Raw genomic sequence first — 144,179 nt, forward strand, 5'->3', positions numbered from 1 at the left:
CCGATCGTAAATACAAGCCTTACACATTGTTTGGTACCGTCATCGTGCATTAAATCACTTGACCGACCACTCCGACCACTACACCGTCACTAATCTTAAAACACTCTTTTTACTTACCAAAACGGTTTTAAACCGAGTTTTTTCCGACCAAACGAGTTGTTACACTTACGTCGGTCACTCGCCATAACCAAACATGTATTATAAGGGTGTAAAAATCCTTCTTTTATCATGTTTTCATTTGTTTCATGATTATAACATGCTAAAACGTGCATAACATGAACCGAAACATGGGATAAACGAGCCAAAACTGATTTTTAGCCCGAGATGAAGCCCCTTGGTTCACGGCTTGCCGCGCCTAAATGGGGTGTTCAGGTCAGAGATCAACCGTGTTCGTTCTCGTCTTTCCCCTTTAATTCATTTTCATATTTGTAATCGGTTTTTACCATTTCAAATATTCAAACCCTTTTTATTTTATTTCATTTGTTTTAACCATAAAACATTTTTCACCCTTGGTTGCTCATACCATGACGGTTAAATCCGTGTTTCAGTGGTAATATTTGGTTAATGACATTTAAAAGGCATTTAATAACCTTTTATTTCATTTCTTTACATTTTGGGAGGTATTTTAAAGCCTTTCATCATTTCTTCACATTTTCGAAACAAATATATTAGTCACCAACACAAAGTCATCCTTGGTTCTACATACCATGCCGGATTTTAACCCGGGTACGGTGATGAGTATCGACTAATCATAGTCAAATGAACTTAGAACAATTAGTTCATAATCACTTTCAAAACTATTCATGTCAAGTCGAACCCGACACCGAATATTATCAAAATAATGATGATTATTCGAGTCTAGTTCTTCAAATCCACAAATGCGGTCTAAACGACCCTTTCAAACCAAATCGGGTTTAAATACCCATTTCTCAACACGTTTTATAACGTTTCCTAAACGGTCAAAATACGGCATATAACCGTAGGGTGACCCGCGCCTCAAACCTAATACGGTAAATGGATGTTTAATTTCCGTCTTGCATGCAAATCAATCATTAATCTAACCCGACATCTTATACTTGATACTTGGATTAAATCAACCGACTTATAAAGTGATACGTGCATATTCTATACACTTTATCTGTGGTTTTGGCACGTATTTCCATGCATAATTGGTAGCTTAAGGCTACTATTTCTCCCGAAACGGTTTACTTTGCATTTTCTATGATTTATTGTAGGAATGCGTGGAAGTAGGCTAAATCAGGCCAAGTTCGTTCTCCGGAAGCGAGTTCAAGGAAGCCAAGAGGAAGGAGAGTTCATTCACTCACCTTGGGATGCGTGCAAGGAGTGAAGAGTTGTTTGGAAGCATCAAGGAGCCACAAGACAAGCATTTTGGTCGATCGACTAAGACTTTGATCGATCGACCACGGAGCTCAGGCATGGAAGCTCTTTTATTCGCATGTTGATCGATCGCCGTCTTGACGATCGATCGACTTGATTTCGAGCTGATGTTTAATTTTCCGTGTTAGACTTTTAAAAGCCCAACTTATAATTAACTTTCAGTATCTTTTTATCAGTAGAACGCAGCAACTTTTAGGTCATGTTATTCATTCTGGAAAAAACTGAGTTTTGAGATCTAGCTTGAGACGGAAACCTTTGATTGGAATGCTTTGTTCTTGATATTCAATTAGTAAGCCTTTTATGCAATTCTTCTTTTTCTTATTTTTGCTTGTTAATTTAATTCTTGTTTCATCAATTAATTTCAGTAATTGAATTTCTCTCCTTTGTTCTAGTTAGATTCCATCATGTTGAATTTGTCCTTATTTATTAATTTCGCAATTAGTGTAGTCATGATTATGCGTAGGTAATTCTTTGATTGGGAATAAGGTGAGCCATGGTATTAAATTAGGATAGTTGTGTAGCATGAGTTCTTCCGTATTGGTCTTGTTATCTTTGATGGATCTCTTTGCTAGGTTGAAAGATTGGTAATTTGATTTATCGCTAGATTTAGAATTTCTCTTGAGTGAAAACTTTGATAAATTCTAGGGAATTATTAGACCGTGAGGTTATTGAGCTTTGATCGAAAGACTAGCTTATCTTCCCTGAGACCGTATTATGAGATCTCTGCTGCTTGACTGACCTGTTATTCGCCATGGTGAACCGAAATTCCCGATCCTCTTTTTATCTTGTTAAGAATATTCATTTTAGCAATTAGCTATTAATCAATCGATTTCAAAACCCTCAATTTATCGTTACTTGGTAGACTGAAAAATAGCAAACAAAATCAACCCTGTCTCTCTGTGGTTCGACCCTTACTATCACTAGCTATAGTTTTAGTTTGGAATTATAAATTTAATTTTGGTACTAAACGACGGTATCAAATTTTGGCGCCGTTGCCGAGGAGACGGTGTAATTCTGTTTGCTTTATTTTAGTTTATTTTCCTTGTCTCAGGGAACTTTTGTTCCTTGAGGCCGTTGCTTACCTCTGCTTCTAGTTTTGCTTTTGCACAGTTAGAGGACAGGTTTTTGAGAGGAAGGCTTGAGTACTCTCATTTTGGAAGTTATGGGTACGATATATGATAATTTTTAGCCAAAGGAGCACCACCTTCCAAAGGGGCAACAGTTACCTACCCCTTCTACCGGTAAATTCGAGTTTCGTTCCTCTTATATTGATTTAGTGGAACGGAATCAGTTCGCGGGTCTACCAGATGAAGACCCCTTGAAACATATGGAAATTTTCACGGACTATTGCTGTTCAATACCTATACCGGAGGGGGTAACTCAAGATGAAGTAAAGGGGTTCATGTTCTTATACTCCTTGAAGGATTCGGCGCGAGATTGGTATCGCTACCTCGATAGAGTAGCGGTGAGTCACCGATTGGACATCTTTAGCACTAGCCTTCTACAAGAAGTACTTCCCGCCTTCAAGATCGATGCCTTGAAGAGTAAAATCACGAGTTTTCAAAGCAAGGAGCCGACGAAGATTTTTGTGAAGCATGGGGACGTTTCAAAAGTTTGGTCGAGTCGTCCCGCATCATGGTTTCCAACAATGGTATCTTTGCAATCTATTTTACAATGCTTTATATGATGATTACAAAGTCATTTTGGATGCAGCTAATGGTAGGTTCCAAAATAATACCGGTCAAAGTAAAGGTTGGAACACCATTGAGGAGATGGCGTCCATAAAGTGAGTTTGGAAGTTCACGTGGTAAGTCACGAAAGCAAAGTGAAGACATGACTGTTGTTGTGTCACTTATAACTTCCATTTCTACCCGTCTCGAGAAACTCGAGACTTCTGAAGCTTCCAAAGAGAAAGTCGAAGTTCCTATTCAAAACTCAGATGAGATCGAGAAGTTAAGAGAGATGGTCCAACTCCTTTTGGTTCAAGTGGCAAATATGGAAGCAGCCGGGATTGAGTCCTCACAGAATTTTGTGAAACAATTGGAGAATATGGAGGCTAAGCAAGCCGCTAATTCTTCAATTAAATGTGAAGGGCCGGTTGAGACGATCAATGCCATCAATCTCAGAAGTGGCCTTTCTTATGAAAGTCCCGATAAGCCAAAGGAAGACTCAGGAAATGATGAAGAAGCTCGTTTGAATTCTGATGCAAAAACGAGTCTGAATGCCAGTAATTCAGGTCGACCGACCTGCATTCCGATCGATCGATCAACTATCGATGACAAAATAGTTTTTGGTCAGAAACTATTCACACCTAGCACATCCAGTCGATCGACCAACATCCTCAGTCGATCGACTGAGATACCTGATGGCGATAATTCTCGACAGAACTATTCACGCCTGACTTACTTGGTCGATCGACTACCCATACGGTCGATCGATTGGATCTCCAGAGCAAGGATGCAAATCCGTCAACTAGTTTGCAAGATTCATCACTCATTGATGATTTGACGGGGGTTTTAAACCTACGGAAGCCGAAGGTTACGGATCCTACGGCCGGTGTTGCGTCCCGTATCCGGAGCGTTTGAAGCCTACCAAGCTGGAGCGTAAGTTTGGTAAGTTTCGGAGATGGTCCGAATCTCGAGGTAACGGTTCCTTTCATCGATTTAATTACCCGGGTACCCTCTTACGCTAAATTTATGAAAGATATTTTGAATCGTAAGAGAAATTTTCGTGATGATGGTAATGTTGCGTTTGTGGAGGAATGTAATGTTCTTTCACAAGTTAATGTGCCACCTAAATTAAAGGACCCGGGTAGTTTTTCAATTCCTTGCACTATAGGTAACCACGTAATTGGAAAGGCCCTTTGTGACTTAGGGGCCAGCGTTAGTGTCATGCCGTATTCTGTTTGCGAAAGGTTAAATATTGGTAGACTTAAGGTGATCGATATTACCGTTCAAATGGCAAATAGATCGACTCAGAGACCTATAGGTGTTCTAGAGGATGTACCCGTTCGAGTGGGTAAGTTTTTTATTCCTGTAGATTTCGTTGTTTTGGACATTGCAGAGGATAGTCAGATACCTATTATTTTAGGCAGACCGTTCTTACATACAGTGAGTCGTGATAGATGTCAAACGCGGAACCATCACCTTAGAGGTAGGGGATGACACCATTGAGTTCAATCTTGCTCACAAGGCAAATCGAACTCGCCGATGAAGATACGTGTTATTCTTTTGATATTGTTGTGGGTTGTTACTTGTAATTGGAGGGAATCCTTAGCCAAGGATCCCTTAGCTGATCTAACCCATTCAGATGAGTGTGCAGGTAATACAGTGGAGAATGCTGAGGAGCCAGACACTTTGGTCGCCTCAATGGAGAGCTACGAGCTCAATGAGGAAGAAGATGAGATGCTTTTGAGCCTGGCCAATGATAACTTGGTGAACACTTGCTACACCATTGAAGCCGATTCTGTCTATCTTTGTGTAGAGGTAAAGGTGCCGAGCGTAAGCCACTTCCCCCTAATCTTAAGTATGTTTTTCTAGATGATACGGAGCAAGTACCCGACTATTGTTAGCTCTAAGCTTAACGATGACCGGTGTCTCGCTTTGATGTGTGTACTTAAGAAAACAGGAAGGCTTTGGGTTACTCTTTGGATGACATTAAGGGCATCGGCCCTGATGTTTGTATGCATAGGATAGAGTTGGAAGAAGGCCACAAGCCTTATAGATGGGGTCAACGCAAGTTGAACCCAAAGACGCAGGAAGTTGTTATGGCCGAGGTGATGAAACTACTTGATGCAGGTATTATTTATACGGATTGGCAACTCCAAGTGGGTTAGCCCGATTCGTAGTCCCGAAGAAAGGAGGGACTACCGTGGTTAAAAATGATAAAAATGAATTAATACCAACTCGAGTAGTGACGGGGTGGCGGATGTGCATTGATTATAGACAATTAAATGCCGCCACTAAGAAAGACCATTTCCCCCTCCCTTTTGTTGACCAAATGACTGAAAGACTTGCTTCTAACAAATTTTTCTGTTTTCTAGACGGATATTCAGGGTTCTTTCAGATCCCTATTCATCCGGACGATCAGAGTAAGACTACTTTTACCTGTCCACAGGGTGTTTTTGCGTATCGTAGAATGCCTTTCGGATTGTGTAATGCCCCCGCTACCTTTCAGAGGTGCATGATGGGGATTTTTTCCGATTATATAGAGAACATTATGGAGGTATTCATGGATGATTTCTCGGTTTATGGCGGTGACTTTGATCGTTGTTTAGCTAACCTTGATAAAGTCATGCAGCGTTGTATAGATGTTAATCTTGTTTTAAATTGGGAAAAGTGTCAGTTTATGGTCAATGAGGGAGTTGTGTTAGGGCATCGATTTCGATAAAGGTATACATGTTGACAAGGCAAAGGTGCGGGTGATTGAGCAATTACCTCCTCCCGTGAATGTTAAGGGAGTGAGGAGTTTCCTAGGTCACTGTTTGGTTTCTACGGCGTTTCATTAAGGATTTTTCAAAACATGCTAAACCACTTACACAATTGCTTCTTAAGGATCTTTGTCTTTGAATTTACTTGATGAATGCCATGTCGCTTTTAACGAGGTTAAAGGAGGCCCTAATTTCTGCGCCAATCATTCACCGCTTTGATTGGGACCTCCCATTTGAGATCATGTGTGATGCCGGCGATTATGCTATCGGTGCGATTCGGGACAAGCGAAAGAATAAAGCTTTGAATGCCATATACTATGCGAGTCGAACTCTGGATGAGGCTCAAGTCAACTATTTTACCACTGAGAAAGAGTTTCTAGCTGTTGTTTTTGCCTTAGACAAATTTCGGTCTTACTTGTTAGGTTCTAAAGTTATTGTTTACACTGACCATGCAGCGTTCAAGACTCTCTTTATTAAGAAAGATGCGAAGCCGAGGCTTTTGAGGTGGATAATCCTTTTACAGGAGTTTGATTTGGAGATCAAAGATAAGAAAGGAGCAGAGAATGTGGTAGCTGACCACTTATCTCGTCTGCAGCTGACAGAAAGGGAGGATTCTTTGCCTATTAATGATTCTTTTCCTGATGAGAGTTTGTTAGCTATTACTACTTCAGGGTCTTATCCACCTCCGTGGTTTGCTGATTTTGCTAACTTTGCTGTGATAGGTAGGATACCGCCCGAGCTTTCATGGCAGCAGAAGAAGCGGTTTGCCTATGATGCTAGGCAATGTTTTTGGGATGATCCTTATGTTTTCAAGGAATGCGCAGACGGTCTCATCCGGAGATGCGTACCTCAGTGGGAGGTGAAGGATATCCTAGAGGCTTGCCACTCTTCTGCCTATGGTGGTCATCACGGTCCGTCCAGGACCGTAGCTAAGGTACTCCAATCTGGTTTCTATTGGCCAACTTTGCATGCAGATTGTCGCAGTTTTGTTGCTGAATGCGATGCTTGTCAAAGATCGGGGAATATTTCCAAGAGACATGAGATGCCACAGGTAGGCATTCTTGAGGTCGAGATTTTCGATGTCTGGGGCATTGATTATCAAGGACCTTTTCCGAAGCGATCAAGGTAATAAATATATCCTCGTAAGTTTGTAGATTATGTATCCAAGTGGGTGGAAGCTATTGCTACTCCCCATTGCGATGCAAAAGCCGTGATTAAATTGTTTAAAAAGATTATTTTCCCTCGTTTTGGTGTCCCTCGGGTTGTCATTAGCGATGGGGGAATGCATTTTAAAGAGAAACAACTTAGTGCTTTATTGACTAAATTCGGTGTCCAACATCGTAGAGGTTTGGGGTATCATCCCCAAACTAGTGGTCAGGTTGAGGTTTCTAACAGAGAATTGAAAGAAGTCTTAGCTAAAGTTGTTTCTAAATCACGGAAAGACTGGAGTCTCAAGTTAGGCGATGTCTTATGGGCTTATAGAATGCGTTTAAAACGCCAATCGGGATGTCACCATACCGATTGATTTATGGTAAGACATGTCATTTACCTGTTGAGTTAGAGCGTAAGTCTTGGTGGGCTATTTGTGATTTGAATTTGGATCCTAACCTCTCTCGTGAGAAACGATGACACAAATTGAATGAACTAGAGGAATTTAGGTCACGGCCTATGACAATGTAAGGATCTACAAGGAGAAATCAAAGCGCTGGCATGACAAGAGAATTATAAAGCGCGAGTTCCATATCGGCGATAAGGTACTTCTTTTTAACGCTCGTATCCGTTTGTTTTTAAAGTAAGTGAAATCCAGGTGGACCGGTCCCTATACGGTCACAGTGTCACAAAGTTCGGATCCGTTGAATTGGAGACCTCTCCTGGAGAAAGGTTCAAGGTAAATGGCCAATATGTGAAGCACTACCATGGATCAGATGCATATGTTGGGAAGGTCGAGGTTTTGTACTTGATCCGCTATCGATGATGAGAAGTGAGGTAACAAGGTCGTGCGGGACCTCTTAAACCGCTTAATCGGGAGGCAACCAGGTTGTAGTTATTTTGTAATTTAGGATTTCCGTTTTGTTGTTTCATTCAATTTGCTTTTTAAGTTTTCTTGTTTTGTTTCATTTATTTTCACGCATTTGCAATTTCTTGGTTTGGGAAAATTGTACGCCTTTGATAATTTCTCATAGAATTTATTTTATGCAAAGTGCGTAAGTGGTTTCTTGGATTTTTGCGAGAGAAAGACGGGGGAAGTTTTGATGGCAAAATGAATTTTGACGAATTTAATTCCAATTGCCAGCTCAAATAGTCGATCGACTAGGATGTTCGATCGATCAAGCGAGGAGAACAGAGGCTACGTGTGTATAGGGAAATGGTCGATCGATTTGGGTCACATAGTCGATCGACAGTCCATGGAGTTTGAGGCGACTAATAAGGGAAGTTTTCATCCTTATTCTCTTATTCTTTCATTCTCCCAAAATCACAAAAAGACCAAACCCTATTTCCTCTCCCTTCTTCGCGTTTTCAACTGCAAATCCATCTCGTTCTCTGCCGTTCTCGTTTTAATCTTCAAAGAAATCATCAAGGTATGTGTCTAATCCTATCTTTATGCTATTTATTCGAGTTTTGCTGAAGTTCCATGTGAAATTTTCGAGTAATGTGCCCTTGAGATGACAAAAATCGATTTGGGGAAAACGATTTTAGGGTGTGATTCCTGGTCTTTTATGTATTTTAATTGCTTATTCTAGGCTTTCCCCTTTGATTTTCGACTCTAATTAGCAATTAGAAGATGGTTATTTCTGTTTTCCCCAAAAATTTCGAAACCCTAATTTGCGCGGATCATCTGATTTTGATTCGGGTTTCTAGAAATTGGAATTTCAGTTGGTTGATTGTTGCTAATTTGATCCTTTTGCAGGAACAAGAATGACAAAAGGGAAGGAGCCAATGCAGGAAGGGCAGTCGAGCCAACGGCCTGCTAAGCGGCCACGCGGACCGCCTCTGATGATAGAAACCACTACGGATAGTCTACCTGACTATCCGCAGGTTATCTTTGAAAAACCTATTCAGTAGCGCTAAATTCTCTTTCTTTGTTTCGATGTAAAGGTCACACTACCCGGTTTCTCCATAAAGACACTTTGGAGAAACTAGGTCGTTATGAGTCGGTCGTGTCCCTGCTAAATGGGACGGGTATGACGGGTCTTGTGGACATGTCTGAGTTCACATATTATGTCATGACCCTCGAATTCTTTTCCTCTTACGCTTTTGATTCCAAAGCCTTTGAGGCTGATGAGACCAACCCCTGCATTTCCTTTCGGCTTTTTAATGTTAATTATTCTCTGACACTTGCTAATTTTGCGGGTTTTTCGGGTCTCGTACTTCGAGGGTAGCACCTCGGACCCCTCTGACACTCACCGGGCCATGTGGTCTTGTATTGGTGACACTTACGGGTTGAGGAGGACGGGCACTTCCGTCCACTTGCCCCCTCTTCGTTATTTTTTGCGGCTAATGGGTAATACCATTTTTGGCCGTAAAGAGTCTAATAACGTGAATAATATTGAGCTTTCGATTTTGGCGGGTTATCTGAACGTTGAGCGTCGGAGAGCCCGCATCTATAACATTGCCTACTTGACCGCCGCTCACTTTCGGATCGTAAGTGAGGGCACCTTGACCACCATTGCTCGTGGCGGTTTGGTGACACGACGCCAACCGCCTTGTTTTACTTTTCCCTCGACGGGAGGATCCCATTGACCCGAGCTGCGTTTTATGGACCTCCCTTACGCGAGGGGCGTCCATTGGGTCGATAGACGGATGCGGTGGAAGATTGACTCTTTCATCTCGTGACCGCATCCCATCACCGGCTACCCTCTGTCTTGCCCCTCACCATTGTTGAGGGGTCCGCTAGGCCATCTTTGCCTAGTTACGGGCTTCCTTTGGTGGCGGGGACGCTTCTCGCCGGCACTTCGAGGAGGGCTCGTGCCTCCTCTTCACAGCACCCCTACCTCCACTTGCTCCCACCGCTGGCACCTCCACTTTTCGACCACCTACTCCCTTAGTTGTCCCTCCGGTCATGGACCAGAGGGCAATGTCACGTGTCTTGGGTGATTTGTGCAGGAGCTTCAACGAGCACAGATTGGACACGGCCATCGCCCTGTTCCCGGTCTACGACGAGCTAGCTAGGGGGGGGGCTGCTTCCCAAGGGTGACTGGGCTCACCCTTCTTACTTTGTTCCCCCTGAGGGTGGCTACCCTCAGGCTGCTAGGAGACCCCCTCCTACCACCACCACTACTGGTCCCTCCACTTCCAGGAGAGCCACTCCCTCCGTTTCCAGGAGAGCTACTCCTGCTGCTGAGGAGGAGGAGAGTGAGTCGGGGTCCGACGAGGACAGTGACCCCTCCTACGAGGGTGGCGATTAGATGCTGGTGACCTCCCCGTTTTTGGCTGGTTTGGGGAGGTCGTATTTTGTGAGTTGTTCTCCTTTCTCTTTTCGCTTCCTTTTACTTTTTATGCTTTTATTCTCCCATTTTTCTGCTGGTGATTTGCTGTTGAGCACAATGGGGACATTGTGCGTTTTGGTTTGGGGAGGGTATTTGCATATGCCTTTTGTTTTGCATCTGCATTTGTTTTTATTGCATTTCAGTCACATGTTTAGTGCATTTCTGTTTGCATTTGTTTTTATTTTCACCATTCAAAAAAAAAAAAAACAAAGAAAAATTTGAAAAAATGCATAAAAAACCAAAAATATCACGTTTACTTTCGCATATAGTTGAGTCGGATTGGAGTTTTTAATGATGATTCTGCTCTATTAGTCAAATATGCCATTCCTTGCCTCTTCATAGCTGCTTAGCAAGAATTAAAAGCGATATCTCAAATTTTGTTATGGAATCTATTTCGGGCAATTAGACTTGACTCATTACTTTTGGCAAACTACTTATATCTTCTGAGATATAGAGCCTATAACTGGTGACATTTATGACCGGTTAATTTAGAATTGAGAGTAGTTACTCCCTTCATTTCATGTTTTGCACGTGTATGAGTTTTGATTGCTTATTGCCTATACGCATTGGTTTGTGGTCGGTATTGCATGTTTGGAGAATTATTGCATCCTCCCCTTTCTCATTTTACCCCACTAACTCCACTATAAGCCAAAATTGCCAGTTGCCCTTAACTACATCCCATAATTAGCCTACCATTGTGCCAAGCTAGGAAGTAGTAGAGGAATTTGTTGATTTAAGCTGTTTTGGTTCGCTCTTGTAATGTTGGAGCGGGTATTTTTGGGAAGTGACGGATTTACTTCAGCCTGAAAGAAGAAGAAAGAAAAAATTTCAGAAAAATGAAAAGAAAAAAAAAAGAGGAAGCTGTTATTTGGGCAGAATGCTCTGAAGTGTGCAGGGTGGTCGATCGACTGCCATCATTGGTCGATCGACCACCAGTTCAGACCTTGAAAAAAAAAAAAAAATTCAGAAAAATGAAGAAAAAAAAAGAAAGAAAGCAACAAAAAAATGGAAAAAAAAAAAGAGAGTCTTGAAAATAATAAGTCTTGGCTGAAACAAAGACACGCCTCATGTGTTTACCTCTTGATTTGGAGGCGTTCGTTGGATTTTTGTGTTGCCTAGTCAATAAAGGCATGGTTATTTGTTTTTGTTGAGTTGGAAGAACGGGATTCGGTTACTAATGGTTCATTAGGTACTAGCTTGGCTCTTACCTTCACTTTTCCATAATTGTTTTGCCCCTTCTTTCCCACTTAGCCTCACATATCCAAATTTTGCAATAGTTCGGCATGTGATAGTCCTTGACGGTGGTTATGCGTGTGTACGGTGAATAAAATCATTATTCATGCTAGTCAAGCATACATGTTTTGTCGGTCGCAGTCTAGGTGAGAGACTATTTTTCTCTTCCCTCTCTTTTACATATCATCTTACCATTTGCTTTGCTGAGAGAAGAGCGATCCGGGAGAGTCCGATTGTGTGAGTCTTGCAAGGTCGAACGCCCGATCTAATTCTATGATAAGCATAAATTTGTTCGCTTGATTTAAGCTCTGCAGTAGTTAACTTTGGGCATTAAATGGTTTGGCATTGACTTGTAGTTAGCTCTGAAATGTTCTCCTTTCCATTTAGTTTTTATACGGGTCATAGTGCTTGCTTGGGGACAAGCAAGGTTTGGTTTGGGGAGATTTGATACGTGCATATTCTATACACTTTATCTGTGGTTTTGGCACGTATTTCCATGCATAATTGGTAGCTTAAGGCTACTATTTCTCCCGAAACGGTTTACTTTGCATTTTCTATGATTTATTGTAGGAATGCGTGGAAGTAGGCTAAATCAGGCCAAGTTCGTTCTCCGGAAGCGAGTTCAAGGAAGCCAAGAGGAAGGAGAGTTCATTCACTCACCTTGGGATGCGTGCAAGGAGTGAAGAGTTGTTTGGAAGCATCAAGGAGCCACAGCACAGCATTTTAAGTCGATCGACTAAGACTTTCGGTCGATCGACCACTGGAGCTCGACAGGTTACTCTTTATTCGCATGTTGATCGATCGACCGTCTTGACAGTCGATCGGCTTGATTTCGAAAGCTGATGTTTAATTTTCCGTGTTAGACTTTTAAAAGCCCAACTTGTAATTAACTTTCAAGTATCTTTTTATCGTGAGAACGCAAAGACAACTTTTAGGTCATGTTATTCATTCCGGAAAAAACTGAGTTTTGAGATCTAGCTTGAGACGGAAACCTTTGATTGGAATGCTTTGTTCTTGATATTCAATTAGTAAGCCTTTTATGCAATTCTTCTTTTTCTTATTTTTGCTTGTTAATTTAATTCTTGTTTCATCAATTAATTTGATAATTGAATTTCTCTCCTTTGTTCTAGTTAGATTCCATCATGTTGAATTTGTCCTTATTTATTAATTTCGCAATTAGTGTAGTCATGATTATGCGTAGGTAATTCTTTGATTGGGAATAAGGTGAGCCATGGTATTAAATTAGGATAGTTGTGTAGCATGAGTTCTTCCGTATTGGTCTTGTTATCTTTGATGGATCTCTTTGCTAGGTTGAAAGATTGGTAATTTGATTTATCGCTAGATTTAGAATTTCTCTTGAGTGAAAACTTTGATAAATTCTAGGGAATTATTAGACCGTGAGGTTATTGAGCTTTGATCGAAAGACTAGCTTATCTTCCCTGAGACCGTATTATGAGATCTCTGCTGCTTGACTGACCTGTTATTCGCCATGGTGAACCGAAATTCCCGATCCTCTTTTTATCTTGTTAAGAATATTCATTTTAGCAATTAGCTATTAATCAATCGATTTCAAAACCCTCAATTTATCGTTACTTGGTAGACTGAAAAATAGCAAACAAAATCAACCCTGTCTCTCTGTGGTTCGACCCTTACTATCACTAGCTATAGTTTTAGTTTGGAATTATAAATTTAATTTTGGTACTAAACGACGGTATCATAAAGCTCTCACATGTTAGGTTTAAATTATTGGATGCGCATTCATGCATTTAAACTATTTTATCAACTTTTGCATTCAACCAACCAAGATCGATTTGTAGAGGCCGCTACCGCAGGCGGGATTGGGTGTCTGATTAAAGGGCTTCCCAATACGTACCTTCACCTCTTACTCAGAAACTTTGGATAGTGGACGACCTTATCCAGGGCGTACGAGAGTCATTCTAGAGATAGGATGCTAAAGAGGGACGATTTCCTTATCTTTAGTACCTATGTCAAACGCTGCTTTGTGCTTCGATTTGACCGAGGTATAAAGTGGATTTCGAACGGGTTCCAAGCATCCCACAAATGCTTGGTGGCGACTCCGAACATCTCTAATCATTTCGAGAACCTTACCGAGACGAAACCGACCGATCTAAAACGATCCGGTCGAAAGCATTTTTACGCCGCCGAGCGTGGCTTTCAAAAGACCGCTGCATGTCCACGGATCGAAGTGGGCTCGCAGGTGGGTCATGTCCACACATGATCCTTCAACTTTAGGGCCTTTCATCAAATTTGAAAGATTGAATTCGACCTTGTCACCCTCAATCCGGAAGGTTAGCCGCCCATTTCTCACATCAATAAGTACTCCTCCGGTAGCCAAGAATGGCCTACCTAGGATAATGGGGGTATGGCTATCATCCGGGATGTCAAGGACAACAAAATCGGCCGGGATTTCCCTCATTTCCTTGTGGTGAGCAAGTCTTTGGTTATAATTTTCTTGTTGAGTAACCTTCATGAAATTAGCCAAGTTTTGGCTATGTTGCATTTGCATGTTCTTCACCACCCTCATAAGCTCACTTTGGAAGGTGTCACCTAGGGGTTCTTGATAAGGTTGGTTGGCTATGGGTAAAGGGAACCCATAGTCATTCAGGGTGTTGGGACCTTGATTGTTGTTGGAACTTTGTCCCCCTTGATAATTCCCTCTTCGGCCATTGTTGTTGAAGTTTGGTCCTTGACCTTGGTCTTGAAAGCCTTGAACAAACCCTTGCCCAAATCCTTGCTTAGCTTCGTTAACTTGGTTCCCTTGATAGAACCTTTGGGTGTTTTGATTGCCTCCAAAATCTTGGTTCCCAAAGTTTTGGTTTTGGTTTCCGATGTTTCTTTGATTAGGATATCCACCTCTAGGTTGAGAAAACCCGGGTGGATTGGTATTGGGTGCTTGTGGTTGAAGGTGTTGTGGGTTTTAAACATTGGTGCTCCTGTAGCTAAAATTGAGGTAGTTCTTCAAACCCGGATGATAGTAGTTTGTGTTTGGGTTATAGACATTTGGATTGTTGTAGGGTGGTCATGGTGGTCTTACATTGTTGTTATAGCTTTGGAAAGCATTAACATCTTGCATGTTGTCCCCATACCCCACATTATAGGAGTTGTTAGCACACAAATCAAAGGTGTGACCATGTCCCCCATATAGCTCACAAGGAACACTTTGGACCATTTCCTCCATTGGTGGACCATAGGATCCACTAGCTTGATGGACTTGGTTTCTTTGCAATAGTTCAAGTTGCTTGGTGAGAATATCAAGCTTGGCATTTATCTCGGCATTTGAACTAGAAGAGTTCTCCTTAGGGTATCCGCCATTCCTCCTAAGCACATTCCCCTTGATCCATAGTTGGCCTCCGGGTCCACCATCTTCTTGATTAGTGTTGTCCCTTCCTCATCACCCAAATGGTCAAATTCCCCTCCCGTGGAGGCATTCACCATTTCTTTAGTTCTAGGCAACAAGGTTTGGAAGAAGGTTTGGGTTACATACCACTCCGGAATCCCGTGGTGAGGACAACTAGTGATAAGGTCTTGATATCTATCCCATGCTTCACCCAAAGATTCTCCGTCCTCTTGTTGGAAAGTGTGGATTTCATTTTGAAGCATGGTGGTCTTGGATGATGGGTAGTACTTGGCCATGAATGTCTTGGCTAAGGCCTCCCATGTTGTGAATGTGTCCGGAGGGTGAACACTCAACCACCGGTCCGCCTTACCCGTCAAAGAGAATGGGAACAACATCATCCTTAGTGTATCTTCAGATACCCCGTTCTTTTTCATCATAGCGACTTTGTTTTTGAACTTTCTTAGATGAGCATGAGCATCTTCTTCAATGTGTCCCCCGAACAAGTCTTTTTCTATCAACCCAACTTGGGCGGGGTGCATCTCAAAATTGTTAGGAGCCAAGGGGCCAAAGTTGATAGGGTTACAAGCATCATTATGGTTTGGGCGGTTATGGTCTCGTAAAGCCATTGGAGGTGGTGGATTGGGTATATGAGGGGGTGGTGATTGAGGTGGAGTTGGGATTTGGAAGTCGTGAAAAGTATTTTCTATTGGAGTCTCAATTGTGTCATTTGGTTGTAGTTGGGTTGTGGTTTCAATGATTAGTAGTGTGGGTGAGTTTGGTTGGTCTAGGGTTGCTTGAGGAGAATTCATAACTCTTGCAAGAGTCCTTGTCCTTAAGGTTCGAAAGAGCCTCTCGGGATCGGAGTTAAAGAGCAAAGCTTGATGGTTCCTCCTAGGCATGCACTCGATAAACCGTTTGTCTCCTAGTATTTTTTTACACACTAGGGAGAGGCAAAAATCACACACTCTACAATAAAGTACACAACTACTAAAGCAAACAAGCAAGTGAGTTAAGACTAAAGCTAAGACCTTTAACAAACTAAATATAACCTAACGACATCCCCGGCAATGGCGCCATTTTGATTGGTCGGGGTTTTCCGTTAAGTCCGATATCAAAAATAATTTATAAAGAACCCAAATTAGGTAGTATAATTAGGGTGTCGGTCTCAAGGATGGCGGGAACTTACACGATAATTTGATTGGGCCTTAGTCTAGTCAAATAAAGAGGGAGATTGATTGAATACTAGCAACTAATTTTAAACTAAAGCAAGCAACTAATAAGATGTGTAAACAATTGATTTAGGAACTAGGGTAGTCGGGTTCCCCTAAGTAAGGCAAGTTAACAATGGGTGTCAAATGGTTTCCGGGTAATTGTTAGTGAAGAAAGTGAGCTAATTTCTTAAACTCGTCTTAAGACGGACACAAAATGTTCATTAAGCATCCTATCTCATCATAAACATGTTATCAAGCAACCACATAAACTCTCATTCATGAGGAAACTAAGCAAACTTTGTAGAAAAGCATGAACTCTCATACACACATTTCAACAAACACCTTATATGCATGATTATAAACACTAATATTATCACCCAAAAATATATATTAACAACCCATTTTGTTAACTTAAACCTCCACTTAGATTCTCCCTAAACCCTAGTGGGTGACTACTCACACATGCTTACAAAGCAAATATAAACAATTGAACAAAAGCAAACAAACATGGCAACAAACATTTTAAATCACTAAGTAACAAAAGGAGATGTAAACTATTGAATAAACAAAGCAAATAAAGAAGATAATTATACCAACAATTAGGAAAAATTGCAACTTTGTTTGAATTAAGGAAGAAATTCTTCAATATCTTCAAAATACAACCCAATAACTAATTTTAAACAAATGACATTAACTATTACTAAGCTAATTTTGCTAAATAATTAATGTTGATTAAGGAAAGATTGCATAAATTAAGTGTAAAGTTTCAGATCTAGGGTTATGTGCCAAATGAAATTAGGAGAGGGGTATTTATAGTTTACAACCATTTAGGTCAAAAATTACAAGAAATTGAAAGTGCGGAAATAGGGGTCTGGGCCGGTCTAGGACTGGCTGAAAAGTTCCTGTAGTTTTCCGCCCAAAATTAAATAGCAGCTCCATTGGGTCGGTGGACCGGCTCCTGGAAGGGCTCTCAGCCGGTTGCCGGCCGACCGGCCGGGAGTCCTTTTTGGCCTTCCTTTAATTTTCTTCCCTATGCTTGTTTCTTGAGGTCCTTTGCTAGCTCCTTTAGTCCTCTCGGGCTCACAACCTGCAAGGAGAGACATAAAACTTGTAGAACGGGACTAAGGTTGTAAAATGCAAGCTAAAGAGGTCAAAACCGTCTAAATTAGGGACAAAATGCAAAGGGAAGAAGGGGGAAAATGGTACAAAATAGACACTCATCACACGTGGCACTTCAAAAGAGGCTCAACATGCCTTTTTATGTTATTATTATTATTATTATTATTATTATTATTATTATTTTTTATTATAAAATGCGCGCAGCTTTCATTATAATAAAATTAAAAGGTTTACATGAAATTGGTGGGGAGCCGAGAGACAAGCTGGGCTCCCACACCTTTAGCAATAGTAAAGCTAATACGAGTAAAAATGTAAGCGGCTCCCACACCTTTTGCAATAGTAAACTTAATTCCTTATTATTATTATTATTATTATTATTATTATTATTATTATTATTATTATTATTATTATTATTATTATTATTATTATTATTATTATTATTATATATATATATATAAGACTAAATTTTCTATGTACATCCGTTTAAATGCAAGATTTTTTTTCATTTTTTTTTTTTTTTGCAATCCTAATGTTTTCTAATCTCTCAACATAGTTTTGTATTATAATTATCTTTTGTCTTCAATTTTATTATTTAGTGTACTCGCTCTTATCAAATATTTTAACCGACTTATTTTATGAACAATTTTCAGATATGCTTTTTTGGACCATGGGCAATCACAATGAAGATAGATTTTCCAACCGATTCTTCGTAGTCCGTGGCTTCATGAACATAGACTCTTTACATTACTTACAAGCGAGTACATTAGTGGTATAATAGACACATGTAAAAATAATTGTTTAATTAGATCTATACCTATTAATTTCTATCTTAATGTAGTATGACTACGCCTAAATAGTTGGATTTTGTGTATTGTATATGCAATACATTATATAGTTATTAAAGAGGTCTCCATTACCAAAATTAGATTATTATTTCATTTGTTTTGTTAATTGTGTTCAACTCCAAAATATACAAATACTAGGTAGTATCCCGCGCTTTGCGCGGCTTGTTTGAAAATTTTATTATTATAATTGTAGAAAAATAATATAATTCATATATAACATTTAATATCCTTACTTATAATAAAAATAAATTAACTTTCTTAACTCTTATTTTCTTAGGTTTAACTTCAATGTTGTAAAATAAAATACATATAGTTTTAATTATAACTAATAAGTGATAGTTAGCTATTCATGATAAACATTATTATATAAATAATTTTGTGACTTATCAAGTATCATATTACCTTAATTAAAATAAATGTATTTGAATAATTCAACAATCAACATTAAGTTCTTAAGCTATATCATTTCATGATACGTTATATTCAAAATCAATAAATTATTTGTTCAAAACGTTGTGAATATAATATGATGCATTTTTCAATTTTTAATGTATAACGTGTGATGTTTATATATCAAACATATAGGGTCAAAGCTCAACTTATTCGAATGTTTTGGTTGTGTATGTCTTGCAATATGTTATGTGTCAAACAACATATTTATAAGAAATTTGTACCTTTTGTTTTTTTTGAAACAACTACATATAAAATAGGTTTGATTGATAAACAGTACCAATATAAGTACATTTTTTCATAATTAGTACCAACATAATCAATAATTAGTAATTAGTATCAAAATATTAAATTTTTTGTAAGATAGTATCAAGTCGCCTGAAAACCTGACGTGAGCGTGTCGTTGTACTCCCAATCAAAACACATTTATAATACTCAACAAACAACTAGTTAGTGGTAAGTCGAGGTCGATCCATGGGACGGTGTGCTTTGGGTTCTAAGTCTATCTATCTCAATTTATGCTAGTGTCACAATTTGTTTGGGTTTGTAGTTGTGTTCTAGACTAATGCAAGCAATAAAGTATAACAAGCAACGAAATGAAGGATGTAAACAAATGATTAAAAGTGCTAGGATATCATGGGTTCATGGGGGATTCATGGGAGTTGACCATACAAACATGTTCACAAAGTTGCAAGCAATTAATGTTGTGATAGGATCGAGTTGGTTTATATCTTACAATCCTAGGAAGGTTTGGGTCCCGGAGCCGAATCGATTAGATTGTATAACACCTACAGGTCGACTTACTTTCCTCCTAATCACTTCTATGCATGGTCTAACAAGACTCGAGTTGGTTTATATCTTACAAGTCAAGTTGAATAGATAAGAGATGGTTATAAATGCAAGGATTCATAGGCTTAGCATTTCATCAAACATAACATATGCATAGGTTGACATCACAACAAACAAGCAATTTAATTATGAAAACATATTAAATTAAGCATGATTAATCCCCATGTTTGTTTCCCTTAATTACCCATTAATCTAACTAAAGGAAACTACTCACTCATTATCATGGAAAACATGTCATTAATGGTGTCAATTATTACAACAAGTATAAACATGATAAGAGCTTAAGGAAATAACAATAAAAGGGTAAAGAGTAAAGGATTTATACCAAACTTGAGATGACCCAAATAATAAAGCAAAGAATAAAAGAAGAGAGCTTGATTGATTGATGAAGGGTTGTCAATCCTCCAATAATAACCCAATAATCTTCAATTACCCAAAAGTAACAAACTTGAACAATAATTAAGGAGAGATTAATGTGAAATTTGTGGAAAGATTAAAGAGTAATCTAATCTAATCTACTCCTAATCTATTCTAAGAGGATTTTCTAATGTGGAAGCCCCATTTGATTATCATCAAAATGGGGTATAAATAGTGGTGCCTCATTAGGTTAACTAAGGCTAAATTAGTAATTAACAATTCTAAGTTCTAAGTAGGGAAATTCAAGTATTTTGGAGAGATGCGCATCCTTGCTAAAGACGCCATGGTCTGCTCGTACACAAGGGTGGGACGCTCGGATTCTGGGCAGGTAGGACAAGCGGCTGAAGGTCGGGACGCTCGGATTGTAGGGGCACTGGACGAGCGTCTTGAGGCTTTGGATGCTCGGATTGACTTCCTCTCGCATACTTCTTATTCTTGCAATATTGGTCTTTAGTTCTTGCCTCTTCTTCCACACCCGTTCAACCAAGATCGTCAATGTCCTTCCAAATAAGCTTAAGAGACGGGAATTTCCGCCTAATTGTCTCATTTCCTACAAAACAAGCACAAGGCGATAGGAAAACAAAATAGAAAGCATTTGACGGATAAAATGGCTATGGAATGATATAATAGTATGCAAAATAGGCTCAATTAGGGGACTAAATGTGCACAAATATGAGTCGCATCAAAACCCTATCTTAACCTACTCGAAAAAGTCCAAAAACCCATCATTCAAGTACAAATCTCCACTCGTTGTCATATTATTTAATTTGTCTAGTATATTTTTTTCATTATCACATCATAACAACTTAACAACTGATCTCTTAATAGTTATCTTTAAGTTTTGTTTTTAATAAAACAATGACACTTGCAAATATATTTTTCTTGATGGATTTAATGGTCTAAGTATTATAACTTTCTCAAAATATTTTTTTTTAAGTAAATGAGACACTCATTTTAATCATTTATATATGTCAAAATATTTCAATAAATATAATGGAAAGTATACTCAATTTAAAGAATTTTTCGCAATAAAAGTAATGATTTACATTTTAAAATTTTATCAAATTTTTTTTTATATAAATTTAACGGTTCCGATATATACAACCCTATGGGTTTACATAAAAACTTGCAAATTCTTCTAATTAATGTTAATTGAAATTTTCAAGGGAATCTAAATCAAAACTTAATATTAATTAAATGGTAATCCATTAAATACTACTATAACTATTGAATTGCCATCCAATACTACTATAATAATTGGATTCCCAAGGTAAATTTCTACTAAATCAAGTGCAATACTACGAAGTTCTTATTGTAGCAAAATACCATAGGCAATTGAATTAACCATATGCACATGGTACTGCACTTCTGCAACTCTTCTAAAATACTAGTGCAAAACATTGAAGCAATAATTTTATCGCATCACAATGACAATTGGGATCTATATAGACTAATTAACACTTAAATCTTCAAAGTAAAGACGGGATTGAGTCCTAAATCTTCAGCGGTTATATATTGTTTGTGGTAAAGACTAAAGACGGGATCGATATTAACACTTGTATGTGGGTATGTAATTGTTTTGAGAATTATAATCTTAAATTCGAATTGTATAATGGAAGTTTACTAATGGAGATTTTTATATATTGTTTGTAATTGGAGTAATATGGAAGAGTTCTTATAGTAGACATAGTTTTAGAGCGGATGAACAAAGTAAATGTACAATCCAAAAAACTACAGTAATAAAAAACTTAACTACAATTAAGATTCTATTCTACCTTGCAAATATAAGAGAATTTTAGTAAAATTTAATGCTTGGATACATCCCATAGGGTTGTATAAATCAATTGCCTAAATTTAAAATCAAATCACCGTAATTGTTATACGTAATTTAATAATATATTTATTAAACTCTAATTAATATTTAGCTGAGATTTATGTAACATTTATTATGTTTATATTTAATGTAGCTGTATTTAATACTTGTATTTAAGGTTGGGTTGACACGTGGCGCATCTACAACACTTCAACCCAGTTTTATATATATACTAGGTAGTATCTTGCGCTTCGCGCGGCCTGTTTTAAAATTTAATTATTATAATTGAAGAAAAATAACATAATTTATATATGACCTTTAATATTTTTACTTATAAATAAAAATAAATTAATTTTTCTCAAATTAATTTTTTTTAGGTTTATTTTCAATATTTTAAAATAAAATACATACAATTTTAATTAATTAAAACTAATAAGCGATAATTAATTATGCTGATCAACGTTTTATAAATTATTTTGTGACTGGTCAAATATCATATTAATTAAAATAAAGTTTATTCGAATAATACAACAATCAACATTAAGTTCTCAAATTATATCATTCAGAATACGTTATGCTCCAAATCAATTAATATTTGTTCAAAATGATGTGAATATAATTTTATATAATTTTTAATTTTTTTTTATATATATAGTGTGATATTTATGTATCAGACATATAGAGTTCAAACTCAACTTATTCAAATGTTTTGATTGTGTTTTGCATCTGTTACTTGTGAAACATATCTATAAAAATTGCACCTTGTGTATTTTTAAATAACTATATATAAATGATGTTTAAGAGTTTACCTGTAAATAAAATAGGTTAACTTTCTAAAATAATATTTTTCGAGGTTTAACTTCAAAGTATTTAAAATATAACATATAAAATATTTAACTAAAAGTAATATTTAGCTAGTCATAACCAATATTTATACTTGACGTATACGTATTTTAATTGAAAATATTAAATATATATGTAACATTTTTTTCTACTTTTTCATGTCTTTTATAATAGTATATTATTTAATAATCATTACTTTTGTTTTGATTATTCAAATGCATTCGCGATCACTGTGTACATACATACTCGTACACATACTCGTTATCACATTACTTAAACCTATCAAAATCTCATATGTATTCAATTTCTCGCAATATAATTTTTTTCATTCCCACATAAAAACTGATCTCTTAGTAGATTTTTTTAAGTTATGTTTTTAAGAAATACAATGACTCTTCCAAATATATTTTTCTTAGGATTTAATGGTCTAAGTTTTATAACTTTCTCAAAATGTCTTTTTACGTAAACATAAAATATTTTGAGATACTCAGTTTAATCATCTCTACAAATCAAAATATTTCAATAAATATAATGAAAATTATACTCAATTTGAAGCATTTTTCGCAATAAACGTAATTATTTACATTTTAGTATTTTTATCAAAATATTTTTTTTAATAAATTTAGAATCAAATCACCGTAATTATTTAATTTAATTTTATAATAAAATTTACGGAAAATTTATTAAGCAATAATTAATATTTTGCTTAGATTTATACAGCATTTATTATTATGTTTATATTTAATGTTTAGCTGTAATTAATACTTGTATTTAAAACTCGGTTGACACGTGGCGCATCCACAGCGCTTCAACCGATTATATATATATATATATATATATATATATATATATATATGTATATATATATATATGTATATATATATATATGTATATATATATATATGTATATATATATATATGTATATATATATATATGTATATATATATATATGTATATATATATATATATGTATATATATATATATGTATATATATATATATATATGTATATATATATATATATATAGAATTAGGATCACATGAGTCCACCCTAACTATTTGAGTCCGTGAGTCCTAATAACAACCGTTAGATCAAAGACAACAACGGCAGAGATCATTCACACAATACTAAGGGTATTTTTGTCATTTAACAACTTATTATAAATACTCTTAAAATCATTCAATCAGTCATTCTAATTCATTCCCTTTCTCTCTCTACTCTCTCTCTCTCTCTTCCGACGCCCAGTTTCTTATTCCGTGATCTTCTTCTCGGCTCGTGACCTAATCTTCTCCGTCAACTTTTTTGTTCTCAATCAAGCTATACAATTTGATTTTCTTCATCATGTCTACCACTTGCAATGTGATAAGGTATTATTCATAGTCCTTGTTATTAGAAATTTTCAGTTTCAATTATATACACTTTAGCACGTTTTGATTATCAATATATGTATTTCGTTCTAATGGATGCATTGCTATCATCTGTTGTGGTTTTAATTAAGGTATTCTTATCATCTTTCTTCACTTTATTTGATGAATTGTTATCATCTATTGGTGTACGTATGATTTGACCATCATTATTATTATTATTGTTTTTTCTCTTCTTTTCGCATTATTATGATTCTTATGCTATTTTAATTGATGTTTTTTTTCTTCTATTTCTCGTTTAACCAAGTTTTCATCCAAGTATGAATTATCTTCATTATTTTTCGTTTCCTAATTACATGTTATTCTTTACCTAATTAATGTAAATTAGTATCAGATCTCATTCTTAATAGTATCGCACAGTGAAATGTACTGCAATACATGAATATTTAACTAATTAATTAATGTAAATTAGTATCACATGTTGTTCTAAATAGTATCACATGTTATTCTAAATAGTATCACACTCAGCGTTCGAGTCCTGGCATGGCAGAAAGTTTTTTTAAGTCTGAGATTTTTTTGGGGTTAATTGAGTCTTTTAATTTCCATAATTCTGTTTTTTTTGTTGGTTTACGTTGTCTGAAAGAACCATCCCGATAGTCATATATTGGGAAAGTTTAAGTCAACAGTTGAAACTCGAGGACACCATGATTATTGTTACTGCTGTGGTCCTTGATTAATAAGAACTGACAAGTAGCAAGTTACATGATTGACTTGAGAAGATGAAGATAATGTTTGATAAGGTTGTCTTTGTTTCTAAGCTTTAAAAACTCATGTTGGGTTTTGAAGTGAGAAAAAGTGGTTTGTCTTTTTGTCTCTCATTTCAATCAACTAGTTTTTTTGTTTTGAGACATTACGAGATATTGAGAAGCTGAGAGGAAAAGTGGACTATACTAAAAGATCATCAAGGCTTTGGGTTAAGGCCATTAGGTACTCTGTACTAGGTAGAATCGGTGATGGGAGTACATTGCCATAGAGATGAGGGAGGTCATTCGTTTGTGTGATGTTGTGTAATGTTGTAAATTACTGTAAAATTCTGCAAACCACTGTAAGGTGTTGCTCTAAATGTTTTAATACAGTGTCTTTGTTGTAAAGTGTTGATGCTTTGCGGTAAAAAATCTTTTGCAACATGTTGCTCTAAATGCTTTAATATGGTGTTTTATTTGTAAAATGTCGCTTCTTTGCGGTAAAATGATGTAAAATGTTGTTGTAAATCTTTGTAATATGATGTGTTTTTTTGTATTTCCTTTTATCCGAAAGATGATACTAAGATGATGTTTTGTACTATGTTTTCTTTTTGCGATTTCTTCGCTTTTGGAGGTTACTTAAGAGTATGTGTACATGGTGACGAAGTCTATAGTCCATCATCAATTGACCAATTTCTTTATTCTTAGATATCGTTCTAAGCGGTTATAATTTTGTATTATATTTCCCTTTTGAGCTGGCACGAAAATATCATAGTAACAATATTTATAGTTGTATCAGGATTTACCATTTTTTATAATATTAAATAAATAAGATATATATGTTTTCTAAAGTATTTCATTTTTCGGTATATAATATCACACGATTGTTTTAACAATTTCACAAGTTGTAGTAACCAATATCACACTTAATTAGTAACAATATCACCTTTCATGGCCCAATATCAAATGACTAAGAACAATACCACACTATTGGTTTAACAATATCACAAGATATAGTAAACAATATCACAGTTTATAAGAAACAATATCAAATGATTCGGTAAACATATCATACTACTGGCTTAAAAATATCACAAGTCGTGTAAACAATATCGCACTTTATAAGAAACAATATCACACTACCGACTTAAAAAAATATCACGAACATGATAAAAAATATCATTCGTTATACGAAACAATTTATTGTGTTAATAATATCAAATGATTTGGTAAACAATATCCACTTCTATATTGTGTTAATAATATCACACTCTCATATTAACAATATCATCATAGATCTATCTTTATTTGCCATTTTCCAAACAGTTATACTTCCTCCCTTCCATTTTGATTTTTCCCACTTCTCTAATATATGTGAGGAGTATTTTATTAAAATGGGAAAATCATAGTGGAATGGAATAAGTAAGAAACAATATAAAGACACAATGGCATCATACTTCAGCAGAAACAATATAACATTCACAAGGAATCTTGAAACTCTCTAACTTTTTACCATTGAGAAACAATATCACAACATATAAGATAAAATATCATTGCTGATTCTAAACAATATCACAAAATACCAGCAACAACACTAATTTGACAACTACATTAGTTTACTATCCTTCCAAAATTACATCAATCAATGCATATTCAATTAATTTTTTCTGTCAACACAATCTTAGTATGCAATTTAGTTCATTTCTCTTCCTCAACCTTTACCATTTCTTCTACCCTTCCCTATACCTCTTCCTCTACCACTTGCAAAAATCTTACATTGTCTTGTTGTCTTCTCCTCTTGTCCATGATAAGCATCTTGGCCACGATCAACACCAATATAAATGAAACGCAAATAAATCTCAGTTAGTATAGTTTAAAAAATTTGTTCATTTTCTCATTTTACCATCATTTTGACCTCATCTATAAATCAAACGCAGAGTTTAACCTCATTGATTTTGGTATGAGTATTTTTAAGCAAGTGTGAGTTTTTTCATTTTGTTCTAACATTGTGATATATGCATAAAAAAATTAGTAAAATATTAGCATAAATAAATTTATTGAATCATAAATATATATTATTTCAATCCTTATTAGGATGGTTGAATATCACTGATGCTCACATTCAATATCAAGGTTTACTAACAACAATATCACAGTTTTTTTCTCGGTAACTAAACATTACAAAAGACATGTTGTATAACCAAGAGCAAAACACAACTCCTCTTTAGGTTTTTCTAGTTCTCTCAATTAAGAGAAATGTTAGCATTTGTAATCATTTTGCCCAATAACATTCAGAAGATTCATAGTAGTTGTCTTAATGATCTTTGATAACAACACATAAGATTTAAAAGCTTAATATTATTAAGGCAACTATTGACATTTTTTATCCTTTGCCACTGATATCCAAAAACTTGAAAGTAGTTTTTGAGAATTAAACAAAATTAAACCCTAGGTATCATAACTAAACATAAAAACATATAATAAACAATTACAAAATTCAATTAATTATACAACCATTAACAAAGAATATTGTACAACATCACAACTATTAGTTCGATTTTTGTCATTTAATCTTATTAAATTCATCAAATTCAACATCTATACAATTATTTCGAACAAAATCGACATGTATAATCAATTTAATAGCATATAAGTATTAGTAAAATCGCATAAATTAAAAAAAAATGAGAAACGAATATACCTTTATGATTTTTGAGAGAAATCTTGTGCGATAATTCATTGTAGTGATCGAATTAATCTAGAAAGTTGAAATCCAGTTCAATTCCGCTGAAATTTAACGCATTTTTGTTGATTATAGCGAATTTTAAAGTGATGGCCATCTCGTTTATGATTTTGGTAAAAAGAATTTAGAGAGAGAAAGTGTGATTTGGGGGAAGTTTGAGGGTGTTTTGTTTGGTTTTAATTGGGACCAACGTGGCTCAATCTCGCCGCTTCATTATTTTTAGATCTTACGGTACATTATTGGGACTCATGGACTCAAATATGATTTGGACTCACCGGATCCCGCCTATATATATATATATATATATATATATATATATATATATATATATATATATATATATATAGGCAAGATCCGGTGAGTCCACCTATATTTTTGAGTCTCATGAGTCCACTTATGTATCACCCGTTGTACACAAGAATATCACTTGAAGAAAAATTCTGTTTCGACACACAACAAAAAACGAGGCTGTCTTGAAATTTATCTCATACATCAAATAATCCTCTATTATCTAAGAATGTAATCATTATGCATCAAATATTGGATTAACGAGTTAAAAGCTATCGTATGAGTCGGTCTCTCATCAAGTTGTGTCAACAATCAGCTACAAAATAAGAAACAAAGGAGGCAAAAATGCTATAAGATTATTACTATAAAATGGAAATTGTGATTTTTTTAAAGGAGGAACTGTCAAATCACATTTAACAAATTTTGTACAATCTATTATTCTTACAGCAGCATGTTTAGATCAGAGAGGTCATCCATTGGTATTTGTAAACCCCCAACGCCATCATCGTCTTGAAAATCCTCAATCTCGTCGCAGTTTAATCGACTTCTCAAATATTGATGCCCTTTGGATTCATAGGCTAAATTTACGTCTTCCACTGATTCTAGCTCGCTCAAAGAAAGCTGCAGAGATCCCATATCAGTCCGCTATGAGCATTGCAGATTTGCAGATACCAGATAAGTCCGCAACGACTATCCAGACCATCGGGCAATTCACACTATGCTATATCTACTGCATATTTTCACGGCACATTCAATATAAATAAAGGCCCAAAGCTCGATAGCATACTTGATCTGTTGATCATGCCTTCGGTGTGCTCTAGTGTCACGTATGCAAAATAATACAATTAGTCAAAGTAACATACTCCGTATGATAATCCTCAGTAAGCCATTCATCCTTATCAAATTCATCACAAATTCCGTAAAAAAAACATAACCATCTCAACTCGAAAAACATCCGCCAGACAATTAATTAGTCACTTAAACTGGAGTTTTGAAGCAATTTTAAGAAAAAACGCAACTTAAGGGATAATTTAAAAAAAAAAATTCAAAAGGGACTAATTTTATAAATGTCGATTTTAAAAGAGAGTAAAACCTAAAATTATACTTCTATATATATCTCAGTTATATTCCACCAATTCGCCGGACATATCCCAAATCCAAGAATCTACCACAGCAAAGCGCTTCCACTCTACCAGTGCCCATTGCTTTCGCAGACTAGGAAGTGACTGGGCGCATGTATACATTTGTAGAGCATCTTTGCAAGTTCCATATCGACTTTAGAGAAGCAGTTTGTCATATTTTAGGTTTAGTGGTGTGATATTGTATAGTATAACCCGTGATATTATTTAGTACAACCAGTGATATTGTTTAATGTAAGGTGTGATATTGTTTTGTATAACTCGTGATACTCTTTTATTGGACTCACAGACTCAGATACAATATCACAGGTTATACTAAACAATAACAATATCACAACTATTTTAAAAAAAAAAAAATTCGTGATATTTTTGTGTAGAGCGTGTGATACATAAGTGGACTCACGGGACTCAAAAAGATAGGGTGGACTCATGTGATCCTAATTATATATATATATATATATATATATATATATATATATATATATATATATATATATATATATATATATATATATATATATATATATATATATATATATATATATATAAAATGAGATCTAATGAGTCCACCCTTTTTCATTGAGTCCATAAGTCCTCTTTAGGACCCTTAAAAAGATAGGATGGAGGGTTGAGATTGAAGGGGAAAAACAAGGGATTAGTGCAAAAAAGATGGGATTGTTACTAATTAATTACTTTCCCTCACTACCATCACTAATCAAACTTCTAATTTCACTATATAAACCTTCTTTTTCCACTTACTTCTCTCTCATATCACACAAATATCATCATTCCCATCTCTCTAAAAACCCAAAAAAATTCAAAAAACCAAAGAAATCCAACAATTCAAAAAATTCAACAAATCAAAAAATAAATTCCCTACCCTACCCAAACCCCGACCTCCCTGCATGCTCCTCCCCCCTGCCCGTCCTGTCCGCCACCACCACCCCTCCTCCAACCTCCCCCACCACCGCAGCCATGACTCACCACGTCCTCTATGCCACCACCACACCCTCACCTCCCTCCCCAATCCACCACCACCACCACGCACACCACCACAAATCCACTACCTCTGCCACCACCACCTACAACCACAAACAAAAAAAAACCAAAAAGTCAGATTTACTGTCTTCCTCACTCTCCCTCACGCCCCCAGATCCGCCACGACCCGACACCACCTCACTCGTATAATTCAAAACCACCTCCCACCACCAACCCAAATAATTCAAAACCCAAAAAAAAACATAAGATCTACTGTTTCAACCACCACCGTACCCCTCGCCTACTCTTTCAACCTCAATCACCAACAATAACCACCACTTCAACCCTCGCCTACCCTTTCAACCACCACCGTACCCCTACCCTCCAACCCACGACACCACTGTGAACCTCAGATCTACTATTTTTGTCGGCCGCCTCTGTCGTGTGTGGGCTGTTGGGCATGTTGCCGGTCGCTTCTGCCACCCTCACGCCGCTCTCTGATGGTTGATGGGTTGTTGTGGATGTAGTGGTGTCATTTGCTCTTTTTTTTTCAAAATTTGTTTGGTTATTGTGTCGATGGTTTTGTGGTTGGTGTGTTCATGTTTTTATTTTTTAAAATTTCAGCTATTCTTTTGTGTGTTCGTTTTTTTGGTTGTTTTTTTAATTTCAGATTCAGATTTAGTATTATATTTTTGGTTTTTTTTGGTTTTTTTTTTCTTTTATTGTGTTATTGTATAGATCTGGTTTTTTTTTTAGTTATTTTACATTTACACTCGTATTATTTGAAAGTTACACTCGTGTTACTTGAAATTTACACTTATTTTTAAAAGTTACACTTATATTTTGTTTTAATCTCGGCTTGTTTAAATTCGCCTTTCTCTCTTTCAATTTTCTTGTTTTTGTTTTTATAATTTTCGTCTTTTTTGTTTATTGAGTTGTGAATCAATGGACAGCTTTGTTGTTTTATATTTCCTCTACCCCAGATTTTGTTTTTTTATATATATATATATATATATATATATATATATATATATATATATATATATATATATATATATATATATATATAGATTGGATTTGGTGATTTTGGTTCTTATGGTGAGTTGTGAGTTGGGGGAATCTCAACCATTAGATTAAATTAGAGATGAGTGGCCAAGATTAATCTTAGTTGTCATATAAAAGCATTGTTATTTAGTTTATTTTCTCTTTTTTCTAGTGCTACTCTTTTTTTTTTACTTTAATTTTTTTCTCTCTTTTTTTTTACCTCGTGTTATTATGCTTTTTTTTACAACTTTGATTTTTTTCTCTTATGTTTTTCTCTAATTTTCTCATTATGTTACCTTTTTTCTTTTTCTTTTTGTACCAATTTTTTTTTTGCTTGAATTTTTTTCACTCTTATTTTTTTTACCTCGTGTTATTATCTTTGTTATTGTGCTTTTTTTAACTTGATTTTTAACGACTTTGATTTTTTTTTTCTTTTTTTTTACCACATGTTATTGTCTTTGTTATTGTTATTCTATTTGTTATTGTGATGCTATTCTCATAACATTACTTTGATTTTTTTTTTTACGACTTTGATTTTTTTTTTTTACCACGTGTTATTGTCTTTATTATTGTTACTCCTCATTTGTTATTGTGATGTTATTCTCATTGTCATTTTGATTTTTTTACGACTTTGATTTTTTTACCACGTGTTATTGTCTTTGTTATTCTGTTATTGTTATTCCGCTATTATTGTGATGTTATTCCGGTTTAACTTTTGATTTTTTTTACTACTAAGATTTTTTTACTCTTTTTTTTTACCGCATGTTATTGTGCTATTATTCTGGTGTTATTGTGATGTTATTAGGTGTCACTTTCATTTTTTTTTTTCTACTTTGATTTTTTTTTACTCTTTTTTTCCCGTATTATTGCGTTGTTATGGTAGTGTTATTGTGGTGTTCTTTGTAGTATTATCCGTGTGTTATTGGAGTATTATTTCGGTGTTATTGTAATTTTTTTAAGTTAATACTTGTTATTGGAGTGTTATTTTTCTTTTTTGTCACTTAAATGTAAATTATTACCTTTTTTTTTGTTAATACTTGTTATTCGAGTGTTATTTTTTTGTCTTTTTTTGGTTACACAATAACACTACATTAACACGTGGTATTGTGTTTTTATTCTGTTGTTATTGTACTGTTATTCTGGTGTTATTGTAGTGTTATTCTTATGTTATTGTGGTGTTACTCTGATATTATTGTACTATTATTGTCATGTTATTCTTCTATTATTCGGACGCTTCTCTAATTTTCTCATTATGCTATTTTTTTTTTGTTATCACGAGTGTTACTCTTATGTTCTTTTCTAGGTTTCAACATTCACAAGATTTATAACACTATAATAATACTGATAAGTAACAAACAAAGAGTGCTTTTTCAATAGTATGACTTTTTCAAAAAACTTTCAAAATAAAAATTTGAGTTTTAGCTCTCAAGTTATGTATGGAATAGACTTTCAATAGTATGACTTAATTCTAGCATTCATTCATTCACCGAACAAAAAATGGCCGGACTGTCATCTGTGCATACCTTGGACTGAGAATTGAACTCATAACAACAAAGGACCCACCTTTTTATAATAAATAAATGGACTCGTACACAACAGATCATAAGCAAATACAAGTATTATGACAACTGTGATTGTCTGTGAATAGCAAAAACGGACAACCTTTCTTATTTTTTACCAGTTTGATCCCATTGAAATTAATCATGCATACTCTAAATTTCCCTGCATTTAGCATACATATCCACATACAAGTGAACTCCCCCACAAACACAGAATTAACTAGACTATTCTTCAAACCGACCCCATGTAACAATTTCAAAACAATATTGTTGTCAAGTCCGCACGCACGCTTTCAGAGCTATACTAAGCACAAAATTATCCACTCTAATCGAAGGATCAACCCACATCCTGGAAAACAAATTCAACGCCTCCCCATATTTTGCAACATTCACATACCCAGATATCACATTTGTCCAGGAAACTGCATCTCGTTGGTACATTTCATCGAACAATTGGCGCGAATCTGTCAAGCGACCAGCTTTTACACGATCCTTCAGCTCAGCATTTAATTTAAACAATATCGGACCTGAGTATGATTCCGTTCCTAGACAAATGTTTGCGAGTGGATAATTTTGTCCATTGATTGTCTGTGAATAACAAAAACGGACAACCTTTCTTATTTTTTACCTGCTTGATCCCATTGAAATTAATCAAGCATACTCTAAATTTTTAATTAATGATCTTTGTGTTTATTCAATATATTTATTTGCTCCATCATCACACACACCGGAATCGTTGAGTCGCCGAAACCGAACAACTACTTGTTTACTCCCGGAGAGATTTGAACTCAATGCTAAGTTCAAGCCGTACAACAATCTTCACGCAAGACGACAGTAGCGACGACATCGACACCAACAACATCAACCGTATGAATTAATTTAAACAATATCGGACTCGAGTCCACCGCGCCTGAGCACATCATTACTTTTCTTCATCTATTTGTCTACAAGTAATCCATCTGAATTGATGAAGGTGATGCAGTTTTAGTTATTTGATAAGAAATAATGATGCCGATTATCAAGGTTTTCAGGAGAATTTGGGGGGTTTTTTTTAGAGAGAGATATTATTTTGACTGTGCTGTGATTTGTTTTGAGCGTCTTTGATTTAGGGAGATTCTTTTAATCTCTATTGTTTTATTCGATTAAATCTAAGCCCTTTATTTTTGTTTATCCAATGGCTGAGATTTTAAAACTCACAACTCACCATAAGAACCAAACTCACGAGATCCCGCCTCTATATATATATATATATATATATATATATATATATATATATATATATATATATATATATATATATATTATTCGAGTAATCTTGTCTTATTTTCAAATATATCGTCTTGCTATTTTTTACATTTACACTCGTAAATCATTACATTTACACTCGTATTTCCTCACATTTACACTCATATTTCTTCAAATTTACACTTGTATTTTCTCACATTTACACTCATAAATCTTTAAATTTACAGTTGTATTTCCTCACATTTACACTCATATTTCTTTAAATTTTCACTTGTATTTCCTCACATTTACACTCATATTTCTTCAAATTTACACTTGTATTTTCTCACATTTACACTCATAAATCTTTAAATTTACAGTTGTATTTCCTCACATTTACACTCATATTTCTTTAAATTTTCACTTGTATTTCCTCACATTTACACTCTTTACATTTACACTAGTTAAAATTATATAAATTTGCATTCATAATTTTTGTGGATATGAGTTGGTGGTGTAGGACGACGTTGGTGGTGTGTTGGTAGTCGGACTAAAGTTTTACTCGTAAAGGACCAAAGTTAGACTTGTAAAGGACCTTCAAATTTATACTTCAAATACTATATTTACACTCGTATAACATCACATTTACACTTGGTAACATGTTAAGATTATATAAATTCAAAATTTTATATAGAAAATTGCCTAAAAAATCAAATTTACACTCTTAAAATATTACATTTACACTCGTAAAACATCAAATTTTCACTTGTAAAATGTTAAAAGTATAAAAATTCAAAATTTTCGTCACAAAAAATCAAATTTACACTCTTAAAATATTACATTTACACTCGTAAAACATCAAATTTACACTTGTAAAATGTTAAAATTATATAAATTCAAAATTTCCGTCACAAAAATCAAATTTACACTCGTAAAACATAACATTTACACTTGTAAAATGCTAAAATTATATAAATTCAAAATTTCCGTCACAAAAAAATCAAATTTACACTCTTAAAATGTTACATTTACACTCGTAAAACATCACATTTACACTTGTAAAATGTTAAAATTATATAAATTCAAAATTTCCGTCACAAAAAATCAAATTTACACTCTTAAAATGTTACATTTACACTCGTAAAACATCACATTTACACTTGTAAAATGTTAAAATTATATAAATTCAAAATTTCTGTCATAAAAAATCAAATTTACACTCTTAAAATGTTACATTACACTCGTAAAACATCACATTTACACTTGTAAAATGTTAAAATTATATAAATTCAAAATTTCCGTCACAAAAAATCAAATTTACACTCTTAAAATGTTACATTTACACTCGTAAAATATCACATTTACACTTGTAAAATGTTAAAATTATATAAATTCAAAATTTCCGTCACATTTACACTTGTAAAACTCATACAACATTACATTTACACTTTCGAAATCAAACTCAAAAGCGATTAATTAGGGGCTAGAGAGAGAAAGAAAAATTAATTAGTGTATAGAAATTTGATTAGTGGTAATTTTTTTTGGTAATTTTCAATCTCAACCACCCATCTCAATCCAACCATCCACATTTTTTTCCTTTTCTTTTTAATAGCCTTTAATCAAATTCATCTCAACCATCCAATGAGTCCATCCAATGGCCCTTAGAAGGACTTATGGACTCAATTGGGAAGGAGGACTCATTAGAACTCTTCTCTCTCTCTTCTCTCTCTCTCTCTCTCTCTCTCTCTCTCTCTCTCTCTCTCTCTCTCTCTCTCTCTCTCCCTAATCATGTATAACTTCTTCCTAATCTGTATAACTTCTTCACCATTCTAATCTCCCTACTCACTTCCTCATTATTCATTCTCTCTCATTTCTCTCATTCACTCATTCTCTCTCATTTTCCTCTCATTCTCTCAAAACAAAAAAAAAACCAAATAAAAAAAAACTACAAAAAAAAACCAAACAAGAACCAAAACCTCTCCCTCTCACTCTCCTTCTCGGTGACCACCAGTCCACCACCTTCGTCACCTCACCAGACCACTAGCCCACCACCTCCACTACCGCAACCACCTCACGCCGACACCACCACTCACGACCGCCATCACCTGCACGAACCACCCTACAACCGCCATCATATGCACGAACCACCCCTTTATGCCGTCACCTCCTCCCTCCTTCATGCCTCACTGCCACCACCTCCTTCTTTTCCTCTATTCAATTTTTTTTTCTTTTTTCTTCACATATCTGGGCCGTGGTCCGTTTTTGTGATTTTTTTCTTTGAAATTTTAGGGTGTTAATGGTGGTGAGGGTGGCGGCGTTTTATGGTGAATGGGTGTTGGGGTTGTCGTGTCTCCCTCCCCTTCTTCTATCTTTTTCAGATTTTTTGGGTTGTTTGTTTTGTGTAGTTGCTGCGTTTTTTTTTTTTGTTTTTTTTTTCATATTTGGTTTTTTTATTGGGGGTTAGTGTTGTTATTTAATTATTTTTTGGTGACGTTTATTTTTTTATAATTTCAAAATTGTGTTTATATTTTTTATTTTTCAGTTTTATATAATTGAAATTTTTGAGATTTATATATGAAAAAAGAAAAGTTACACTATTTACGACTAAAGTTATACCCTTGGCATATTAAAGTTATACTATTTATGACTAAAGTTATACGCATAAAATACAAAAGTTATAGATCTATTTTATATAACTCAATTTGTATATTTTTTTAGTATTTGTGTGTTGGTGTTGTTGTGAGACGGTTTTTTAAATTTAAATTTTTTTTGTCATTGTTAATTTTTTTTTTATGAATCATGATTTTGTTATTTGTTTTTTTTTTTGTTATTGTTATTTGTTTTTTTCTTAGATTTACGGGTTATTTTGTTAGATGAACGGGTTTTTGTTATTATGGATTAATGTTACTTTCAGATCTAGAATTGATTTTCAGTATTTTGGTTTTTTATTTCTCTTTTTTTAAAGTTCCATATTTTGTGCTAAAGTTATACAATAATCAAAATAAGGTTATACTATTAACCTCTAAAGTTATACTATTTACGACTAAAGTTACACCCTTTGTACTAAAATTACAAAAATTCAACATAAAAAATAAAATGGAGTCTACTTTTTTTACTTATTGGTTAATTTTTGTTCACAATTTATAATGTGTAACTTTAGTGTTCATTATGTGCAACTTTAATGTTCATTATGCACAACTTCAGTGGCATTATGTGCAACTTCACTAGCAATATGTGTAAAGTTATACAATTTTGGACTAAAGTTATACAAAAAATGAATGAAGTTATACTATTATGGACTAAAGTTACACAATTTTGGTTTAAAGTTACACAAATTTGGACTAAAGTAATGCAAAAAATGACTGAAGTTATACTATTATGGACTAAAGTTACACAATTTTGGACTAAAGTTATACAAAAAATTACTGAAGTTATACTATTATGGACTAAAGTTACACAATTTTGGATTAAAGTTACACAAATTTGGAGTAAAGTTATACCCTTTAAATATTAAAGTTACAATATTTAGGACAAAAGTTATCTCTTATTCTTCTCATTTCTCCTTTTTTTGGACTAAAGTTGCACAATTTTTGACTAAAATTACATAATTTTGTACTAAAGTTATACAAAAAAACTAAAATTACAGTATGACAATTTATATAAACTTGTCCTGTAAATTTACCTATAGTATAACTTTAATCCTTTTTTGTATAACTTTAGTCCAAAATTGTGTAACTTTAGTGCATAATAGTATAACTTTAGTCCTTTTCTGTATAACATTAGTCCAAAATTGTGTAACTTTAGTCAATAATAGTATAACTTTAGTCTTTTTTTGTATAACTTTAGTCCAAAATTATGTAACTTTAGTCCATAATAGTATAACTTTAGTCCTTTTTTGTGTAACTTTAGTCCAAAATCGTGTAACTTTAGTCCAGAATTGTATAACAAATTGTCCAAATGTAAATTCAGATTTGAAACTAACACATGAGATTGAAGTTGCACAAATGCCATTAATGTCCACAGAAGTTGCACATAATGTTAGTAAAGTTGCACACAATGTCATTGAAGTTGCACATAATGTGAATTGAAGTTATACATAATGTCAGTAAAGTTATACATAATGTTGATTGAAGTTATACATGATATCGGTGAATTTATACACATTGAAGTTTTAATACTAAATCCGAAAATTTTATATAACAACACGAAATTTAACAAGACGAGATTTTAAATAATTTATAAAATAAGAGGTTGAAGTTATAAACATTGAAATTTGAGAAAATAACTAAATATACATTGAAATTTAAATACTAAACTGATAAATTTATATAACACAACGAATTTTAACGAGACGAGATTTGAAAAAAAAAAACAAGACGATTTTTGAAATGTCAAAATATGAATTATAGTAACTTTAATATATTTAAGATTAATATTAACAAATAGAAATAAAACAACTCCAAACAACAAATTTAATACAAAATCTGGAGAAAAAAAAAAGGTTAACTTACTCGCGGTGGTGGTGGTGGGTGGTGGTGTCGGGTGGGATGGTGGTGTATGAGGAAGAGGGGTTTTGATTTGTTTGGATTTTTGATTTTTTGGGTTTTTTATTTATTAGGATTTTTTTATTTATTTGGATTTTTTGGATTTTTTATTTATTTGAATTTTTAATTTATTTGGATTTTTTGGGTTTTTTTAGTGAGGTTTTGAGAGAAGAGAAGAGTGAAATGTGTGAGATAAGAGAGAAATGGGTGGGTGAAAAACAAATATATAGTAAATTATTGATTAATTAGGGTGGATTAGTAAGGTGTGTTAATTAGTTTCTCTAATGACTTTGGGTGGGTTCATCTCATCCCTCCATCTCCCTCCATCCAATGGCTCATAATAGAACTTATGGACTCAATATATATACATGGACTTACATGATCTCCCTCCCCCTCTCTCTCTCTCTCTCTCTCTCTCTCTCTATATATATATATATATATATATATATATATATATATATATATATATATATATATATATATATATATAGGGGCGGGTTCAGTCGAACTGAGTTACGGTGCGAACTGTACGAACTAGCTTAATTAGGCAATTTTTTTTTTTTCAGATACATTTTATTAACTTAACAGATACACTTCTTATTCAGATATATTTTGTAACATAAGTAGATACATTTTTTTCACACTAAAATTCTAGATGCACTTTTACACTTTTTTGCGGATACATTTTATATTTTTTGCGGATACGCAGTATAATACTTCTGGATACACATGATATTACTACTAGATACACATGTATCCCGTACTAAAACTTCTAGATACACAAGTTCATACTACCGGATACACGTGTATCTAGTAGTAATACCACATGTATCTAATAGCTATATCGTATGTATCTGGGCTTGTAATCTCTGTATTCACTACCACCACCGCCACACCACCCTACATCCGCCGCCACCACCACCACCACCACCGCAACCACCAATAACAATACAATCACGCCACCACCTCCTCAGCCTTAGCAACCACCGCCACCCCCCTGAACGAGCCCCACGCCTTCCTGACAACCAACGACTACCACCATATCATCATCACTACCTGCCCCACCATCTCACATCCTCTACATCACCGCCCACTCCCCACGACCACCTCCAACCTATCATCCCGACGCCCCAAACACCGACAAGCACAGACCCACGACAAACCACAACAACCCGGCTGCACCACCTGAAACCGACAAGCTCACCACGCGCCCAAGCCATGCCGACGTGCCTGAACCACTGTCGTCAATCGACCGTCCGCCGTAGATGGCGTCTGAATCAGCGTCCACCACCCTAAACCACTCCGACGATAGTGTCGAGATCCTCGGAAAGCATGCAAACCTCGACCAAAACACATTACCGGACTCCAAATCTAGCAAAAAGAGCGTTATTAGGCTTATTTTTTCAAAATTATACTTCGTTTGTAGCAGATCTAGAATTAAAATCTCAATTTTTTAGAAGTTTGAAATAAGTAACTCCCCGGAGACAGTAGATGCGCCGGAAAATCAGAATTAGATGGCGAGATTGATACTGGAGCTCCGGCGATGGTATGGTGGTGATGCGTTGTGGCTTTCATGAATGAGAGGTGTGTGAAAGTGGTGGTTTCGTTGATTAAACAAGTTGGGATGTGCGCCGGTGATGTCGGGTTGGGATGTGCGAAAAGATAATGTCGAGTTAGAATATGCGCCGGTGATGTCGCCGGAGTATAGCGGCGTGGTAGACGGTGTCTCAAAGTGGTGGTCACCGGTGACTGGCAGTGGTGGTGGATGTAGATGTGAGAGAGAGAGAGAGAGAGAGAGAGAGTGTAAAAGAGGTTTGTGGTTGTCAGGGTTTGTTTAATTTTGGGGAAATGTTCTCAGATATACAAAAGTGCCCCTGGATACATTGGTTCTTACGGTTCGCACCGTAAAACAATTCGTACGGGATCCTGATCCTATATATATATATGTGTGTGTGTGTGCGTGTGTGTGTGTGTGTGTGTGTGTGTGTGTGTGTGTGTGTGTGTGTGTGTGTGTGTGTGTGTGTGTGTGTGTGTGTGTGTGTGTGTGTGTGTGTGTGTGTGTGTGAAGTTCTCCAAAGTCCCTTACATCTATTGAGTCCTTAAGTCCTTCTAAGGGCCTTAGGATGAAGGGGATGGAGGGAGGAGATTGCATCTCAATGGAGGGCTAGAAATGCATCTAGCTAATCTTCCTCCCTAATCATTCCTAATCTCCTCCTCATTCTAATATTATTCTTATCATCCACTCACTCATCTCTCTTTCATTCATTCCAAAATCAAAACCACATCTCTCATCCTCTCTTCCTCTCATCAACAAACCAAAATAAAAAAACAAAAAAAAAAAAACCTCACCCGACTGTAATACCCGCCCTTTTAGGGACCCTTTGACCAGAGTTGACTGACCTTGGGAGCGAGAATAATCCTTAGAAGTGTGTGCCAAGTTATCTTGGGGTGTGAGTTGTGAGTGGTACTCGATAGAGTAGAGGCTACTCAATCGAGTATCGTGGTTACTCGATCGAGTATGGGGTCACTCGATCGAGTATGTGGGACACTCGATCGAGTACCGGGATTTCAGCGAGGGTTTTTAATCGCGTTTTGTTAAATCTGCAAATCATTTCCGCCTCATTCCTTCTATCCTCTAGTCGCCTCTTTCCCTTCCCTTCACCATAAAACCTCCATGGAAGCCTTTTGAAGGTCCTTGTGCGTTAGGAGAGCATAGCTTGAGTCGGGTAGCGGTCTTTTGCCGGGTTTCTCCTTGTAGGTATGTCGTCATCATCATCCGTATCCTTGTCTTTGCAGTTAGGGTTTGCTTTATAGTAATAGATGATTGTGCTGTGGTTATAGGCATTGCTTGATTGCTGGATATGTCGTATGTTGGCATGGATTGGTTGCGGTTGCTTAAAGGTAGGTTCGCCTACTCAGTTTCTGTAGATGGTCTAGTGTGTCGGTTGTTGTGGTTGTATTGTGATTGTTGAATATTATCGTACTCGTACTGTGACGGTTTCTGGTTTCGATTGCTGGTTAATGGTTGTGATTGTTTGTCTCTGGTTCTCGAGATGCGTTCTCGGCTGAGTGGAGTCACTTGCGGGAGTGGCTTCACGCCCTAGTTTCGCCCTCCGTGGAACCCGCCACGGGAGGGGATGTGCACATTAATGGGACAGGGTTATCGCTCGGTATGATTAGCGGGGCTTAGATGGGAACGGCTGCGGTCCCCCACGGCGGGGTGGTCCAGTGGACGATCGGTGACGGAGATTGATTGGAGTGGGTGTGATTGTGTGTGTGACTGATTGTGTTGTGTTGTATTGCTAGATGTCGTTGGTTTTGTCATGTCTTATCTCAGTACTGACCTTGTGTGGTTGTCTTGTTGTTTTATATGTCTGCCGTGATCCCTTATGGTGAGCAGTCTGTCTTAGCAGGTGTCGATATCGTGGATAGCTGGAGTCCGGGAAGGGATGAGTCTTCAAGAGATTTGATAGTAATAGCGAGTAGCCTTGAGTTGTAACTTTTATAATGTTTGTTGGTTTTAAATCACTTGTAATATAACATAATCGTTCTTTTATCGACATTTGATTATTACTGACCTCGGGCAACCGAGATGGTAATGCCCTTATATGCTAAGGAAGGTCTAGTTAAGGCTCCTCTGGATATGGGGGTGTTACAAAGTGGTATCAGAGCGACGATTTTAGAACCTGTAACCAATGAAAATAATGAACGTAGCGAGTCTAATAAAATGAACCTGGTGTATGTATAATGGGAGCCCCGCTGATGCTAGATTTTGGGTGAGTAGGCGCCCTCATTTCAAAATCTTGGCCCCATTGTACTTAAGCCAGTCACTGGGCATGGGAACGTGGAGTCTGTGTGTACGTATGAAATGTGTATGTTGATTGTGTTAGAACTACCTGTGGTTGAGTCTTTGTTGGAGTTAATAGGGACGTGATAGTTGCGTTTGGATGGTGCATTGTGAAGTTTTGGCATAATAAGTGAGCTTGTACGATGATTATGAGAAATGTGACAGGAGTTTATTTAATAGAAATGCGTGAAAAGTGTGGAAGTGTATGCTGTGGTAGGAATAGTAATCGTGTTGGTATTTGCTTCAAGTCATTAATAACGGTGATCCTATATGAGTTTATAATTCCTACCGTAGCTATAATAACGATAATTAAGGAAGTATTGAGATATAATACGAGGATTAGTAACTAATGATGCGCGTATACAATGCTTGATGACTGAAACTTTCCGCTGTGTAATGATTGATTGGTGTAGAATAATTTTGCTTATATTGAAATTGGAACAGGATAGACCTTAATTTACTATGTAGAGTGTGCATTTATATGACATATGAAAGAATGATTTATCGTTAATTATATGTTTCATGTTGATGTGAACATGAGTTTGGTAGTAATGTGGTAAGATAAGTTTAAGTATGGTATGATGACGTGATTATGCCTATGAATAACTCGGTAGCAGGCAAACCGAGTTGGGTAATTTGTTGTAGCGTAAAAGACATAAACCTTATTTGTTGAAACAGTATGACATGATTGAATAGTAATGTTAATAAATGAGTAAGTGTGATGACTAGTGGCGAATTCCGAACTTAGTTTGGAATCGACACGCGATATTGTTTTTGCAGGAATCTTCAATTTATCTCGTATTTCGGATCTAGTACTCAACCTTACTTGACCGAGTGCGAGTGCTTACTAGACCGAGTAGACCTCACTCGATCTAGTTAGGAAGCTAGGACGTCGGGATGTGGAAATTTTCTGCATATACTCGACGAAATAGCACCTACTCGATCGAGTAGAGGGCACTCGATCGAGTAGGCTATAGTACAGAGCCACTTACGGGTTTCTTAAAACCCCTATTCTTCCTTATCCCTCTCATTCTTCCTTCTTATTTAGAACCCTAAGCCTAAATTCCTCTCAAAAGCTTTCCTCATCTCGTGTTGGTGGTGATTATTTGGGTTGTTTCTTCTTATTTGTTTGCATTCTTTTATTTTCCTACTTAATCAAGGTATGATTTCTTCCCTATTTACATGTTTTTATGCCTTAAAATTTGTTGGGATGATGGTATATCTGAAATTTTCGATTCATATGGGCAAATTATTGCTTTTAATTGTTGTAATATGATTCACATGTTTCCCTTTCATGAATGTTGGTGATTAATTGTTGTAGAAATAGGCTAGAAATTGCCAAATTGGGGCCGAAATTTTCTAGGGTTACCAAAACCAAAATTTATTTTAGGTTGTTTTACATGTTATATGATGAAATTGAACACTATATATGGTACATATCATGTTGAAGGATGAATTTTGGTGATTTTCACTCTAAAAGTAACATGTTGATTAATGATGTTCAGCATGTTACCTTGAGGATCTTTCTTCGTTCTCTTTCGAACCTCCTTTATGATAGACCGGATATCAGTAAACTGAATAATCATGAGGTGTTTCTTCTGATGTCTTACCTCAACCCGGAGCGGACCGAAAAGGTGGTCTTTAATGCTCCTGCCATCGTCTGCGCTATTCTTGCTTTGATGGCTACTGCCACTTCCCGGTACTTGAGCTGTGGCGCTATCGCCACTAGGTTAGCTGAAAAGCTAACCACCTTTGAGGCTTCTTCGGAGTATGTGCCCCTGGCTACACGGGTGCCCATCATGGACCGTGACTACTACCTCGACCTGAAGTGGTTGAGAACTTTAACTGATGGCAGCCTTGCTTGGAGAGTGTGGGGCATGAGCTGGATGAAGATTCCGGCTCCTGTGCACCTCCCACCGACAGAGCTGTTAGACCCGATGGTCATAGTTGTGGACTCCGATGAGGAGGAGGAGGGTGATGATGTACCTCGACAGTTGAGGACGTACCTCATAGATGACACGATTCTCCAGGTGATGCCTGAGCCAAAGAAGGGGGAGAACGCGACGGTAGTGGAGGAGAGGCCCAGGTTGGGGAGAGACCCATAGAGTGAGAGAGAGGACCGCTGAGACTAGACCACGGCCGGTAGCACCACCACAGCAGCACCCTTTTCCGTGCTACCCCTACCTTGACACCTCGGAGACGCGATCGAGTTACTTGGCAGAGAGAGTGTCATCTACGTTGACACTCAGGAATATGCACGAGATGGCGTACACTCAGGGGATTGGGACAGAGGGACCGCATCCGGTATGGTGGAGTGGAGTTGGGGACTATAGTGGGGTTTTCCACTCTTACGGGGTGGATCAGTCAGCTTGGGGGACGCCTCAGTCCTTTGCCTTTGGCGGCTTGACCCCGTGGTACGTGAGTCCTGGAGCTGGAGCGGGGGTTGATGCGGGTATTGGGTCATCTGGAGCGGGCACATCAGGAGGCGATGGTGGTGGTGATGAGGTGATAGAGGAGGAGGAGGAGCAGCAGCAGCAGCAGGAGTGACACTCCTATTTCTTTATCCTTGTTATGATCGTTGATGTTGGATATTAGTAGTTGTTGGTTGTTAGAACTTTTATCTTGGAATTGTATGGTTGGCCATAAGGCCGGATTTATTAGCTTGGTTTGATTGCAGGGTTTTGTGAGTCGGAAAGTCATCCCGACTCAAGTTATGTGACGATTATGTATATATATATGCGGGTTATGACAGGATTTTCCATGAATTTGACCTGTAGCTACTCGACATAGTACCTCATACTCGGTCGAGTAGCTACGGGTGTGACTGAAATTAGGCATTCTGATCTCAGGGCTACTCGATCGAGTAGCCAAGACACTCGACCGAGTAGCGGGCACTCGATCGAGTACCCCTACATACTCGATCGAGTAGCACTGTTATAGGAACTTTTCGAAAATTAAAAATTGTTTAATGGTTACATAATTGTATGTTTGATGTTTAGCATGGTTAGTGATGCTTAGTAACACCTTTGAACCGTTAATGTCGTATGTTAGAAGTCGCGCTTGGGTTTTATATGCATATTTATAACAAGTAGTGAAGTGACGATTGTTTCTTGTTGCTTTAATATTACATCCGCCATATTTACTATCTATTCATCCGAGTTACATATTTTCATACACTTGTACATATGATATTACCATGCTTTCTCGACGGCGACTAGTTATTCGGGTGGGTTGTGTATGTTTTCTAATTTAATGAATATATGATTAGTGAGTAATGTCCATAATAAATAATATGGTTTTAATTTATGTTACGATGCAAGTAATAAGTAACAGGTGTGGTAATTGGTGGTGAACTTCGGGGACGAAGTTCCTTTTTAGAGGGGAAGAGTAATGTCGCAAAATAAAAAGGCTGATTTTGAAATTATGTTGTTGTTCGTTTATAATGCTTTGTTGTTTATTTACAAAATTTTTTATTACTTTGGTCACATTGCTTGTATGAAGTTGTAAGTAGTCACTTTAGTTCGTTGAATAATTCATGCGTCGAAGCGAAAATTGATAGTATGTTTTAAAAGACGATCATAAAGAGGTAGTTGTGGTGCCATGTGTCGTAAGCCTGTTGATATGAGATGTTTCGTGTTGATGGTTGTTACTAGTAAAGAGAGTAATCCCGTAATATGATGGGTGATCGTTGTTGGTGTTGGTTTGCAGTGCGAGGTTGGTGTTTTATATGATAGCTGACAAGAGTCGATATATATATATATAGAGCGTTAGATAGTGATGATGATGACGTGGGGGAATGACATTTCAGGGGAGTTGTGACTTGTGTCGAAAGAGTGGTGATGTCGTTGTTTTCCGTGTCTTGTGCGTTAAGGTAGGTGAGTTGAACTTCGGGGACGAAGTTCTTTTTAAGGGGGGAAGACTGTAATACCCGCCCTTTTAGGAACCCTTTGACCAGAGTTGACTGACCTTGGGAGCGAGAATAATCCTTAGAAGTGCGTGCCAAGTTACCTTGGGGTGTGAGTTGTGAGTGGTACTCGATAGAGTAGAGGCTACTCGATCGAGTATCGTGGTTACTCGATCGAGTATGGGGTCACTCGATCGAGTATGTGGGACACTCGATCGAGTATCGGGTTTTCAGCGAGGGTTTTTAATCGCGTTTTGTTAAATCCGCAAATCATTTCCGACTCATTCCTTCTATCCTCTAGTCGCCTCTTTCCCTTCCCTTCACCATAAAACCTCCATGGAAGCCTTTTGAAGGTCCTTGTGCGTTAGGAGAGCATAGCTTGAGTCGGGTAGCGGTCTTTTGCCGGGTTTCTCCTTGTAGGTATGTCGTCATCATCATCCGTATCCTTGTCTTTGCAGTTAGGGTTTGCTTTATAGTAATAGATGATTGTGCTGTGGTTATAGGCATTGCTTGATTGCTGGATATGTCGTATGTTGGCATGGATTGGTTGCGGTTGCTTAAAGGTAGGTTCGCCTACTCAGTTTCTGTAGATGGTCTAGTGTGTCGGTTGTTGTGGTTGTATTATGATTGTTGAATATTATCGTATTCGTACTGTGACGGTTTCTGGTTTCGATTGCTGGTTAATGGTTGTGATTGTTTGTCTCTGGTTCTCGAGATGCGTTCTCGGCTGAGTGGAGTCACTTGCGGGAGTGGCTTCACGCCCTAGTTTCGCCCTCCGTGGAACCCGCCACGGGAGGGGATGTGCACATTAATGGGACAGGGTTATCGCTCGGTATGATGAGCGGGGCTTAGGTGGGAACGGTTGTGGTCCCCCACTGGCAGGGCTGGTCCAGTGGACAGTCGGTGACGGAGATTGATTGGAGTGGGTGTGATTGTGTGTGTGACTGATTGTGTTGTGTTGTATTGCTAGATGTCGTTGGTTTTGTCATGTCTTATCTCATACTGACCTTGTGTGGTTGTCTTGTTGTTTTATGTGTCTGCCGTGATCCCTTATGGTGAGCAGTATGTCTTAGCAGGTGTCGATATCGTGGATTGCTGGAGTCCGGGCAGGGATGAGTCTTCACGAGATTTGATAGTAATAGCGAGTAGCCTTGAGTTGTAACTTTTATAATGTTTGTTGGTTTTAAATCACTTGTAATATAACATAATCGTTCTTTTATCGACATTTGATTATTACTTACCTCGGGCAACCGAGATGATAATGCCCTTATATGCTAAGGAAGGCCTAGTTAAGGCTCCTCTGGATATGGGGGTGTTACACCGACAACCACCCGACCACCACCAACCCGCATCTCCTTCCTTCCACTATCACCCACCACTGCTACCACCACCAGCCCACCCCACGAACCCGCCTACCCGACACCACCTTCACCAACCATCGCACTACCAAACCTCACGACCACCACCAATACCGTCACGAACTACCAGCCTTCACGACATCATCAACAACAACAACACCACCGAGATTTCGACCTCCAACAACCCAGCCTCCCACCACTGCCACCTCGCCATTCGAATACCGCCACCAACACCGTCATTCGAACACAACCACCATCCTCTACACCACCGCACCTCCTCCTGCGGTTGAATTCCTCCCGCCTCCTCTCCTCATTTAAATTTTTTTTCGTTTTTCTTTTCAGATCTGGGCTGTTCGGATCTTTCTTTCCGGATCTCTTTATTTTTTATTTACAAATTTTGTATTTTTTTTTCAGAGATTTGGGGAAGGGGTTATTAGTTGTAATTTTTGATTTTTTGGTTTTTTTTTTTATTTCGGTTTTTTTTAGTTTTGTTTATTAATTTATTGTTATTGGTAATTTTTAGATCTAAATTTTTTACTCAGTTACTCAGTTGTTTGTTATTAGTTACTCAGTTTTGATTTCGTTTTTTTAGTTATTTCGTTTTTTAGATCTCGGTTCTTGGTTTTTTTATTTACAAATTTCGTATTTTTTCTAGTTGTTTTTTTTTTTTTAAAAAAAAATCGGATCTACTTTTGAAGATTTTTATTTATTTATTTATTTCAATTTCGTTTTTTTTTTTGGTGCATTTTTTAATTTTGTTATATTGTCTTGTGAATTTTTTGATAATTTTTGAATTTTGTTATATTGTCTTGTTAATACTCTAAAATATCGTCTTATTTCTGTTAAAATTACACGTTTTTTTGGTTAAAATTACACTTTTTTTTTTATTAAAATTACACTTTTTTCTATGAAAATTACATTTTTTTTCGTTAAAATTACACTTCTTTTCTGTTAAAATTACACTTTTTTCTATTAAAATTACCTTTTTTCTGTTAAAATTACACTTCTTTTCTGCTAAAATTACACTTTCTTCTGTTAAAATTACACTTTTGTTAGCTAAAGTTACACTTTTGTCTGTTACAATTTTACTTTTGTAACTAAAATTACACTTTTGTTGCTTAAAATTACACTTTTATTTGTTAAAATTACACTTTTGTTTGTTACAATTGCACTTTTGTATGTTACAATTACACTTTTGTTAGCTAAAATTACACTTATCTCTATTAAAGTTCCACACTCATCGGACTAAAATTACATTCTCAATGGACTAAAGTTACATTTTCAACGGACTAAATTTGGACAATTTGGACTAACTAATGGAGTTATTACTAATTTATACAATTTGGACTAAAGTTACACAAATTTTGACTAAAATTTCACAATTTGGACTAAAATTACACAATTTTGGACTAAAATTACACAATTTTGGACTGATAATACAAAATTTGGACTGAAATTACATAATTTGGACTAAAAATACACTTTGGAGTAAAGGTAAAATTTGGACTAAAGTTATACAATTTGGACTAAAGTTACACAATTTGGAATAAAATTACACAATTTTGGACTAAAATTACACAAATTTGGACTTAAATTACATAATTTGGACTAAAAATACACTATTTACGACTAAATTTGGACTACAATTTACACTATTTACGACTAAACTTGGACTAAAGTTACACAATTCATTTTGATATTGTGCAATTTCAATCATTGTCGACTAAAGTGTAACTTTAGTACATTGATAGTGTATATCTTTTATCATTTTATTAGTGTAATTTTAGTCTAAAAAAGTGTAATTTTTGTCCAAAAAAGTGTAATTTTAAGTCCACAAATGTGTAACTTTAGTCTACAAAAGTTTAATTTTAGTCCACGGAAGTGTAATTTTAGTCAATAAAAGTGTAATTTTAGTCCAAATTATATAACTATATTCCAAATTTGTGTATCTTTAGTCCAAATTGTCTAAATTACAAATAACTCCATTAGTTAGTCCAAATTGTGTAATTTTAGTCCAAATTTGTGTAACTTCAGTCCAAATTGTTCTAGCTTTAGTCCAAAAGCGTACTTTAGTCATTGAGAGGGTAACCTTAGTAGAGATAAGTGTAACTTTAATAATAGAGATAAATGTAACTTTAATGAAGAAAAGTGTAATTTTAATAGAAAAAAGTGTAATTTTAACGGGAAAAATTATAATTTTAACCGGAAAAAAAGTGTAATTTTAACGTTAAAAAGTGTAATTTTAACAGAAAAAAAGTGTAATTTTAACGGTAAAAAACTGTGATTTTAACCGAAAAAAGTGTAATTTTAACGGAAAAAAGTGTAATTTTAACGGACAAAAGTGTAATTTTAACCGAACAAGTAAGTTTAATAGATCCTAAATCACACAATACCAAGACAAAATTTTAAATACGAAATTTGGCAAATATATGTAACAAGACGGATATTAACAAAGTGATATCAACAAGAAAAAAGTAAAAAATGAGATTTCATAACTAATAGATTTAGTACTAAAATCACACTATAATTTGTAAGAATGTCAATAACCGGAAAAAAAAAAAAAAAAAAAAAAAAAAAAAAAAAAACACCAAAAAAAAAAAAAAAAAAAAAAAAAAAAAAAAAAAAAAAACGGAAATGAAAAAAAAAAACGGGTCAATGAAAATTGATCTACTTTAGTAGATCTAAGATTAAAATTTAAAAAAACTCACAAATTTAAAACAATATTATATAGCAGACGATATAAGGAAAAAAAAAAAAAAAAAAAAAAAACAAACAAACAAACAAACAAACATCAAGTTAAAAAAAATTAAAAAAAAAAACTTTAAAAAATGAAGTTGGGGCGGCGGCGGTGGTGGTGGCGGCAGCGGTGGCGGTCGGCGACTGTGGTGGTTTCTGGTTGGTGGTGGTAGGTGGATGGTGAATGAGGAAAAGATGAGTAAATGATTTATTTGGATTTTTTGGGTTTTTTATTTGTTTGGGTTTTTGGGTTTTTTTTTTCTTGGTTTTTTTGGAGAGAATATGAAGAAGTGAGATATAGAGAGAGAATGAGGAGATGTGATAATGAGTTGGTGAATGAAAGATGAGGAGGATTAATGTAGTTAATGAGAAAATTAGAAGAAGATGGCAAAATTAGAGCATTAACCTTAATTTTGTTGTCTCATCTTAGTCCTCCATTTCCAAGATCCAATGGCCCATAATAGGACTTATGGACTCCCGTGTAAGAGGATGACTCACTTGATCTTATTACTGTGTGTATATATATATATTCCGTGTTTTTTGCACGAGCACAAAACTAGTTGCTATTAATTAACCCAAAAAATAATTAAAAAACATGTGTGAAAAAGTAAAGTCTATACCTAAAAAAGTACGAGTAATTACAAAAAAAGAGGCATAAGGCTCTGTTCTTTTCAGTAAATTTCAACTCTCATTCAGCTCAGTTCATTTTAGTTCAGCTTAACTTATTCAGTTTTATTCATCTCAACTCATGTCAGTTCAATTCAGCTTCGGTCAACACACTTCAGTACAATTAAGCTCACTTTAATTCAATTTAATTCCATCCTGCTCAAATTTTTCAGTAAGGAATTGGGCCTTTTAGTATTGACTATTCTATATAAATACTCTATAGATATTGGGCCGAACAAGTGAACATATAATCAATAGAATTACACAAATTGTTATATAAGACTGTCTCATAATATAAGATCAGCCCAATAACAACAAGGCCCAAAAAATTAAATCAATCTCAAATTGTGTTCACGGTCTAATACCTCTTTTCCTTCTTCAACTGCCTTCTTCAACCACGTTCTTCGTTCTCTGAAAACCATGAATGCAACCTCCACCCGACACCAAATAACGACCATACTCCAAGTCTTCATCCAAATCTTTCATCTAATATACCAGGTTATCCAATTAAAATTGGAGTTTAAGAAACTAAATAACTCATCTTACAAAAGTCAAGAAAATTCCAAGTTTTACAAAAAAAAAAAAAAAAAAAAAAAAAAGTTATAAGGGTTGAGTTTTCATCATAACTAAATCAAGTTTTCAAGTTAAAATTGTAAGTTTTGAATGCTAAACTCTACGTACAGTTGATTAAAAATCCAATACTTCACTTAAGATTTTCACATAAAATATCTATATTGCAAGTTAAAATAACTACTCATTGTAACAATTTGGAAATTGAATTTTAAAGCTCAAAATCGAAACCTAAATGAATGTTGTTAGTTGGTGTCCATTGGACTGCCGACGATGATAAAGAATGGAAATGGCCAACCAAAGGAGATAGGATCGTAATAGTGGTACGACTATGGAGGATGTGGCGGAGCGATGGCTGTACGCAGCAGTAATCGGAGTTGGTGTCGGTTGTGAAGGATAAGGTGGGTTGGAGGATGTAGTACGAATCTTTTTTTTTTTTTCCTTTTCTTATTGTACAGTTGTGTTTATTTGTATCTCCTTGTGTTGGTTGGGCTAGATTCTCTTATTGGGTCGTCCTATGCTATTGGACGGTTTTATAGAAAAGTTACTGATAGAATTATCTTTCAAGACCAATGCGTGAAATACGATTGCAATACCAAATTATGCAGCATAACAAATTTTTGACCTTACATAAAATATACCAAATTATATTCTTACAAGGACTAGTTGGTTATTGTACATTTTTTAGTCATAATATTATTAACAATTCATATACATAAATCTTAAATATTAATAATTATAATGACTAATTTGTTTAAGTATTTTTGAAGACTAATACGGTTTGTTAATTTTATTATGTGACTTTATATTCACCATCTTATCTTTATTAATTCAGAAGACAATGCTGAATGGAGATTAAGCCACGTCATTTGTACAACTTTTTTTTTTTTTTGGAAATTCAGGTTATGGTGGGTCCCCTTAGTGTGCAAAGAATTTATTTCTTCAAATCGTCTGCCAATACAAACATGCGACAATTTCCGTCTTAGAAAAAAATTTATGAAATAATTACATACAATCGGAATAAATGAAATTAATTGCATATAATCTTATCTTTATTAATTCGAAAAACAATGCTGAATGGAGATTAAGCCACGTCATTTGTACAACTTTTTTTTTTTTTGAAATTCAGGTTATGGTGGGTCCCCTTGGTGTACAAAGAATTTATTTCTTCAAATCGTCTGCCAATACAAACATGCGACAATTTCCGTCTTAGAAAAAAATTTATGAAATAATTACATACAATCGGAATAAATGAAATTAATTGCATATAATCGGAATTAATTACAAATCGGAATAAATGAAATTAATTACATATAATCGGAATGAATTACATAATTAATAATAAAATTACATAATTACGAGAATAAATTACATTTAACTACAGGAATGAATTACATATAATTAATGGGAATATATTACATAAATTAATAAAATTAATTATTACAAACAACGCGAATAAATTACATAACTTACATAATTTTTAAAACTAGATAGTACGATATATTTTTTTAAAAAAATAATCATGACTGAGCATTTACTTGGAGCAAAAAACTCGGCAACTTTTCCATCATCCGCGCACCACCGAAATTGGTAGGAGACAATGATAGGCTGCCGAGTAAATTTACACTTCAACAAGCGGTTCAAGCTAAATTAAATTTTTTATTTCGCTAAAAAAACCAATAAATTTTTAAATTTATTGAAATATTTAAATTTACAAATTTTAAAAAATTATAACACAAATTATTCACAATTGTTTAAAAAAATATTTTTTTTTGAAATATAACACGATAATTAAACAATTGTAAAACTTTAATATGTGTTTTTTTTTTTTAAATAATCCTCTCAAATCTGTACAGAAAGCCGTTCATCACCGATGATTTATTTACTTAGAGCAAAAATTATGGCAACTTTACTATCAGCGCGCACTCCGAAGTCGGAAGGTGACAATGATAGGCTACCGAGTAATTTCTACTTCGACAAGTAACTTTTAGAGGCTACATTAATATCGTCATGTTAAACACACATCACCCGTACAATCTGAAAAATGGGTCAATTAAATTCCGAAATCTATAAATCAGAAAATAACAATTGCAGATACAATATAGAGGCAGTTATGCAGTTAATTAAGTGGCGGGGAACAGTTACAGAGTATTGCAAGTAGTGGCTTAGTGGAATAATGGCATAGGTGGACAATGTGGTAATTTGTAGTATAAATAGCAGTGCAAAACAACAATATAACTCACGCCATCAAAAATAATAACAAAGCATTTAAAAACAAGACAATGACACAGTTCTAGAGTATTCCCATCGCCAACATCAAGAAAGAAACGTCGAGGACAGAGCAAATTACTGTTCGGGTCATGAGACTATGGCACAAAAGGTTAGACAAGAAGCTATATGACGTGAAAGGAGTTGAATTGATTCTAATAGACGAAAATGTAAGCCTTTTTTTTTTTTTTTTTTCTGTATCTACTATTTTATTTCAAACTCAACAAGTATTAATGTATTGTCGTTCAGCATTATATATTATTACTTTACTTCTAATTTCAACTTCTGAAAACATGTTATTATTCATAAAAAAATTAAGTTATTATCAACTTCATTATACATCTAAAGTGGTAAATTGACACAATTTCTGTCAAAAAACAAGTACTACTTATTTCCACTATTGTGGTACATACCGTTAAAAAAACATTGAATCAAATTTAAAGATGTATAAATTAATGTGAATTTTCAACAACTCTTTAAAATGCAAGAGTAAATTAATTGGTCAATGCAGGAGTAAAAACAAAACTCTTGAAAAAAAAAAGGAGCGTTACACATTGTTAATCTTAGGATAAATATCATTACGCATAATAATTTTTGACATGTTTTAAAAAAAATCTCAAATAGCATTGAGGTGTATTTTTTTTATGTTAAAAAACATATATTCATGGATTTCAACTCGAAAAACATGCAACTTTTTAATTAACAATTATAATCGACTAAAACTAATACAATCACTAATGTTGTTTAACATAAAATTCCCCAAATCGTCATATTCAATCTTTAATAACACTACACATTGTTAATCTTAAAATTTTCCAACTTTTACATCACGAATATAATAGATCTACTATATTATGAACCAAATCGCAATAAATATTAAAAAAAATGATTTAGAAGTGTTTATAGCAAATGTAAATCTAATTAACTGAAAGATCTAAAAAAATATTATGCTAAAAATGCAATTAATGAAACACTTTTGCATTAATGAAACACTTTTGCACAAATTTGTGAACGCTATCAACGAATGAAAAGGAAAAATCATGATTTGCATGTCTGTGGACAACGGGGGCCCACGGGGGCACTTGGAGGAGAGAACAAGCGTTTGCATTTGTTGGAGTCGCCACCAATTTTTATGGAAAATTGGAACCGTTCGAATACCTCGTGTCATGTCAAGACACAAAGTAGTGACATGAACACTAAACAATCGTTACCCTTAGCATTCTATGTCTATAATGACTCTCGTGGATGCCAATGAATACGGATGTTCACAGAGATATGGAGTAAGGGGTGAGGGTACGTATTAGGAAGCTCTTTTGATCGAACACCTAATCCCGCCCGCCTCGATAGCGGCCTCTACTAATGATTAGGGACATCATCTATACTCGATATATCGTCGATTATATGCATGCAATGCAACATCCAAGTTTTAATCCTAGCATGTGAGAGTTAGACTAGGTTGGTTGACAATTAATTTAGCATACAATTGGGTCGAAATAGGATTTAATGCTCAATTACATGTGAAAACACGTAAATAAATCATACAAATGCGATAAATATCACAACGATAGAAAACTATAATAAAAATTACAATAATTACATCGGGTTTCATTGATTTATGTCGAAAATACCTTTAAAACGGATAAATTTGAGAAAAAGAATAAAAGAAAGAATTAACGAACAGATCAGTAGGTGATATTACGATTAATAGTCAATTATACGTAAGCTAATTAAACTAGGTCAAGCAACAACGGAGTTCAGAGACAGAACTCATCCTGGAACAGGCGCAGCAGGACTGCACCCTTTGGAAGAGGCGCAGCAGTTGCTGCGTCTGTTCCAAGGGTGGGTTCTGGCTGTGAAGCCGGAACTGCAAATCGTTAATGTAAATTGGCGAATTTAAGGGTTGATTAGTATATTTACTCGGATGAAAGTGATCAATAGGTTATTTACATGTGATTAATGGTCATAAAAGCAATAAAACATGGATGAGACGGATGCAAACGAATTATTTACATGAATGAACTATTGATTAGTGACATAGGTGAAGAAAATAGGCTAAACATGACAAATTAATGACGGATACGACAAAAGACAGATGAAAATATATCAACGGTCGAATTCCAGAAACCCGATATGAACGAATCGAATCCCTACAACCCGGATTGAATTTAATGACGAAAACCCGCAAATATGAGATTACTTGGGATTTAAGTCGGATTTAAGTCGGATTTAAGTCGGATTTAAGTGATGAATTAACTATTAATGATGAACGATATTATACAGATGAGATTATTAGACTATTGTATCGAAGAATTAAAGAAAACAAATGAAACAGACAAAAGATTGACGAATTACAGAGGACGAAGGAAGAAGAAAGGAAGCAGAAACTGCGGCAGCCTCACGAAAAGGCGCAGCAGGAAATGCGCTCCTTCGAAGAGGCGCAGCAGTTGCTGCGTCCTTTCTCGACGGTTTGTCTTCTGGAAATCCGTAAAAAGAGGTTTTAAAGCACGGTTTTAGAAATCGGTTTTAAGAGGTGTTTTCAACATAAACCTTACATTAATGATGATATAAAAAGGTAAATAACAATAAATAAAGGAGGATTTACACCCTCAGACTTACATGTTTGACGAAACGAGAAAGACTAAGTTATCGATTATTGATGTTCGACTCGAATGTAGACGAAAGTGCCCTCGTAAGAGGAAAAACGATTAGATTAATTAAGTTGATTGATGTGGAGTTGGTCAAATTGGTCGGTCATGCAAACGAGGCTGGTACTCAGAAGGATCCGAGCTTACGTGGTCGAATGTTCAAGCACGTAGACGCTAAAAAGTAAGAACAAAGGTCTAGAATGCAAAGGGAGAAGAGAAGGGCAGACACTCGCGTGAGAAATATGAGGAGCGAAGGCTCCTATTTATACTAATCACGTGAAGGAATTAGGGTTTCGGAGAGACTTTGGAAGTGAATCTCGGAAAGATATGAAAAAGATACGAAAAATACGCGAGAAAGGACTGGGAAGAGGCGCAGCAGTCACTGCGTCTCTTGGAAGAGGCGCAGCACCTGCTGCGTCTGTTCCCAAGTGGTTTCCTCCTGCGGAAGAAAGATTTCCGTGTTTAAGTTATAGAAGGAGGGAATAAATTTGGTTTTCCTTAATATTTTGTATGAATATTACGGGAAATTCTTTACCAAAGATTAAAAGATTGTGAAATATGGAATAGAAATATCCGGAACATTTCAAAACATTCTGACTCGGGATTTAACGGTTATCAGAAAATGGAGACGGTTTTAGGCCCGGACTCCAAATGTACTCTAATTACTGTCAAAACGACCGTATCGGCGCGTAGATGACAACTAAGAGGTAGACATTAGTGTTTGAGCAATCACTTGACGACAAACTTACGAGCTGTCACAAATCGTTCCGCGTACCAAACATGCGGCCCAATCATCACCGGGTGGTTTGCGAGGGGTGCAGAAATGAGGTATCTACAATGTCGAACTTTTAATTACCATGTTTAACTCAAATCCGGTAAAATATTGTTACATTCAAGACTATAGACAAATATTTTAGAATAAATTAAAAATAAATGAAAATCATGTTAATATGCAGACTAAATAACATAAATAAATTGATGAAGATAGAAATTACCATGAAATGAAAATATTTTGCTTTAGGAATCTAAGAAAAACACTTGGAAACCTTCCCCATCTTCATTCATGATCATCTGCATGCGGTAAATAGAGGGAGGAGAAGCCATTGTTGATAATCTACAAGAGGCAGCACGAGGGAGGTGACGGGATTGTGTGATTTTTAGTGAGAGACAGAGAGTTTTAGTCAGAGAATGAGTAAGAGAGAGGGAGAGAAAACAGGAGGCGGTGTAATGAAATTTAGACGAAATAGTTAGGGTTTGGAAGGGGGAAGGATGTATATATATTTCGTCTTAAATTTTAGGGTTTCTACATGATTTTGGCTGAACGTCCAATTAAGATGGATTGAGTCCAATTAGTAAGTGGGTATGTACAATTGTGATATCGTGTGGCCCTTTTGTTAGGTTCATATACCTATTATTAGACTCCTCTAACAGTGAACTAATTAACTTGTTAATTATTTGTTCTTTAGATCTAGTGCATGCATAACAAAATGAAAGATTTATAAGGAAAAACAATTTCCCTTACATTGCTATATGGTTCGAAATATAGGGCACAAGTAAGGTCACCTTCCTTCACTTGTTCTTGAGCTTAATGTGATGGATGATCCTCCTAAGACTCCAAGTATAGAAGACACTCCAATAAGTTGCACCCAAGATTAATCCCAAAAATTCCTACTAATATTAACTAGATATGTAGTAGAAATGTAACCTTAATAATACTAATATTTCTAGTATTACTACCTCTAGTAATAGATTGAGTGTATTAGTATTTGTGAGAATTTTTTAGCAATTACATGTGAGGGAAAATTAGAGAGAAAAACAAGCAAAAGCTTAGTGGAAAAATGAGCAACCAATGCTCATATTTAAGGGCCAAAAACCGGTGGCCTTGGAGCATGTGGGAAAAAGTTTTTGCTTTTGTTTTTACTCTTTTGTATGGTGTAGGTGGAGTGTAGGGAACATATATGTAAGATGTAGTATGAATAAAGCTTGTGTGATGTGTCACAATCACACTTTAATCAACACAAACAAAAGACAAAAGATCATCTTTTGTTCTCTTTATTTGGCCGAAAATTTGGATCCATTTTGGTCCATTTTTGTCTTTTTTCATTTGTCCCACAAATGCTTATAAGTTATATGTTTAACTATCTTACATAATTAATTATTAATGTAATTATTTAACACTTAAATATTACAATTAATAATATAATATATACTCCACTTTTTGAGTAGTATACTACCATTATATCAACATATAATGGGTCCTATAATTACTAGTTAGTTAAAATTACAACTTCTTGTAACTTTAAATAACTAATTACCTCTACCTCTAAACTTATATAATACCTCAGCTAATTTAGTAATTAACACTTAATTACTAAATTAAATCTTATTTAATCACATTACAATAAAAAGTAAAATTGCACTCCCATAATTAAGGAATTAACTAATCTGTATCGCATACAATTAATTAAATATCTATTTGGGCCTCATACTATAGGTGTGACCTAAAGGGATCAACTGACCATCACCGTCACACGACAGTAATGTCAAACTCTAATTAGCCAATCATTACCGATAAATGTCGATCAGTCGACTATATAAAGAATCATCCCTCACGTATTCTTAGTATGAGATTTAATTATGATATTAAATCATGTGATCGCACTATTGTTGAGGACACATTTCCCAACACCTTTCATGTATGTTCGGGATTTATTTACATACGGTCCACGCCTATGACGATTTGAAAAAGTACATTAAAACATGTCGTGTAGATTATTAAATTATTTTTCTTTATTCGGATTGTAAAGTTTGTTATGTATGCAAATTGTACTTACAATAGTATATTACGTTATTTCCTCTTAAACCATTGCATTTGAACACGTATTTGAAACAAGTGTAAACATTAAACACGTAGATCACTGATTTAGAACTATTAGATAATTACAATAGAAATGCAAAAAAAAAAATATTCATTAAAAAATATTCATTCCGACCTAAATACATACCCGTGCAATTTTGCACGGGTTTAAAACTAGTACTCCCTCTTATTCTAAATAACTCTCCCTATTTCCTTTTTCGTATATTCACAATACTCTCCCTATTTCTTTATTTGGCAAACTTTAATACTTATTTTAATCACTCCATCCACAACAATACCACACAATAATCATACTTTATCTTATTTTAATCACCTTACCCCACAACAATACTTATTTTAATCACCTTACCCCACAACAATACTTATTTTAATCACACAATACCTTTCCTCTCTCCAATCTCCTACCCCACTACAATACTTGACCATATAATACTCTCATCCCTCGATTTCCGTACCCTCTATGAAAGGTGAGGGTTATTAAGAATAGGAGGGAGTAATTACTAAATTTTTTAACATTTTACGTAAAAAACCGTAGAAATTGTACGGTATCTGCCTAGTTCATTTCAAAAGAACATGGTTTTAGTAGAGGGATCGAGGGCGGCAACCATTTGAGCAGAAAACGCGTTTGGCGCTGGTAAACTAACCCCCCGAAATATCAAAAATCAAAAATAAAAATAAAAAAACCCAACCTTGCTCACGTTCTGTCTCCCCTTTCTCCCCATCCGAGCTTCCGACGTGAGTATTTGACACAAATCCTCCAAAATTATCCCCCTATTTCCTCCCGCAATCCTCGAACCTCTCTTGAATCTTGTGCTTGACACTTCCAAAATGTCACTCCCAACTCAATCAAACGGCGCCGCAGCGGCAGCAGTTGGTTGTCAAGTGAGGTGCGCCGGTTGTCGTCTCATCTTAACTGTTGCATCTGGTGTTGCTGAGTTTGTCTGTCCCAAATGCCGCCTTCCTCAAATGCTTCCTCCTGAACTACTTAAGAATTTCCGACCTATTCCTATTCCTCCTCCGCCACTTCCTCCGCCTCTTCCTCTTCCTTCTACCGTTAACCCTAACCCTAACCCTAACCCTAATTTGACCACTCCTCCTCCTCCCTCTCTTCCTCTTCTACTTCCGCCTCCGCCAACTCCTCCTCCTCCGCAGCAGCAGGTTCAAGCTCAGGGGATCGATCCCACCAAGATGCAGCTCCCTTGTGCTAATTGTAAAGCTATACTCAATGTTCCCCATGGTCTTGCTAGGTTTAAGTGTCCTCAGTGTGCTATTGATCTTGCTGTTGACGTTTCTAAGATTAATCAGCTCATCCCTCCGCCTCCTGTTGAAGAAGTCAATGAGGTTCCTTCCCCGCTCCCGTCTTCGTCTTCTACTTTCCAGCTTTCTCTACCTCAATTTTAACTTCTACACTTATTTTCTTTTACGGATTCGAAATGTTGTGCTTATTGGACACTAATACTTATTACTCCTTCCGTCCCAATCATTTTTTTTTAAATACCCCTCAAGCAGAATAAGAAAGGTAAATAAATGATTGGGACAGTGGGAGTATGCATTTATTGCCACGGATGCTTGGTTATATGCATTTGCTTAGAAGATTAATTTCAATGTTTTGGTAGCTGGAACATGGAAATGCAAGGGGAACTGCATTGAATTTGCATGCCTGGCTTTAGCTCCTAACGAAATTATATAGCAACCGATAATCTTATGGTCAAGTGCAATGATTGCGAGCAGGAAAAACATATCCTCAAAAAGTTTCCATCTATCTTATATGACTAATTCAGTCGCTTAAGTCTTGAAACAAGCATGGACATAAACACAAGGTGTACAACAATAAAGAAACTACGGAGTACTACCTTTGTTTAGGGATCGCCTACATAAACTGTTGTAAGTAGAAGTCAAGATGGGTCGTAATGTTAGCACTTTCTCCAAAAGTTGCACATAAGGTTTTGAGGTAGATACCTAAACACTCTAACTTGTTCCGCCAAAGCCTTATGTGTATAATGTTGGTAGACATTTAACATGACAAGTTTCCTTAGGAAGGGATCATATCACTAGGTCGATGTTAGAAATTTACAATGTAAGAGCCTACATTATCTTGTTCATTCTTTTGGTAGCATAAGAATTTGGCCTTTTGTTTCAGGTAGCTATCGAAGTTGAGCAAGAGGAAGGTGAAGGTGGAACGGCAGGAGAAACATTTACCGATTATGTGAGTGTTTGCTTGGTGGACTTTATTTTCTTTTTGTTTATGAATGTGTATATATTGTTTTAAGCAATGTGTAGTGTCTTTTCCGTGCTTTTATTGGTGTCTTTGTTAGATTGATCTTAAATTAAACATGATCATTATGCAGCGCCCTCCTAAATTGTCTATAGGACCTCCTCATCCTGACCCGATTGTGGAGACATCATCCTTGTCTGCTGTGCAGCCACCTGAACCAACATATGATTTGGAGATAAGAGAGGAAATTGAGCAAACGGAGGCATTATCTTGCTTGCAGATTGAAACATTAATCTATGCTTCTCAGGTAGCGCTTACAATCACATTTTATTTCCAGTTTATATTGAGATGCTCAGTTGCTGATTGGATAACTTTCGGACCTTGCAGAGACATCTGCAGCATCTTCCAAATGGTCACAGGGCAGGGTTTTTTGTTGGAGATGGTGCAGGAGTGGGGAAAGGTCGTACTATCGCGGGCTTAATATGGGAGAATTGGCAACATGGAAGGAGGAAAGCATTGTATGTTTCAGAGTAATTTATATGATTGTTTGAAAGTTAAATTGTCGTTATGGGGCCCTTTTATAGGTGGGGTGGTATTATAGTACCAAGAGTCTTATGCTGTGTGCATCACAATGCTTCATTGATTGGTTTATATTTTGAAAACACAACTCTCAAATTCTGCTTCTGTCATAGTTCTCTTTTTAATCGACCTTGTGTAGGTGGATATCTATTGGTTCAGACTTGAAGTTTGATGCGCGAAGAGACCTGGACGATGTAGGTGCCGCATCCGTGCAAGGTAAAATGCTAATATATTGCTTCTGCTAGCTGCTTGGTTGATGTGTCTTTCTTTTAAATTCCTTTTAAACATTTTATTCTTAAATTTGTTTAATACTTTAATGGAGACCTACAAATGAATTATATGGTAAAAAAAAAAATGGCATTCAAATGCACTGCATAATTAGGTAGCAGTCACTTTACGTCAATCATTTCTGTTTTCACTTTATATATCAATAGCAGATTAAAGTATATAAAGGGGTTGGCGCCTTTGTTCAAAGAGACACAACGGGTGACATAGATTTTGATGCGTAAGCTTATAAGATCACATGTATCTTATCTACTAAGAGAAGAGAAGCCAAGTTCTGGTGAGGGGAAAACTTGACTCCCAACCACAAAACAGCTTCATAAAGCAGAATTTAAATTCTTGAATATGTGTACTTTATGCGTTAATGCATCAGAGCTTGAAACTGTTTTTGGTAATACGAAGGATAGAAAGGATATGGACAACCAAAGTTGATTTGCTCTTGATTGTTGGACTAGGATATGAACAAGTACGTCCAGATTTCCTCATATTTGAACTCGATTAAAGTATTAAACCTTAGACAACCTATCTAATCCTATGTCTAGAATCTGAATCAAAGCTAGAAATTCAACTTGGAATCAAGATATCTCTATGGCTCATAAAAAACACAAATACCAACAAGTTTAACCTAAAACACTGTTAGAAAAAAGTCTGAATTTTTATCCATCAAATCTTTAGTACACGACTGGTTTGCTCCTATTGATTCTAAATTCTACAAGCATCTCTTATCCCAAACAAGTTGTCTTGTTTTCCAATTAGCTTAGACACAGCTTAGACACACTGTTCAATTAAAGGCCGCAAATGTGTTCCATTTATAGTTGTATCATAGATTTGACCATAGTTACTCTGACATGGCACATCGCCGGAGTGTCACAAGTCGACACTACACGTGGGACAATACATGAAACATGTTCGATTCAACTCGGCTGACAATTTGACACACACATGGTGAAGACGGAAGGGATATGGATGGAACTTGGTGAAGAAGGGAGGGAAGATCTCATGGGTGGAAAGATGAGAACATGGTGCGGAGTGAGGTGAGAACATGGTGGCAAGTGAGGCGAGAAAACATTATTGTACTTTCAACCATGCTATAAAGTGTGATGTACGAACTCTTTTGCTGGAGTTTTGGAGTGATATAACAGTGTGCGATGTGTAAATGTCTGAGATATTAGGTTTTAGTGGGTGGTTCGTATCAACACTCTTAGTTCTGTTTTAGTCCAATAACTTTTTCATCTATCCCTTAGGAAATGATGAGATAATTTGTCGGTTTGATAAATTAAATACTTTTGTTTTTTGCTAAAAGGCAAGCTTATCTCAATCTCAAAGAATTAGCTACTTCAGAGTCACTTCAGTTTCGAAATGGAAGTGGAATCTCTTATATCCGTTAATCAATATCCTCTGTAACTTATCCAAAAAAATAAATCATATTTGTGAAATGCCAAGGATTTTGAGTGTTTAAAAAATAGACTTGAACACCTTCTTCGTGGCTATATGACGCATGGTGCACTTGTGATTCATCATTTTTTTTTTGATTTTTTTGGGTGTTACTTCATGTACATGTTTTACTCAATCATGTACATATTTGACACTTTTGTCCCTCTCATTTTTCTCAATCATGTACATGTATTTCTCCCTTCTCCCCTCCCCTTAACTTTTCAACATCTCTCTCCCGCATCGGACTCCCACCTCTACTGCCCCTCCCTTGTAGGCAAACCCAAGCAATCCCCCCCCCCCCCCCACACACACACACACACACACACACTCTGCCGTGAGTATGGTCACCTTGTGTCCGATTTCTCCCATTAGTTTGCCGCACAGTGCAAAAGTATATACATATATATTACTCAAAGAAGCCCCTCGAGAACTAGGATTTGACACCATCTACATTTAGGACACAAGAGCCAATATGGAGTCCAGCGCAATAAAAATCTGCTTATGAGGCCATGCTGAATATTTCTATAGAATTCGAATCCGTACAAATTTTAAACCCGTGTAGCACGATCCCCTTCTCCACCAAAACCCTAATTGTAAAAATCTAATGAATTCGATAAAACACAACAAATATCGCAAAAGTAATCATGAAAACGGATTTATTACTTGTTCGATATGAGAATTAAAATTCATAATTAAAGAATTGGGAGTAGCTTGATTAAGTTTTGAGAGAAAGAGAAAAAGAGATTTTTTTTTGAGGGCAAGGGTATTTTATGATAATACTTGTGGAATAATGTACATGATTGAGTAAAACATGTACATGAAAGAGCAATTCTGTTTTTTTTGTTTTGTTTTCTTTTTTCCTTACGACTTCTTCATATGGATGTTGAAAAGTCACTCTTCCTTGGTTTTGCAGTACACGCACTGAATAAACTGCCATATGGCAAGCTTGATTCAAGATCAGTTGGGATAAAGGAGGGTGTTGTGTTTTTGACTTACAGCAGTCTTATCGCCTCTTCTGAAAAGGGGAAGTCTCGGTTGAACCAGCTTGTTCAGTGGTGTGGTGGGCGGGCTTTCGACGGTCTTGTCATATTTGATGAGGTATCAGTCTTTGTTCCTTTCCAAAGCAGCACTGGCGTGAGGAATCTGATTAACAAAATGTTTAGTTTCTGAAAACGTTTCATGTCAACAGTGTCACAAAGCCAAAAATTTGATACCTGAAGCGGGAGGGCAGCCTACACGAACAGGAGAAGCAGTTCTTGATCTTCAGGTGCGTTATTGATTAGTAATTTTACTAATTTAGTACCGCTAAAGATTAAAGTTCATAGCAAAAGTTGTCCGGAATGTCTTGTGATGAAGAATGAACTAAAATGAATAGACTCAGAAATCATCTCTATCTCATTAATGTTGTTTCATACACAACCCGTGTATTTGCTGAGGTCTTGTTAATTGTACATTACTCTGCTCACATAAATTTTTTAGTAAAAACTCATCCAAATTCTAATAAAATAAAATCTAGTGTGAACTCATCCAAATTCTAATAGTCTTTTACCTTTAATTTCAATTAAAGAGAATGTACATATTACAATAACAAAAACAACAACAAAGGCGTAGTCCCCAATAGGGGTGTTAATGAGCCGGGCTTGCTGGCCTTGCTCGGCTTGTGCTTAAGAACCAAAACCCGAGCTCGAGCCGCTCTCAAGCTTACCCGAGTTTGAAAAAAATGTGCTCGTAATCAAGCTTGCGCGAGCTCAAGCCAAACTCGAGCTCAAATCGAGCCTATATATAATTGTTAATTTTTTGATTTTTTTTCTTCCGATATTTTCAATCTCAAGGCTCGAGGTTATATGTAAAAATATTTGACAAATCAGTGAGACATTTGATATGTGTGATACAAAGATATAATCATGATATTTTTTTTTTATAAAATATGAACAATATCTTATCTAATCACACAAGTTTGAGCCGCTTGCGAGTTTTTCGAGTCAAGCCAATGCTCGGCTTGGCTTGACTCGTTAAGCTCGCATGAGCTCAGCTTTGACCGAGCTTTGACCAAGCCGATCTCGAGTTGCTCGCTAGGTGTCTCGTTTCATTATCACCCCTAGTCCCCAAAAGCAAAAAAGGTGTTTATAATAATACCCCCTCCCATGGACACCAAAGGTAACATGGGCTTTGACAAAAGTTTTAATGAAAAGTGGAAAAGGTAAGGGTAACTGTGTCAACTAAGGAGACTTGGTTCCACTTGCAAACAAAGTAAAAACATGTAAAAGATAAGATAGAAAGATTTACAGTAAAAAGAGAGCTTATGTGAAGTACTAAATTCTGTATAATAACAGGCAGCTTTATACAAATTAACAGAAAGATTTACAGTAAAAAGAGAATTGTATAATTTTTGGTAGAATGGATAATTATAAGAGCGCATAGAGCAATGACAATGTGTGTTAGTGTAGTTATCAGTGATGGATCTAATAATTATGAGCTGTTTTGTTGTAATTTTTTCAGGACAAGCTTCCTGAAGGACGTGTAGTTTACTGTTCAGCTACTGGTGCATCAGAACCACGGAATTTGGGTTACATGGTTCGCCTTGGTCTTTGGGGTGATGGCACATCTTTTTTGAATTTTCGGGATTTTCTAGGTTGGTATTAATGGACTAGTTTTTTTAGTCATATATGCTTGTTGTCCCCATTTTTTGTAAGAAGTTAACTGAATTTCGAATGCCTAACCCAAAACCTATCTAATAAATAGAAATAGTGAATTTCGCCTTGTGATACTTCCACTAGCTAAATCAATGGATAATTCTTGACTTGTAGGCTCATGGTTAAGTTCTACCTTCTCTTATTAGATTGCGATCTCGAAACTTGGTATTGTTTCCTTAAGTTCTCTTTTGTACACCAAAATGATCTTTTTTTTTTCCGGAAAAATATTAATTAGTTACAGAAAAAAACCAACTAGGATGTTGTCATGTCATCTACAATTTATAAGCTCATTTATATGTTTGTAGATCATTAAAGAAGAAAATAGCCTTTGTTAAAAAAATGTGCAGAAGATCTATGGGGACTAGTCAATATTCTTATATGGTGATTCTTGTCTATGAAGGGCATGCTAGTCTAGACGGAAGGTTTAACCGTTTTAACAAGTTTAACAGTTAGGTCCATATCTCAAAAAAAAATGTTTGGAACTTGTTATACCCAGATTCTAACACTATACTATACAGCCTATGATATGATATTTCATTCTCTTGTTCAATACAAATCATTTGGGATTAAAGGCGATGTTTTATTGTTATCATTATTTTTTTATTTTCTGTAAGCAGAGCTGGTGCTTTCTGTACGTCAAGTGTTGTGCACATTCTGCCTGAGATGACAATGCGTTCATGTTTCATGAGCACTGTAAATTTTGCTTCACACTGCATGTGCTTCTTGTACTGTAGAGGTGTAGTTGGGCGAAGCAATTCTCAATGCAATTGTTATTACCTTTAATTCAGAAACAGCCTATTGGTGTTTTCTAACATAGGGGTGCAGCGATTATCTGACCCCCTTTGTTGTGCTGTAATTATATGCCCATAATATACGATTTCTCCTAACAAGGAGAAAATTTGAACTAACGTTGGAACTCTTGGCAAGTCTGTTTTTCTATACTACTTATAATTTATGGGAAGTCTTTTGAACTTATAAACTGGAAAATGTATCTGTGATTCTGTGGCTGTGAAATTTACAAATGCAACCTAGCTGATTTCAAATTACATGCTATTGCAGGTGCACTAGAAAAAGGTGGTGTTGGAGCTTTAGAACTTGTAGCTATGGACATGAAAGCTAGGTATTGATTTCTGTTTTTCTTTTATATTTTTTAATTATTTTTGTTCCTTTGTCCTTTGAGTAATGCTAAAATTGCCAATGGGTTTGCAGGGGGATGTTTGTTTGCCGGACACTCAGTTACAAGGGAGCTGAGTTTGAAGTAGTTGAGGCGCCATTGGATGTTAAAATGACGGTACACTATTTGATTACAGTTTATTTACACTGACTTCCTTTCTTTCCTTTCTAAAGCATTTTCCAGTTTTTGACTTTTTGTGTGTGTGTGTGTGTTTCTTCCTAGTCATAGTCTGGCAGTCAGCACATAGCAAGTTCTTTGATATCGCAAATATAGAATGATATATTGCTCGTATGTGGTATTTAAGACAGTTTGGTTTCTTTTAATTTACTCCGTATAAGATATAAATGTTTTTGCTTCTTCAGTGGATAATGGACCTGTTTGGTAATTAGCATGTTGGATACAAATGAGTAGAGTCAGGGTAAAAAGTAGATTAACCAATCAACCTTCTAATTAAGTGTTGTATGGTAAATATAACTTCTTCCTAGTCCAGTCAGGCAGTCGGTACTTAGCAAGTTCTTTGATATCGCAAATATAGGATGATATGTTGAGCTCACGTGATATGTTTTTTTTTTTTTTTTTTTTTTTGGACAGTTTGGTTTCTTTTAATTTATAAGATATAAACTAGTTTTGTTACCAGTGCAATGCACGGAATAGATATAAGTTTTCTTACTAAAATTTAGACATGCTTCTTAATTCTCAAAAGTGAACAATAATGTTTAATTAAACTAAATGTACAACAAATTCTCGCACAAATCAAGATATAGTAGTACAAGACAATAATTATAGAGTGTTTGAAACATAAATAGTTTGATCTACGACAAAAAATATGAGAAAGCGAAAAAAATTTATCCTAATATGAACAAAACAGTTTTCCAAAATCTGTTCTACAAACTTTCCAACCCATTGACATGTGACACAAAGTACATTTGTTTTTGTCTTTATCTATTAATAAAACAATACATCAATAATTTATCAGTTTATATCTTTAGTTTTAACCTTTAGTGTTCACTTTAGTCTTGTGCCTTTTGAGTTTTGACTATCTTCCTTCTTCAAACTACTTGCATGATGCTCTACCATATCTACATTCACATGCCTTTGATGATGTTGTAGAATTGATACACATGTTCGATTGACCAAAAAGGAAAACATCAACATGACACATATTTAACAAAAGAATCAAAACATTCTCACATGTAGACCATTTAAATTAACCCAAATGAAAAGTATGAATTCAAATATAAAGCAAACGATTCATAAGAACGAATAACATAAAAAATTAAAATATACTTTATCATACTACAAAACAACAACAATAACAATTTCATATAGGGGGTGTTAATTTCATTTTTACATACCATAGACCCATACTCACCATAATCAAATACTTCCTCCATTCAACTCCACTCTACCTATTTCACTTTTGTACACTATTCACAATTGTGTATTCAATTTCGATTTTCTCTCGATACGTAGGTGGAAATATATTCACGTGGGATCTTGTTTGATTCGTCTTTACGAGTATATTAAAAATATCTAACTTTTATAATTTTTGCAAATATGTAGCTAATGATATTTAGCGCGTAAAACACGCGTTGGCAAACGTGAAAAAAGAAAGTGGTAGAGTGGAGTTGAATGGAGGAAGTACAATATTCAACCATGAAATATGGTTTGTAATTTGAAAATTCATGATTAATGGATATTAAATGGATGATTAGTGGATGGAAACTACTAGTTTTATATCCATTGATTCTCATCTTTTCATTTTCCTATTGATTTATTTTGTGAGTTATGAGTATTATTAAATAAGATAATTTATTAGTGAGGACCTCAAGAGGTAAATTAAATAGGAAAAATGTTAATGAAATTTGTGGGTATTCAATTGCCTTATTTTTAGATGCGTGAATAGTTTTTTATTATTGAACTAATGTGAAAATTATTATTATTATTGATCTTAAATTGTGGTTGAAATAAAATGTCATAATTTTACTTTTAGGAATGTTATTAAACTACAAAATTATTTTTATAAAAAGGTGCTCATCTTAGGAAAGTAAAAAATATAACAATTTATAGAAAAAATATACAACACCTACACTTAAATCAAATTTATAAATTTAAAAAATAAGTATGAAGACCTTTTAATCAATTCATTAACATGTTTTATTACAAAAACTTCAATTAAAATGTTAATTTTATTATTAATTTTGAAATTTGGATGTGAATTTGTATAGATTTCATCTCTTTTGAAATTTAACTCATGAATATTTAATGTATACAATTAATTTAAGAATAATGATAGTATTCTTTGATTTACTTTAACTTATATGTTCAAAAATATATGATGACACTTTTGCAAGGAATTTTTGTAAATTTAATAATCAATACAAATTAAAAAATTATGAAAATGCAACATGGAATAAAATTTAATGATTATGCCACATGGAATTAAATTTAATGCTTTAAGAAGCCTTTTAACTATATTGTATAGATAGATAGATAGATGTTTTTGCTTTTTCAATCTTCAGTGGATAATGGACCTGTTTGGTAAATAGAATGTTGGATACAAATTAGTAGATTCAGGGTAAAAAGTAAATTACCCAATCAACCTTCTAATTAAGTTTAGTTTGGTAAATACGGAGTAGTAGTTTTTGATAGTAGATTGAAATAGCATATTCAACAATATTTTCGGTTAAATATCATGATATCTTCTATCTACCACACACATTTTCTTAATTCAGCTAATAAAATGACCAAGTCAAACCTGCTAATTAAAGTCTACTAATCATAATCTCTTTGACGTTTTTCAGTCTCAGACAAACAATCTAGTACTAGTTAAATCACCAAAGTAGCTTAAGAGTTAAGTCAGAAAGATCCGACCTAACCGGATATTTCTATTTGATAGAAAGTTCAAACTGATATGATGCTTATTCAACCCAGTTATGAGTTATGACTTGATGCTGTAAAGTACTTACAGTAACTTATATGAACAGGAATCTGACTAGATTAATTTCGGTAAGCTAGTGATTCAATATTTTTTTTTTCCTTTCACAGTAAAGTGGAATGAATAGTGAGCAGATAAATAAACAAAGAAGATGATTTATTTCTCTATTAGTTTCTGTCTTTTATGTTATCTGTTCTTTGGGTCATGGTGATCTAGGTAGTTCACTTGAGTAATTTTATGATCTTCGCACTTATTTTTGGCACAAAGTTTTATGTAGTAGGGAGGTGTTTGGTTTGTTAAGGGGTAATGGAACGAAATTAAGATAGGAATACAAAGGAATAGGATACCCTTGGGGGTGAGTGAGTAGAGGAGTCTGGGGAAAAAATGAGTCAAACAAACTTCATTAAAGGAAATTGATTATTCCTCGTTCCCTTACTCTTTCCTGAGACCCTTAAACCAAACTAAAAAGAAAAGAGAACAAGGCACTTATTTTCCTCTATCCCTCATATAGTCATATAGCCACCACCCGCACAGACCACATTACACTTCGACTTAGGGAGCAAAAGCTGGCTGTACCGGTGATGATAGCATAGAGGAGAGAGCGGTGCTAGGCAGGATGGATGGAAGTGAGCAGAGCTTAGGAGACATGAGAAACAAAGCTTGGAAGTTACGTTAAGAGAAGAGTAAATTAATGGCTGTCGGAGGGGCTTGTGGTGGGAGGAGTGAGAGAGATGGCTAGTGAAAGGGATGTTGCTAGTGGTCGTTGTGGGGTTGGTCAGCCGTCTGTCATCAGCAGAAAGTCAGCGTAGGGAAAAGAAAGGGTGGCTGGTGGTTGGAGGAGAGATGCCGATGGGGTTAAGGTTAGTGGAGGTTAAGGTTGGTGGATCGAGGTAGATTGGGCTATTAGGTTATATAATGAAACAAAATAAGAAACTAAAATACATTGAGTGTGGTATCACTTTTAATTATAGGTTTTCTAACAGGGTTGTATAGCTATTTCACCTACAAAAACTTTCCTTAATAGGCAAAAAAAGAAATGGGAACAAAGTTAAGCACCGTGGGTAGAACATTTATTTACGGAGGGAGTACCTATTATGGTTGTTTTTGGTGGATTTTCTCTCTTGTCTGAAATTTCTGCCCTTCTACTTGTTTTGATGAGGGAAATTTTTTTATGCTGCATTGTGTCTACCCTTTTGCTCGATACGATGTGATGTATTAACTACTTTCAGAGAAGTATCTGTGGGTTATCTTTTCAAATATACTTCTGTTCTTTTATGGAGGATCGCACTTGATTTCTTTTTCCCGTCAATTTTTTGCTCATTAAATAATAATTTCAGGAAATGTATAAGAAGGCAGCTGAATTTTGGGCTGAATTGCGAGTAGAATTACTGTCAGCTAGTACTTTTCTTCCTGATGAAAAACCTGCTTCCAGTCAGCTGTGGCGATTATATTGGGCCAGCCATCAGGTTTGGAGGCTCTATTTGCATAGCGTCTGATTTTTTATTTTCAATACTTTCACATTTTACATTGTTTTTTTGGCTTTGTCTTATTTTGGTGTTCATTACGGCTGCTACAGCGATTTTTCAGACACCTATGTATGTCAGCTAAAGTCCCAAAACTGGTAGAACTTGCTAAGCAAGCGTTAATGGACTGTAAATGTGTTGTCATCGGCCTCCAGAGTACCGGTGAGGCACGTACTGAGGAAGCTATATCAAAATACGTGAGTAATGGTGTGGAGTTTTCTCTTGTTCAGCTGATTTACCACATTCATCCTTAAATTTAGTGTTCCCATTTGACTTTGGTGGTCCATTGATATCAACTTTGACCTTCAATTTTCTTGTAAAGAAACAATGGAATTTTGATATTTTTGATGTATCATATCAAAACATTTATAGGTCAAAGTCATTTGAACAGCAAAGCCAATTGGGGGAAATATTGACGTGATGAACGGAGTATTTGTTAAATAAATAACTGAACTTCGTATATTTGTCTCAAATAGGGCCTTGAACTTGATGACTTCGTTTCTGGGCCTCGTGAGCTGTTGCTCAAATTTGTTGAAGAAAACTATCCTTTGCCCGAGAAGCCCGAACCACTTTCAGGTCCTGCACTTTTACTGCTGCTTCGCACTTTATGTTTTCTGTGAGATTAGACTTTTACTCTCTTAATAATTCGACAGGTGATGATGATGAAGATGTAAAGGAGCTGCCTCGGAAGAGACGTTCAGCAGATCCTGATATTTCTTTTAAAGGAAGAGTTAGGAAAGTTGCCAAGTGGAAGGGTGAAAGTGATGACGAAAGCTATGAACAATCTGAATGTGAGCATTTGAAACTAGTTTTTTGTTCTCTTCTATATTTATTAGATGTTAGAGTATCAGCCTTAGACTTTTCTCATTGCAGTTTTTTTTTTTTTTTTTGTTTGACTCAACTCAGTTGTGTTATTCTTTATAGATATATTTAGAGGGCAAGTTGGCCTCTTTGAAGAACAAAAAACTTTTAAAATAATTCAGTGATGACCTTTCCTTTCTTTGATATGACCAATAACTCGAATTTTTTATACTTTTTCCGTTTGTCATTTTAGAAGTTGTAGGTCAATAAAGTCTGATTTCGTCTACTCTGTGATTGTAGAGGGTATGGTGAAGTACATATGGTTTTGGGCCTTTGGAGGTGTTAGGATTGACATTCATCTGTCAAATCTTGGCATTTGCTTTCTATAAAATCTTAACATAGTTTGGTAAAACCCGAGGACAGCTTAGTTCTGAAGCTGATAAAATGATTTATATTGGAATAGAATAAAACATGGTATTGAAAGAGGTGAAGACGGAATTTCGTTGAAAAGCTTCATTCCTGCAAGAAGTTGATCGTTACCTTCTTAAAGTTTTGGATAGCAGGTGTAGAGTCTTCTTTGTAAGAACAATGCTTGATTTTTTTTGATTTGATAGAATGCTTCATGGTCGCATGAGGGCATTATAAGTTTAGTGTTTCCTCTCTATTTGCTTATGAGTCACTCCTATGTCTACTTTTATTATAGTAAACAGTTATCTTTATCTTTAAGTAAAAAGAACTTTGTATACTATAAATAAAAGCATTATCCCTTGCCCTTGTCTGATAATATTGTCAATGTAATGACTCAGGGTCCAGGGACTAGAAGAAAGGATAGTATTTGGAAATCATTTAAGAGTACTTCAATAAGATAGACAATATGACACTTAAAAAAAAAAGTTTGACTAGATGAGATTATATGAGAGTTTGAAAGTGTCATCCACCTCTCATCATGTACACGGGAATCACATTTAGAATTTCTTTTATGTTCATAGCGGTTACCCCCATTGTGTTTTTTTTTTCTTTTTGATGGGTGCCACTATGATATCTTTTGTTATGGGTGCTGCCCCCATTGGTGTTTAATTAATATAATAATAATCTTAATTATTAACAAGAAAACATTAAGATAGGCAATATGAAGTTTTTACTGTAGTTCTGAAGAAACCGCTTTGAGGTGGTGGCTGACATTGTGTCAAATCTGGTGAAAATAATTGAAGTATTGGTGATGTTGGAGTTAAAAGCTTTAATTCTGGTTATCTGTATTAGATTCACCAAGGAAACCCACACCTTTATTGTGCGTCAATCTTTCCCATATTTATCAAAGTAGCTGTAGGTGTATAGCAGATCTGTGAGCTATCTTGGGTCAGTGCCCTTTCTTTGAAGTGACACATGTTGACACAATTTTATTTTCAGGACAGTCAGGCAGCCCTATTGTCAGGAGAGAACCGACTGCGCTTTTTTTTTTTTTTTTTAAATTGTGAATAGCAGTCATTCAATGCAATTCTTGATGGAATTTTCATTTTAATGAGCTCTTTGTGCAATGCACACTGCAATTTAAGTAACAAGACATTTCATCAAATGACTGCAAAGAACTCGGTAAAATGAAAATTGCGTCAAGAAAAGATGTAGTGTGAATACTAGTTGGAATACTCTTCCGAGTTCAGTAGGATGAAAATGGCTAAGATATCTTTCAGATGCAGTCATTTGGTTGGAGCACAAAAAATGTTATTTGACTGTTGAAAATAAAGTAAAATGAAAATGAAATTCTTGACGCAGTTTTCAACAATGTAATTGGAATACAGAGAATGTAGTCTTTGCTGATGTCAATGTTTTTTTCAACTGAACTGTTAACGTGAATACTTGTTGGAAAGCTAAGATCCTAAACTTTATTTTGCAGCCCCCCCAATAAAAAAAGAAAAACATTGTAATCTGAAAGATATTACTTGTCAATTTTGACCCACAAAAATGTGAAGATGTTTTTTTGATTTAGCTTGTATCAACCATTCCGGATTTGTATCAGGAAATTCTTTCGTATCCTCTTTTTTCAAGTGTTAATAAAATTTGAGCCCTTACCAGCCCTATTAATAATTGTCTTTATTTGATATGTGCAGCTGATGTTGATGATGAATCTACTGAATCTGATGACGAATTTCAGATTTGTGACATCTGCACTGGTGAAGAGGTAATGCCCTCTGAATTTGTTGGATTATATACAGTCTCTTTATGTTTACGAAGTTGCATTTTTGGATGCAGGATAGGAAAAAATTGCTCAGGTGTTCCTGCTGTGGCCAACTAGTTCATCCTTCTTGTTTAGACCCTCCTGTATTAGATATCTCTGAGGAGTGGACATGCATTTCATGCAAGCAAAAGACAGATGAGTATCTTCAAGCGAGACGTATCTATATTGAAGAACTCACAAAGAGGTTTTCTGATTGCTGCCCCACTCGCTATTGTTTCACTAACAAAGTTGTTAAAAAGTATGAGGCTTATTGGGGTTGCCGAAATCATGGTTTTAAATCTCGGCCGAGACGTATCGTATCTCCCGAGATGTATCGGTATCGGAGGCCGCCGATACGAGATGTCCCGAGATGTATCGGACAAATTGAAAACAAGAAAGTATCGGCCGAGACGACCGACTTATAACGTGTATCGGCCAACTCGGCCCGATACAGCCCGCGATGAACCCGATATGAACGAGTTATAACTTGTACCGACAAAGTTTTTTAATGAAAAGCTCTTAGAAACTGTATAGCATTGGTCAAATTAATTATCCTAAGTAGAATTAATCTTAACTTTATATGAAATAGTCAATAGATGATGAAATAACTACAAAAGCTTGTAAAATAAATATCACCGCGATAACAACGATTCAGAGTGCGACAGCCGAGTCGGCCGAGTGGGGGACGACTCCGCGATCGCGACCGATACCGCTATTTAAAATCCTGGCCGAAATATCCTTGAAAAAAGATTCTATGTTCCTGTACTTTGTTGCACGTGGCACTTTGTTAAAATAGGCTTAAGAGCACCAATCACTTGTCCATTATTACAAACTCCCGTGAGTAAGCTGTCTTTGTAAATTTTGATGTGTTTTGGTGTGGAATGCGCAGTCTGTCTTCAGTTTTTATAGTTGATGTTAAAAGCAGTTGGGAATAACAAACTACTAATAACAAAGCATTTTAGGTCACCCGTTTAGCCCCCCCCCCCCTTGTCTTATATATATAATTGGAAGAATCAAAGAAACTTCGAGATAATGATGGACATTTTTTGCATTAACAGATTCTGATCATACATTGTCAGAGTGGTGCTTGTAGTTTCTATTTTGCAAGTGATGGGATGCTCGAACTATTTACTAATGCTATCGTGATGATTTTATGATTTTTATTTATTTACCCTTCTTTGCACATGCATCAGTCGTTGTGAACTTTATTTATAGGCACAATTTTTGATAGATTAAGGGGATAGGAATTGTCCAATAAACGTTCTCTTTATTCCTGTAGGTATGAAGGAGCTATTGAGCGGAAAATGAAAATCTTGGAAATTGTTCAGTCTATGGATCTTCCTAACAATCCATTAGATGATATTATTGATCAGGTGATGCCAATCTTTTAGTCCACCCTCTTGCTATTGGTTTTTATCTTTGTTGCTGTGAGTTCTATTAGTTATTTGTAAGTCTAAATTCTATAGCTGAAGTGATTATTATAACCTGGATGTTCTGTTGCCTAATTTGGAACTTGTAAGATGTGCATAAAATTCGTTGAGATGCAGTAGTGAGAGAATTTTTGATCCTCTTATGGCGTCTTATATGGCATATTGTTATTGCTTATCCTCAGCACTCAGCAGTTACCGGAACAATAGTTTTGGCACAGTTCAAAATCTTTGCCGAGATGTATTGTATCGGTCAAGTTGTATAGGTTTTTCACTTTACCATCACGAGATATCGCCCGCGAAATTAACGAGAATTGCTGCGATTCATCCGCGACAACTGATTAAGGACTGATTATGCCTCTACCGCGACTATGACCGATATCGAAATTTTGAACCACGAGTTTTGGTCTTTGTTACCATTTCCTGTTGGTGTGTTTTGTTTGCTTATCAGTTTGCATGCCTATGGCTATTAACAGGCTTCCTTAAGAGTTAGCAAAAGCTTAACTGACTTGACCCAAATCGCTTGAACCCAACAATTTTTTTTTTTTTTTTTTTGGTGTTGACCAGGAGTATCCCCTATCGACAGCTGGGGCAATCTCCTTCGGGGTACTGAAGGCAATTTAATGGGTTGACCCCTGCCAAGTTTGGCTTTTTCATTCGCAAGAGTCAGGAATCGAACCCCTGACCACTTGTTTAAGAGATGAGAGCCCTTATCACTCACACCAGCCAACTTTGGTGATTGAACCCAACAATTTGGTGAATGAGAACTGACCCAACTCAAGCCAAACCACTAAACAATATAAACTGCTTTGTCGTGACCCGTTAAGAGCAAATATCAATCCAAGGTCAAATTTTGAAAGCATTTTGGGTCACATGGTAACGGTATCGTGAAACGTGTTCCCCACGTCACAGCTCAACCATACTTCTCTGCTGCCCTGTTACCTTATTAGAATTTAGAACCATTACTAGTAATCCATAAGGAACCAATTTTTCACCTTGGATGTAAATGTAGCTAAGGGTTAGTACTTACATGTAGCAGCAAAGAGAGCCCTTGACTCGAAAGTCGAAACTTGGCTATGACAAAAATGCTCTTGATTTTAACCACGCTCTCAGGCCCATACTGTGCTTCCTATGCACAATGCCAATTTTAATCGTCATCTCTCTCATGGTATATCAAACTAGAGCTAAGGATTTCATATGGTTCAAGATATCATTAATATCTATTGTGTGGATCTCTAGATATGATCGTTTTAGTGTGGATAAGTCAATTCGGATCAGAGGAGGTCTTGTGTTCTCCCTGATTGTTATGCTCAGATATTGTATTTTAGAGCTGCGATGGCTACCATTCAAAAGCTATTAGTTAGCTTAGATCTCAATCTTTCCATCGACATATTGATTCGTCAAATTTCATTGAGTAGAGCCTTAGATATGATGCAATGAAGATAACCATTGCTGGTTCAGAGCTCCTAGGATTTGCACTAAGCTTTTAGATTGATTCCTTGACTCCCCCTTTTGTTTGTTTTGGGGCTCCTTTGCTTTGTATTGCTGCGTTAGCCTTGAGTAAACTCATGGTAATTGTGGTAACCCTTCTTGTCGCGAAACGTAAGTTTGACCCAAACCAAGCCTTATCCGACCTGGCACAAGAATTGACCAACTTAATTACCTATCTGGTAATGATCGATCTAAACTCTTAAGTGTCATGAGGATTGATCTAACCCAGCAAAGATCCGAGATGGACGTGAGTGGTCCGGAAGGTTTATATGAACTCGAAAAAACCAAACACAAACCAAACTTCTTCCTTTTTCGTAGATAGATAATTGAAGACTTATAAAGTCTTAATAAAGGTAGATTTTGCTCATTTGGTAAAGTTTTTTGTAATCCTGCATTGGCTTCGATAAGTTACATTATATTTGACATCCCAATAAATGTTTTCTAAGTGATTTGCAACCCGTACTCGATGATAATACCATGCTCTAGGGAGGGACCCAATACACAAAGATAAAGCTCAATGTATAACATTTTGAAGTTAGCTAGGAATAATGAATTTTGAGTTGCAGAGTACGGAGTAGGGGGAACTAATTTGGGGGATAACGGGTTTGAGTAATATTTTTTTCCTACTTAATTTGATTCCTTTTTTTTTTCCTTTTGTTTGCTCAAACCTTTTTTTTTTCTTATTGAATCTCTTATTTATTATTCATCTTTTTGTGCTAATTTTTTCTTTCAAATTCATATACTTATTTTTCTCATTTAATTCTCTATGCAACTGTTTTTCAAAGGTTCTCACAGTTTTATGTCATTCTTTTGCTTTTTTACACGCTTTTTTTTTTCTTTTTTTTTTTCTTTTTTACTTGTATGGACTATCACTATCTTACCTTCATGTTTGCCAGCCACAAATCATTTTGGGTCCAAGGTTTTGTTGTATTTGTTGATCCCTCATTTCCACGTTCTAATTAGCACAGATTTTTTTGGGAAAATAATAATAAATAATGGCGATTTCTGCCGCTATTAATGCTAGTCTATGTCTAATTTAGTTTATTCTAGCAGCTTGGAGGACCAGATAATGTTGCAGAAATAACAGGAAGGCGAGGCATGCTGGTTAGGGCTTCTTGTGGTAAAGGTGTCACTTATCAGGCTCGTAATACGTAAGTTGAGGCTTGATCTTTTTCATTTTATGGTGTTCCTCTTATGCTCTATTTACCTCGAGAAGAATACTCCTTGGCCAGGAGTAACTTTCTGTCTATTACCTGTGGTGCTTGAAGAGCCTATTCAATCAAAATAGTAACTTTTTGGATTGGTTGGGGAGGAGGAAAAGAACCCCCCCGGTGTGGGGGTGGGGGAAGCAAATTTCAAGCCCTCTTTGACTTATGACTCATACTGTTTCTCGAAGTGAGCGAGTTCATGCTTGAAGCTATAATTTTTTCCCCTTGAAATCAAGATCACCGTTGTGCTACACCGCTGTTAATTGTTTGATATGTGTTACGATCGATCTTATTCTTAGTTTGATCATCAGGCAGAGAGTGTTGCATTTGATGTTTGCTAGAAATCTGAAATCTGTAGTGTGAGTGCAGTGGAGCGCGGGTCACCCTCAAAGCATGCAATGGCATGAATTGCGAGGTCCCGGGTCGACTCCCTGCATGGGCAGTATGCGGTTATTGCACGGGGACCTTCGGGTCTGTTAAAAGAGAGTGCCGGCTTACCATGCTGTCGCGTATCTCTCGGGGTTTGGTCTCTCAAATGTGTATCACCCTAGGCTGTTAATGAGAGATGTTCCTCGTTACCAAAAAAAAAAAAGATGCTTGTGCTACATGTTGCAAATTTTGTGGATGTACTGCAATTATTTTCAGTTATTTATGTACTATAGGAAAGAGATTACAATGGAGATGGTTAATATGCACGAGAAGCAGTTGTTTATGGATGGTAAGAAGTTTGTGGCTATCATATCTGAAGCTGGATCAGCTGGAGTCTCTCTGCAAGCTGATAGAAGGGCTATAAATCAGGTAACAGATAAAATTTGACGGATTATTTTCTTAGGTTTTAGCAAAGTCATGCACCTTATATGAAATGAAGCTTTTGCAACTCTCTAAGTTTTTCTTATTTATTACTCTCCCTGGTTCTAAAAGACTTCCCACTTAGACATGGACACAAAGATAATGGAGAGGATAAATAATGATGTGACAAGTGGGTTGCTTTGATGGAAATTAACAAATATTCATCTTTTAAACGAGAAATCTGAACAATACTGGAGTGAGAATTCAAGTGAACCCAAACTTTTGAATTTAAGATGCAAAGAGCAAGTCTTAGTGAAACAACCGAAAATGAAAATAAGTGACAAGTCTTTTGGAATTGGAACGGGGGTATTTTTTCGGTTGATATGACACTTTCCAATTTGAGTTTTTCATGTACTAATCCTATCCTTTTGCTGTAAATAACTGTGATATCAGAGGAGGAGGGTTCACTTAACTTTAGAGCTCCCATGGAGTGCTGATAGAGCCATTCAGCAGTTTGGAAGGACCCATCGGTCTAACCAAGCTTCTGCTCCTGAATACAGGCGAGTGATCTGCAACTATTCTTCACGTTATGTGTTGGCCATAGGTTAAGAACTTAAGATTATTATATGCTTCAAAAATATCAAAAGCGAGTTCAGAAGGTACAATTTCCAACATGACTTTTTTTGTTTGATCATAATTGTGCTTAGAATCCTAGGTCATATGAGAAACTGATGCTAGCCACACCACACTATAACAATAGAATAACAAGAAAGTGATGAGTCAGCCCAATCTCATAACATGGCTACGACGCTACGCTTAAACAGCAGAATAAAATCAGCAATCCCTCCGTCTCCAGGATCTGCTGGCGGTTTGATTTGAGACCCATCGTGTCGTAGATGGATTTCCCTAAGAAAAGAGTGAAAAAGTTGGAAATAAATCAGTAAAAGCCCCAATAGTTGAGCTGGTTCATTCCCATAGGAAAAGCCGCAAGCTTCTTAGCTTAATTTTTTTTTTTAAGAGACAAAAGTCAAATACGTAAAAGATAAGCGAAAGAGAAAGTTAGAAAATTTGAAAGAAAATATTTTCTTGGTATTTGAATGCTCCTGTGACCCTGTCACATTATGTAACATCCGTTATGTAAAAGAAGTCCATGCCACGGGCTGTGTATATCATCTCAAAATACTACAATATTTTGGCCGTGATTTAACTGAGATTCCATTATATTACAAACACTTGATTGATATTACCGCCACTTTTTTTAGACGACGATTTGAAAAATGTGTATTTGCAAATGTTTGACGTATTTGTGAAAAAAGAGGGCATAACTGCATAAGAGAGAGCAGATAAACTACAAAAGTACTAGGATTGAAAATCAACTGAAATTTGAGATCTTAAGACTGAAAAATTATGAGAGTGGCTGCAACTGGTTGTTACATCCTCAATACTCCCGTTAATTTCATGACCATTATCTCAGCCTTGTTTGATACCATAGTTGTAATACCATGATGGGCACACATCCACTGTAACATATGCATTTGCGCCACATCCAGTATTTAAACATGGCAATGTACTATGGCTGTACACTCATTGCCATATAATAACAGTGAAGGCCTATTGCCTCACATTAGAGTTTTCCTTCCAATACGCGAGGAATGCCAGGATTACGTAGAACCCTTCAACACTCTTATATTTGACCACACTGCTTTTATTTAACAGCCACATCTCCACCCAATTCTCCATATATTAGTCTCAATAAAAGTTCGTACCTTTCGAAACCTAGATTAATCTTCCCATTTAAGGTGATTGATTCCACTAAACTTACAGCCCAAACATGCAATCTCCCCCTAAAGCATCAGGATTCCAAACTCCGACTTCACTGTTAAAGCTCCCTTTCAATACTTTCCTTTGTAGCAATAATAAGCACAATAAACACAATACCATTTGTGAACATCATACAACGTGGACTAACATCATAAATTGTTAAATAGACTCCGATAATAATAGGAATTTCTTGTCTTCCAAAATTTAGTTCTTACACTGGTATTGACTCCCTCATACATGTCCTTTATGATTTTAATATTTGAAGATTCACTTTGATTTGGAAGCAATCACAATTCGGTTACTTTATTACTATTAAGAGTTGACTTCGGAGGTTTTCCCCTTATTCCTATTCCAGACTGCTTTTCACAAATCTTGGCGGTGAACGACGTTTTGCGTCTATTGTGGCAAAGAGATTAGAATCTCTTGGAGCATTAACGCAAGGGGACCGCAGGTATATGAAATGCCTACACTAATTTTTTAATTGAACTGCTCGTTCTCTTATACCTTTTGGTTCGTCTTTCAGGGCGGGACCTTCTTTAAGTGCCTTTAATTATGATAGTGCTTATGGGAAAAAGGCTTTGATGGTGATGTATAGAGGAATTATGGAGCAGGTACTGAATTCTTACCTTCTTTAGTGAGATTGAGCTTTTCCTACGTTATGCTTGAGTTTCCGAACATACATTTTCTTCTCTGGATATATCAGGGTTCCTTACCGGTTGTGCCCCCTGGGTGTTCGTCTGAAAATCCGGAATCAATTCAGGAGTTTATTTCCAAGGCAAAAGCTGCTCTTGTATCTGTTGGCATTATTAGGGAATCAGTTATAGGTAATCTCTTGTAGTCAGTTGTTTTATCTTGTCTGCTTCTGCACCCCCTGCTCTATTAGTCTGTGACCCATTGTTCTGTTTGCCTATTATATGATCACCAGCGGTGGTCTAATGTTTGGACTACTGTCGGTAGTTTATTGAGAAGGTAGTGTTGCTGTCATCTGCAGTCTTATAGATCAATGTTTTTTTTTGATAAAATAATAAATTAACTAGACTATACTTCTCCTGTCAGGCTGTCAGGTAGTTTATATAAATCAATTTGATTTGAGTATTGAATTAGCTTACCGGAGTTTACAAAGAGAAAAACAAAGGCTCGTATTTCTTTGTTTTGTTTTGTTTTGTTTTGTTTTGTTTTGTTTTGTTATATGCTGTTTATGTTTCTTTTTTCTGTTTGATCATTGTTATTTTTTCAGCCAATGGCAAAGAATCTGGAAGAATATCTGGCCGTATAGTTGACTCAGACATGCATGATGTTGGCCGTTTTCTCAATCGGCTGTTAGGATTGCCTCCTGAGATCCAGAATAGGTTTTTTATTTGTCTGCTTCTGTGGCATAACCACCTTTGTTGACGGAGTTATTGATCATAAATTTAAAAAATTCAATTGCAGGCTGTTTGAATTATTTACCAGCATTCTTGATGTGATCATTCAGACTGCGCGAACTGAAGGAAATTTAGACTCTGGAATTGTCGACATAAAAGCTAACATTGTTGAATTACAAGGGAAACCAAAGGTTTGTGCTTATCCGATTGTTTGTAGGAGAATGTAGTTTAATTCTGTGCTAAGTATTATGAGGAAAGATCGTCTCTTGCTGAGCCATTATGAAAATTTGTTGAGAATTGCATCGAACGATTCTTACTCAACAGCACCATTAATATTGACATTTTAGTGAGCCATTTTAATTTATCATTCCCTCGATTAGTTTCAAGTCAAGTACAGTTGCTTATGACACCATTTTTACGATAGTCAAAGGTAAAAAGTTCCAAGTTGCCTTGTATTCTGGCCAGTGTATGAGTCAATTTAGTGGACCCCTTGCTTTTGTAGGGGTGTTTAGGTCTTTTCAAAGGGAATTTTCATCCATTATAGGAAATGTAGTGAACTGATTTGAATAAACCAAAAAGATTGAATTTGACCGAATAATGGGAGTCTGTATTTATGTAATTTTTCTAATATCCCAAGTCAAAGAATTTTGTGTATTTGGTTAAGTTTACGGGAGGAAGTCAAAATGAGTGTGAAATATGATTTTATTAATGAGATAGTGCATTTTATCTTGTTCATATTTCATTACTTGAATACTTTCTTAGTTGTATTATTACTTATCAGTGAGATGTATTTAATCTGTTGTAGCTAATTGTAATTCATAAGTTTCTCTTTTGTTTTTCTCCTTTCAGACGGTGCATGTTGATTACATGTCTGGTGCACCCACTGTGTTGTTTACATTTACTCTGGATCGTGGCATAACATGGGAGGTGTGTTTATGGGCTTGAGAATATTTCTTTTCTGGTGACTACTTTCTCGTATCTTATGTGCTTATGTTGGATGCAGTTTGCTTCTAATTTGCTTAATGAAAAGAAAAAAGGAAACCTCGGTTCAGCACATGATGGATTCTACGAGTCCAAGAGGGAGTGGCTTGGAAGACGCCATTTTCTTCTCGCTTTTGAAGGGTATGGACCTTAATGTAATTTAATGTTCATGAAGCAATGACTTCATTGACCTGGCTGCTAAAGTGATTATGAGACCATTGGGCCCATCCTGGGGAAGAAAGACAAGATAACATCATTAAATTGGTTTTTTATAAGTATGATGACCGATGAGTAGGGATGCCTCGAATATGTATTCTGTGTAATCTCTTATCTGGGAGAAGCACATGAACATGTACATAAAATTTGGATCCGCATACGGGTCGAATTCTGGTTACATGTGGCCTGAAATCCGCAATAATTCAGTATCCAGGAGTTACGAAACTTAAACGGATTCCTCTTAAATCATATCGAGAAAATCTGCTTCCTGTCCTTGGACCTTTTAATATAACTGATACAACAACAACAACAACAACAACATCAGAGCCTTAATCCCAAAATGATTTGGGGTCGGCTGACATGAATCATCCTTTAGAATCATCATTAGACTAAAAATCATTTTAATATAACTGATGAATGGAAGAAAAATCTCGAATGCTTGTGTCACTTGTCAGCTATGTTGCTCAGACTCCTTGAGAAGTATCCAACACGGGTGCGTGTCCAAGTGTCGGACTCGGCGATTTTTATGGAAAATATGCATATGTTGGCTTAAAATGAGGTGTCAAAGTTGTCAACTCTTGTCTGAGTGTGAGTGTCGGACACGAGTACGTGGGGGAATCAAAAGAATCGGAGCAACATAGCTTTGTCAGTAAAAGATCACATATCTTATGGTGTATCGTTTTTGCGCTCTTGTCCAGGTCTACTTCTGGGATGTTTAAAATAGTCCGTCCTGCTGTTGGGGAGGCAATAAGGTAAAAAATATGTGTACTAGTCTCCTTGAAATATTGTGCACATGTAAGTATATCTCAATTGCATCTGGTTTCATTTGACAGGGAAATGCCTTTAAGTGAACTTAAAAGTAAGTATAGAAAGATGTCATCTCAGGAGAAAGCTTGCAGTGGCTGGGAAGATGAATTTGAAGTTTCATCAAAACAGGTCAACTATAACTTGTTCAAATCATTTTTAGTCTAATCGTCAAAATATAACTCAAATCTGTACCAGCTTTCAGAAAATTTGTGATCAAACTTGTTTCAAATTTGATTCCAATCATTGTAGTTTAGTGATAGCATATTGTTTGATGCCGCAGCTGCGGTCTGGTCAATGGTTTGGCTATGGATGAGTTTATCCCTTGGTTTTGAAATTGTATTGCTTGAATGATTTCCGTTGCCAATTTGTATTTATAATAGTGTCATTATGAATTCAGAAATTGTATGTCGAAGTTTTTTCAACATTTGATTGCTTGCAGTGCATGCATGGTCCAAAATGCAAGGTTGGTAGCAGCTGCACAGTGGGTAGAAGAATCCAAGATGTAAATGTTTTGGGCGGTCTTATCCTTCCTATATGGAATGTAATCGAGAAAGCCCTATCGAAACAGGTACCTTTGACTTTATTTTGGATGTTGAAATCAGGGCTTCCAGATTCTTTATACCCGGTACGAGTGCATAGTAATATAATATGAATACACAAGTTGCTCTTGATAGGATTATTAAACATAATACACGAATTCTTAATTGTTAAGACTCTCGGATCTTTAAAAGATATCACAAAATATTATTTAGAAAAATAGTTTTAATATAAAGAAAAAATAATATAGTATTATAATCCTATTGCATACCCTCTTTGATATTATTGTGTCTAATAGATAGAGTGAATGGATGTTATTCCTTTTGTATCTCCTTAGTTTTTCATATCATAAAGTAGTTAGTGGCTATTACTCACCTATCTTTCACCTTTTCAAATCTATTTTTATATATTATTTTGGTTATCATTTTGGACATAGTGCGTGGGTAACTGGGTATTGGATGTTAAAAATGAATGAAAGAGCATTTGTTAGAAGGGAATCGTCGGGGACTTCCTATTGAGGATGGGTTTAGAATAAGGAATCATACCAGGGTGGTAATTTGATTCCTCATACCTTGTGTTAGTTACACTTCTGGGTGGTTTGGGGATTGGGGTTGGAATTCAATCAAAGATAAGAAACTTTAAAATACAATATTTTAAATGATTCATTTAAATATTATAAAACCATGCAAATAAAGATACAATCAAATAAATATATAAAATATTTCATTTAGAATATTCCATATAAGTTTAGGATGGGTTTAGAATAAGGAATCATGCCACGGTGGTAATTTGATTCCTCATACCTTGTGTTTGTTACACTTCTGGGTGGTTTGGGGGATTGGGGTTGGAATTCGATCAAAGATAAGAAACTTTAAAATACAATATTTTAAGTGATTCTTTTGAATATTATAAAACCATGCAAATAAAGATACAATCGAATAAATATATAAAAATATTTCATTTAGAATATTCCATATAAGTTTTTTTTTTTCACATTTTTTAATTAACTAATTAATTTATTTTATTAAATACCTGTGGGTATCAATCTCATACCCATCCCCTCCTATGGTATGAGAAACACTTGGTATGGGTTTGGCTCATTCCAAACCCATACCTCATAATTATATTGGATAAAACAAACATCCCCCAAGCATCATATTTTTCTTTATCTACAACAATCCTAATTCACTAATTTGGATATCTTTCTAGCGAATCAGTTAGCAAATTGAGCGAATTGATTTGTAGGCTGCTTGATTGAATCAGCTAAATGTGATTGAAATATTTGTGGGATCTCTTGGGTAGAGTAACAGTTTGCTCTGTACTTATTTTTGAGTTTTGGCAAGTCCAATAACAAGATATATGTAGCATATGACGGCTGCTGTGGAAGACAAGCTTAGTTAGGCATTTGTAATTTACATTCTAGTCAAATACAGCCCTTCATATAACAGATACGGAGTATATGTTTAGGATTGTAGTTAAATGCAAAATAATGCATAAAGTGGTTTGGTAAACTTTCTAATGGCAGCTTTTATGGTGCTTCGACTCTGCTAATTGCCGAGTTTCCTGATATTTTAAGCTTAGAATGAAGTGCTAACTGTCCATCATAATTTCACTTTTAACATTTCACTTTGGCTATAATGCTATATGTGATGCAACACCTTTTCTGACATGACTAGTAGAAACTATATTTACGACTAAACATGAAAATTTTATACAAATTTGCGATGTCGAAACGTCTGTCTGACGCTTTCAACCAAGTGTGACCCACATGTCCATAGTCCATACCCTAGTCTATTATAGACTAGTATGTTGTCTTTTGTTTAAAAGCTTTATTTAATGGTGGTGATCAGGTAAAATCGTTTTGTGATGTTTCTTCAACTTGTTAGCAATTCACAGTATCCAACAATGATGTGCTTGTAGCAATCACTCACCTTGTGACAACATTGTTTTAAGGCCATTCAAGCTTGCTCATATATTTTTTTTCCCTTGCTTTTTCTTATGCAAATAAATTATCAGGCCCGTCAAAGCCACAGGCGGATTCGGATTGTCCGTGTTGAAACGACGACGACGGATAAGCAAAGTATAGTTGGGTTATTGATACCGAATGCTGCTGTTGAAGATGTCCTTCAAGGTTCTCTCTCTCTCTCTCTCTCTCTCTCTCTCTCTCTCTTGCACGCAGTTCAAATGAAACTAGTAATTACTTTGAGTTGATTTGAATCCATTTTTGTTGTACTGTATGTCCAGACAAGATTACTTTACTGATATGAACCAAAAAAACGTCAAGTTTTCAGTAGAGAAACGTACTCAGAAAATAGTTTCAAAGTGGATCAAGTATTAATTAGATGGTCACATTACAAATGGAATCAAAGACATTTTCTTTAGGGCTTAAACCATTTACAATCTAAGTTGCTCGGATTCGTTTAGAAGTATCCAACACGGGTGCGTGTCCAAGTGCCGGACTCGGCCATTTTTATGAAAAATATGCATATTTTGGCTTAAGATGAGGTTTCAAAGTGTCGGGCACAGGTACATGGGACAATCAAAGGAGTCGGAGTAACATGGTTTACAATATAAATATGAATTTCCTCAATGCAACTCTAGATCTTTTTAATACAACAACATTACCCCAGTGCCTCAATGGCTCCCGCAAATTGCGGGGAAAGGGGGGTCGGATGTACGCAGCCTTACCCCTGTGTTAGCAACACAAAGAGGCTGTTTCCGAATGACCCAAGATGAAAATTGCGTCGAGAACTGCAACGAAGGACCGTTACTTCACAAAAGAAAGAAGTGCAGCCACTTTAGTGAGCCATTTTGATTTATTCCATTATAATCCATAACCAAAGAGTAATGAGTCTTTGGCTCCATTGGAAATATGGAAACTCTAGATCTTTTTAATATACAAATTTAATATACAAATATAATTCTGGATTGGCCTTTCCTCAATGACTAGATAAGATTCTCAACTGGCCTGATTCATGACATTTCTGCCCTACGGGAAGTCTGCAGTCTGCAGTGTGCTAGCTATCTGGATTTCTTGTTCTGATCAAACACACTGAACAAGTGTCGTAATATCTCCACGATCTGCAATTGAGAGTGTTTACAGTTTGCATTACCGGTCTATTTAATTGTGTTGAATTTTGATCATTAACAAATTGCTTATAAATAGTTTTGGTTGCCAGATCTGTATATTTATTTTTATGATTCATTGATTACAGGCTTGGCTTGGGTACAAGATATTGATGACTGAGCGTATCCAAGAGGCTTTTTTTTTCTTCAAGTTACAAAAGAAGAAAAGTAACAAGTCAAAGTGGTTGCTAGTCCAAAATACACCAAAAGCTAAAGGCAGTTGGGATTGCCGTTTTGTTTCCTACTCCTGAATCTGAATTGTATCACCATTTTTCGGCCCATTCTTGTAAATCGCCCTTGTAATTATAGGATGTCCAGAAGAATAGTCTAGCTGATAAACTAATCCCAGCAATGTTAGTGAATAATTATTTATTAATGTTACAGCAAACAACTTCTCTTATTTCTTGGTTTCTCATTGTGCGTTATAACAGGGTAATTAATTTAGTTATAATTAGTGTAGATCCCGCGCAAATGCGCGGTAAATATAGGTCTTTTATTTTTTAGTGTATTAGTTATAGATTTTAGATTTATATCTCATAAATTTTTATAAAAAATAACTAATATTAAAATTAATCAAAATAATTGAATTATTCCATGAATTGTGTTTTTTTTATAAAAATATTTTAATTACATCAGATTGTTTTAAAAAAATTCTTTTTTCGTCACGAAGTTAATAATAGGAGATACAGTTTTTATGTATAGATTATTTTAAATGGAAAATTAGTTTAATAAATGAAAATCTAACTTGTTTCCATACATAAGTTTGAGCACTTTGTAGGGAAAATTTTAAAGAAGTTGTATTATCTTAGTATATAGGAGGATTTATATACTTTTTAAATTTACACGTCATTAATATTTATCAGTTCACTCAATTGTATTTTGATATGAAATAAAAAAACAATTAGTCTCTTGTATAACAGATATATCCGTTATTATAATGAAACGGGTCAGGTTGATATCATTTAGAAAGTATTTGGTTGTGGATAATTTTGAGAAATTAAATAATTTTAAAAAGGGTAACAAATTGTAACAAATAATCTTTTCAATATCGTTTCCTAAAATCGCGTTATTTTCCACCAAAAAATCCCACGACCGTTTCTACTCCTTTCTTCTTCACTTTTCTCCTGTCTCTTTCTATTCCCATAAACCCTAGATTTTTTCTTCCCAAAAAAATTGTTACAGATCCGAAAAATTGGGGCTACATTCTAGAGATGAAACGCGTGAAACAGGTAGCAAGAAAGGGCGTTGTTCAAGCAGTTTCTAGTGACGTTGAAGGTATGATTTAGTAATTTAATTGTACTAATTGATTTGGATGTAGATTCATAATCGTTAACATTGTTGGTCGTGTTTTTGCTTGTGTTTTAAGGAGTCGAAATTAAAACTTACGTAGCTACAAATAACAATAAGAGGAAGACTACTAGCAGATCTATTGATGGGGATGTTGCCGTGGAAGAACCACGGTCTGGTAAGTTTCTTATTCAATTTTGTCATTTCAATTTATTTTTGAATAATTTGTAGAAATGCATTTCAATGTTTGTTAACCCGATAAGGTAATCTCGGAAGTCCTATTTCGAAGAAAGGAAAAACCTTAGACACTGAAGTGGAGGCGGTAGAAGGCGGGACAGTCGAGCACGGGGGAGCCGTAGTAGAAGATACGGTACATGTGGAAAAAGACGCCGTTGTTCCTGAAGATGGGGTTCCTGCTCGAAAAGTTAGACAAGCTCCGGTAAATTGGAGACGGCATGGTAAGATGGTTGTATCTTCGGATGGAGCTCTGATCAAGTAAGTTGACTACTTAGTGCGTTTATTGTTTTTAATGTTGTGTTTTTTCTTGTACTGTGTTGGAATTATTGAGTTGTTTGTGACCATTCTGGTTGAGTTTGTAGGTATTTATTGGTTGTGTATAAAACCTAATGGAATGGTTGTTCAAGTAATCTTGTATAGACATTCAAAATAAGCTTGCCATTCATCCTCAGTAGTTGAACATTTGTTTAAAAGTAGTTGTTTGGATTGTCTGTGACCATTATTTTTTTTGACCAATATGTTTGGATTTCTGTTTGTACGGTATTAAGAGAAGGTTGTGACCATTCTGATTCAACTTGTAGCCAGTTTTCGAATGGGAATAAAATGTGACCTATTTTAAGCTTTGTATAGTTTTTGATTAATTACCAATAGGTTAAGTTGCTTGTGACCATTCTGGTTGAGTTTGTAGGTATTTATTGGTTATGTATTCTATCTACTAGTATAGATGAATTATAAGGTGACCAATATGTTGAGTTGTTTGTGACCAGTTTTGAAGTATTTGTAGCTCTAAATTAATTAACATAGATTTGTGTTATTTTTTGTTGTTTTGACCATTATAGGTTAATTAGTGGCCAGTTCTTATTTTTTGTTTGGATTTCTATTTGTACGGTATTAAGAGAAGGTTGTGACCATTCTGATTCAACTTGTAGCCATTTTTTGAATGGGAATAAAATGTGACCTATTTTAAGCTTTGTATAGTTTTTGATTAATTACCAATAGGTTAAGTTGCTTGTGACCATTCTGGTTGAGTTTGTAGGTATTTATTGGTTATGTATTTTATCTACTAGTATAGATGAATTATAAGGTGACCAATATGTTGAGTTGTTTGTGACCAGTTTTGAAGTATTTGTAGCTCTAAATTAATTAACATAGATTTGTGTTATTTTTTGTTGTTTTGACCATTATAGGTTAATTAGTGGCCAGTTCTTATTTTACATAGTTTAACCTGTGATTGTCTTATAGTTTTTACTTGTTCAACTAATCTTGTATAAATATTATATAGGTCTGCTAAAAAGGTTGTTGATGCATATGGGTCCCCGGGCGGACTGTTTAAGCTGATTAAGAAGATGACGTTAGAGCAAAAGAGAAGTGTAGAAGAGATTGGTTTCGGGGGTGTTGGAGATCGAGCTAGCGGTATGTATCACGTGATGATAGATTGGTTGATGAATTGTTATGACCCAGACTCCAGGATGTTCACAATTAGTGAGGGGCGGTACTTTATTTTGACGAGAGATGATGTGTATGACACATTTATGTTGCCTTGTGACACTGGGAAGGATGTATTACGTACCTCGAGTAAGAAAAAAGATAATCCTGATCTTGGGCTAATGGAGTGTTGGAGAAAGAGGTTGGGTATAAAAGCGGGTGAGGAGATTTCTAGTGATACATTGGTTGATGATATGTTGAAGATGCCTAAAGGAGGCCACGATTTCAAGCAACTTTTTGTATTGTATGCTCTTGGCACTTTCCTTGCACCGACATGCCATAATCACGTTGACCTTAAGCTTATAAAGGCCGTGGAAAATGTTGAGGACATCATTAATCAAGATTGGTGCCTTTATGTGGTAGAAAAGCTTAATGAAGCTGTGGACAAATGGAAGGAGAAGCGAACAAAGAATGTAGGTGGATGCATGATGTTGCTTCAAATACTTTATTTTCATCGCCTTATATGGAGGGATAACAAAAACACGTTAATAACCATTCCTTTAGTTAAACATTGGACATACGAGAAAATAAAAGTGCGTGTGGAGGATGAAAGGGCTGGTGCATTGAAGAACAACAACGAGTATGGTCGTGGGGGTTGGGATAAGAAGACGTACCCTATCTCCGAAATCGCCTAAAGTAATATATAGGCTTCCAACCGAGGGTGATGATCCTAGACATGATGACCGCATAAAAAGAACTACCACGTTTGAGTTGCCAAGTGATTTATTGAGTGATGAAGAAATTGCAAGCAAATATAATGATGTAAGTTGTTTACTCTTTAACCTTTACATTAGTAAAAGTGTATTTTTATTCTGTTTGTGACCATTCTTCTTGGTTTCGTGACCATTTTTTTTTATTAGAATTATAGCTTGTGACTGTTCTGATTTGGACTGTTCTGGTTTGATTTGTGACCATTTTTTTATACTTTGTGACAGTGATTTGGTAGAAAGATTACTGAGACTATTCTGATTTGTGACTGTTCTGGTTTGGTTTGTGACCAACTTTTTGTAGTTTGTGACCGTGGTTTGGTAGAAAGATTGATGAGACCATTCTGATTCGTGACTGTTCTGGTTTCGTTTGTGACCATTGTTGTATAGTTTGTGACCATTGTAATTGAAATTTGACAAACATATTTTGTAACCTCTTTAAATTTTACAGTGGCCATTTATTTTTTGACAAACATATTTTGTAACCTCTTTAATTGAACTTAGTCGTTTTTAGCATACTAATTCTTTTTTATGAAGTATAGTAATTGTTTGTTCATGTTATTCTCTTTTATAGCCCCGTTTGGTGAGTTGGATGATGACAAAACGGGATTTGGAACTTGTGTCAAGGTTACATGAGAATAGAACGAAAGAAGTGGAAAAGCAAGCTAATGTCACCCCGATTGATGAAGAGCAGGTTCGTGAGGAGATGGAAGGAGAGTTTACACAAGCCTTGAAGGATCCAAACTTCTTGGCACAATTTCTAGATATGGGTAAGAGGATTGATGAGATAGCGGAGATGAAGTTGGTTGAGGCGCCCTCCTTTGACCTTGGGATCGATTCAATTGGTATCAATGATTCAATTGGTACTAATGATACCAACTGCCCGGGACCTTCACAAAAGAAGAGTGTGCATTGTCCAAAGCGACTACGAGATTCAAACAAAAGCAAAAGCGTGTATGTAAGAAGATGCACAAGGTTGGCAACGAAGAATGGAGCCGAAGGGGCCGTTGTAGAGGATGATTGCGTAAAGGATAAGTAGCAAATTGGTGTAGTAGTTGGGAAAATATTGATATTTTAATTTGGATTTGGTAGATGATTAGAAACTGTTGTTGCTTTCTAGTTGAGATTCTCCTTTAAATTGCAAACATTTATGAATTGGACACATCTTATTTTGATAATTTATTTCAAGTGAATTGAACACATTTTCCTCTTTACTGTGTTCCGTAGTCGAATTGTGCCTATTATTCATAACTGGTCACATTATATTCTTAACTGGTCACATTATAATATTTTGTGGTTAGTTATCTTTTGTGGCCACATTACAATCTTAATCGGTCACATTATAATCTTTTGTGGCCACATATCTTTTGTGGTCACATTATAATATTTAATTTGTCAAATTATAATCTTAATCGGTCACATTACAAAAGTCCTTTCCATTTGTGGCTATATTACTGCTATTTGTAGCCCTATATATACTATTTATACGTTGTTACCAACAACAAATTTTTACACTAATTTGTAACCTTTATAGATCAAATCGTGACTTTTATTTTGCGGGATAATTAGTGTGAAATTAGAATCTTGCTACTAATGCCCGATGTCTACATTTTTATGTTTATGTTGCTTATTAAGATTAATTTGTGACCAGATTTAGGAACATTTGTTGAAGAGTACTTTTTAAATGTTTGTGAACATTTTTTAATACTTAGTGACCAATTTTAAACTATTTGTATTTTTTAAATGAATTAGTTATTTTATAGCCATGTAGCCATGTATCTACTATTTGTAGCCATGTATCTGCTATTTGTTAGCTTATTACCAGCAAAATATAATGAAACAAATTGTAACCAAATATCGGAACATGCAGTAGAAGAAATAATTTTGCGACAAATTAATTAGAAAAACAATGTATAAATATTCGGTGACTAAAACAAAAATGCTACGTTCAAAAAATAAAGCACAACCAAAAATGCATAGTACCAACTACCGCAAAGTAAAAACTTATTTTGCTTATAAGAGCCTAGGAATGGGAGTGTATGGCGATTCGACCTCATTTGTTTTAGCGGGACGGTTTGACTTTCGTTTTTGTATCCCGCTTTTCTTCCTTTGTTTACGCCCCTTCGAATCGCTCGTTTAGGATCAAGTATCGTAGGACCTGTGCGTGGAGCACTATTTGTTGGACACTCTGACGCTCTTCTACTGTTGAAAAAAGTTTGGATATCTTCTAGAGCTCTTGAGTAAGCATGGTCAAATAACGACCTCGCTTCGGGTACACTCTGACATTTTGTTATCAGATTGTTGAACATGGTAAGCGATTGACGCCGCCAATTAACAGCCTCATTAATGCCACTTCTACGCCTATCATTAGGAAGAAGTCTGTCCCACACTTCCTTCTTGGCAAACTTAGTCCACCTCCTTAAAATGTATCGATCGGGAATTTCGGAAACAGACCGGAGGTGTAAGATGCGGATGGAGTGGAAGCATAGCCTTCCGCATTCCTGAAATTTACGACACGTGCAGTCGATAAGCAAATTAGAAGAATAAAATGTGACATGGTGTGGATTTTCATCAGTACCCGATGGATACACAAGGTATGACTTAATATGATCTTCAGTCGTACATTCTATGGCCCTTGTACCGATTGCGATACCGAATTCCTTCTCAAATGCCCTGAACAATTTCAGTGTATAAACTTGGGATGCATGATCTAATAAGTCCACCATAGGAAACACAGATGTGGGCTTGACACGAATATTATTAAATTCATTTCGTTCCTCTTCCGACCTCCATCTTCTGACCGTTGACTCAAATATGTGAAAGAATTCGGTAAGTGAAGTAGTCTTAGTTGCTTGGAACCCCAAAGCACGGTTGGTGCTTTCACTCCGTTGCGACGATAATATACCTGCTGAAAAGTATCCCTTATTAAATGCGGTGCACCATTTTTCCCTTAAAGTATAAAGACGATCAAACCAATCACTATCTTGTAGTCCGTAATCTGATATCATTTTACTCCATGTATCTTCGAATTCCGCCTCGCTATAACAACCATTAAGACATTTGTTGAATACGGTCTGGAATGATCGATTATGCTTCAGTGAACCATAGTGTGAAACAAAGATTACATTGCTGGATATGCCATTGACATAACCTATGCCTTGAAGTTGGATAAACCTAGAAATTGAGTGATAACAGTTAATCGGGGGGTAACTATTACATATAGAACGTAAATATACACTGTGTCCATTTTACTATGAATATGTGACCATGTGAGTACATAAAGTAACCGTGCTATAACAGGTTAAACTAATGAAGACATCGGTCAATATTTTAGCCTGAATGGTCACAAACAAAACAAAATAAAGAAATTCTATAGTAGTTATTCATAACCTACACATAGCTTAAAATTGGTCACATTTTGATCTTAATAAGATACAAAAGAAAAGGAATTAAGTCATAACCACAATTGGCCACTAATGTCATCAGAATGGTCATAAACTATAAAAAAATGGTCACAAACCAAACCAGAACAGACACAAACCAGAATGGTATTGTTTAATCTTTCTACCAAACCACGGTCAGAAACTTTAAAAAATTGGTCACAAACCAAACCAGAACGGTCACAAATCAGAATGGTCTCATCAATTTTCCTACCGAAACTACACATAGCTTAAAATTGGTCACATTTTGATCTTAATAAAGAACAAAAGATAGGATTTAATTCATACCCAGAAATGGCCACTAATGTCGTCAGAATGGTCACAAACAACAGAAATAACACAAAGTTGGTCCCGTATCGATATTTGATTACAAAATATGCACATGTTGAGTTATACGTAGCCATTTTCAAAATATTATGTAACTATTTATCACTTACTTATGAGGGTCACACTTTTGTGTGGGAAAATGCACCTGTTTACAGCTAAATATTAAGTTGTAACCATTTACGTAAGAATATGTGACCAGTTAAGTGTTATTTACCTCTTTGATGGCATTTGTCATAGCAAGGTCTTGATCAGTAAAAATAGTTACAGGACGGACATCTTCTCCCATTGATTCATTGAAGGCTTTAAACAACCACTCAAATGATTCATCTTGTTCATTCGATATGAATGCAAACCCGAACATAATGTTCGACCAATGGTTATTAATCCCAATTAGCGGACCGCAAATCAAGTTATATTTATTTGTACGGTAAGTGGTGTCAAATATAAGCACATCATGATACAATAAGTAATCCTCCTTCATCATCGAGTCCCGCCAGAAAACATGGCACAATCTTCCGTCGGCACCAAATTTCAAACGGAAGAAGAAACCTGGGTCTTCAGATTGACATTTGGTCAACAATTCGACCAAGGTTGATGCATCACCGCCTTCAATAGCACGCATCTTAAGCCTATTAACGTAATTGATATGGTCTCTCTTTGTATGTCCAACAAACTCCTCGCCTCCAGAAATAGCAGCTAAAACACGATATTGGACAGATGGTCGAACCAAGGCTCCAGTCATCATTTCAATCACCTTACCCTCTTCAGCGGTTATTTTCCTCTCTGACCTGTGGTTATGTTGCCATTGAGGGGGCGTTAAGCTATGGTTATGATCAAGGTTATGGTTTAATATTTCCCAAAGACCTTTCTCGTTGAGTTGTGTCCGAATGGAAGCCTTGCAAATAGATCTTGTGATGTTGACTTTCTTCGTACCTGACGAAGAGGGTGTCCCATCAGAGTTCAATGATCGACCATTACCGTGCTCACCCTGACAGTTACAGACAAAATATCTCTCATACTCGACATTCTTTTCGATACGACGAGTGCCTTTTCTGGTACCAAAACCAGTTGCTGCGGCATGTTTGTTGTACAGAGTGAGTAAGTATTCCCATTTTGTAGCTTTCAATCCGACAAGAGAACCAGAGGCGTCAAAATCTACAAAAATTGCAGACAAAAGAAAGACTGTAAATGATGAACGATTGAATAATTTTGGATGATAAATTGTAGCAACCGCATAAACAATTGACAAGCACACCAATTCAACGCATAAACAATTGACGAGTAGACGGATATATATTACGAATTCATTGTTTAATTTATAGGTACAAGTGCAATCTGTTTTAGCATGATAAAATGCAGGGGTTGACCAATATAATCTTGTTTAGTTGTTCTTAGTTACAATAGACGCATCAAAAAAATGACGATCAGACAAAATAAACGCATCAAAATCTTGCAATACCTTCTTTTAGAGAAACAATTGATCCGTCCTTCAAAATAATTGAACCGGGATTAGCATCTTCATCTACAATATCGTCGTTATGGAATGGAGGCATTATATCATCATTGTCATTGTTAGTCATCTTTCAGAGAAAAAAAATGGAGGCCAAGAAAGGTAGAAGGTGAAGCTGTTAAACGTAACGTGGAAAAATAAAAAGTCAAAAGAGAATATTGTAAATAAGGTATGTGTATTATTTAGTTGCTATTTTTGTGGATATTTTATTTTTTTAACATATGAATGATTAAGTCAACCCGTATGACTTGTTGTTTGGGTTTAAATAACCAGTATCCGCGTCCGTTTCACTATTGTCGTGTTTACAACCGTTATAAACAAGAATTTGCGATAAAAAAATGAAGTGGAAAACTAATAAAAAAAATTATTTAAGTTGTGAATTTTTTTTAGTGAATGTTTTTTGTCATGAAGCTAATAGTAAGCATGCGTCAAGTTATTCTCTACAGTTATAATTATTGCATTACTGAAAAATTTAGCAACTTATACTTTATAGTTTAATATCAATTTTATTTTATTTTAATGAAAAAATCATAATTATGAATTTATTTAAAAAATTAGAGTTTATTTATAAGAATATATTCATTGAAAAGATAATAATGTGATGGAAGAAAACTTTATTTATTACCTTATTTAGCTAGATGCTTTTTGGAGGGAAAACTAAGAGAATTTTTATTCTCTTAGTAGTAGGGGGGATTATAAGAGTAAATTATCAATCACACCCACGTTTAATCCACTTTTTTACATTTACATCGTCAATTTTTTTTTTTTTTAATTATCCAAATTAATAGCTCAGGTTATAAATTGCACCCAATGCTATTCTCCGGTGAAAAACTTTATGAAATGATGAATTTGCTCTCGTGTTTATAATTCTCGGTTTTGCTTGTGACTCTTCAATTACTTCCCTTATTTCACAAATTTAACCTAATTTCTTCCCATTTTCCCCCCAAATATTTGCTCCTAAAATTTCTTCCAAATTTCCGTCATACTTCAATCTTAATTATTGAGAGATTGTTCATCCATTACCATCTATCACTTTAGTAATTTATGTAAGTTGTCGTTCTATCTCTTTTTTTGTATTTGTTTGTAGTTTATTGATTGATTGGTGTTACTTTGGTTATGTTGTGAAATTGATTATTAATCATTGGTTTGAAATTGTTTTTTGTTTCTTACCCTAATTTGTGGGATTATAATTATTTGCCATTGAATTTGGTTAATTTTTTTGTCAACTTAATTTCTGGGTTTTTTTGTCAACCTAATTTCTCTGAGGCTTAATATTAGGGTTTTATATTTATGGGTTTTGATTTTCTAGGTTTTACTATTAGGAGTTTGAATTTCTGGGTTTTGATTTTATGGGTTTTGCATATCTGTGCCTTCAATTATGTTTTCCCATCTTTGAATATATCCTTTGTTCTTGATATACTGTAGGAAATGGCTTCAAAAACTCCTCCTACTAGGGTTACTTTGCGTGTATATCATGGTGGTGAATTTAAGTGTAATCAAGGAAAGTTTGAATATGTGGGTGGTGCTGTACATCTTCAACGTGGTGTTCTGCTTGATGATGTTACTGTGGAGATGTATAAGAAATTGACTCTTAGGTTAACTAGTAGAGATGAGTCAGAAATTTGGTATAGAAGACCAATGAGGAGTATTAATGATGCTAATGGAAAGGGGTTATTGGTTTCTTGTTTTGATCTAATCAATTTGTTAAAGACTCTGTGTAAGAATACCAACACATTGACTGTGTGGATTACCCAACCTTTAACAACATAATCTTTTGCTTCTACTGTATTACAAAGACCAAAAGTGCCAATGCAGGCCTACTGAAAAATATGTTGTGGTGGAAAATACTTCTATATATGGTAAAGAACCGAGTATGGAGGCCACAACAACTATATTTGTCCTATCCAAGTCAAAGCACCCACACAAATACGTACCCCAACTAATGCACCTGACTCACCTCTCTTACTTTTAAGAACCTCTCTTACCTTTAAGAAGAAAGCCCTAGAGAACACAAAAATACCACACAAACTTCACCAAAACTGATCATAAAAGCCGACCTTGTTAATGTAAATGTGATCACTACTAGGGAGAAGTTAACCTTGAAGAGGAACTTAAACTTTGGTGTTCAACCTGGGATTGTGAGTTCAACCTGGGATTGTGATAAGGGAAATAAATGGAGATTGTGACCAACAGACTGGTGGTGTGAGTGGTGTAGTTTCAGGGTTTATTGAGCTTGGAGTACATAAAAAAAGCTGATAGAAAAGGGAAAGCTAAGATCAATGATGAGATAGTACCTGAGTTTGGTCATTTCAGAAAGGTTGCTAAAGGCAAGAAGAAAGCAACTGTGAGAAAGGAGGGGAAGAAGTTAGTTGTGAGAAAGGGGAAGAAGAAAGAATTAGATATTGGAAAGGGGAAGAAAGCAGATCTGAGGAAGAAAGGAAAGAAAGTAGATCTGAGAAATGGGCACTACTACAGATACAGGCTATAACAACGGTTAAAAACCGTTTTTATATAAAAAAGCGGACGTTGTTAATGCGTCCGTTGTAAAAGGTTTTAACAACGGTTGGTTTTCTTAAGGAACCCGTTGTTAAAACTATTAACAACGGTTTTAACTATAAAAACCTGTTGTGGAAAGCGTGACTCAATTTTGGGGGGAAAGTTATAACAACGGGTTGTAATATACAAAACCGTTGTTATAACTAAAGACAACGGGTTGTTTATAAATAACCGTTGTTTGTTTTTAAAAAATAAAAATAAAATAAAATTAAATATTATTAGATGCATGCATAATTACGGTCCGTTATAATTCCGATGCATGCATTATTACTGCCATCCCTGTGCATATGAATGGACAACATGGAATGAGAAGGGTTAGTAATAAGATTTGAAGCAGCAGAGAGAGATATGATGATGATTATGACACAACTTCCTAACATATATATTAATTAAAAAACAACTCAAACCACACATTGCTTAGTATAAATACATGCATTATCTCAACTAACATTCCATTATCTCACTATATATCTCTAAACCCTAACTGCTAAAACAAACTCCAAATAAACCCTAATTAATCTTTCAAACAAACTAAAAACTCCATCAACAAAATGAATGATATCATCCTTAAGACTCTTACTATGATCGAGAACAACAACAGTTTCATCCGCCGGTTGCTCCACATTGAGGAAAGTTTCGGAGCTACCTTGCGGATGCTCGATCCATACTGAAGGACGCCAAAAAGATGGCTTTGAGAGGAAGCGACGATTGCGGCTATATGACGATATAACAACTGCTGAACGGAACCTCCAAATAGCCAAGGAGGAGAGGACGGATATCATAGAAGAGAATAAAACTTTCTATGAAAATATTAGAATTGCATTTTTATTAATGTATTTTTTTAATTTATGTATTTTTATATATATATATATATATATATATATATATATATATATATATATATATATATATATATATATATATAGAGAGAGAGAGAGAGAGAGAGAGAGAGAGAGAGAGGTTCTTCTAAGGTCCTTACATCCATTGAGTCCCTAAGTCCTTATAAGGGCCTTTGGATGGAAGGGATGGAGGGATGAGATTACATCTCAATGGAGGGCTACAATTGTCCCTCCCTAATCTTCTTCCCTAATTGTGTATAACTCTACCTAATTGTGTACAACTCTTCCACCATTCTAATCTCCCAACTCACTTCCTCATTATTCATTCATTCACACTTCTCTCATACACTCATTCTCTCTCATCTTTCTCTCATTCTCTCAAAAAAAAAAAACCAAATCAACAAAAAAAAAAAACCAAAAAAAAAAAAAACAATACTCTTCTTCACCATTCCGCCTCCCTCACTCCACTACCCTACTCCGACAACCCCTACCCTTCACCGTCCCTCCCTCCCTCACTTCACTACCCCGACAACCCCTGCCCACTGCCTATCACATTCCCCGACAACCTCACCCAACAACACCCTTCTTCACCATTCCGCCTGCACCGACACCACAACCCTCCTCCATCCTCCGTCCTTCCTGCTGCCGCCAACCGACACTCACGACCTCACCCACCACTCACGTTACTCCGTCCTTCCCGCCGCCAACCGCAGACAAAGAACCCATCACCCTTCCCCACCGACAAAGAACGACCACAACACCACCCCACCAACACCGACGCCCCTACCACCACCATCGTTCTCCTCTTATATTTCAGATCTAATTTTTTTAAATAAAATTATTGCATTGAGGGGTCTTTGTTTTGTTTTGTCTTTGTTTTGTATTTTTTGCGGTTCGTTGTTCTTCATTTTTTTTCCGATTTACTTGTTTTGTAGTTGTCGTTGTTCTTGATTTATTTGTCCGATTTTATTTTTGTGTTTTGTCGTTGTCCGAGTTTTGTATTTTTTGATTTATTTGTTTTGTCGTTGTTCTTCATAATCCCCAATTTGAAATTTCAGATTTGTTATTTTTTTTAGTTTAGTTATTTTTATTATTATTTGAGATTTGGTATTAATTTTGTGTGGTGGTGTTTTTTTAGATCTATTGGTTTTTTTGTGTTTTTGTCATATTTACTTTATTTTGTAATTGTTATTTGGTTTTTAATTTTTGTTGGTTATTAATTTCTTTGTTGGTTATACACTTAAAACATTAAAGTTATACTATTTATGGCTAAAGTTATACACTTAAAACATTAGAGTTATACACACGATATTTAAATTTGGTTTTTTTTTTATTGTTATTTGGTTTATTTTACATTTCGGGTTTGGTTGGGTTGTTGGTTTTTTGGTTTTATTATTGTTATTTGGTTTTTTGTTTTTGTTATTATGAGTTTTTTTGGTTTTTGTTATTAATTTTTTTTTTTTCATATTTTTCATATTTATTGTTTGATTTTTTTACTATTTACGACTAAAGTTATACATTTTATGACCAAAGTTATACATTTTATGACCAAAGTTATACAAAAAAAGACTAAAGTTATACAAAAATTGGACTAAAGTTATACAAAAAATTGGACTAAAGTTATACAAAAAATTGGACTAAAGTTATACAAAAATGAACCAGAGTTATACAACAATGTACCAGAGTTATACAAAAATGAACCAAAGTTATTCAAAAAACGACCAGAGCTATACAAAAATTGGACTAAAGTTATACAAAAATGAACCAAAGTTATACAAAAATGAACCAAAGTTATTCAAAAAACATCAGAGTTATACAAAAATGCACCAAAGTTATACAAAAATTGGACTAAAGTCATACAACAATGGACTAAAGTTATACAAAAAATTGGACTAAAGTTATACAAAAATGAACCAAAGTTATACAAAAATGGACCAGAGTTATACAAAAATGCACCAGAGTTATACAAAAATTGGACTAAAGTTATACAAAAAATGAACCAAAGTTATACAAAAATGAACCAAAGTTATACAAAAATGGACCAGAGTTATACAAAAATGCACCAGAGTTATACAAAAGTTAGTCCATTTTTGTATAACTTTAGTCCATTTTTGTATAACTTTGGTTCATTTTTGTATAACTTTGGTTCATTTTTGTATAACTTTAGTCCATTTTTTGTATAACTTTGGTGCATTTTTTTGTATAACTTTAGTCTTTTTTTGTATAACTTTGGTCTATTTTTGTATAACTTTGGTTCATTTTTGTATAACTTTGGTTCATTTTTGTATAACTTTGGTTCATTTTTGTATAACTTTAGTCCATTTTTGTATAACTTTGGTGCATTTTTGTATAACTCTGGTGCTTTTTTGTATAACTCTGATCCATTTTTGTATAACTTTGGTTCATTTTTGTATAACTTTGGTTCATTTTTGTATAACTTTGGTTCATTTTTTGTATAACTTTAGTCCAATTTTTTGTATAACTTTAGTCCAATTTTTGTATAACTTTAGTCTTTTTTTGTATAACTTTGGTCTATTTTTGTATAACTTTGGTTCATTTTTGTATAACTTTAGTCCATTATTGTCTTAGATGAAAAAAAGTATCTCACAAAAAAAAAAAACGAGATTTAAAACACGAAATCGAAAAAAAAAAAAAAAAAAAAAAAAAATGACGAAATAAACCGAGACGCAAAATCTGGAAAAAAAAAAAAAAAACGAGTTTATATAATTACGGCGGTGGTGGAGGTGGCGGTGGATGTGGGCGGTGGGTGGTGTCGGTTGGGATAGTGGTGGGTGGTGGTGAATGAGGAAGAGAGAAATGAATGATTTATTTGGTTTTTTGATTTATTTGGATTTTTTGATTTATTTGGATTTTTTGGGTTTTTTTATTTATTTGGATTTTTTGGGTTTTTTTTATTTATTTGGATTTTTTGGGTTTTTTATTTTTTTGGATTTTTTGGGTTTTTTTTTTTGAGAGAAGAGAAGAGTGAAATGTGTGAGATGAGAGAGAAATAGGTGGGTAGAAAACAAATATATAGTAAATTAGTGGTTAATTAGGGTGGATTAGTAAAGTGTGTTAATTTGCTTGTATAATGACTTTTGGTGGGTTCATCTCATCCCTCCATCTCCCTCCATCCAATGGCTCACAAAAGACCTTATGGACTCAAATATATAATGGACCTTAGTTGATCCTTCCTATATATATATATATATATATATATATATAACAAAGTTCTCCTAAGTCCCTTATATTTTTTGAGTCCATAAGTCCCTCCCACAACCCTTGGATCATGCATAGTGGAAGGTTGAGATTGAAAGCAAAAAACACACTTAACACTAATTAATTCACTTCTCTCTCTAGTTTTAATAATACATTCACTAATTCATTATCATACACAATTAACACCATATTTTGTCTTATACTTCAAAGTTTATGAAAATTTTGTTAACATTTTTCCTGTTTCGTTTTTTTTCGTTTTTTTTTTTCGAGACAAGTTTTCGACTTTTACGTTTTTTTTTTTCGAGACAAGTTTTCGACATTTTAGGATTTTACGAGTGTAATTCTAACAGCAAAAAGTGTAATTTTAAGGAATATTTTCGAGAATTTAGCGTTTTACAAGTTTAACTTCAATCTTTTCCGAGTGATTTTAACGAATAATATTTTGAATTTTTGTAATTTTATCACAAGTTATTGTAATTTAGCATTTTACGAGTGTTATTTTAATGACAAAAAGTGTTATTTTAGTCCAGATAAGTGTAATTTCAGTCCAATGAGATTGTTATTTTTAGTCAAGGAGAATATAATTTCAGTCCAATGAGAGTGTTATTTTAGTCCAGGAAAGTATTTTTTTAGTCCAGATAAATGTAATTTCAGTCCAATGAGAGTGTTATTTTAATCCAGAAAAGTGTAATTTTAGTCCAGAAAAGTATAATTTCAGTCCACTGAGAATGTAATTTTAGTCCATTGAGAGTGTAACATTAGTCCAATGAGAATATGAGAATATGACCAAGTCCATGAATAGTGTAACATTAGTCCAATAGTAGTAAGTGTAATTCTAGCACAAAAAGTGTAATTTTAGCCGAAAAAAGTGTTATTCTAGCAGAAAAAAGTATAATTTTAACAGAAAAAAGTGTAATTTTAGCGGAGAAAAGTGTAATTTTAACAGAAAAAAGTGTAATTCTAACAACAACAAAAAGTGTAATTTTTGCAGAAAAAGTGTTATTCTAGCAGGAAAAAGTATAATTTTAACAGAAAAAAGTGTAATGGAAAAAGTATAATTTTAACAGAAAAAAGTGTAATTTTAATGAAGAAAAGTGTAATTTTAACAGAAAAAAGTGTAATTCTAACAGAAAAAAATGTAATTCTAACAACAAAAAGTGTAATTTTAGCCGAAAAAGTGTTATTCTAGCAGAAAAAAGTATAATTTTAATAGAAAAAAGTGTAATTTTAATGAATAAAAGTGTAATTTTAACAGAAAAAAATGTAATTCTAACAGAAAAAAGTGTAATTCTAACAAAAAGTGTAATTTTAGCCGAAAAAAGTGTTATTCTAGCAGAAAAAAGTATAATTTTAACAGAAAAAAATGTAATTTTAATGGAGAAAACTGAAAAGTGTAATTTTAACAGAAAAAAGTGTAATTCTAACAGAAAAAAGTGTAATTTTAATAGAAAAAATGGTAACTTTAATAATAGAGAAAAATGTAACTTTAACAGAAAAAAGTGTAATTTTAATAGAAAAAGTGTAATTTTAATGGATAAAAGTGTAATTTTAATGGATAAAAGTGTAACTTTAAAGATAGATCTAGGTTTAACTTTTTATAACTAGATCTAACTTTTTTATTTGTTTTTTTTTAAAAAAAAAAAATCAAATCTCCACCATCACAACAAATAAAAATGGACAGCAAAAAAACACAAAAAATAAAGCAAGAGAAATCTGGAAACAAATAAATAAAAAAAAAACAAAACAAAGATATCAGGGAAACGTGATTGTTGAAGAGGAAGTAAAAAAAAAAAGAAACAAAAAGAAACAAAAAAACCAGATCTACAATATTTTTGACTGTGCTCAGTCAGTTGCTAGTTTGCTACTTCAATCATTTAAGAAAGTCCAATACGTACTCTTTTCTTTTAAAGACATAGGTACGTTTAGATGGACTAAAGCAACACTTGATCTCTTGATAGACCATCTGACATATGAGCAATTGGTACAAACAAAAAAAAGAAAAAAAGAAGAAGAAGAAGAACAAGGTAGAGGAGCGAGAAGGCAGGACGGAGGAGGGAGGTGGCGGCATGAGGGTAGGTGTGAGGGCGGCAGATCTAGGGTGGCGGTTTTGTGGTGGAGTTGTGGTGGACGGCTGATAGGGGTGGTTGTGGGGCTGTCGAGGTGCTCGGTGAGTGTGGGGGTGACAGGAGGTGGTGTCGGTTGTGGTGGCGAGGAGAGTTGGGCGTGGTGGCTGTCGGTGGTTGTGGTCTTTGGTGAGCGTGGGCCGGGAAGAAAGGAGGTGGTGTTGTTGGGCGGCGGAGTTGGGCCGTGGATGGTGGTGGTGGTGGGTGTGGGTATGCGGTGGTGGTGGTGGGTTATTGGCGGTGGGAAGGGTAACAGTGGCAGCGGGGTGGGGAGGTGGTGGTACCGGTGGGTTGGGTTGGAGAGAAAATGGGGGAAAATTTTTTGATTTTTTTGTTTTTGAATTTGTTTGGTTTTTTAGAGAGGAGAGGTTTTTGAGAGATAAAAAATGAGTGAAATTATGAGATATGAGAGATAAGTGGTGTTTGGAAAAGTATATATATTAAATTAGTAGTTAATTAGGAAGAGTTAGTGATTAATTAGTATAGGTAGTGAGAGAGTGGGTTTAATGAGCTTTAATCCCTCCTTTTTGCTTTCAATCTCAACCCTCCATCTTCCTCATCCAATGACTCTAAAGGGAACTTATGGACTCAAATGTAAGAGGTGGACTCTCTTGATCTTTACACTATATATATATATATATATATATATATATATATATATATATATATATATATATATATATATATATATATATATATAGAAATAGGATCTCGTGCGAACCTAAAGTTCGGTGCGAACTGTACGAACTAATATAATACCACCTCATTTAATAGTAAAAAAAGAAAAATCTCTGACTTCGTTGTTCCTCATCTTCACGAATTATGCCTTATCCACCACACCCAACCTCCCTCACCCTTATCGACCACCACTCATCGTCACCACCGGCCACCATTGTCGTCGGACCTCCGCCATAAAAATCACCGGTGCACCACCATAACTCAACCGTCGCCGGCCGTTTCATTTTCATTTTCTTTCTCTTCTCCGCCTTATTCGCCTCGTTACTTTCCAAGTTCCCATCAATCCTTATCACCTGCTGCCACCTCCGACAAAATTCTGGCGACCGACATGTCATATCATCTCCGGCGAAAAATGCGATTTCTGTTGCGAAAGTTTCTGATTATGGGACAAATGTAATTAATTTTTTGAAGTTCAATCTCATTTTAAGTAGATCTTCCAATTATTTTTTTGAAAATTTTAAGTCAGCATAAAAAAATGCGATTGAATTTCGGTAAGATAATTGTTTTAACAACCTAGTCGCTAGTTCTAAGTCAGGTAATGTCTTTGGTCGGCAAAGTATGAGTCCACTGGTTGTGGCGAAGGGAAATCGACTGCAGTGATATGTTGTTTGTGGGTGGTTGGGAGTGGTGACGGGAATGTGTTGAAAGGTATATGGTGGTCGAGTTTGTCGAAGGGTGGATCTGGTGGTGGGTGGGTGAGTGGTCGTGGTCGTGTAATGAAGGGCAGGTGGTTTGATGGGTTGTGGCGTGGTGATGGGCTTGGTGGATACACAAATTACCCGTCCGGATACACATGGTATTACTACCGGATACACAAACCGATTTGTGTATCCGTTAGCAATACCATGTGTATCTGGGCTAATATTACCATATTTTTGGATGCTTAAAGGCCCTAAATGTGTGAGCGCTTTGTTTTAAGGAGGACATTACATTAATGTGTGGCTCTGATTTCTGAATCTCATGTATGGGATGCTGAGAGCTGCGTAAGTTGAATATGTTGGACAACGAACAGTTGGGGATTTATTTAGGTTGATGTGTATGTGTTTACTTTATTTAATGGGGAGGTATGAATCCATTTGTTAATCCCTGGTAAAGAAAGACTAAGGAGGTCTGAATGTATTTCCAAGTAGAATGGTGGGATATACTCAGCAATTATGGTTGAAATTGGTTCAAGAGTGGTGTGCTTAGCTGTTAATGAATCTGCAGTTGTATTTGTTTGTCTCACAGTACTACAACAATCAGCAGGGACAGGGGTGTGTGTATCAGCCCAATTGGCGTCCGATGCTCCCCCCCAATCACCAGGAGCAGCACCCAATGCACCAGCTGCATAGTCTGGCATACCATAATCAGCCCCCTGTGCAACTTCCTCGTCTTCTGGCTCCTTTGCTTCTTCTGGCTCTCTGTAGAAGAATAAATCAACCTGCACACACAACCATGTTACAACATAAATATCGCATCATTGCTAAGAACAGATATCGACATCAATTGAAAAGAAGGAAATGTATCGACAGATAATTACCATAACATCCCACTTCTGTCCTTGTCGAAGGGTACCCCTCATCTGCAACACCATACGAGCAAGAAGCCAGAACAAACAACCAATGCTGTGCTTGCCCTTGTTGTTGGCAGGGATACCAATGTCTACGTAACCCATTGGCGAATCAGTATCACAGAAAGCAATGGTGGGGATGTTTCCCAAGGCAGCCTCCTTAATAGGCTGAACAAAGACAATCAATCAGATAAATTAGTAAAATTCAAGAAACATGTCCAAATCAAAAAAAAAAAAGCATTCACGAATGTTCGGTTCGGTAACCAAAGCATACCTGGTGGTCGATCCCTGGGTCGGTGAGGATCGGAAGACGGGGCTCATTTGAAAGAAGTTTGAAGTGGTTAGTGAAAGTACCGAAGTGTGACGACCTAAGAAAGCAATGGCATGAGCACCGATGTCTTGAGCAAACTTGAGAACAGCCCTTTGACCATATGGTCTAGCAGATTGAACAATGATATCTTGTGGGTTCTCAATTGCAACGATAACTCTAGCAGCCATTTGGAGCTTCTCCCATGTCTTTGCTAGGTTGATGATGTGAATCCCTATCACAAACCATTTCAACACGTAATTATCTAACTCCATACAATCACATATTATCGTACCCCAAATTAAGTAATTTAGAACTTAGAAACAACACAAATCACAGTTTATCGTAACCCAAATTAAGTTATTAGGAGTAAACAAAACGCTCATACCTTGCTAGATACACTTCTGTAAGTTATTAGATACATACCCTTAGCTAACTAGATACACTTCTATAAGGTACTAGATACATACTCATAGTTAGGCAGATACACTCCTTTAAATAGCTAAATACATACTTTTATTTTGCTATATACACTCTTTAAATTACTACATACACTTCTTTATATTACTACTTTTATTTTGCTATATACACTCTTTAAATTACTACATACACTTCTTTATATTGCTAAATACATTCTTTAGCTAGATAATCTTTCCATTTAAATAGCTTACAAACCTATACTTGTTCAATCCTTTCCTTGCTTGCCTACTATTCTTATGAGGTCTAAGGTAGGTATCTTTAGTTAACTAGATACATACCTTTAACTTGCTAGATACACTCTTTTAAATTACTAGATACGTATCTTTAGTTAACTAGATACACTCTTATAAGTTACTAGATACATGTCTTTAAGTTGCTAGATACACTCCTTTAAATAATTAGATACATACCTTTAGTTATCTAGATACACTCATTACATTATTAAATACAAACTTTTAGCTACTTAGTTACACTCCTTAAATTAATAGATACAAATCATTAGCATTGTATAAGCACATATCATTTGCTAGTTAATAGATACAAACTACCATCTTATATTAATGACGTGTCGTTTAAGTTGCTAGATACATACTTTTACCTAACTAGATACACTTCTTTAAGTTGCTAAATACGTACCTCTAACTAGTTAGATACATTCTTTCAAATTGCTAGATACGTATCTTTAGGTAGCTAGATACACTCTTTTAAGTTGCTAGATACATATTTCTACCTAATTAGATACACTTCTTTAAGTCGTTGATATGTACCTCTAACTAGTTAGATACATTTCTTCAAGCTGCTAGATATGTACCTTAAGGTAGCTAGAACACTCGTTTAAGTTGCTAGATACATACTTCTACCTAACTAGATACACTTCTTTAAGTTGCTAGATATATACCTCTAACTAGTTAGATACATTCCTTCAAATTGCTAAATACGTACCTTTAGATAGCTAGATACGTTATTTTAAGTTGCTAGATATATACTTCATCACAAGGAAGCTAGCCTTTCTCTATAATAAACATCTACACAATTTTCCATCATATATAATAATATCAATGCTCCCATCTTATAGGCGCTATCGTATAATATGTACGAATTTTCACTTGCGATGACCTCTCATAATCAATGCTTCCAATATTATAAACATCTACACAATTTTCTAGAGTAAAAAATGTATCTTACATTAAAAAACAGTGATACATATTCCAATCCAAAACCCACGTAAAAATGAGTAATCTTTGAGAAAACAAAACAAAATTTATAGCACGTGTTAACATTCATCTAAATTATATACAAAAAAACTCAATAGTGCCTCGCTGCAAGCTTTCTTTCTGTGTTCCATACATTAATCTGTGCAAATCATAAAGAGAAAAATTAGTACAATCAAAATTCACTAATTAAGTTTTTATAAAACTAACTCGACAGTAGGCATGAATGAACAATCCGATATAAACCGATAAATGATCAAAGGAAATTGTCAACAAACATCAAGGGATAAAGTACAAGTCTTACCACTATGTTTACACAAAGACATTACATAAACATAACAAGCAGCAGCAGCAATCAATTATGTATAATTTACCTTGTTTATTGGATGGTCTTTTTTAAGAGCAAAGGGAAAGACGAGATTTGTGGGTGGTTTTTTGTAATGACCATCTGAACCCAAAAAACTAGAGCTTTGGTATATGGTGAATTTCATTGTGGTCTCACGTACTTTCAACACGATAGAACCAATCACTTATGTGAATGAAGAAAAGGTGTGGTGGGACAACCTACAACAAACAACTCACGGTGGGTAATGGACCGAGGATATAACAAATCAAGCTGATCTTGCCAATTTTAAACAGACGACGAATGAGAGTGTTGTTGCCTCTTACGGCCACCTGAAGAAACTATGAGACTATCTCAATGACTTTGATTAGCTGCCCATATGCTCCTGCAATAGATGTAAAGGTGATATCAGTAAGATGTTGATTCAACGTCATGAAGATGAGAGGGTTCATCGATTTGCTATGGGACTCGAAACCCCAAAGTATGAGAATGTGAGATTCACAATTTTGAACACTGAATCGCTGCCCAACCCGAACAAGTCTTATCCTAATGTGATTCGAGAAGAATGTGTCAGGGTAAGTATGAGACCTGAACCAATGAGCTTTGTTGAAAGAACTAGTGACGGAGTTCATGGTACAGGGGACTGCACAAACGGTGGTAAAAAAGGGCACTGGATCGAGAATTGCTTCAAAATTATGGGCTATCCAAAGGGCTGGGGTGAGCGTACTCGTGTTGGGACAGGACAGAAGTGTTTCAATCAACTAATGCAATTCAGGTTGGACCTGACAGTGGTTCAACTGTGAGAGAAGCAGAAAACGGAAACATTACTATAAGTGTTTCCACTAATCAGTGGGAACAATTTTAATTTTCAGCAGACACAAACTAAAAACATCTTGCTAATAAACCATATCAACATAAATTGCAGAATTGCACGTGCCTAGAAACATGTATTTTGACAAAACTCGTGCCACCCACAATCAAATTTGCAATCTTTACACCAATTACTCAAGCACCAGACACTAAATTAGTTAATCAAGCAAGATACAAAGGTTCATCCAACATACAATCATACAAAATTACAAACATAACATGCAAAATCAAATACAACCCCTGTCTCAATCATATGTTTACCTTTTTTTATTCTTTGTGACGAATATTTAAATCAAACGTAACCAAACTGAAGGATCACTAAACAATAAATAAGAAATTGAAAAAAGGGCATACTCAATTCCTTTCTGCCTAAGAATATAAAACTGTTCAGGAGACAAAACACAAATTATGGTGAGACAATTAATTGTCTCACCATACGTAGATTAGCCGAAAACTCAACCCACACATTCCAGTCGCCGACCCACTAATTACATCGTTACCGGCGTCAATCTTGTCGTCTCCGGTCGACGATAACAGTCGCCGACCCAGTAATTAACCACCTACAAACACCACATCAGCGTTGTCGATCTCCTTCGACATCACTAGTGGACTCAAATTTGGCCGAGGAAGACGTTTCCCTAGTCAAAATGTTCAAACTAAGCCTTTTATACAATGTTTTTTCGAATTTCCCTTTCTTTTTTAGTAGACCTATAATGAAAATCACAAGTTTTAGGAGTTGGAAATAATTAACTCACCGGAGAAAGGAGATGTAATGGAAACTTGTCGATAGTATGCTGGAGTGAGTCGCCGGAGAATGGAATTAGTCGCCGGAGTAAAGGCAATGTTGTTGGAGAAGATTAAAAAGAAAGACTGTCGGGGTCAGAGTTGCGTCTGCCTGATCGGTGTCGGAGTACTGTCGAGTACGTCACCGTTGGAGGGTGGTGGTCTGGGGGAAGTGGAGGGAGGGTAGTGGGTGATGGTAGGTGGTAGTTGATGAAAGAAAATGGGAAAGACTAATGTCAGTTTGGTTTGTGTAAGTTAGAACTTAGATTAGAAGTGGTGGTAGCGTGTTTTTTTATTAGTTCGTACGGTTCGCACTGCATCTTTGCATTTTATGACGCATTTGACACCTATATATATATATATATATATATATATATATATATATATATATATATATATATATATATATATATATATATATATATATATATATATATAAATTAGGTTAGTTCAACTGTCCACCTTAAGAATCCTAAGTCATGTTCTATTTTAAACCATTAGATCTTACCTAATGAATGGTCAAGATTAAAACAGAAAAATACACTCACTCACCCACTTCCATTAAATCTCTACAATTCCCAATCTCTGTTCACTTTCCCAACATCTATTCATTCCTATTCAATTTCAAACCATTCTGATATTCCATTCTTTTTCTCCCTAAAAAAAAAAAATTCTCACTCTCTTTCATCCTTAAACTCTCCCTCCCCGAATGAAATTACTACTGCCGGAACTCCGTCATGTGCCTCGCCGGCGTGCTGCACTACCAATCCCTTTTTTTCCTCTTTACTTGTTTCCCAACCTGTGCGATTTACACGCCATCGTTGATATCGAGCCCAGTTATGACCGGTTACGTCGCCTATCATGCAAGTGACTCATCGTCGCCACTAGTATTTGAGGTAAGTTGGTGAAGCAAGATTTAGCAATTAATATTTCTATGGTAGTCGAATTAAACCTCGTTGATTTTAAAGTCATATCTTCTATGTTGTGCTCTCTGCCCTTTTCTCTCATATTATTACAACACCTCTTTGTCTCCTCTCTTTTGTGGTCAACACAACTCAATGCTTTTCTTCTATTTGTAGTTAGATCTAATCATTACTATACATTTAAGTTTATATTTCATAAAGTTTCATTCTTTTTCCATTTATTTACGTTCCTGTTCTTGGCGTTTTGTAAAGATTTCAATTTTCTATTTTCTTAATGTTCAATGTTATAAAAACTTTGACTTTATTATTGTTATTATAAGTTTGTTAAAAAAACTTTGTGATTGATCAATTTATTAAATACTTCTATCGGATTTATATATTTGTAATTTTTTTAAATACTTGTTTCTTTTTTTTGGCTTTCAATACAGCTGGAGGGCGTTAGTAGCTTGGTGGCGGTGGTAGTGACTTGATCGAAAAATTTCGAGTTGAAAGATATCCTCGTTGGCAAAAGTCGAGTTCGCTAGTTATGATGGTGGGGATGGCAGTTGCACGATGATGGTGATGGTGGTGGCTGGTACAGTTCAATTAGAGGTGTATACACAAATTAGTATTTGTGTATTTCAAATAGAAATTTGTAACTTTAAATTAGTATTGTGTAACTTTAATGTTTAAAATGTGAACTTTAAATTAATATTGTGTAACTTTAATATTTAAAGTGTGAAACTTTAAATTAGTATTGTGTAACTTTGATATTTAAAGAGTGAAACTTTAAATTAGTCAAAGTATTTTGTAACGTTAATGTTTAAAGAGTGTAACTTTAAATTAGTATTGTGTAACTTTAATGTTTAAAGAGCTTAACTTTAAATCAGTATCATGTAACTTTAATGTTTAAAGTGTGTAACTTTAAATCAGTATTGTGTAACTTTAAATCAGTATTGTGTACCTTTAATGTTTAAAGTGTGTAACTTTAAATCAGTATTGTGTAACTTTAATGTTTAAAGAGTGTAACTTTAAATTAGTATTTTGTAACTTTAATGACTAAAATGTGTAATTATAATGTTTAAAGAGTGTAATTTTAAATTTGTATTGTGTAATTTTAATGTTTAAAGAATCTAACTTTAAATTAGTTTAAGGTAACTTTAATGTTTAAAGAGTGTAACTTTAAATGTACAAAGTGTAATTTCAATTGTAAGTGTGCAACTTCAATGTTTAAAGTGTGTTACTTTAAGTGGATATAGTATAACTTCAAATCGATACTTGTATAACTTCAAATAAATATGGTGTAATTGAAATTGATACTTTGCAAATCAATAATTGTGTAACTTTAAGTGGATATAATGCAACTTTAATTAAGATATGGTGTAATTTCAAGAAATTTCACTTATTACTATGAAATTTCAAATATATAAGTAAATTAATTAATTATTTTCAAGTATATATGGTGTAATTTTAAGTGGATATGACGTACCTTCAACCAAATAGGGTACAATTTCAAGCAAATGGGGTGTAACTTAAAGTAATTAGTAGTACTCAAAATTTTGGAAAATTTTGGAAATTCAATTGTATACGAAAATATTACCATTGCGACGGGCTCGAAAAAATAATAAATTTAGGATTTTGTTTCAACTAAATCGGAGTCCGAATGAAGATTTACGGAGCCTTTTATGAAACCGCTTTTGTTTTACGCGGAATTAATTTCGAAATAATAAAAAATTCAGATTTTTGAAATGGAAGCAAATTAATTGAATAAATGAGGTGATGAGAAAGAGAGTAATTTATTAGGTGGATTGGGAAATTGAATTGATGATAGAAAAGAATTAATGTAGCATTAATTACTTAGTTGTTGAGTGTTTTTATCTTTTCAATCTCAACCATTCATTTTGTTAGATTTAATGGTTTAAATTAGGACTTAGGGACTTATTTTTTTAGGTGGACTCATTTGAACTTGCCTATATATATATATATATATATATATATATATATATATATATATATATATATATATATTAATGATGTTTATCATGCATTCCTCTCTATCATCTTGCTTCTTCTTTGTTTTAGTTTATTTAATTTGTTTTACTAGCTAATTAAGCGAATAATACTTAAAGAAATAACATAATGGTCGATAAAAACACATACATGCAAATGAAATAATTAGAAAAAGAAAATAATGACGATGAAAGACGATGAAACCAACAAAGTGTGGCGAGATTTACGATAATTAGAGAAAGTAAGAGACGATGAAATCAACAAAGGATGTGGCGAGAAGATAAAGCGACGATGAGAAAGAGAGAAAGAGACGTTGAGAAAGTGTGTGTTTTGTGTTTGTGTTTGTGTTTGTGTTTGTGTTTGTGTTTGTGTTTGTTTGTGTTTGTGTTTGTGTTTGTGTTTGTGTTTGTGTTTGTGTTTGTGTTTGTGTTTGTGTTTGTGTTTGTGTTTGTGTTTGTGTTTGTGTCTGCTGTATTTGTGTTTATGTTTGTGTATAAAGGTTTGTGTTTTGTGGCTGTAGCTGATTTGTGTTTGTGTGGTTTATAGTATGGAAGGTATTGACAACGGTTATTAAAGAAAAACCGTTGTTAAAACGTTTTAACAACGGTTGTAAAACAACAACCGTTGTCAAATAAGTTTTAACAACGGGTTTCAAAAGTACCCGTTGTGATTACTTTTCACTAACTTTGCGTCAATTTTGCGCCAAATTATTAACAACGGTTGTGCATGTGTGAGCCGTTGTTAAAACTTATAACAACGATTGTTATAACCATACCCGTTGTAATTAATTTTAGTAAAATTCGCGCCATACATTCTACAACGTCTATTGTGATTTTCGTGAATAATCGTTGTTAAAGGGGCGTTGTAGTTGCCTGGATTTGTAGTAGTGGGGAGGAAGAAAGTAGCTGAAAAAATAGTAGAAGAAGGTGAGTTTACTGATACTGAGGTTAGAGAGCAAGGCAGTGATGATTTTGGTCTGAATGAGTTTGACATTGGTTTAAATAAGGCTGATGACTTATTTAAAAAAGAAGAGGTTTAGGCATTGAAGAGTTGAAGGGAAAAAAACAAAGCTGAAGTTGAACCTTCAAAAGCAAAAGAGAGGGTTTTATATGGGGTTGATGACTTGTATGTGAATGTGGAGGCAGATGTGGATTATGACTCAGATGAGTGGAGAAGTCTACATGGATCTGATGACGATAAGGGGTGTTCTAACCTTACATTTAACCCTGACCATGACTTTAGCAAACCTATAAAGCTGAGGTCAGGGTTAAACTTCCTAAGTGTTGAGGTTTTTAGGAAAGCTCTAGTGCAACATAGTGTGGAAAATGGCTATGACTTCTACTACTCACACAATGGAAGGGATAAGGTGACAACTCATTATTACAATATGTATAAGTGCGAGTGGAACAAGAAGAGGTCAAAGTTGGGAAAATATGTTTGTGGGACTAAGAATCCATGTAAGTACAGAGTGCATGTTAGGAATCTGATAGAAGTAATATTCCAAATCACTGGGTTACACTTGAAGCATAATTGTGTAATGTCCACTTACAATAGAAAAATGGGTTCTGAGTACCTAGTTGAGAAGTACATTGAGCTCTGAAGAAACAATACTGATTGGAAGTTACAGAAATTCCAGATGTTGGAGTAGTGTCCTCCACAATAAGTGCGTTTACATATTAAATCTCGTAAAAGGAATATCAGGGATTTATTTATTTATTTGTCAGCTGATCGTCGTTAATCGGTAATGATTGGTTGACTAGAGTTTGACATTCTTTGTCGTGTGACGGCGGTGATCGGTGATCCCTTTAGGTCACACCTATAGGATGATGCCCAAATAGAATAAATTAATTGTTTGTATGAGATACGAGATAATTAATTCCTTGTATTATTTGACTCTTAGTTAGTCACATAAATGTATTATTTGATGACGAGTTACGAACTCGGGACAAAGAGATTTATTATTTAATTATGAGATATTTAAATAATAAATGATTAGAATTTATTAATTAATTGTTAATTAATTAATTTTATACGATATGTGTATATGTTTTGAGGTGGAATTAATTAGCTATTAAATTTTACAAGAGGTTGTAAAATTAGCTAAATGGGTTAATATTGACACATTGTATGTTGATAAAATGGTCTTATGATTACTTAATAGTTAAGTAGTCATTGGTAGTTAATTTATATTATTTAAGTGTTAAATAAATTAAATTAATATTTAATTATGTAAGATAATTAAATATACGACTTATAAGCATTTGTGGGGCAAATATCGAAAATCGAAATGGACCAAAAGTAGTCCACATATACTGGTTTTTTGAGGACATCACAAGTGTATTTTAGGTGGATTTTTCCACTTATAATTGTCCCCTCAAATTGCCTATAAATACCCTTGAAACTCCACCATTTCTCTAGTTGGAAAAATTTGAAGAAAAATTGGTCTAGGTTCATATACACTACCTAAAGACCAAATTTTTCTTCTTATTTTGTTCATCTTTTATATCAAAAACATATATAAATATTAACTAATAATATTATCAAAGTAATAATATTTATTAGTACATCATATATACAATTAAACAAGGTTTACTACTACATATATCTAGTTAGTATTGTAGTAGTATTTTGGGTTGATTCTTGGGTGTATCCTTAGGAGACCATCTTTTTGGTGGTTTGTTGTCTTGGAGGATCATCCATTTTCATAGCTCAAGAACAACATCAAGGAAGGAGTCCTTGAGTTGTGCCCAAAACTTGCCTTATACAATGTAAGGAACTTTTGTCTTAAGATGGTTTAATACCATCTTTATACTTTTATTTGCATGCATGTAGATTTAGACCATTTTAAATTAATATGTAATTTTAATATCATAAGATGAGTATTAATATGGTCTAAATAACTAACAAGTGGTATCAGAGCATTGTTAAATACATGCATGTTGTCTTAAGACGATTTTAGTAATTTATGAGATAAATTAATAAAATTGATATTATGTTACTAAAATTCGTTTTATCACATAATATAGTCTTGCATGTAAATAATCTGGTCTTAGGATGATATGGGACGAAAATTTTTTTTTGTTAAATTTTTGCACTTTTTATAACTTAAATTGGCATAAAATTGAGTAAAAATGCATTAAAATTAATTAAGAGTTAATTAAAATTGATTGCATGGTTAATTTTATGCATATTTATTTATAAATAACCACATGCATGTTCTATTTATGAGATAAGTAGATACTTTAGGTTAATGTGATTAATTTAGGTAGTTTATTGATTTTTATTTGATAAAAATGGGTAAATAATGGGTATTTTGTAAATAAATGATGATTTAACTTTAGGGCTCAAAATTTCTGAATTTTTAGCTCCTGGAAATTGTTCCAAAATGTAAAAAATTTTATTTTAAGTCATTTCAATTTTTATGGTTTGATTTAGAATTAAATCGTAAAAATTGTCGCTTTACCGATTAAATTGTGAAATCGTTTTAAATAAATTTTAAAATAAAAAATTTTCACTTGCATGGCATTTTTGGTGTAAGACCAGAATGTTCATGGTTTTGAAATTTATTTTTCCATAATTTTTTATATTAAATGGAATTTTTGTATGATAATTGTGAATTATTATATCTTTTTTTGTCACAATTGTGTTTTAATTCCCATATAAATTCAAGATAATTGTTGAGAATAATCATTTTGATATTAGACCAGATTAGTATGATAAGTAAGTCTTAAAAGTGTTTTAAGAATTGATTATGAATTTTTATTGGTAAAAATTCCGTCAAGGCAAGCTCAAATGATCGTTGTTGGTAAGTTAGACGATTTGGCATGTCATTTTCCATAATGCATTTTATTATTCATTTAGATGAATGTTTTTTTTAGAATTATTGTTATGTAATTTTTCCTAATATGGCCATAGGTAGAAGTTGGTATTTCCCGAAATGTAAAGGAATATCGACTTGTTTTGTAATTAATTGCGATTTCGCATCGCCTAATTTGTAATTAATTAATAGTTTTATTTTAATTTTATTACAAATTGTATAATAGGGTATTGTTATGTAATTTAATTATTAGTTATTAGATGAAGCTTCTAAAGACAGAGTTTTCATGAAGACGGTGTTTTCGGAAAGGCGTTCCGAAATCCTAAAGAAGGAGGCCAATTTATGAAGACTCAAGGGACCAAGGAGTTGGTTTCCGAAGTGTAATAATTTTAGTTAATTAGATTAACTAGGTGGCCATATTAGGACTTGTTTGTTTTAATTCTTCTATGCATTCATGCCAAATCGTCACTGCATTTTTTTTTTTTTTTTTTTTGTTATCGATTTAATCGTCTAGCATTCACTAATTTTGTTCACTTAAAAGTGATAGACAATTAAATTGATAAGATCTCTCACATTTGTTTAAAATTGAGATTAAGCCTTACCAAATAATAGCACCTATGAATCCCTTCTTCATTAGAGGTAGGTTCGGATCACCGAGGTACACTCTTTTTACGTTGGGTAAGTAGGGTAATAAAAGTTATTACGCGTGAAAATTGGTTGGACTCAACGGGGTAAATATGGGTTGAGTCGGTCCACCGTGCCCATATTTATTCTGGGGCTAAAAGATAGATTTTAAGAAAATCCGTCAACCAAGAGTTCTAGTAGTAGAATCAGTCAAAACGTTGACTCACCAAATTTATATAAATATGGGTTGAATCGGTCCACCGTGCCCGTGTTTATATAAAATTGGATCTTGGAATCATTTATATAATTCAGTGGGAGATCATTATATAAATGGGAACTTGTTAAATAGTTTCACAAGTTAAATATTTCTAGACGATAAATGTTAATCTTTCCTTTATTTCCTTTGTAGTAATCACGATGACTTCTACTAGTGAAACCGCCACTATAGCTAGAGATTCATGGCTACGTTCTTTTATGGACAAATATGTATTAAAAGCCGACGGTAGTAATTTTAAAGATTGGGAAGAACAACTTCGATTAGCTGCCGCATGTGATGGCAAATTACGCTACCTTGTCGATCCCTCTCCCCCTTCGCCTAGTACTAGGGCCCTTTGCCGATGTAAGGGAGGCTTTTTCAAATTATCAAAAAGAATCATTTGCAATAAAAAATGTTTTGATTTTTCAATGGATTCTCGCTTTACAAAGGCAATGTGTCAAGTTTCGTGATGCACATGAAGTATTCTCGAGGCTTTCCACTATGTTTTCTCAAGCCCGAAAATAATTGAAGATGACACATTGTTCGTTTCTTTGAGGCTAACCTCAAAGATGGTCAACTGTAAGTTCACACGTACTTAAAATGATTGAGTACGTGGAAACTTTAGAGGGGTTGGGATGCAAGATCCCCGACGAACTTGTGGTGGACCGAGTGCTCCACTCTCTCTCGCACGTCAAGGGATTTACCCAATTTAGGGTAAATTACAATATGACAAACATGAGAAAGAGTTTACATGAGCTCCATTCTCTGCTTGTGCAAGCAGAGAAGGACATGGGATTGAGTGGGAGTACGAGGAAAGATGTGCTTGCGATTAATGTGAAGGGGAAGAAGCAGTTTAAGAGGAACGCAGGTAAGAAGCTCGTTCAGGTGGAGGGGAAAGGTAAAGCAATTGCGAATTGCTCTACCAAGCAAAAACCTATAAAGGGTAATCCTCTTAAAGATACTTGTAATTATTGTAATAACAAGGGACATTGGAGACGTAATTGTAAAAAGTACCTGGATGACATAAAAGCTGGCATTGTGAGGCCGACATGTAATTTCTCAACTGAATCTTTTATGATAGACATAAATTATGCTTCAAATACAACTTGGGTATTAGATACTGGTTGTGGTTCTCACTTGTGTAATCATTTGCAGGGCCTAAAAAGCATAAGAAAGCTAAACAAAGGTGATGTCGATCTCCGAATGGGAAACGGGTCTAAAGTAGCTCATTAGTCTCTGTAGGAACTTATGTACTTAGTTTAGCTTCGGGGTTGGAGTTACATCTTAATAATTGTTATTTTGTACCAACGCTATCTAGAAATATAATATCCGTATCTGTGTTAGACACAGAAGGGTTTTCCTTTGTAATTAAAGACAAGTGTTGTACTTTTTCCCTTAATGGGATTGTATATAGTCAAGCTATTTCAATAAATCGTATTTATATTCTAGATACTTGCAACGATGTTTATCATTTAGATAATAAAAGACTCAAAACAGGTGATCCTGATCAATCTTATTTATGGCATTGTTGCTTAGGACACATTAACGAGAAGCGCATTAAAAGACTAGTGTCGACTGGTGTAATTAAACCTTTTGATTTCGAATCATTTGGTACATGCGAATCTTGTCTTCTTGGCAAGATGACTCGTTCACCTTTTTTAGGAAAAGGATCTCGAGCTAGTGAGTTATTGGGTTTAATACATACCGATGTTTGTGGCCCAAACGATCACCATCCTTGCTAGAGGTAATTATGACTATTTCATTACTTTTACCGATGACATGAGTAGATATGGGTATATCTACTTAATGAGGTATAAAAGTGAAGCTTTTGATAAGTTCAAAGAGTTTCAGAATGAAGTAGAAAACCAATTAAATAAGAAGATTAAAGCATTACGATCAGATCGTGGTGGGGAATATTTAAGCAATGACTTTAAAGATCACCTTATTAACTGCGGTATTGTATCTCAGTTAACTCCTTCCGCACACCACAATTAAATGGTGTGGTGAAAGGAGGAATCGAACTTTATTAGATATGGTTCGATCGATGATGAGTCAAACAGAAGAGTTACCTAAGTCATTGGGGTTTTGCCATTTTATCTCATTTTGTACAATCACTTAATAAAAGTCCCACTAAAGCAACTGACAAAACTCCATATGAGATATGGAAAGGGAAAGTCCCGAATCTGCGATACATGAAAGTATGGGGTTGTGATGCTTATGTCAAGAGTAAGTCTGACGATAAGCTTGCACCTCGTTCTGAAAAGTGTATTTTTGTAGGCTACCCTAAGGAAACTTGTGGATATTACTTCTACAATAGTAATGAGAACAAAGTGTTTGTGGCTCGTGAAGCTGTCTTTCTAGAAAAAGAATTTATTTCTAGAAGACAGAGTGGGAGAAAATTTGAACTTGTCGAAGTTCAAGAGCCACAAACTGATATGACAATACAGGAAGATGTTCCTTTTACGTCTGAATCGGTTATTCTTCCTTCTGAACCTAGGAGGTCAGAAAGGGTTAGTCGCCAGCTTGATAGATACCTTGGTATTATCGAGGAAGATGGTGACTATGAGGTTTTACTTTTAGAAAGTGATGAACCTAAGACCTATAAAGCAGCTATTATGAGTTCTGACTCTAAGCTATGGCTCGAGGCCATGCAATCCGAAATGGATTCCATGTACGATAATCAGGTATGGGACCTGGTTGACTTACCTAAAGATGTTCGACCTCTTCAGTGTAAGTGGATATTCAAGATTAAAATCGGCATGGATGGACATAAATATGTCTACAAAGCTAAATTGGTTGCAAAAGGTTTCACTCAGGTTCATGGTTTACACTATGATGAAACTTTTGCACCAGTTTCTATGCTTAGATCTGTTCGGATAATGTTAGCGATTGCTGCATTTCATGATTATGAGATATGGCAAATGGATGTCAAAACCGCTTTCCTTAACGGGTTTCTGGAAGAGGAAGTGTTCATGACACAACCTGAGGGTTTTGTGGATCCTAAAAATCCTAACAAAGTATGCAAACTTAAGAGATCCATTTATGGTCTTAAGCAAGCGTCAAGGAGTTGGAATCATCGTTTTGATCATGTTATTAAACAGAATGGTTTTTCTCGAAGTGTTGAGGAACCATGTTTATACATGAAGTTTAGTGGGAGTAAAGTTGTTTTCTTACTTCTTTATGTGGACGACATATTACTCATTGGGAATGATGTTGATATGCTTGCTACATTAAGAAGTGGTTGGAAAATCACTTCCAAATGAAAGATTTGGGAGAAGCTCGGCGCATCTTGGGTATCCGGATCTATAGAGATAAACCCAAAAGGATATTAGCATTGAGTCAAGAAGCATATATCGATAAGATTCTTGACCGATTCAATATGAAAAACTCCAAGAGAGGTTTTCTACCTATGGGTAGTGGGATCACTTTGAGTAAGTCACGGTGTCCTCTCGAGCCTAAGGATATTGAACGCATGAAATCGATTCCCTATGCTTCCATTGTTGGATCGATCATGTATGCTATGATGTGTTCTCGTCCCGACGTCTCGTATGCTTTGAGTATGACGAGTCGTTTTCAGAAAACTCGAGGTGAGAGTCACTGGATAGCCGTCAAGAATATTCTGAAGTACTTGAGAAGGACTAAAGATTCATTCTTAGTGTTTGGAGGAGAATCTGAATTACGTATAAGAGGTTATACGGATGCCAGTTTCCAAACCGATAGGGATGATTTGAAATCCCAGTCTGGTTTTGTCTTTTTCTTTGAACGGAGGGGCGGTTTCTTTGGAGAAGTTTCAAAGAGTATGTGACTGCTGATTCTACAACGGAAGCCGAGTACATTAAGCCTCTGTAGTTGCAAAAGAAGTATTTGGATTAGGCGAGTTTTTAGAAGGATGAAAGTAGTTCCGACCGCCGAGGATCCTATCACTTTGTATTGTGATAACGGTGGGGCTATTTTTCAAGCAAAAGAGTCCAAGTCTAGTAACAAGTCTAGACATGTACTTAGGAAATTTCATGTAATTAGAGATTTAATCGAAAGGAAAGAAATTACGTTTGTAAGGTTGTGACGGTGACAACATCGCCGATCCTTTAACCAAGCCATTGTCTCAAGCTAAACATGATAGTCATGTAGTTTCGATGGGGTTGAGAGGAATGCAGAACTTTTGTAAATTATATGATATGTAATAATCAAAATATTGTATTTATTATTTCATATATGATAAGTTGCATTTATCGTTATATTCAGATTTTATGTCCGAATTTATATACTTTGTTTTCTCCAAATAGGTTGTAAAGACAATGTCAAACCCTATTAAGTGAACTGGATTAACATTGTATTTTGTCCCTAGTTACTTAATGAGGTGACGTCTCGAAGTGACTAGATTGTAAGGCGATAGATGACGGTTAGTTCGATTGTCATATGGTCATAGTGATGATGGTCGATTACATAGGCATATTGTGAGACAATTTGTCGGACAATGACCATTTATAGAGTCCTTTTGTTGCTAGGTCGTGGCGAGGATTTCTATTTATTCCTTCGAGTCAATTCTTTAGACTCGGTGACTATTTGTACGAGTTGGTACGGTTTTCCGGTGACTTTGGTTTTTGTTCTAGGTCGCACCGTAAAAGGAGGCCGATGAGCATTTATTGGGTCATTGTGATCTCAGATCGAATGAAGAAAATAGGTCAACAGGATTGTCCTTTTAAGTCATATTTTATCTCATGGCCACTCGAGGAGAGATGACTGTGAATGCGTGGCCACGCTCGGATGAGATCTATAGTAGATTATCCGGTCGAGTCATTCTCCGATCGAGGAAACCACTTTATGATATGATCACGTGCAAGAACGACTTGAAAGACATCTTGCATTGAGTGGGAGATATTATTGGACAAGAGAATTGGTAACGCACACTTGTGTCAGACAAGTGGGAGATTGTTGGAGTAGTGTCCTCCACAATAAGTGCGTTTACATATTAAATCTCGTAAAAGGAATATCGGGGATTTATTTATTTATTTGTCGGTGATCGTCGTTAATCGGTAATGATTGGTGACTAGAGTTTGACATTCTTGTTGTGTGACGGCGGTGATCGGTGATCCCTTTAGGTCACACCTATAGGATGATGCCCAAATAGAATAAATTAATTGTTTGTATGAGATACGAGATAATTAATTCCTTGTATTATTTGACTCTTAGTTAGTCACATAAATGTATTATTTGATGACGAGTTACGAACTCGGGACAAAGAGATTTATTATTTAATTATGAGATATTTAAATAATAAATGATTAGAATTTATTAATTAATTGTTAATTAATTAATTTTATACGATATGTGTATATGTTTTGAGGTGGAATTAATTAGCTATTAAATTTTACAAGAGGTTGTAAAATTAGCTAAATGGGTTAATATTGACACATTGTATGTTGATAAAATGGTCTTATGATTACTTAATAGTTAAGTAGTCATTGGTAGTTAATTTATATTATTTAAGTGTTAAATAAATTAAATTAATATTTAATTATGTAAGATAATTAAATATACGGCTTATAAGCATTTGTGGGGCAAATATCGAAAATCGAAATGGACCAAAAGTAGTCCACATATACTGGTTTTTTGAGGACATCACAAGTGTATTTTAGGTGGATTTTTCCACTTATAATTGTCCCCTCAAATTGCCTATAAATACCCTTGAAACTCCACCATTTCTCTAGTTGAAAAAATTTGAAGAAAAATTGGTCTAGGTTCATATACACTACCTAAAGACCAAATTTTTCTTCTTATTTTGTTCATCTTTTATATCAAAAACATATATAAATATTAACTAATAATATTATCAAAGTAATAATATTTATTAGTACATCATATATACAATTAAACAAGGTTTCCTACTACATATATCTAGTTAGTATTGTAGTAGTATTTTGGGTTGATTCTTGGGTGTATCCTTAGGAGACCATCTTTTTGGTGGTTTGTTGTCTTGGAGGATCATCCATTTTCATAGCTCAAGAACAACATCAAGGAAGGAGTCCTTGAGTTGTGCCCAAAACTTGCCTTATACAATGTAAGGAACTTTTGTCTTAAGATGGTTTAATACCATCTTTATACTTTTATTTGCATGCATGTAGATTTAGACCATTTTAAATTAATATGTAATTTTAATATCATAAGATGAGTATTAATATGGTCTAAATAACTAACACCAGAAACATGTACTACAAGAGCTAGGAGTTCATGTGACCTACATGAGATGGTTGGCAAGATCTAGGGCAAAGTTGATGATTCATGGTAATGGCAAGGATCAATATGCTAAGTTATGAGAGTATGCATTAGCAGTATTGAAGTACAATCCTAGTAGTTCAACGTTTGTGGTGTGTGACAATATTGAGAGGTCTCCACCTATATTCAAGAGATTTTACATCTACATCAAAGCATGTAAAGAAGGGTTCATAACCGGATGTAGGCCTATACTAGGAGTGGATGAGTGCCATTTGATAGGTGTATATCCTGGCATGTGTATAGTGACAGTTAGGATTGATGAAAACAAGAACATATTTCCAGTTGCATGGGCAATGGTTGAGGTGGAGAATAGGGAGAGTTGGACCTGATTTTTGGAGCTTCTAGCTAATGATATAGACAAAGCAGAGGGGGAAGGGCTTACAGTGATGTCTGATAGACAGAAGGGTCTGATTGATGCCCTATCTATTGTGGTGCCAAAGGCTAATATCAGATTACGTGCAAGACACATTTGAGCCAATCTGAAGTTGAGATGTAGTGGTCAGTTATTCAAAGACACATTTTAGGCAACAGATAGAGCTTTGACAAGTGATAAATGTCTTCTATATTACTTGTTTTTTATGTTTGCTCTAACTGATTTACATGTTTCAACTTTTCTTACACTGTAGTTATGTTTCTTAAAATATGTGTAGGCTGATTTCTCAAAAGAAATGGAGGGCATGGAGTTGTTATCAAGGGATGCATGGTCCTTTTTGAATGACATTCCCCCGAGGCATTGGTCTAGGCATGCATTTGACTCTAGTTGTAAGTCAAACCTTCTCCTAAACAATTTTGTGAAGTATTTAATGCTGTGTTGAAAGATGCTAGAGATAAACCAATACTCACACAATTAGAATGGATGAGAAAGTATGTTATGCAAAGAATATGTCAAAAGATAGAGGGTGCTAAATTATATGAAGGGAGAGTGATGCCATATGTGGATAAATACTTAGAGTGGGCAAAGGATGAGTTCAGATTTGCTAACTTTATGCAATCTGATGATCATGAATTTGAGGTGGAACTCAGAGGGGAACAGGTTGTAGTTAACTTGAAAGATAAGTCTTGTGAGTGCAACCATTTGAACTTAACTGGTTTCCCTTGCCCACATACAATGTCATGTCTCCTAGAGAAGAGAATGGACCCATAAGACTATGTGGATGCATCATATTCAAAAGAGAGATATATTCTTACCTATGCAAACAAAGTTTCCCCTATGCCTGGAGCAAGACATTGGGAACCTGCTGGTATGTTAGAGCCACTGCCACCAGCTTTAAGGACCATGCCAGGGAAACCTAAGGGTAAGAAGAGAAGAAAAGAAGCTGGAGACAAAGAAGAAGAACAACTCAAGAGGGGGGAAAAGGCCCAAAAATTGCAGCAACTGTGGAGGCTCATGATACTACAAGAGAACTTGCAAAAACCCACCTGCACCCCCAAAGACTGCTGTGAGGGCATCTGGTGATAGACCACAAAAAAGAAGTGAATGGGTAAAGAACATCAGAAAGAAAACAATGGCAAGGGCAGCCCAAAAGGAGGCATGGAAATCAGCACATCTGAATGGAGCATCAACAAGCACCTCTACTAGACTACTACTATGCCATCAACAAACACTGCACCAGCTACTTCTTTATCATTCACAGAGCTGTTATCCAAAGCTTCTATTATTCAAGGAAATCAAGCATGGGACCAGTCTTGAGCATAGTTATGGATTAGTTGTGTTTCAACTAGCTTTTGTTATTTATCAACAATTAGTACTTGTAATGTTATTTATGAATAATTACTTGTGAACCTTTTCTTTTGAACTTGATGTTGATGTTTTTCAACAATTAACAGTTGTACTTAGACCTCTCCAATTCTGACTCGACCCGTAAACTCGACCCGATTCGTTTTTTTTAAGGTCAAGACCCGAAAATTTTAACCCGGCTACTCGTTTGACTCGAACCCGAAATGACCCGTTATTTTAGGGTCGAGACCCAACCCGAACGAGTCGACCCGTTGGATTAAAGGTAAATCAAGAATTTTATAAAAATATTAATATTTATATACTCCCTCCAATTTCATTTATTGTTCCTCTTTCCCTTTTCATTCATTTTTTTTATTGTTCCCTCTTTCTTTTTTTAGACAACTTTGTGTGGTTCAAAATCAATTTGATGTGGGGTCATGTGTATTGTGTGGTCCAAATTGATTCCCTTATTTCTTAGGTCAAAAAGAAAGGGGAACAATAAATGAAGTTGGAGGGAGTATTATATTTGAAAAAATAGTTAAAAAAAATTATTTCTTTATTACTTAAAAATACAAACATAATTAAAAAGTCAATTTTATACTTCCTCCAATCTAATCCAAACTACCCATTCACTTTTTAAAGTCAATCTTGTCAAATTTTGACATCGATTCTATTTAATCAAATTTTTAAAATTTATACGTAAAATTGACATATTTACGTTTGTTATAAAAAGACGTTTCAGAAAATTATAATTTCGACACAAAAAAATAATATATAAATGAAGAAAGACATGGTCAATGTGTCATCTCGTAGACCGTGAAAAGTCAAATGGGTAGTTTGGATTGGATTGGAGGGAGTATAACTTTTATATATACTTAATAATAAAATAATTATTAAAAAACTTTATTTTAATAATTATGTCAATGACTCAATATAATTAATGTAAACATTAAATATGATTAAATATTGATTTTAAATATGTTTTACATTTTTAAAAAAAATATTTTTTATCAAAAAAATCGTTAAAAAAAGGCGTTTGAAATTATTTCTTGACCCGTATTCCGTCCCTAACCCGACCTGTGACCCGTATGACCCGACCCTCCCAACCCGTTTAACAGGTCTAGTTGTACTTTTGAACAATATGTTGTAATTCAACAAATTTCTTTCACCCATGTTTGTCCAATTCATCAGTTCAGTATGCCAAGTGCAGTATTCATTTCATTTTAGTCTATAACCAAATGCAATGCCAAAAATTGCAGTGTGTAATGAAGAAGCAATTAAGAAACATAAGGTCTGACATTATCATTAAGCAATAAAAAGCCGTATTGTCATTGCCATTACATTAAACATAGATCATTAGAATTACATACAACGAACTACTATGAAACTTGTAGATACCCATATTTGTCGATAATGGAATTTATAGACTCCTGTCAAACACCCGATGACGATAGGACAACATGTACTCCTAGTTGGCATTTGTCATTTATTTGGATTCGTTTTACGACGTAGAATGGGCATTGTCGATGAAGCGTTTTTCTTAATTTAAATGATATTCAAATTAAATGTTTTTAAGACTTTAAATTCATTTTTTTAATTTAAATTTATTTTCTAATTTATTTTATTTAAAATAAAATAGTTTTTGATTTGAAAAATCATTTTGAAAGTTTAAATTGTTTTATAAATCGTATTTGAAAAACTCGATTTTTACGACGGTTGTGTACGCGATTTCTAGCTCGTTTCTCACTCGATTTTGGGCCCGATTTTAGAGGCGATTTCACCCCATTCTCTCCTCCACTAAATCCATGTTCGAACCCTAGTATCCACAGCCCAGGCCACGCCCAAAACCCAGCTCAAAGATTCGTCTTAAACAGCCCACACAAGCAGCCCGTCACCTTTGCTCGTGTTCAGCTTTCGACTCTCCAAAACCGTCTCAAAATGCCACAATCTCGCAACCCATTACCGCCCTTCCATACCCAACCATACTAGCCTTAACCCAGCACCTTACCCACGTCCTAACCTGTAGTGTAAACCACATAGACTCACACAAATTTGCCAAACCCTGACAACAGACAAAGGACAACTTCAGGGAATGCAATGAACTTTAAGATTTTTGTAAAAATAGTAATTGACCTTGATAAATCATGAAAATTGGTGACAATTTAGTTAGGATAGTAAACTAAAACTTGGCCAAAATTCAGAATTTTACAAACAATCTAAGTATTTTTAATGATTAGAAAACCAGACTGGATAGTTGTGATTCTCATACAGCTTTCTCAGCAAATTTGAGTGACTCTTAATGTGACTAGGAACCAGGATATAATTATCAAATTTACCCTCAAGCAAGCACAGAGGTTAAACTTAATAATTTGGGAGTCAAAGAATAAGTTATTCAAGCAAGCACATAATAACTCAAATTAAGACAGACAATGCAACTTAAAACAGCTCAAGCAAGCACAAACCTGTTCTAAGGTACACCACAGATCCTTAATCACCTTCTAAGCAAGCACAAGAAGATATTAAGTCTGACTTACAACTAAGACTCGACAAAGTTAATAAGATTTGCAAATTTTGAGAGAAATCTCAAGGTTTTCATTAATCAAGTCCGAGTAAAACAGACTGAGGAAGGGTCCTTATATAGGCCTTTCCTGTTGAAGTTTAGTACAATAAAACCCTATATATCTCCATCTAAAGGCCAGGATTAGTCTTAGGAAGCAAACAAAAGCAGTGGAAATATTTTACAACGGTTACAAAAGGAATTAAGGCAAACTGAAATAAGAACAAAAGAGCTACATGCATGATGGTGACAGGTTGTACTTTGATTGCTGATTTCATTGGCTGGGTGTGTGAAGGTCAAATGGTCTTGGTTCAGGCACCAACTGTTGCTCAAGGTGCTATCTGAGGAAATCTGGAACAAGACAAGTGTTCTTTTTGCTAAGAGTTTTCCCTTGTTTAGCCAAAAATGGCAATTCTGCTTTAGCCAATTTACCCTTCCCGCAACTTGTTTTTCAGTTTGATTTTCTGTGAAATGCTTTTGGAACTGAGCCTGGCTCCTTAGGATTAATTTATACTTAGTTAAATAATAATTCAGTTGGCCAAGGTGGCTGCAGGTGGCTAGCCTGGAACGTGCTCCTTTGACCTGATGAACTTGGACTGACAGTTGATGTTGCCTGAGTATTGTTGTTGTGATTGTTGTTGGTCTGGGAATGATTTGATGGGTCTCCTGTGTTAGAGTAGTGTCCTCCTCAATAGTGCGTCTACATAATAAATCTTGTAAAAGGAATATCAGGAATATAATATTTTATTTGTCAACTGATTAATGTAAATCAGTAACGCTCGACTGACTAGATTTTGACGTTACTATCGTATGACGGCGGTGATCTGTTGATCCCTCGAGGTCACACCTATAGGATGGAGCCCAAATGGAAATCTAATTAGTTAGATAATTATTTCCTTGAAATATATATATTGACTAATGGTTAGTCAAGTGAGTTTTAAAGTATATTTATTATCATATTATGTGATAATTGGGTAATAAATATTATATCTTGTTAATGTGATTAAATGAGATAAAAAATTTAGTAATTAATAGTTAATTGAATAAATTAGTATTATTTACTGATAAAGTATTAGTTTTAATACGATGGGTTCATTAAGTTTGAGGCGGAGGTAATTAGTTAATTAAATTTACAAGAGGTTGTAAAATTAGCTAATAGAGTTTTATGGGGCACATTTTATATTGATAAAATGGTCTAATTATACTTAAAAGTTGGCTGAACATTATTTATTAATTTATATTATTTAAGTGTTGAATAAATAAATTAATATTTAATTATATAAGATAATTAAATATACGACTTATAAGCATTTGTGAGACAAATGTCGGAAGTCGAAATAACCCGATAATTACACATGTGCCGCCACTTTTGATGATGATAGTCATCACATGTGGTTTGACAAGTCCCACTAACAAATGTTCTTCATTTGTTTACATTTCACCTTCTATATACCCCCCCCCCCCCGCCAACTTAATCATTTAAGGGTGAGAAAATTTAGAAGGAAAAATTGGTCTATCACACTTGTAGTGGCCGTTTTTTTGCTCTTGATGAACAATAGCTGTTCTTAAATTTTCCCTTCTTATCTTCTTAAAAAACTCATCCAAAAACTCACATAAATAATAAAACATCAATTATTATTATAGTAATAATAATTTGTAATATTATTTCAAGGTAATATTCTACATAATATCTAGTTAATATTAGTAGAATTTTTGGGTGATATCTTAGGTGCAACCAAGAGGAGGTTTCCTACCATGGAAATTAGAAGATGGAGGATCATCCATGATGTTCTTAGCTCAAGAACAACACAAGGAAGGAGTCCTTGTGTTGTGCCCAATATTTCCAAATGCAATGTAAGGAAAATTCCATCTTTTATCATTTAAAACAATTTTATCAAGTTTGAATCCGCATTTATATAATGATCTCTCACCTAAATTATATAAATGATCCCGAGATCCGTCTCTAAATAAACCTCGGCCCGGTAACGCCAGACATACGAGATCTAAATAAATTCGGTGAGTCAACTCCTTGACTGATTCTACTCCTAGAACTCTCGGTCGACAAATTTCTAGTAAATCCATCTCCTAGCCCCGGAACACAAACTGGGCCCAGTGACGCCAGACATACCAATGTTGCAATTCCGTTGAGTCCAACCAACTTTTACGTGTAATAACATTTATTACTCTACTTACCCGACGTAAAAAGGGAACACCACGTTGAGCCGTACCTGCCCCCTAATGAAGAAGGGATTCATAGGTGTTACTAATTGGAAGGGCTAGCCTCAATATTTAAAAAATGTGAGAGATCTTGTCAATTTATTATCAATTCCCTTTAAGTGAACTAAATCCGAATTCATCGAAGCATTGCAACTGGTGCAAACCCTTTATCACCAATCAAGTTTTGAAAACATCTTTATGTTTTTATCCAAGTCAATTACACTGAGGAGGTCTAACTTTTTCATGTAAATATACCAGTTCATTTACTGACAATTACACTTGGAGTCCAACTCGGATCAAGATGGCTTTAGGCCATTGCATAGAGTTGAAACAAGAAACAATCCTTTTGTAAGTTACAGGTTGTAGATACCCAGTATCTGCTGAGACTCCAATAAACACCCGATGATTGTCGGACTATAACACGCTTTGGAATCGCGGCGTTTGATCGACAGTTTGTGTACAACTTTACGTCGGAAAACTTAAAACGATTTCGAAAATAAAACATTTCAAAACATTTCAAAAATACATGGAGTGTTTAATGCACGACGACAGGGTCACAATGACACTAACTAGAGTCAAAACCGATACCGGACCAAAAACTGACTCAAAAATTCAAATCCCGACTCCAACAACGAGTCAAACCGAGTCAACCACAAAAAAACAAACATTCAAAGCCTTCTATGCTAAGATTTCCCGGATTTATGAATGGTCAAGTACCAAACATATGACTACAAATCCTAGGATAGAACAAATCATGATTGCTCTTGTGTGAAAGTGACAGGACAACTCGAAGAACCGCGACGTGGCTCGCGCCTCTTTGAGCAGCCCAGATGGCCACGTCGCTCAAAACTCACACAACCGCTCATTTCCCTATAAATACCCCTCAAATGCCCCCATTTGAGAACTTACGCGAGTGTCCGCCCCCTCTTTTCTCCCTTAAAATTCTCGACTCGACTTCTTAAGTCACAATCCGACGCGTATTTACGACCTACCGATCGTAAATACAAGCCTTACACATTGTTTGGTACCGTCATCGTGCATTAAATCACTTGACCGACCAGTTTGACCACTACACCGTCACTAATCTTAAAACACTCTTTTTACTTACCAAAATGGTTTTAAACCGAGTCTTTTCCGACCAAACGAGTTGTTACACTTACGTCGGTTCTCACCATAACCAAACATGTAAGTATGAGGGTGTAAAAATCCTTCTTTTATCATGTTTTTATTTGTTTCATGACAATAACATGCTAAAACTTGCATAATATGAACCAAAACATGGGATAAACGAGCCAAAACTGATTTTTGGCCTGAGACTGAAGCCCCTTGGTTCGCCGGCTTGCCCGCGCCTCAATGGGGTGTCCAGGTCAGAACTCAACCGTGTTTGTTCTCGTCATTTCCCTTTAATCCATTTTCATATTTGTAATCGGGTTTTACCATTTCAAATATTTTCAAACCTTTTTTTATTTTATTTCATTTGTTTTAACCATAAAATATTTTTCACCCTTGGTTCCTCATACCATGACGGTTAAATCCGTGTTTCGGTGATAATATTTGGTTAATAACATTTAAAAGGTATTTTAAGGCCTTTTATTTCATTTTTGGGAGCTATTTTAAAGTCTTTCATCATTTCTTTACATTTTCAAAACAAGCATATTAGTCACCAACACAAAGTCATCCTTGGTTCTACATACCATGCCGGATTTTAACCCGGGTACGATGATGAGTATCGACTAATTACATTCAAATGAACTTAAAACAATTAGTTCATAATTATTTTCAAAACCATTCATGTCAAGTTTGTCAAAGTCGAACCCGACACCGAATATTATCAAAATAATGATGATTATTCGAGTCACGTTCCTCAAATCAACAAATGCGGTCTAAACGACCCTTTCAAATCAAATAGGGTCAAATACCCATTTTTCAATACGTTTTATAAACGTTTTTTTAAAAGGTCAGAACACGGAGTATCACCGTAGGTTGACCCGCGCCTAAAACAGGCCTTTCAATTATCATTTTCAAAACCAGGGGAGGCCCCTTTACACCGTCGGCTGGCTCGCGCCTCATGTAGCCGTCTGGTACAGGGCCTGTTCCCTTTCCAGCATTAGTCTAGGGCGATCCCGACTCCGGTTAGCCCGGATATAGGATGGATCAGATAACTATTTGCTTATTCAAAATCATATTTGTAAAATGCTTTACCAAGACAAATGGATCACGTTATGCACCATAAACCTATTACGGTAAATGGATGTTTAATTCCCGTCTTGCATGCAAATCAACCATTAATCCAACTCGACATCTTATACTTGATATTTGGATTAAATCAACTGACTTAGAAAGCTCTCACATGTTAGGTTTAAATTATTGGATGTGCATTCATGCATTTAAACCGTTCTATAAACTTTTGCATTCAACCAACCAAGATCGATCAGTAGAGGCCGCTACCGCGGGCGGGATTGGGTGTCTGATTAAAAGGCTTCCCAATACGTACCTTCAACTCTTACTCAGAAACTTTGGATAGTGGACGACCTTATCCAGGGCGTACGAGAGTCATTCTAGAAATAGGATGCTAAAGAGGGACGATTTCCTTATCTTTAGTACCTATGTCAAATGCTGCTTTGTGCTTTGATTTGACCGAGGTATAAAGTGGATTTCGAACGGGTTCCAAGCATCCCACAAATGCTTGGTGGCGACTCCGAATATCTCTAATCGTTTCGAGACCCTTACCGAGACGAAATCGACCGATCTAAAATGATCCGGTCGAAAGCATTTTTACGCCGCCGAGCGTGGCTTTCAAAAGACCGCTGTACGTCCACAGGTTGGCTTGGTGTGCAGGTGGCCCGTGACTATGGACCGGTAGGCGGCCCAAATCCGTAGACCGAGACGTGGCCCATGTCCACAGATTGGCGACTCCATTGGGAAGAACTAGGACACTTACGTCTTTGTGATCCCTAGATGGTGAGACTCGAATGAGGTCTTGGTTGGAATGCATTAATTGATATTACGGTCACGGTCACGTTCAGGTTCCTTGTCCGGGCCCACAACCTAACCTTCATCGACCAATTGGCTTGTCTCGTTGGCGTGAGTTTTGTCATCCCCGCGTTTCGAATCCCGATTGAGTCAAGCATACCATTGACGTTACACATTTCTGTTTCGTCAAAGAGCTTTCATCACTTTCGAGCACGAGGCTAGGGCACCCTCCTTACACATTTTGTTTGGATTGGTATCCCTCTCGCAAATCGGGATTTGATTGCTTGGTGTGTAACCCACCCTTCTAAGCCAAAACCCGTGTCAGCATAATGCATAATATAATGAACTGTGAGTGCTTATGTGCTACTTGATCATAAGTCCTTCCGTGTCATTTTCAAACTTTCAAAAACAACTTTTTTCGCCGTTATAATGGCCGTTTCAAACCTCGGTCTTTTGCCGACCGTTGCGCGCCTTTCTAGGCCGTCGCAATGACGATTTTCAAACTCGGTTTTTATAACCATTTCAACACGTCTTTCTAGGCCGTCGTAATGACGATTTTCAAACTCGGTTTTTATAACCATTTCAACACGCCTTTCTAGGCCGTCATAATGACGATTTTCAAACCCGTTTTTTTATAACCAGTTCAACACGCCTTTCTAGGCCGTCGTAATATTGATTTTCAAACTCGGTTCTCTGCAACCATTTCAAATTACATTTTTACGCCGTTGTAATCGCCGAGTCTCGACACGGACTTTAACCCGTCTCGCGCCGACAATGGCTCTTTCAAAACTCGATAAAAGCACACACCCTTTTTTCGAGACACTTTCGAGATCCCGAGGACCATGCACCGTCCCCGAGACCTCTTCAAACATTTCAAACTCAATTTTCAAAACATACAATTTTGAATTTCAAAACCGTCTTGGGAAACAATACACTGTTTTCCGAGCCGATTCAAACTCAAAACCGTCTTTTGCAAATAAACTTAAGACAACCCTTTCAACTGACCGACTTACGGAGATCTCTATCTTCGGAAGCCGTCCGCAAAGTGACAAATGAATCTTTTTGAAAATTTCTATTTTCGAAAACTTCAGTCCACCATTCCAATTCTGCCTCGTGTCTATCGAGTCGAAGCAAACGTACTTATGGTTCTTTACTTTTGAGTCGTCTCACCACGAGACCCGTCCAATGGCGTCGCACCGCTATGCTGGACACGTGTTAAAAGTTCGGTCAACACCGTCACGTCATAAATCGAGTCAGCACCGAGGGACCACACACGATCACCCTCGTCTTTTTGAGTCTGATCTTTGTCTCGTCCTTTGTGTTGTCTGCGTTTGGTCTTTGAACCGTGTCGGATTGAGTTGTAATGTGAGCCGTTTTTCTGCCTCAGAGCCATGGCCCCGTCTTCAACTTCGTCTGTCAACAACAACAACAATGATAACAACAGAGATGTCACGACTGATCAGCTAGCCAGCCTGCTCACCGCTCTTAAGGCCACCCTGGATCGCGTCGAGACCCGTATCGACGCCCTAGAAAACAAGGAAACTGGAGAACATAATACTCCACCTCTGACTGAAACTGAGAAGAGGCTAAAGCTCTTGGAAGAACAACTCCTAGCCCGGGGTAACAAGATCCATCTTGAGAACAACCAAAGGTTCGAACCTGTTGGGGATCAATTACCTGACAACTTTACCCTAATTGATGTACCTAAGTTCAAAGGAGTGGAATACCCGCTCAATTATATCCGTGCCTTGAAAGACTACATGGCCATTAAAGGGGTCAAACATGAATTTTTCACCCGGATCTTTCCGTCCTCTTTGGAACCGATCCCTCGTCAGTGGTATTACTCCCTTGATTCGAAAAACCTTACTACCTGGGATGAGGTCGCAGTTGAATTTGCTAAGCAATACGCTGATAATGTTGAAATCCAAGCTAATACCCGTACCCTTGAGGTCCTAACCCAGAACGACAAGGAGGGATTCACCGAGTTCTTAACCCGTTGGAGGAGGGTAAGTACTCAGTTGGTCAGCAAGCCAAGTGAATCAACTTTGGTGGAAACGTTCGTCAAAAATCTCCGCTCAGTGTATGCCAACTTACTGAGGTACCAAAATATCAAGACCTTCCAAGATCTGCAAATTCTAGGGACACGCATTGACGATGACCTCCGGAAGGGTGTCTTGGCCAAGACTCCTGGCAGAGACTACCAAGGATCCACCTCAACTGGGTCTCGCCCTTACGGCCAAACAAACAAGATCGATGAGGTCAACCTCGTTGAACCATCTGCTAAGAGAGCTGAGCGCCCCCAGAGAGTGTTCACTAATATAGGGTCAACTTACGCAAGTGCTCTGAAGAGGCTCATGGACCAGGGAAAATTACAACCAATTGGACCCACCCCGGATCCGACCGATGCTAAGAAATCCCGCTTCTGGAACCCCAATGCCTATTGTTAGTACCATCAAGGGAAAGGGCATGATACAGAGACCTGGTTCAAACTCAAACACATCATCCAAGACATGATTGAGAAAGGGGAATTGCCTTTACCCCCGCCGACTAAGCCAAACAACAAAACAAATCCTATGGGAATCCACGCCATCTCCAACGATGAGCCAACTCTGGACTGCTCACACCTCATCCTGCCAGTTGATGACAAGGTGAATGCCTTGGAGAAAGATCCCTCAGACGGGGTATTTGGGTTTAGTGCCGCAACTATGCTCACCATGTTCCAACAGGTTGAGGAAGCCATAGCCAGCCTCTCCGAGAGGATTACCCGACTTGACGATGCCTACCGCCGGCTTATCTTCAATCCTCCACCACCACGCCCGAGGGAGAGTCCCCCGAGCGCCCAAAATTACCCTCACCAGGATGGATTGCTTCCGCAACCATTCTGGCATGCACCTCACAATAATCATCCTCACAATAATCAAACCCACAAAAACTACCCTCACAAAAATTACCCTCACAAAAATATCCCTCACAAAAACTGCCCACCAAGAAATAGCCCTCCAAGGTGCCTTCGAGATCCTGAAATCAACGACATCTGGAGAGACGACGTTGAAGATGTCTACATCGTCCCAGAGAAAGAGAAACGGGCAAAAGAGATCGATCACCTTACCCGGTCCGGACGCCCCTATCAGAACCCGAACAATCCAACGGTCGTTCCAACAACATGTAGGGTAATATCCGTATAAGACCCTTTAAAATTAAGGATTATAACGTAAATTTAACATGTGAAAAATAGTCATAAACGAAATATAACGAAGAACGATTAAGCAATAGAAATAACCTTCGGTCCTAGTGCAAAATGGCAATGAGAGATCAAGGTAGATCTCCTCCTAATTGTTGCACCCAAGATTGTCCGAGAAATGCCCTTGTGCTAGAATGAATCCTCTAATTGCCTTGCAATATCGAGAGGATTGTTTTGTGAGTTTTGGTTAGATGAGAGATCTAGAATTTTGAGAGAGACAATTCCCAAAACCCTAATTTGTTTTAGCAAATGACAATTAGGTTAAGCAAGAGGAGAAGCTCTCCTTTTGTTCTCCTAATCTCGGCCAAACCGAGTGAGAGGAAGAGAAATGGGCTTTTCCATTTCCTCTTCACTTAAACTCGTGGTACGACCCGAAATGCGCTAAATGTATATGACACGGTTTAATTATAAATCGTCATCGGTTATCGGTTATTAAAGCATCAACTAATAATACGGATTAGTTGAATTATTAATACATATCCGACAAAGACAATATTGTATAATTATATTCAATATACATTAATCAAATATAAATCGTTTATATTCAATTTACGAATTAATTGTTAAATTCGTCTTAGCCATTTTTATTTAATCCGTATTAAATAGAATATCTCAAAGATCACATTTTTGACTAATTAATAGTCAAATAACTCGACTAATGGTTAGTCAAATTTGGCATCTACATGATCTGTATTTTCATACCGTCACATTTCTCAAATGTATCCTATAGGTGTGACTTTTAGGGACCAGTTGATCACCGCCATCTGTATGACAATAACGTCAAACTTATCTAGCAAGCCAACCGTTATTGATAAACGTGGACCAACTGATTATGATACAAAAGTATACCCTTTGATCCTTTTAGAGATTTATAAGTCCTTGCACTAACTGTTAAGGACACCAGCCCCAACAAGCTCCCACTTGTCCGTACAAGTGTATGTGCAATGACGTTATCCGCACTAACTGGAGGACACAAGCTCCAACAAACTCCCACTTGTCCGTACAAGTGTATGTGCGATAACCGATTCTCATATTCATTTAAAATTTCTCCCACTCAATGTAAAACAATTTGCAGATCTGGATCCACAAAGGTCGTATTTTACAATCGATCTGGATCAAGAGTGGTTTCCCCGACTAGAGAGTAACTTAACCGATAAAACGAATCCGTATCCGAGCATGGCCATGCATTTCGATTCTGACTCCTCGAGTGGCCCCGAGAAATATCGAGTACCGATAAAGGCTGAATATTTCCTTCAACTCGAACTCCTTCCGATCTAAGCGCAGCATGAAATGACCAAAACCATCTACTTGGCCCCCTATTACGGATGACCGTGAGAAAGAAACCAAAGTCACCCAAAATCTGCCTTAGTCTCAAGAGACGGTCGATAGTCAAAAGAATCGACTCTTAGGATCACCATGGAAGTCCTATCCACGACCGGGCACCGAATGTTATAAAACATTTAGGACTCCACGTCGATGTCACAATTGTGTCCTACGAAATATCCGTATAAATCGCCTCTGTGATTGGTCAGTCAACCGGTTGACTTATGGCTCGTTGAACCCACCATCAACCAACGTCACAAAATAATTGCCGAGTTATCAGCTCATGTGGGCAATTAAGGACTGAAAAAAATATAATGTTCGTTCAGTTCACTTTGTGGTGTTCAAAATTTGTCGTACAAATCCACATGAAAAAACAAAATATATATAAAATATCAAAACGATGATGTCGTATAGAGTACAAAAGGGAATGAATCTAATCCATAAAAGAGTACTACAACTTAGGAACACGTTTAATTCCCATGGAATTAACATGCCCTTCATGCTTATCTTGTCGTAATGCTTTAGTGAGAGGATCTGCTATGTTATCATCGTAGCCATCTTTTCTATCACTACTTCCTTTTGCTCCACGTAATCTCGGATTAGATGAGCTTTCCGTTGTACATGTCTAGACTTGTTGCTAGACTTTGGCTCCTTAGCTTGGAAGATGGCACCACTATTGTCGCAATAGATGGTGATCGGGTCATTCGAACTAGGCACTACTGAGAGCCCATGTAAGAATTGACGCATCCATATCGCTTCCTTTGTAGCTTCAGACGCGGCATAGTACTCGGACTTAGTCGTAGAATCTGCTGTAACAGTTTGTTTTGAACTCTTCCGGTGATCGCAGCGCCATTAAGAGTAAAAACGAATCCGGATCGAGATTTCGAGTCATCTCGATCCGTTTGGAAGCTAGCATCTCGTGAACAGGTTGCGCATAGATTTTGTTCGCCTCCATAAGTCAATGCCCAATCTTTAGTCCTCCGTAGGTACTTAAGAATGTTCTTGATGCCCAGCCAATGTGGTTCACCTGGATCTTTGTTGGAATCGAATTGTCATACTCAATGCATATGCCACGTCCGGACGTGTGCATATCATGGCATACATGATAGATCCTATTGCCGAGGCATAGGGTATCCGTGCCATGCGCTCTTTCTCTTCGGTGTCTCGGTGCCCGAGACTTGCTCAAATGCACCCACGGAGCCATGGGAAGAAACCCCTTCTTGGAGTTAGTCATCTTTGAATCTCTCTAGGACTTTGTCTATGTAAGACTCTGACGAGAGATAGCATCCGTCGTGATCTATCTCGATAGATACGGATGCCTAGAATTCTTTGTGCCTCTCCCATATCTTTCATCTGGAAATGGTTTTTCAACCATACTTTCACCGAAGTTAAGAGAGGTATGTCATTCCCAATCAGGAGTATGTCATCGACATACAATATTAGGAAGACAATCTTGCTCCCACTCGACTTGATATAAAGACATGGTTCCTCGACCGATCGAGTAAATCCATTTTCTTTAATCACTTGGTCGAAGCGATGATTCCAACTCCGAGATGCTTGCTTAAGTCCATAAATGGAACGCTTAAGCTCGCACACTTTCTTAGGATGTTGTGGATCGATGAAACCTTCGGGTTGTACCATGTACAACTCTTCCTCCAAAAAGCCGTTTAAGAAGGCGGTTTTCACATCCATTTGCCAAATTTCATAGTCATGAAAAGCGGCGATCGCTAAGATAATCCGAATGGAAAGCAGCATGACTACGGGTGCAAAAATTTCATCGTAGTGCAAACCTGGCACTTGGGTGAAACCTTTAGCAACTAGTCGTGCTTTATAGATATCTTGTTGACCTTCCACAGAATGCTTTATCTTGTAAAGCCATTTGCATTGAAGGGGACGAACCTTAGCAGGTAAGTCAACAAGATCCCATACGTTGTTCTCACACATAGAGTCCATCTCGGATTGCATGGCCTCAAGCCATAGCTTTGAGTCGGAACTAGTCATGGCACCTTTATAGGTTGCGGGTTCACTACTCGTTAAGAGTAGAACGTCATCTATGTCATGTTCCTCGACCATACCAATGTATCTGCCTGGAGGAATAGAGACTCTTCCCGACCTCCTAGGTTCCTCGGGAATGTTGACGCAGTAGGGATTGAAGGAATAGGTTCCTCCAATAGTTGCTCGGTACTTGGTTTGGAATCTCAGAAGCGGTTCGAAGGTTCTATCACTCTTTGCATTTCGAGAAATTCCTTCTCTAAGAATGTCGCACTAGCCGCAACAAAAACACGTTGTTCGGTTGGCGAATAGAAGTAATGACCAAGTGTTCCTTTAGGATAACCTATAAAGTATGTCTTGACCGATCGCGGGCCGAGCTTATCCTCGTGTCTCCACTTGACATAAGCCTCGCAGCCCCAAACCCGTATAAAGGACAAGTTAGGGACCGTTCCCTTCTATAGTTCATATGGAGTCTTGTCAATGACTTTAGACGGACTTCGGTTAAGTATTAGAGCGGTGACAGAAGAGCATAACCCCACAATGAGTCGGGCAACACGGTGTGACTCATCATGGATCGAACCATATCAAGTAGTGTTCGATTTCTCCGTTCGGACACACCATTCAATTGAGGTGTTCCAGGTGGAGTTAATCGTAAGGCAATCCACAGTCTTTGAGGTGTTGATCAAACTCGTGAGAAAGATACTCGCCACCACGATCCGAACGTAGTGTTTTAATCTTTCTACCAAGTAGGTTCAGTACCCTATTTTGGTATTCTTTGAATTTCTCAAAGGATTCACTTTTGTGCTTCAATAAGTAGACATAGCCATATCTACTTAAATCGTCCGTGAAAGTGATGAAATACCTATAGCCTTCTCGTGCGGTGATTGATATAGGTCCACATACATCCGTGTGTATGAGTCCTAATAGGTCAGCAGCGCGCATTCCAACACCTTTGAAGGAAATACGAGTCATCTTACCGATGAGACATGATTCACACGTGCCAAATGATTGAAAATCAAAGGCCGAGATAGCTCCATTTTTAATGAGCTGTTTTACGCGTTTTCATTAATGTGTCCCATACGGCAGTGCCATAGATACGTTTGATCTTTGTCACCAACCTTTAACTTTTTATTCATTACGTGTAATATTTCGGTGGTCTGATCTAAAACATAAATTCCATTCATGGAGACTGCCTTGCCATAAATCATATCGTGTAATGAGAAAATGCAAGTATTATTCTCTATTACAAATGAAAAACCAAGTTTGTCAAGTGCGAAAATGAAATAATGTTTTTGGAAAGACTGGTACATAATAGCGAGTTATATAAAAATAACTCAAATCCGCTAGGAAGCTGGATCACATATGTTCCCCTCGAGACGGCAGCCACTCTTGCTCCATTCCCGACACGCAGGTCAACCTCACCCTTTACGAGAGGCTCGAGATTTCGGAGGCCCTGCACATGATTACACAGATGAGAACCACAACCAGTATCAAGTACCCAAGTTCCGTAACTTGCGTGGTTAATCTCAATCATATGAATAAAAGTAGAAGAAGAAGACATACCAACAGGTTTAACGCGACCTGCTTTTATGTCCTCATGGTAAACAGGACATGTGCGCCTCCAATGCCCGATCTTGTGGCAGTGATGGCATTCCATGTTTTCGGTTTTGCTCTTTGTCGCGCCTGATGAGGTGCTC

General features: G+C 35.7%; 3 protein-coding genes, 2 long non-coding RNA genes and 1 other non-coding gene across 9 annotated transcripts; 3 read left to right on the forward strand and 3 right to left on the reverse strand.

The window, feature by feature from the left end:
- Positions 1–15,061: 15,061 nt before the first annotated feature.
- LOC141625346 (small nucleolar RNA R71) lies at positions 15,062–15,168 on the forward strand. Its single transcript, XR_012535131.1, has one exon. It is a non-coding gene; the product is annotated as a small nucleolar RNA R71 (small nucleolar RNA).
- A 44,348-nt stretch (positions 15,169–59,516) lies between these two features.
- LOC141623812 (protein FORGETTER 1-like) lies at positions 59,517–88,969 on the forward strand. Its single transcript, XM_074439963.1, has 32 exons — positions 59,517–60,292; positions 61,092–61,157; positions 61,300–61,473; positions 61,554–61,684; positions 61,885–61,961; positions 64,375–64,559; positions 64,651–64,728; positions 65,961–66,093; positions 67,214–67,274; positions 67,364–67,445; positions 71,604–71,732; positions 71,843–71,986; positions 72,266–72,365; positions 72,443–72,580; positions 74,696–74,766; positions 74,838–75,007; positions 76,082–76,175; positions 78,774–78,871; positions 79,591–79,726; positions 80,171–80,277; positions 81,894–81,989; positions 82,062–82,149; positions 82,242–82,362; positions 82,776–82,887; positions 82,970–83,093; positions 83,752–83,829; positions 83,906–84,024; positions 84,798–84,851; positions 84,933–85,035; positions 85,346–85,474; positions 87,460–87,574; positions 88,659–88,969. The coding sequence occupies exons 1-32, from the start codon at positions 59,780–59,782 to the stop codon at positions 88,688–88,690; spliced, it is 3,858 nt and encodes a 1,285-aa protein (XP_074296064.1). The 5' UTR covers positions 59,517–59,779; the 3' UTR covers positions 88,691–88,969.
- Positions 88,970–93,496: 4,527 nt separating this feature from the next.
- Positions 93,497–97,632, reverse strand: LOC141619378 (protein FAR1-RELATED SEQUENCE 5-like). Its single transcript, XM_074436396.1, has 4 exons — positions 97,512–97,632; positions 96,267–97,207; positions 94,403–95,377; positions 93,497–93,523 (listed from the first exon to the last, which is right to left on the reverse strand). The coding sequence occupies exons 1-4, from the start codon at positions 97,630–97,632 to the stop codon at positions 93,497–93,499; spliced, it is 2,064 nt and encodes a 687-aa protein (XP_074292497.1).
- A 9,704-nt stretch (positions 97,633–107,336) lies between these two features.
- LOC141623813 (small ribosomal subunit protein uS2-like) lies at positions 107,337–108,828 on the reverse strand. Its single transcript, XM_074439964.1, has 2 exons — positions 108,557–108,828; positions 107,337–108,457 (listed from the first exon to the last, which is right to left on the reverse strand). Exons 1-2 carry the CDS (start codon positions 108,689–108,691, stop codon positions 108,062–108,064), a joined length of 531 nt encoding a protein of 176 aa, XP_074296065.1. The 5' UTR covers positions 108,692–108,828; the 3' UTR covers positions 107,337–108,061.
- A 1,703-nt stretch (positions 108,829–110,531) lies between these two features.
- LOC141623814 (uncharacterized) lies at positions 110,532–112,887 on the reverse strand. 4 transcript variants are annotated; one of them, XR_012533658.1, is made up of 4 exons: positions 112,553–112,887; positions 111,516–111,709; positions 110,959–111,312; positions 110,532–110,726 (listed from the first exon to the last, which is right to left on the reverse strand). It is a non-coding gene; the product is annotated as an uncharacterized LOC141623814 (long non-coding RNA). The 4 variants fall into 4 exon arrangements; XR_012533657.1 differs by having other exon boundaries at positions 111,516–111,724; XR_012533655.1 differs by lacking the exon at positions 111,516–111,709.
- Positions 112,888–113,073: 186 nt separating this feature from the next.
- LOC141621716 (uncharacterized) lies at positions 113,074–114,285 on the forward strand. Its single transcript, XR_012532608.1, has 2 exons — positions 113,074–113,476; positions 113,932–114,285. It is a non-coding gene; the product is annotated as an uncharacterized LOC141621716 (long non-coding RNA).
- The last annotated feature ends 29,894 nt before the right edge of the window (positions 114,286–144,179 follow it).

Source organism: Silene latifolia, chromosome X (assembly GCF_048544455.1).
Source record: "Silene latifolia isolate original U9 population chromosome X, ASM4854445v1, whole genome shotgun sequence".
NCBI lineage: Eukaryota > Viridiplantae > Streptophyta > Magnoliopsida > Caryophyllales > Caryophyllaceae > Silene > Silene latifolia.

Excerpts from the sequence above, each read along its gene's own strand:
- LOC141619378 (XM_074436396.1), bottom strand. The coding sequence starts at position 97,632 with ATGACTAACAATGACAATGATGATATAATGCCTCCATTCCATAACGAC. Across the intron at positions 95,378-96,266 it reads TGACAAATGCCATCAAAGAG|CATAATCGATCATTCCAGAC; the intron begins GTAAATAACACT and ends GGTTCACTGAAG. Across the intron at positions 93,524-94,402 it reads AACGAGCGATTCGAAGGGGC|GCACAATTCGACTACGGAAC; the intron begins GTAAACAAAGGA and ends TATGAATAATAG.
- LOC141623813 (XM_074439964.1), bottom strand. The coding sequence starts at position 108,691 with ATGGGTTACGTAGACATTGGTATCCCTGCCAACAACAAGGGCAAGCAC. Across the intron at positions 108,458-108,556 it reads GACAGAAGTGGGATGTTATG|GTTGATTTATTCTTCTACAG; the intron begins GTAATTATCTGT and ends TTGTGTGTGCAG.
- LOC141623812 (XM_074439963.1), top strand. The coding sequence starts at position 59,780 with ATGTCACTCCCAACTCAATCAAACGGCGCCGCAGCGGCAGCAGTTGGT. Across the intron at positions 72,366-72,442 it reads GAAGCCCGAACCACTTTCAG|GTGATGATGATGAAGATGTA; the intron begins GTCCTGCACTTT and ends ATAATTCGACAG. Across the intron at positions 74,767-74,837 it reads ACATCTGCACTGGTGAAGAG|GATAGGAAAAAATTGCTCAG; the intron begins GTAATGCCCTCT and ends TTTTGGATGCAG.